Genomic DNA, 121,452 nt, shown 5'->3' on the forward strand with positions numbered 1-121,452 from the left:
TTGAGCCGTTAGGATTTCCAAGAAAAATATTTCTTTAATCTTTATAATTAATTACTAATCCCTAGAAGATTGGTATGATCTCTAAGAAAATTGTGTCTTTCCTAATAATGTTTTATAAAATGGACTGACCAGTGACTCATGATGGACTGAGTCGGCCAAACTGGTTTGACCCAGCCTAACCCAAAAATGAATCTTAAATACTTTTGATTTCTTTCCAAAATGGGGTATCTTCAACTTTAAATACATGATCGGATGCCATATGCCATATGGATGTAACTCATTAATGTTATAATGAGAGAAGGTGAAGTAGAAATGGTCTGTCTTAGGGCCGGAGATAAGTAAGGGTGCATTAAAAATAAATAAAAAATTCAGTGATATCCCTGATGTTTCGATTATATTAGAATCATGTGCTTTTAAAACACACGACAAGCATCCCTTGGCTTCGATCTTCTAAGATTCATACCAATGAAAAATGATTTAAGGACGCTTGCCTTCAACCTCTATTCAACGTTTTGAAGAAAAAAATAGACTAGTTTAGCCCCCAAGTTTCTATAGATATTAAAGTCCTGAACTTTAAAAAAAGAGTTGGTGATTTAACCCCCCATATTTTAATCAATATTAGAGACACCCCTGTATTTTTCTAACCAGTAATATACATCCATTGGTCTTGATCTTCCCACACTAATTAAAAATGACTTAAGGGCCCTCACTTTCAACGGCTATTCAATATCAAGAAAAAAAAAATAGCAAAATTTGAATTTGGTAATTATTTGAAGGAGATTTAATACAATTAATTCGGATAAACTAAAATAAGTTTCATAAAAAAATTTGAAACATTTTGAGGATATAAAAATGAGAGTCTTTGAAGCGGCCAATTGCTTCAAAATTATGGAGGGACCCTCCTTGTTATAAGACAAGTGGTGTTCTGAATTTATTCCATAACCCCACATTTCCTCCAAAATTTGAAACACCTCATTGGAAATGCCATGTGTAATCAAATGGAGAGGGTTCCTTCAAAATTTTGAAGCAAGCTGCCCGCTTCAAAGTTTTTTCCTCATCAAAACTTGACATGTAGTTTTTTGTATTTATTTCACACTCCTACTTTTTTGTAAATATTTGGGATGCCTCCTTGGAGACATCACATGTAATCTAAATGAGAGAATTCTACCGGATATTTGAAGCGGGATGATTGTTTCAAAGTTTTTATAAAAATGATGTTTTTTGAGTTTTGCCAAAATCCATCATCTTCAACTCCATAAAAGTTCTTTTTTACTCTTGAGATTTTAATATTGAAGAAAATAAAATTTTGAGATAATAAGTCTAAGCCAAGTTCTAGCATCCATAATGAAAAAAATCTATGATTTTTTTTTTTTTAAATCATGGTTAAATCACGATTTTTTTTTTTTTAACTATACAATTAAATCACAATTTTTTAGTTGTCAATAAAATTATAGTTTTTATGAGGTTTTAAAAAAAAAATCTTTGCTCTTTCAAAAAATTATGATTTAACGGATGATTTAAAAAAAAAATTTCAATCTTGGAAGAGGAGGAAGAGGAAGAAGAAGAAGTCATTTGAGTTTCAAGAGGAAGCTCCAACGGTCTTCAACCCCAACGATCAAATTCCTTTCCATGCAGAAATCAAGAGAGAGAAACCCACTTTCCTCTTTTGCCTTGTCTACTTTCTCTCTCTCAAAAAAAATATCGAAGTAGTGAGTGTCAGTCTAAGTGTGTTGAAGCACTTTATTAGAACTTTGGCCATGCAAAACTACGGTTGGGAGGGGATACGTAGCCCGAGCCTAATTAGGTTGGAGTTGCTCTAAGTGGGCATTTCATAAATTTCAAAACACAAGGAGTATCTCTTATATTCACAAAATGTGAAGGGATATGTTTAAAATCATTTAAAAATTGGATTGGTGTGTTGTAAGTAAAAATTGGCATGCCAATCGTAGGATTATAAATATAGATATTGTCGAAAATGACCTTGACGATTATATATAAAGTTATAAAATTTAAAAAAAAAAACATATGGGGGGCATTTTAGCTTCTTTGAAATATTGGTGTTAACATACTCTCCCTTCTCTCATTGCAATTGTAATTTGTAAGGGTAAGGGGGTTTTCCGCTAAAACCCTAATTGGGGCATTGGGAAGTAAGGGACGCAGTTAGTAGTAGATATAAACATACATATCAGACAGTGCCTCAAAATCTCTACGTAGAAATAGAAAACCCTAGAAAAAAAGGGGGGGAAAAATGGAGGGCGACGACAATGAGATCCGAAACGAGAAGAAAAAGAAGAAGAGAAAGAGATTAGATGTGAAAATGGAGATTGTACATGAAGATCCAGACAAGACTGCTCCTTTGGTTGGCTATTTTCCATCTGGTTTCGATCCCCAAAAGCTATCTACATCTACATCCAAAGAAGAAGAACCTAAGGTTAGGGTTTTGAGGAACAAACACAGACCTAATCGTTTACAGCTCGTTGTCAGTCCTAAGGGATCAAAGGTTGATTTCGTTGGCACTAGTTATTCAGGAGAAGCAACAGCTGCTCAGGTCTGCACTTATGCTCTTGGAGTTCTTGATAAAGAGACACAGTCTCTCAAAATCGTACCAATTGCCTGTAACAAGGTAAACCCCATCTTCTCCCTTTCTCCTTTTTCCTTTTTCAATAATTTCTGTACAGTTGTTTTGTTGTTCAAATTTAATTGCTTTATTGACTGAAAAATGAACTTGGAATCAAGGATAATCAATTAAAGATGAGAATTTTCCCTCTTAATTCTCCTAAGAAATTTATTTATCACCATTCAAAAGAAATGATATTTTGAATCTGGATCAACTCTATGTTGACACTTCAACAGTAGAGATAGTGATGGGGGGTTGAGAATTTTTCTGCTTAAATTTTGAAATTGCTGATCACTACAAGATTCAATTGAATGATGGAATGCTATTTATTGAGGGGTGCTTTTTATATTTCAAATGTGGAGATTTCTTTTGGATAATTAACCAAATTTATTGATAAAGTGGTCGAGAAGACCAACTAGAGAGGATACAAAAGAAACCAAGGCCACCTTGGTTGGAATCCTTACAATCCAGGCAGGTGCTTTTAATTGATCTGATTAGATTTAGGGGATGGTTATGTAAGTTTCAGTTCTGTTAGATCTCTTTCGTGGCCACATGTTATGATAAGCCGTAGTTATTAAGAAGGGTTATAATCCCTACGATTTAGAATTATTGAGTTGGGTTGAATAGGTAGATTTGTATATGGATGTATAATTGTTCCTATTAAGTCATGCTTTCATATTATATTATCAAATCCCACATTAATTTATAATAATAAATCACCAAACATCATAATGATATCATCCACATCCACAAAAAGTAACCACAGGTCCACAACACATTCAAGGTATATATCGTTTGAAATATAAAAAGATTACAATCATGAGTCTAAGTTAGGATTCATCAACAGATTAAAATCATCAAACTCATTTTCATCCTCATTATCTGGCACTTCATCAGTCAAATAGTTGCATCATCTTTGTCAAAGTCATCTCGTCTTATTCATGCATCAAGGTCGGCCCTTTTTTTTCCTATTTAATTGCGAAGTTTGTGATTTAATCATGAAGTTCATAAAAAAGTTGCAACTAATTGAAAAATCGCAAGTTTGGGGGCTATCTCAGCCTCCCCCTCTTCTTCATTTATATAATATACTTATCAAAAAAAAAAAAAAATTTGGTGAAGGAAAAGTCATGATTTAATCACGAATCTTTCATTAAGTCACTGAATTTGGTGACTATGTTGTACAATACGCATTGGTTTTTCAATACTTGTTAACATGTTCTACCTATTTTGTGATCTACAATGATTTGTTGGATTCATATTCATGGCTTATGATGTGATTGCAGATATTCAGATTGGAGCCAAGAGTTGGAGGATCGGACACTTATGATGAGGAACTTACTAAGGAGTTGAAGGAAGAAGAACTTACTGCAGAAAGGAGGGCAGACAAAATTAGAGATCTTACCAACCTCTATGGAACAAAGAGATCTATATCTCGGGTATACCTTTATTTTCATTAGAGTTACCTGAAAACCAAATCTTTTTTTTTTTTTTTTCCTTTGATCAAAAAGCTGCCATAAGGTGGCCTGTGACAGCTCATATTACTCTTTTTTTCTTTTGTGTGTGTGTAGATTATTACCAATGCTATTCTCAAATTCAATTTTATTCTCAGACTTAAGTAAATAATCGAAGTTCTAACAAATTTATTCAATCATTCCTATAGTTAGCCCTAGAATCTATTGTGCTTACATTCGAATGTAAGTTTTCTCCAGTGCGCGGGTGGGTTAGGTGGAGGAGGTGTGGGAGCTGGAGACCCTTTAGGCAAATTGGATTTGAAATTTGAAACGGTGCAAGACATGTAAAAAATGGGTTAAATGGGTGCTTGGGCCTTACTCCCTGTTAACTGAAAAAGTCTTAGAGGTCTTGAATCAGACTAGGTCTGATCAGTCAGACCTTAAACTGCACCAATTACCCCCTTAGGATTCCTTTTACATTACCCAAATAACGTAATCATCTCTCTTAAAGAAGGAATGCTAGTAAGCAATGCCTTTAGTGGCGATGCGCCTATGAAATGCAGTAAAAGACTTGCAAACCTGCCTACAAACCACACCTTGAATAAAAAATCCAATTTGATTATCTTTATTGCATAGAATTTGTGCAATACAAGTAATGCATGGTTCAAAGCTGACTAAGCTTTATGTGGTTAAGTTGTTGGAATCAAAAGAAAACATGGTCATGGATTGCACGAAGCAGTGAGGGATGTGTGGAAAGACAGAGATATAAAAATAAAATGTGAATGAATACATGAGAATGTAGTACATTTTGATGGTGTACACTTGAATTAGTGTATTGTTACAAAAAATTTCTTTGGGCCATTTATGGAAGCTTGGAAAAAATTTATTCATAAATATTCTCTCTTTCTACTGTTGAAATTTCTAATTTTCCAAAAAAAAAAAAAAAAAACAGTAGAAATTTCTTTTGGAGGAAATATTTTTGGAACATTTTCTCCCTAGAACAATTTCTAAGCTTAGTGTGTTGTTATATTGACTTATCCAGGCAAAAAAGATGGCATCTCTGAAAGAAAAAGAAGATTCTGCCACTCAAAAAGATCTGGAGAAAAAACTCGAGGGTGTGATGGTAAATAAGGAGGCTCTGGAAAGTGCTGGTGAATATAGTGTTCGTAATATCCCACCTCATGATTCTTCTGCGACTGCACCAGAAAAAGCTTATCCTCTAGATAAAATTATTCTCAAAGGGGAGTGGAATCACCTTCTAGATGTTCTGGAGCTCATGCAGTCAGGAGCAGAAATAGAACCTGATATGTATCCAAGTTTTGTTTGCAACCGAATACATAAATTGCAGGAGATCCAGGTAAGGGTTGAGAAGGTGAACAATTAGTAATATTGGAGTATTATAGTCATAATACCATAACATAGGCGTGCATGTGGGGGATGGGGTCTGGAGCATCATTTGATGGCAACCCAACAAGGGTAGGACATCTCCAGGCACAGGCTTTCTTGCACTTTTCCATCCAACAGAGTAAATTGATGAGCTCATGGTTTGAGTCATCCCTATCTGATAGTTATTGGTCTCAAGAATCTCTTTTATGGGAACTTATCTATTGGATGATGAGCTTGTGCATGTTATTTCGTGACTAGTAAATATGGGTGCTGGACTGATGTAGGTGTGTACGTGCGTGCATGACTCTGGAAATTAAAAATCTGGTAGTATCTAGTGTAACCCAAACGAATTGCCACTAATTATGGGACCGACTCTGGGCTGATCTAGGGTAGTTCATCTGATTTGTGTTGTAAACCACTGGGAAACTGTCCTCTTTCAACAACTTAATTCATTTGTGCCATGGGAATGGGATGAGCACACAGAAGAGCTAAATCAGAAATTGACCTGATCTTTTCCATGTACAATTTGCAATTTTTTGCTTTATGTTCAACAGGATGGGATTAATCAGGTCAGCCGACCAGATTGATTAGTAAAACAGGACATCCTGAAGGAGAGCCATCAAAATGTTGCCTCTTGGCTCCCCAACATATTTTCCATGTGTGGAGTATGGTTTGTTTGCGTACTCCACATGTAGAGTGTAGCTTCACCCACACCTATATCTTCATTCAAATATTCCTTAGAATGACAATTATCCATTTTCGTGTGTTTCAAATGAGTAATTTGTTTTCAAAATTGTCATTTTTCAGGATGAAGATGAAAAAAAGACGCTTTCCTGCATATTCTCATATATATCTCATCTCATAAAGTTCAAGGATCAACGATCTGTCGACAGTGCTGCTTCTGTGAAGTACCATAAAATCCCTGGCATATTGTTCCAGAAGTTTTTGACAATGTTTGCGGATCCTGAAAGATATGAACCATCAATCGAAAAGAAGAATCTCCTCATTAGTTATGTTTTGGTGCTCACGCTCTATGCTGATGGGTTCCGAACCGACCTGACTGACATTGCAAGGGACCTAAAAATGACCACAATGCCGTTGAGAGAGCATTATAAGAACTTGGGTTGCAAACTCGCACGCGAAGAGAAGTTGTTGTTGGTTACACTTCCCATTCCTCTCAAATTCCCAAGGGCGAGGTTGGAGAGGCGACGGAGATAGAAGACCACCTTTTGTTTCTTATCCAGCATGGTTTTGTTCCCCTAGATCACAAAATAGAAAGGTACTATTGGCATGAATTGTTTGAAAACATGTGAGCCAAGACCTTTCTTTCCTTGCTTGAGGAGTGATGATTAGTGGCCATGTACAAGTGCTGCAACTTATGCTTACTGAGATACTCTTGGGGGTATTTTTTACTTATTTTTTGGAATGTATGTTGATTACTCTTGAAGCTATATGGGTCTGCTTGTGCTGGATTTGTCATTGCAGGTAACATTTCTTGTTCGTTAATAGTCAGATTGGATGTTAGATCGTAGTGTCATGCGTAGCAAGTCTACATTTTGGTGCCATAAGCTCCAATTGTATTTGTCTTGCATGTACAATCTTGTACAGCACCTAAGATAAAAGGCGTAGGGGTGTGGTGGTGATCTGAAGTGCCTGGGAATGATGCATGGTGCTTACATGTGCAATTATTCATGTTGATTATTGATTGTTGGTATCCACCTAGAATGTGTGAAACTCTCGGATCAATCAGGACTCTTGCTTACAAAATCTTTCAGGATAATCCATAGGAAATTTATGTTTCTCCTCTTACCTCATTTGAGGTTAGTTGAGTCCACCTATTAGGTATGAGAATACTTTGGGGTGTATCCATTGGTTCGGATGGGTCCCAAAATTTTGTGTTTGCAAGATGACTGGCATTCAGTTTATTGCAAATTAGTTTGGTAGCTAGTTCACGGATCACACTTCAAGCCCCCACGTTACACAGTTTTTGTTTCCTGAAAAATCGTGAAATCAATTCAGTTTTTTCTAAAAACACTTCTCAGTACTAACAAATTGTACCAAGTTTTGCTACTATTTTTCCTCCCAACTTTTTTGAGCATTTGAACATGAGATGGGGAAGGTAAACCTTTAAGATGGATTTAAATTTTAAAGCTACGAGTTCAATGACCATCCATTTTTAAACTCAAGATCCAATGCCAAAAAAATGTGTTTTATTTTTTCAAACCTAATCTAGTTGACAAACATGAGGTTGAGTTGTCAGTTGGACCAATGCAACAGTCCACGTGGCCCAAATGTGTACGGTGGTACATGCTACATGGTCCCTTTGGTCCATGTAACCTTTATATATATATAAAACAAACGGTGAGTCGCAATGTGAGTCGTAATAGGGGTTGTAATAACGCTATCCATAGGGGTCGTAATATCGCTATATATATATATATATAGAGAGAGAGAGAGAGAGAGAGAGGGATGGATACACATTCACCCAATATTTTGAACAAAATAGTTTTAGAATCACAAATCCAAATTATGCTTAAACAGATGAGCCTTGCTTTGTTGGACACTTGGCAAAGAACAAATAATAATACATATACCTCGCTCCACTGAAATACTCTCTCTCTCTCTCTCTCATAGGACAATAATGACACATATCAACATCCACTGTAAATATTGCAATTTAAAACATGTAATCCTGGGTATCTGGTGGGTCATCTGCTCGCCTGGTTGCTCCTTGCTCATTTCCTGTTGTCCTCTTGCTCATGTTTGCTCGCTGGACTAATCTAACCAAAGCTTGGACTACTTCAGACATTGGTGGTCGGAACTCCGGCTCCGTCTGTCCACAAATATCATGATTTAATATATAACTTTAGAATCATTTGAGATGAAATGGTTTTATTTAACAGCCAATTTATAATTGGATTCCTTGCCATCACAATACCTGTACACACAGAGCTACCACATCAGCAAACCGTGACAGGGATTTAGCAGTATAGAGTCCTTTGAGTGCTGGATCGACCATCTTAGCCAAAGCATCAATGTCGTGGAGCTGAGGTGTCGCCCATCTAACCAAAGATTGCTCGGATCTTGGTCTTGAGCTGGCAGATGCACCCCCATAATAATTATAAAGTTAGAGAGAATGAGATAATATTGGAGTATCAATTCAGTTTTGAGAAAACTCACAATGAAATCATTGCTAGTATTAGAAAGCCTTACCTGTCAAATGGTTTCCGACCAGTGAGAAGCTCCAGCATGACAACTCCAAAGCTGTAAACATCGCTCTTTAGAGTATATTGGCCGGACATGGCAACCTCAGGCGCATCATATCCAGAATTTGAGTTATGGTCTGATGCCTGCAGAAGTTTGAAAAGTAAAAAAGTGGAGAAAATACAAAGGTAAAAGTTAACCACCTACACTATTGAAAAAATTTAGCTATGGAACCAATACCCTAATGATAGTAATAATTACTTCCAAAACCAGTTGCCCACATTGTCCATTTTCTCTGTTTAAAAGAATCCTTGGGTCCGAATGGCCATGTCTGATGATCTGAAACATTCATGTTCCTTGCATGTACCACAAATACTAAGTGACCATCATGGATGAGCCCAACCTAGTGAGATTCTCCAAGGCCAAAGAAACGACCTAAATGATTTTAACTATCCAATGTTATCATATTCACTCAATCACAAAAAGATTATGACTAAAAAGTCCATATACTGGGTATAATTTGGTTGATTTTTTCCATCTAGGTGATCTTATAGCAGTTGGGTCTCAAACCATCTCAATACATAATATACAGCATAGATAGTTCTAACCAGCGGACAAGCATCTTGACTTTCCTCAAGTTATGGGAATGGTTTTATGTACTTAATTGTGAATTCAATATAAACTTTCATATTCCACGGATCAATAAGAATGACACAAACAGTCGCAAAAGATAACTGGCCTTTTGAAATGAAATTTTACTACAATCATGGCTTGTATCCCTCTTTTCTAAGGCAAGCAGGTCAGTGGTCAGTAGTCCATGGATGAAAGCATGGATTGTAATAGAAAACATTTACAAACTTTGGTAGTCGGCACCTTTGACATATATCCCTAAAAGTTGGTTTCTTGTCAATACACTGAATTTCCTTTTGGGCTGGGCAGTTTAGACCCATGGAGTGGGTACGGTTACAGTATGGGTATAGGTTTGTGTGGCGACACAACACTTAGGGTTTTCCATCTAAAACAAGTATGGACACCGATAGTCATATCTTGTCACATAAGAATGTCAGCCTTTATTCCATTTTCAGTTTGTCTTTTCTTTTCTATTCAATTTTTCATTCTTTTTGATAGGTTTAAGTGTAAAGGCGCGGAGTTTTGATCCTAGTTGTGTGGTGTTACCACTCAGACTTTACTAGCTCAACTGAGGGTACCTTCAGTTTTTTTTCCCTTTTTTTGGATGAAAAGTGACCTCTAAAAGAGAACTGGTTTGTTCCAACCTACATACATTAATAGGTTTTTAAATATAATTATAGTGATATAGCCTCTAGTATTATAAATCTACTTGTATTTGAGTTGTTGGATGGCTCCAAGATGCATTGAGATTTTTTGTACTTTTATTTTCATAACTTGTTATTTAATTTTTATAACACTTTTTTTTAATCTCTTAGAAACAGGTTGTTGTTAAATATTTGGGTCCAACTGAGCCATAACCAACATGTTGACATCGGTAACGGGGAGTACCCAGGGTCGAGTAACTTGGTTAGATAGTTCATTCATAGTAGGAAAGGGGTGTGAAATCACACAAGAACCAAAAATGTGAAACAGTAAACACATGTAATAATCTTGTACATGTTATTGCAAAAGAGTATCGGTGAATTATGAGAAGACTTCATGCTTGTTCATCAAGTATACTGCACGGGGCTTAGAGACATAGCTCAGTTGGTTAGACACATTGCAAGGCAACTCTGAGGCCGTGGGTTCAAGTCCAGTTTATCCATCAAATTTGAAAGAACAAGAAAAAAGAAGAAAAAAGAAAGAAAGGGTCTGCACAAGTCAGGTTATCCGGCTTTTTTCTGTCCAAATATGCCATCCTCCCATTATCATTCCTTAAATCCAAGACTACTAATTTTTTTAACATAGTGGATGTATTAACATCTTGCACAGACAGAAGGAAAAGACCAACTTGAAGAAGATAAAAGAGGAGCACCACTCCAGTTGAGTATATTCTTCAGCATATAACATTTTTTTCCATGTTAATAAGAGAAAATTCTACTTACTACTAGCAACGAAATTTTGGGAAGCTTGAGGTTTTTTGTGAATATTCTTCAGCATATAATATTTTTTTTCCATGTTAATAAAAGAAAATTCTACTCACTACCAGCTATGAAATTTTGGGAAGCTTGAGGTTTTACCTGATTATTCGCATTCCGAACAAAGCTTGCCAATCCACTATCTGAAAGGTGAGGATTGAGCTCCACATCCAGCAGAATGTTGGCTGACTTGAAATTCTTGTGAACAAGAGATGGTGAGCAAACTTCATGTAAATACCTGCATAGAGTCCGGTTGTAAGTACCATGAAACTCACCCATGAGTATCATGGGAGAATAATAGCTTGTAAGAGAAAAATAACAATGTTCTGAAATTTGTAGATCAAGCGCTGGCCAATCCCAGTGGAGCAGTGAAGCTCGGACAACCAAGTGCAAAGTCCAATGTTGAAAACAAATTCATTTGAAATTTTGTAAAACTGAGAAGTTTCCCAGTATGTCAGGTTAGGGATTTCTAAGTAGAGCTGCTGCAATAGAAAATTGGAAGATGTTCACAAAAGAAGGTTTGATTCATCATGAATTTTTAGGCAATTTCAGTTAAGACAGTTCTCATTAAAATTCCGAAGTACCTGGATTCAGATAAATAATTTAAGAGGTTTTACTCGGTGGCTCGTGAGCAGTCAAACTAAAGGGACTTAAAGGTTTCAAAACCCTGGATCCTACAAGCATAAGTTTTTTAAGTAGTGTGATGAGCAATAATTTTGTTGTGCATGTCAACCTATGTAACACCGTTACACTTATTTGGGTATTTTGCCATGTTGTCACGTCTTGACATAGTTACAGCTGTAAGTACATCCAGGAATAGATCCTGACTTATACTGCAGTAACACCCTCTCTAATAATTTTCCATAAGAATGATTCCTAAAGGAGGCTTGTGTGTTCAATCCACAAATAATCTATTAGGTTGTTAAGAAATATACATTCCTTGACAGTTTTCCCTTCTTAAAACATCTATTTATTTAATTAAGTTTATTGTATAGGTCTAATGTATGAGATTTTTTTTTTTAATTTACTTCTGATATTTTATTTTCTTGTTTGTCTTTTAAGGAATGTAATTCTTTTTATAAACCAATTGGGATGACTATCAATGATGGAACCAGTAAGTACTGCTTTGGTGCAGCTTGAAGACCCAGCGAAGAGAAGGCCAAAAAGGAAGTGAATTGAGGAAGAAAGAATTTGAAGGAAAATGCCTTAATAGGAGATATAGCTCTAGAAATAGTTGAATGGCAGAAAGAATTGAAGGTGACCCTAAATAGTTGTGTATAGGAAAGAGATGATGATTTAAAAATAACTAAAACATTATATTGCTATGGATGGCCCACATACGATGTATTTATAAGGATGCATGTATTACATAAGCAGAAATAAGAACACCTTCAATAGTAGATCTAATAACATATGTTAAGTAACTAAGCAAATCATGAAGAAGTTTTTTTTTTTTTTTTTTGATAGGTAAAATCATGCAGAATTTGTCTTGATCAAGTTCTACTAGAAAACAATTAAGTAACTCCTTTGCCTATTTATACAAAATCAACTTACTCTAAGGCACGTGCAGTTCCTAGAGCAATCTTCACGCGACTGTTCCATGTCAATGGGTTGCTGTATTCGTCCGAGAGGTGCAAGAAGTCATGAAGTGAGCCATTCCTATGGAACTCATAAACTAGCAGGTGTTGTCCATGCTCGGAACAGTACCCCACCAGTTCAGTCACATTCGGGTGATGTAACCGAGAGATGTCCGAGACCAACTCCAAGAAATCTTCTGATGATTGGTTGGTCAGGGCAGATGAATCTATTTTCTTCACAGCAAGAACCTGAACAGTATCATCAGGGGATTAAAGTGACGACGATTAATAAAGATTTACTCATCCCTTGTGAGCATTCAGACATCATGAGGAAACCAAATGAATAATTACAAATGGATCACATGTAGGATGCCTGGGATCACCGTATTTAATGGGCCCGCCTGGGAGATGTATGTGGAATATTACTCAATCAAATGGTCACAAAAATCTCACATAACATATTCTTTTGGATAACAAAATAAGTCAACAACGAACAGTTGACCAGAAAAGGGGGGAAACAGTGGAACACTAATCATTGTTAAGGGTCACTTTATATAAATTCAAATGTGAATTATCCGTGCTAGCCCTTTCCTCACCAAATAACAAAATAAAAAGGTATTGGTGCAATCTTCAATTTTACTGTCTCAATAACAAATTGTTATCTATCACATAAAAAAGAATGATCTTGCAACTTGAGAAGAAAATAGTTTTAACCCATGACAATAAACAAATAAAAAATAAAAAAGACATGATGCATTCAAGAGAAAAATGTACCTTCCCATCATCAAATTGAGCCCGATAAACACGTCCAATAGACCCCTCCCCCACAAGGTTTTCTACACTGAAGCTGCTTGTAGCTATCTGCAGGTCTGCTACTGAATAGACTGCAGCGTTGATGGGCTCTGTACGAGCTTTCTTGACAACAACAGGCTTGTTTGAAAAATCATCTTCGTCAAATGATTTGTGTCGATCAATGGGTGGAGGTCTAAGGTTCATGGATGCAGAAGTTTCAAATGTCTTTGTGTTAACGGCTGATGTAGTTTGGATAAATTTCATTTCTGCAATAGACAATTTAGCATCATCAGTGCATGTGATATCCATGTTATAGTCAAGAATTTTTTAAATCAACAACATTGGATTTCTTGTGAAGCTAACTGGCAAACATTGATATGCAAATTTCAGATAGAATTTGGACTACCTTTAACTTCGTTTGAAGCAAGAGGGGTAAAATGTTGATCATTGTCAAGCTTTTCAACATCAGAGGAGGGCCGCCTTTTGGATCTCTTCACCAAAAAGAATGTTACCAATGCTCCAACAACCAAAATAGATATTACTATCCCTGCTATGCCTCCACCTCCAATGCCTGATTTCTTTCTGCTTTCGTTGACCCCAGATGGGCTGTTATTGCTAGCTGGTTTGTGATTTTGGTTTGTTTGTCCACCAGGTGGAGGTGTGTATGGTGGAGGAGGGGGTGCAGGCCCCGACATCCATGAATTACCATCTTTCCTGTAAATTGAAAATCATAAACCTCATATCTAAACTAAAAAGAATCTCTCTTCACATATGGGAAGGAAGATAACTATTTGAAATGCTTACTGTAAATTTTTTATGTTTTTCAACCGGTCAGGAATCCAGCCACTAAAACGGTTATTCGCAACATTCCTGAGAAAAGAAAACATTAGGTTTATATATGGCCAAATAAGAGGCCTCTCTTCAGAAAGTAAAATATACAAGTTTTCCCATTAAATTGATATAGATCGCTCACAGATTTTCAAGAGGAAGATTTGCAAGAACATCAATGGGACCCGTAAACTGGTTGTTTTGTAAATACCTGAAGGGTAATAAATAAGAGAAATAATGAGTGAAGCAAAACTCAACATCAAATATCAACATAGCATTAGATGAACTCTTATTTTTCTTACATGTTGGTCACACTTGAAAGGGAGCTAAAGCTCTCAGGAAGGTTCCCCGGTAGAGAATTGAAAGAGAGGTCCCTTAAACATATAGAAGAGATTATTACTATTTGAAAGCACACAAGCGAAAGAAGAAGTTCAAACGGTAAAAATCAGTAGCATATGGCCTTTTATACCAAACTAAACTCACAAATTTAAGTGAAAAAAAAAAAAAAAATTTACTTTTCGTTTGAAATGTTAATAACTTCATCTAGGAGGTGGAAGATGAATGATGCAGGGGCATTTTATTCTTAAAACAACTGCAAAGGTAGTTGGAAGTTGCAACTTCTATGAAGTTTAAAAAGTTTTAGAAGTTTTTAATAAAATAAAAATAAGTAAATAAAAAATCTCAAGCATGCCATAAAATGCGCTAACATGAATTTTTGCAATGGTTTGCATGACTATTTTCATAAAGAGAGAAAATGGGGGTTTATCTCACAATGTAGTCAAGGAAGAAAGCTGTCCGTACATGTCGCCCAGGAGCTGGAGTTGATTATGACTGATGTTTCTACACCCACCAACCATTCAACCATTCAACCATTTAGTGTGGAGTTCTCCAAATTAAGTTACAAATGTAAATGATCAAAGTGGCAACATAATTTGACTCACAAGTACTTGAGAGAAGCCATTTGAGAAATGGAATATGGAATGGCTCCATTGAAAGTGTTTCCACCAAGATTTCTGCAGATCAGATGTTCAATCATTGTTACTCAGTGAAAAAAAAGGGAAAAAGAAGAAAGAATCAGAATGTTGCATCCATACCTCATAACATATTAGTATAACAAATACTAATAAATAGAATTTTCATCATGAATCTGATTTCTCCATTCCATTCTTTCTTAAATCATATCTTGCAGTCAAGCATTTACCTTCATATCTTTCTTACTATCTTAAGCCACATCAATTTTGGCCTTCCTCTGGTATTCTACAGCATTTGAGTAGCTGTAATACAGTCCGCATTGGTGATCTTATTGGTCTTCTTTGTACATACCCAAACCATCTCCAAGGACTTACTTTATCTTATAAATTTTCTCTAAAATATGTACATTTCTGTTTTGCCTTTATAGTCTTACTATTCATCATCATCATCTTCCCACTCATTATATGGACAGCTTTTTTGACTGCCCAATATTCAGATCCATAAGGCATGATTGGTTTAATTGCTATCTTACAAAACATTCCTTTTATATTGATTGAATCGTGTCAATCACATAAACTCCACAAACGCTTCTCTACTTATCTGGCCAACATTAATTTTATGATCACATCCTGACCAATATCTCCATATCTATGGATACTTGAACCTAAATACTTGTTATGATCTCTTTGGGGTATTTCTTGCTCATCAATCTTAAACAGTCTCTTATCTTTAGGAGTGTCCTTACTAAGTATCATCCCATAGCTATATTTTTGGATCTACTCCCTCTCTAGTTTCATTGCCCCAAATATGGGGTTCATTGCGATATTTTGGCAATAAATCTAAGCATAGGACTTGGTGTATCAATTGTCCATTTTAAAAATACAAACATGTGGATCATTGTGATATATTGGTAATAATCTAAGCATAGGCCTTGGTGTATAAATCCTTTTTGAAAGGGACTCTGTGTGTGAGGAGTTTATGTCAAGAATAGGCTTGATCCACAAGCTGCTCTTTATTTTGTATGGGGTAGAATACCCTCTCATCATGTTGCAGCCAGGATATTGGGCATATTAGTGGGCCCTATTCCATATTAATGTCCATCTGACGCAAAGAAGTTAAAAGTGAAACGTATGCACTAATGAAACTTACAATTGCTGCACATTTGGAGGAAGTTGATACGGTATCTGGTTCCCAAGATTATTATTGCTCATATCCCTGCATGAATTTTGACAGAACATCGAAGCAAAATTAAGAAAATAAAACAGAAAGAAGAAATGATTCACACTTTGTAGAGAACCGTGGAGCTTACAGGTTGGTTAATGATCTCATATTTGATAGCTGGAAACCCATCGTTCCTGAAAGTTGAAGACCAGATAACTTTCTGATGGAATATAAAGAATGGAATAGGTCAGAAAAAAAGTAGCATTTGTGGATGCCTTAGCATCCAATATATGCAAAAAAAAGGGGGGGAAAATCACATTTCTGTAACAGCTGAGCCCGAGCAGGTAATGCCTTTCCAAGACTGCTGACATGGATCGTCGCCATTGGAGCTCCACCCCGTTAGCTGAGATGGTGAATTTAGGCTGCGGTACATTTCCTTAAGAGCAGAGACTGAGCATTGACATGCCGAGAGATTGGATAAAAAAAATTATCATATTTCGAGAAAAGTTCAAAACCAATTTTCCACTAGCTGTTAAAGAGTTTCAATTAAAACTAATTGAGAACTAAATTAACAGATATTAGCAGTTTCATGTTCGTTTCTGGTGTCTAATGAGGATTTCACACCTACAACTTAGGAAAATATATATATAAAGTTAATGTGACATATAAAGTACAAATTTTCTTAGAGATTCGTTTTACTATTCTGTGATAGAGAGAGTGATGATCACTTTCTCAAAGTCCCCTTCCTTCTCTATTAGAACTCTTCAATCCATTAAATATATATATATATCACATATATAGAGTCCCAAATTGACTTGCCCAAAACATGGGAAAAGATATAAAAATTGCAACATAACATCCACCACACCATATGAGGTCTTTCTTGTAATGGTTTCACCTATCAAGGTTTAAATTCAAGACAATCTCGATTGAAATATTCCAAGACAATATGTAACATTTCCAAAACATTCAAGGGTCAATGTTTCAATTGGAATGTCTTGAATGAAACTTTAAACCATGTCAGCTATATCCAGAAACCCCAACCAAATCCGAACATAGCTGTAGGGAGCAAGATAGTAGCAACATAACCAGGAATTCAGACTACTAAGATTTTAGACCGAAGGAGAAAAGGAACAAATGAGCGAGACCCATAAAATCTACTTAGCTGAGGTCAACCTTCTCATTACGTTGTGGCCACCATTAAGTCTAGAAACTATGCTTAAAATGTCCTAATCTTAAAATATGCACCCATAACTTCCCCCTTAACATTTGACAATCAGTCTTCTCTAATGAAAAATGATAAAAACCTCTTTTTTTTTTTCAGACCCATTTCTTAACCATTCTAAAGCATTCAAAAAGACATACAAAAACCCTCGATAAATCAGACCCCAATATCCATAAATCCTAAATCGGAGACCCAAAAATGAACAGGAATAAGTATAATCAGTCATGCTTTGAGTTGGAGAATATATTGGAGAAGTACGTAGGGATTTGTGGAGATGAGAAAAAAATAAATGTTTCTAAAACCATTGAACACACTGTGTCTCTGTCTCTGTCTCTATCTCTATCTCTCTTTCAAGTCTCAGACAAACAGAAGAGGAATGAAGGGAAAGAAAAAGAGCTTACCATCAGTTGGATCTGTGGCGCCATTGACAGAACCAAAACTCCAAAGCGAAATGCACACAATGAAGAGCACCAACATCTCTCCCCAGAACAGAAACTTTAGGCTTCTCAAAGAGATGTTTTTTCTTTGCTGATTTTATGTGTCCACAGCTCTCCTCTCCAGACGAAGTAAAGCTGGCAAGAAAAGGCAAACCAGAGCCTGAGGAGACCGAAGCCACAGAATCTTTATTATTTTATTATAAAAGAAAAAAAAAACACGTTTTTAGGTTTTCTACAGAGGAAATTGATTTGTTCCAAGAAATTTTCTTCCCAAATCTCAAACGCCTTTCATCACGAACAAACGGTGACTAACGCGGTTCACTAGGCTCACATAAAAATTTAAAAAAACAAAACAAAACAAAATTTGTCTGGTTCGTTGAATGAGCACCAGTCGTTGGATCCATATTTTCGTCACAGATCTACGACTGAGATTGCGACTTCCATATAAGGATAACGTTATATTACTCTACTCCCCTTATATATTTATCACAAAAAACTTTGTAGTGGCCGTCAACGTCAGAGTCTGAAAAACATTTTTGTTTGGTAGTTTAATAATCGTACTGTAAAGTGAGATTTAGCTGTGTTACAGTTCCTCGGAAGAGATAGATAATTCTTCGATAACGGCTAGTATTATATTCGAGTCGTATGACCCGATCGATAGTAGATCTTAGCTTTTTTTTAACTAAAAGTAGAATTTGAACTTAAGCTTTTTACCGGATCTTAGCTTTTTTTTAACTAAGAACGGACATGGTTTTCGAATAGAGAATTTCTAATGTGTCGGATCGCCCTTTTTTCGGTGTAGATTTCAAAATTATAGACTTTTGGACGAGAAAGTCTTCTTCTTTAGTTCCATATTCAACCTTTTCCTGGTTTCAAAATGAATTTGAAGAAAAGACTTTATTGGTACCAAAATTCTAAGTATTTTTCCCTTGGTATTTGACAGATCTAAATGGAATCTCTTTATTATAAAGTCTCTCCACATAACTATACCTTTCTTTCGAAGATAAAAATCACTTTTTCCTCTCATCGAATATCTCTCGGTTGAAATATTGGTTTAACAACTTAAATGGACAAATTTCAATTCTTCCTACCTAAAATGTTATTACTTCCAAAAAAAAAAAAAATTTGTTAATTTGAGTCCGTTGATCAAGTCTTGGATATAATCAGATAAGAAGATAATTCCCTAGTGATTCAAAAAATATACAGATTAATTATTATTTATCAATTGAGTTTTGGGCCTAGACCTTAAGAATGAGAATTTGACATTATTGTCCTCACATGAATGAATGAATACCTATAAGCTAATTGGCTTTGTCACTTATTACTAGTTGGATCAAAATTTTGAACGAAAAAAAAAAAATCCAAAAAGGAAATTCATGGTACTTGAGTGTAAAACTTATGAAAGATAGAAATTTGTATGAATGCGTTACATAGGTCAATGATTTTCCATTAATTTGGTCACATTCATGATCATTAGATTGATGATGAATTTTGTGATGGGTGGGCCCATTATTTGGTAATTTGAACAATAATCATTTTATAGGGTCCCACAAACGAAGCCCATTTATATATTTATTTGGTGGGATCGTCATACCGTTTGACACGTCAAAAGAAGAGATTGTCACTCCAGCTGCCACGAGTTTCGTCAAGTCATGTCGGTGGCATTTTCGTTGACTGTATCAATAAATATACATATATGTGAGAGTGAGACACGACCTGTACTCTTTCTTTTATTATGTCAATATCGACACCTATGTGAGTGATTGTGAAGCACGATATCTACTCTTTCTTCTTCTATTATATAATACAAATATTATATATGTATATAATTATCTAATTATTAAACAATGAAATACTGTTATTTAATCACCTCACGATAATATCTTTTTTAACTTACTGAGCCAGCCAGTGGATAGATCTTCTGATTTCTATTTTTTAACTCAATATTATTATTTTGTAGAGAGCTTCTATTGCCACACCAACTTTTACTAAGGCACATCTTATTAGGAAAAGTTGGTGTGTTTTATATCATTAATTAAATTACTTTTATAAAACTAATAGAGTTTGGATTAGTGAACTCATCTAATTGAATCTTATAACATTTTCATGGGAGAGGGAGGACATCAACTTAATATGTCAATGGAACAACAAAATTAACATATTTTTCCTCCTTGGTTATTATCAAGAGAGAGCATCAAATTCGTTTTTCTTAAAGATAAATGTCATAGGTCGGGTCAGTATGACCTTATTATGATAAAAATAAAGAGAAAATAATACTACAACAACCTAGGGATCTTATATGACAAGAATAAAGAAAAAAATAATATTAGTGCTCCACCTTTATCAACCTTTATCAAAAGGCAAAATCTTTTTCTAAGAGAGATTTGACACACATAATGAATCCTAGTGCCTTAGGAAGGATGGTCTATGTGTGGTTTCTGGCCAAGCTTGGTTGAATCCTAACCCACCCAATCGTAAAGTGGGGGGATGATATACATTAGACCAACCATATAGGCATAAGTGGACAAAGTCCAAATCTAAGTCTTAACAATTTTAGATTTGATCTTTTTATATTAATTAAATACATGTATTTTAAAAAAATTATTTGGAGCTTTTTTATATTGCTTTTATCTTTTTATCAAAATTGGGCAAACTTGTTATTTATAATATGTTTTAATGATATTTTTTTTTTTTTGTTAAAAAATTATATATACATAGAAAGTGTTGAGCCCGACCCTAACTTAAGCATGCTTAATATCAAATCCATATATAACTCTCGATTTTTTGGATGGGCCAAGCAACAATGGAGCTAGGAATTTGCACATATTTGGATCTTGACTAAGGAAAGAAGGTGGACAAATAGACAAGACTCTACGAAGGTGGTACCCAGAATAGTCAAGTGGCCCAATTCTACTCAACTACAAGACAGGGCAAGCCTTACTCTAATGACAGAGCGGGGGGAAAAAGAAGGGTTTCACGAATTTAATTTTCGAAAATCAAGGAGAAGAATGAGAAGAGGAATAATTATAAATTCGGTTGTAATTCCACAAATCATGGGATCTTCCATGATCGAATCTCAAATTGTAAAGAACTAAGATAGGAGTTTAGATTATGGGGAGAATCCTATAAAGGGAGGGACATCGTGAAAAATGGGTTCTTTTATTTTTTTTGATTGCCCAGAACACAAGAAAAATGGCACTTAATAAACTTTTTTTTTCTTTTTTTCTATAAATCTAACTTGATTGTCGGAAGAGTTTTGACAAGTACCACACCAATGCTATCAAACAATGGGAGGAGCAAAGAGCATAGTTGATATAGGTAACCTGAAATCACCTCTACAATTATTATTATTATTAGGTTGGCTTTTTAGAGCTTTTACTCTTCGAGATGCTCATTGTACCGTGATGTTGACTTTGATATTTAATTTTAAGTTTTTCTTTAGTTCTTCAGCTTTGAATGAAAAAAGGGGTGAAAGAATGAAAGATGAGGCCTCGGTATAATGTTTGCCAAAGATCCTTCAAAATTTAAATCAAATATCAATGAAAACGTATACATAGGTAAAACAGATAAGATAATGAACAATAAAGATGCAGAAAGATATTCATTATGTAAAGACTTAAGAGTATGTAAAATTTCACCACTCTCTCAATCTTGGTGATGGGGTTTTTATAGATAGATTTCAAAAACAAATGTCACCACATGAGTGGTCTAGGTGTAAGATGAGTTGGGTAGTTGAGATGCACTCTAGTGTTTTGGAAGATGTATCAATCACTTGTAATTAAGTACTTGAATTGAATTTGTAATGTCTCAATGAATTAACTACTTAATTGTTACATTTCACTATTTGGAGATGGATGAGTGACGTAATAAAAAAAAACTGTAATTAAGAGCACTACAACAAAGACTATAATAAAATTTTATTTAAAGAGAAAGAAAAGAAGAAAGAAACTCGGATGCAACCCCAAAAATTTGTAATTAAAAGCACTATGACAAAAAGTATAATAAAATTTTATTTAAAAAGAAAGCAAACAAGAAAAAAAAAAAAAAAAAAACTCCAACATTTGGAGTTCTTGCCCACAACGTAAACAAAAGGGATAAACTTTCCATAAATAGAAAAACGAAACTCAAATATTTTTTTTTTATTAAAAATTATCATTCCCAATGACCCATACGACCTTTCTTTTATACTACTAACTAACTAGAGTCCTAATAAAACAATAAGAGAACAACTAGGATAAAAATATTAAAATAAATCTAAACCTAAAACAACTCTTGCACATACTTGACATGTAAAACATAAAAACTTTTATTGAAGATTTCCTACTCTATAAGAATTATAAAAAAAAAATATGGTGGAGATGCTCCTTTATAATAAGTGCATCAATGAGTTAGGGCATGTCACATTCACCTCTGTCCTGATAAGTACTTGTGAATATCGTCATAATTGAGGAGATTTGGCGCATGAAAGACCCTGGATTGCATTAAATTATTTGTCTCATTATAATTGGTATATTTGACTAAGCTCACGAATCAACCAATTTTTAAGATTTTACTGAACTGACGTGACTTATAGTTTTAAGTTCGATTTACGTTTCTGTCATTTAGACTAACCCATTGTAAGAACCTTCACACAACTTCTTCGATTCACCAATCTACTCGATTAGTACCATCATGTTGACTAGCTGGTTAAATTAGGGTGAGATTAGGATCACCTTATTGACTATATTAAATCTCTTTCAGGTATTTTAAAATATAACTTGGATAAATACTCTTTCTTGCTTATAGTAATCCTTTCGTATTGGTAGTTTTGTTCGATATTTTACCTTGGGCTCTACTCAATTTTTAGGGACACATGCCCTCATCATAAAGCGTGGAAAGATAATGTTCACAATTATTATTATTATTATTATTATTATTATTATTATTATTATTATTATAATAAAGATAATGAATAAACGGAATTTCTCAAGAGGATGATGCAAGACGAGACTTGCTAAGTCACTTGAGTAATCATGATTGACAATCCGACACCAATCAGTTCCAATGATCACTTATAGACTAGTAAGCATAAATGGGGCAAAGCATAATTGATAAGTGGTACACCACAACATTATTGCAGGTTAGGCCAATCTGAAACTTGTACAATACGAACAAACACCAACCATGACATGTGTCAGCTCTTGCCATGCATAATTCAAATAGGGATTTCAAACATTAAAGACTGAAGAGTAAGGGCATATAATTTTCATTCTTGAGCCTAAACTATAGCAAAACTTTTACTCCAATTTGATTATTTAATTTGCTAGATTCCTCTAATTTGTGTATATATGAAAATGTTCGGCACCCTTACCTTATGTTTTGTCCTACATGAGTTAGAAGTTTTAAAAGGGACTGATTTTTGGTGAGGATGATCTCTATGGTGAGACGATCATCCTTACAACAAATTACTCTATTCCAAAACTTCTAGTCCCATGTTTGCAAGTTGAAAAATTGTGAACCTTCTATTTTTTGTAAATCATTTTTCACAGGGTTAGAAGTTTTGGAACGACTGATTTTTTATGAGGATGCTCTCTACCTCACCATAGAAATCATCCTCACCAAAAATCAGCCCCTTCCAAAACTTCTAACCCATGTAGGATAAAACACATACGACAAAACATAGGGTAAATTGTAGGCCGCGGAACAAGCCGCATATATATATGGGGGCGGTTCATGGGACATATGTAAAAACAATGTTTTTTCAAAATATGGGTTAAAGGTTTTGGATAGAGTTGATTTTTTACGATGATGGTCACTACGATGAGAAGATCATTCTCACAAAAAATTAGTTCAATCTGAAACTTCTAAATCCATCAAAAGTGATTTACAAATTATTGGCAAAAATTGGTAAAAAAATCGACGGTCCACATTCTAAATCACTTTTAATGGGGTTAGAAGTTTCAGATTTAACTGATTTTTTTTTCCAGATGGTCCTCCCATCATAGAGATCATCCTCACAAAAAATCAGCTTAATCCGAAACTTTTAACCCATATTTTAAAATTTTATTAATGTTACATTGTTTTTTCATATGTCCTTTGATCCGTTCCTTATATATATATGGGTCCCATTCAGCAACAAACATTTTGACAAATATTTTGGTAAAACATTTTTCAAAACATGAGTTAGAGGTTTTGGAATGGGCTGATTTTTAGTGAGGATGATCTCTATGGTGAGGAGATCATCCTCACCAAAAATCAGTTCATTCCAAAACTTCTAGCCCCATGTTTACAAGTTGAAAAATTGTGGACCGTCCATTTTTTGTAAATCATTTTTGATGGGTTAGAATTTTTGGAATAGGCTGATTTTTGGTGATGATGATCTCCTCATAGTAGAGATCATCCTCACCAAAATCAGCCCATTCCAAAACCTCTAACCCATGTTTTGAAAAATGTTTAGCCGAAATATTTGCCAAAATGTTTGTTGCTGAACATTTCCCTATATATATATGATTCTTGTTGGGGTCATGATCAAGGGATATATGTAAAAACAATGTAGTAATAAAATAAATTCAAAATAGGGTTAGAGGTTTTGGATTGAACTGATTTTTTGTGATGATGATCTCCATGATGAGAAGATCATCTTTAAAATAAAAAAAAATCAGTCCAATTTGAAACTTCTAACCCCATCAAAAGTAATTTAAAATGTGAATCGTTGGTTTTTTACCAATAATTTATAAATCACTTTTGATGGACTTAAAAGTTTCAGATTGAACTGATTTTTTGTGAGGATGATCTTCTTATCATAGAGAACATCCTCACAAAAATTCAATTAAATCCAAAACCTCTAACTCATATTTTGAACAGTCATTGTTTTTACATATGTCCCTTGATCCGCCCCCCTTCTTGTTAATCGTTCAACATTCAATTTCATAAAGCAACATTTATTTTACTGTGAATATGAAATATTAATCAATTAATTTTAGAGTTGTGCTGTGATGACACAAAGGGAGACATGATGATGTGGTGTCGTAGATGCCTTTCCGTGAGATACAAGTAAAAAGCATTTACGGTTACGCACGGTCACCACATCATTTGTGTCACCTTTGCTTTGCGTCTCCGTCTGTGTCGTTCCAGCATTGCTTGTGTCATTCCAGCATTTTCCTTAATTTTATTGATTTGTCTGTTACATAATAAGAGTGTTTGATGGACATTCTTCATCTCACATGTAATTCGCCGTTAACTTTACAACATAGCTAGGTATCATCATAGAGAGTTGGTGAATCTAATTTGGTGTGTCAGAGTCACGGACCATACCCCTCTGGCTCGATCTGATGGGAACAAGTCTTGTCTCTTGTGCGAGAGGATCGAGTTGGCATCAGCTCAGAATCTGGTGGAGGGAGGGAAGCGAACAGATATACCACGCTCAGAATCAAATGGCACACATTTCCATGTGCTTGACTCTCTTTTAATTGGGAGTCCGACTTTCAGTTTCAAGCGGACACCCCCTTCGTCACAATCATCTCATTGCTTCGTCGGACGCTGTGTCCGTCGACGTTGTACTCTATAATTTTCAGTTTTGGATGGATATATTTAAGGATCTATATCATCTGCTTCCCAATTCCCATAACTCACCTCAGCTCAGCTCAGCTCACATGATAACATAACAAGCGTCACCCACACAGAGACAGAGACAGAGACAGAGACAGAGAGGTAATGCTATGGAGACCGAAATGAGAAATGGAAGAGAAGAACCCTTAAGATATCTGATAGTTCGACCGGAAAAAGGTGGCATTATAGATGTATTTCGGTCCATAGTATCGTTCGGTGAAATATTCCTCGAGATGTCGGAGGATGATGAAGAATTTGATCTCATCATAAAGGACCACCGATGGGTGATCATCCTCTCGATAATCGTACGGAAGATCATAGGAGTAGTTGGAAAGCCTATGGAGTGGCTTGGTTATTTGTTGGAGTTCCTACTCAATCTTCTCTCACAGAATGGAGAGTTTCTTGGTTTTATCTACAATCTTCTCAGAGGTACCGCCTACAACTTACTTAATTTGTCTTTTTCGATAATTTTTTTAATAACTATTTATAGTATATGTTATATGTAGAGGATAAGTATATATATAATCGAAGCACTAATTTATTGTTTGTGATTGAATGATGATCATGGTCCATTCCAATCAATCAAACGGCTTAGATCATCTCAACATCATGATTTTTAGGGAATTTTTTTTTCTCTTAAATCAGGACCGTACAATAGACAAAGTCAAAATATCCTATGGTCATTGATAACTTACTTCAGTGCAACCGTCTATCAATATATCATATCGGATGAGATAGACCACGCCCACTTGAATTGTAAATCCAGAGTCCCGACTTTGAAGGAACCCTCTTCCTTGCAAGGCGAGTGGTATTTGTATTTATTTTATGTTGTAAAAGTTGAAGAATTCTCGACCGTTCATTTTTTGTAAATCACTTTTGATGGAGTTAGAAGTTTTGGAATGAGCTGACTTTTGATGAGGATGATCTCTTTACCATAGAGATCATCCTCACAAAAAAATCAGCTCATTCCGAACCTTTTTGCATAAATCACTTTTGATGTAGTAAGAAGTTTTGGAATGGACTGATTTTGTGCAAGGATGATCCATCACCATAAAGATCATCCTCACAAAAAAAAAATCCATGCAAAAAGACTCGGAATGGGCTGAATTTTTTGTGAGGATGATCTTTATGGTGAGGAGATCATCCTCACCAAAAATCAGCCCATTCCAAAACTTCTAACCTCATCAAAAGTGATTTACAAAAAATGAACGGTCCAGAATTCTTCAACTGGTAAACATGGGGCTAGAAGTTTGAGAATGGGCTGATTTTTTGTGATGGTGATCTCCTCACCATAGAGATCATCCTCACAAAAAAACAGTCCATTCCGAACCTTTTTACCCATATAAGACAAAACACGTTGTACCTTTATGTGTCTAGGGATGACCCCATATATATGTATGGGAGCGGTTCAGCAGTCCTAAAGTTTGTCAAACATTGTGCCAAACATTTTTCAAAACATGGGTTAGAAGTTTTGGAATGAGCTGATTTTTTGTGAGGATGATCTCTATGATGAGGAGATTATCCTCATCAAAAATCAGCTTATTCCAAAACTTCTAACCCCATCAAAAGTGATTTACAAAAATTGGATGGTCCACGATTCTTCAATTTGTATACTAGGGTTAGAAATTTCAAAATGAGCTGATTTTTGGAAAGGATGATCTCTTCACCGTAGAGATCATCCTCACAAAAAATTAGCTCATTCCGAAGCTTCTAACCCATGTTTTGAAAGGGTTCGAAGTTTCGGAATGGGCTGATTTTTTGTGAGGATGGTCTCTATGGTGCAAAGATTATCCTCACCAAAAAACATTTCATTCCAAAACTTCTAACCCTAGTTGACAAGTTGAGAATCGTGGACCGTCCGATTTTTGTAAACCACTTTTCACGGGGTTAGAAGTTTTGTAATGGGCTGATTTTTTGGTGGCATTCAGAGGTGTTGTCTAAATTTACGCACGCAAGTATACGTATCGAAACAAGTAATAAAGTGATAAGAAAGTATCGTTCTTACGGAGACTAAACACCAATCTATTGCTAATTACCAATTTATCTCAATCTAATTTTATCTAAAAAAAAGTAAAAATAGGATTTAAAACTAAACAAGAAAATAACGCAGATAATAAATTTGAAGTTTAAAATCAATGAGTGATGAAATCTAGGTTTATAATTTCCCCCAAACAATCCACTTGATTCAATTCTCCTTCCCTCTATGATAAATTAATCCACTATGATTGTCATCCAAGAACACTAAATTCTCTATAAGGCTCTTCCGATGGTCATGTAAAAATACCCTTCTAGACTAACTCCCTATATGCCTATGAGAATTAAATCAAGAAGAATTCATTAAGAATAAGTTCTCATAAGGAATGCACATGCAACCTAAGTATATTCCTATCTCAAATTAGTATATGTTAATTTTTCTAGGTTATGAACACAAAATAACTCTGCCGATATTATTAAGGTTCACCAAATCAATTCAATTAATGGCCAGTTAATCAAATCGCATTAAACATTGGATAAAATAAACAATCACATGTGGGATCATAGAAGAAAGAAAGAAAACTAATCAAATATCATGAATGGATTTCATTATAACCCTAGAATAGAAATTAGTTCATCATTGAAAGGAAAACAAAATCACAAAAGTATTCAGCCATTCTTAGAGATTACAAATATCAAGAGAAGAGATAAAGTTCAGAAAGATAAAACTCAAAAGTCGAATCTCCAGCTCTCGTCCTCCTTCTCTATCTTGTGTCTCCAAGAAAAACTCAAAACTTCTCGTCTTGGAATAAGGGTTAAACTTTCTTATTTATAGGTATGGAGTCATTAGGGTTTAATAGTCCCAAAATCCGTCTCTAATTCGGCCCCAAAATTAACGTGTAAAGCTGGAAATGTAAGCAGACCATGGCCTCCCAATATATCATGCCGCGGCTTGTATTTTTATATTTCTATTGTGCAATTCTTGAATTCCCGCTGCGGCCTCATTTTCTATCAAGCTGTGGCTTGAACACTTTTTCGGCTTGAACACTTTTTTAGCTTGTATGCTTAGCTTCTTTCTTCCGAGAGTGAACTAATTTGAGTCAGAATTTTCTCTTAAATGTTATCAAATATCCTAATGTTCCATACTGTTCCTAAATTGCAAAATAAGCATAAAAATCAAATAAAAACACATAATTACATAAAAAGTATAAAATAAACTAAACTTAACTAAAAACAACTAAAAGACTCTAAAATTAACAAAATATTATATTTAAAAGTGGTTAATTCGCATGTATAAAACCCACTCATCAAGAGGCCCTAAAGAGAACCAAACATTGTGCTAACATTTTATCAATGTATGGGTTAGAAGTTTTGGAAGATCATTATAGAGATCATCTTCACAAAAAATCAGCCCATAACGGAACTTCTAACCCCGTGAAAAGTGGTTTACAAAAATCAGACGGTCCACGATTCTTCAACTTGTAAACTAGGGTTAGAAGTTTTGGAATGAAATGTTTTTTTGGTGAGGATGATCTCTACACCATAGAGACCATCCTCACAAAAAATCTGCTCATTCCGAAACTTCTAACCCCTATTTTTAAAAATGTTTGGCACAATGTTTATCTCTCTTTAGGGCCCCCGAACGCTTCCCTATATATATATATATGGATTAGGATCCGTATACACATAAAGCTACTCATAAAGCTACAACGTGTTTTGTCTTATATGGACAAAAATATTTGGAATGAGCTGATTTTTTGTGAGGATGATCTCTATGATGAGGAGATCATCCTTGCCAAAAATCAGCCTATTATGAAACTTCTTGCCCTATGTTTTCAAGTTGAAAAATTTTAGACCGTCCAATTTTTGTAAATCAGTTTTGATGGGGTTAGAGGTTTTGGAATGTGATGATTTTTTGCAAGGATGATCCCCTCACCATAAAGATCATCCTCACAAAATATAACTTATTCCAAATCTTTTTAACCATATAAGACAAAAACGTTGTAGCTTTATGTGTCTACGGAATCCGACCCTATATATATATATATATATGGGTCCCGTTCAACACCCTACGCTTTACCCTACACTTTACCCTACGTGTTTTGTCTTACATGGGTTAGAAGTTTTGGAATGGGCTGATTTTTGGTGAGGATGATCCCCATCAAAAATGGTTTACAAAAAATGGACGGTCCACATTTTCCAACTTCTAAACATGGGGCTAGAAATTTCGGAATGAGCTGATTTTTGGTGAGGAAGATCTTCTAACTGTAGAGATCATCCTCACCAAAAATCAGCCCATTCCAAAACTTCTAACCCATGTAGGACAAAACATGTTGGGCAAATTGTTGGGTAAATGGTAGGGTGTTGAACATTTCCCTATATATATATATGTATATGGGTCTCGTTCAGCACCAAACATTTTGGCCAACATTTTAGCCAACCATTTTTGTCTTACATGGGTTAGAAGTTTTGGAATGGGCTGATTTTTGGTGAGGATGATCTCTAAGGTGAGGAGATCATCCTCACCAAAAATCAGCTCATTCCAAAACTTCTAGCCCCATGTTTACAAGTTGAAAAATCGTGGACCGTCCATTTTTTGTAAACCATTTTTGATGAGGTCAGAAGTTTTGGAATGGGCTGATTTTTGGTGATGATGATCTCCTCACCGTAGAGATCATCCTCACCAAAAATCAGCCCATTCCAAAACTTCTAACCCATGTTTTGAAAATGTTTTGCCAAAATGTTTGGTGCTGAACATTTCCCTATATATATATATATATAGAAGACCACTTTTGACCGTTAATCAGTTTGATTTTGACTCTCCAAACTGAATTTATTAGCTGGAAAAACTTAGATAAAACAAATCTTTTGGATTTGATCAAAGGTTTTGAAAATGGCCGGATACCAAATTTTCACCTTACTCCCAAATTTAAAATTAAAATTCAATGGTGAAAAATAAACTTTTTTTTTGTGTGGCAAAGTTCATAGAATTTTGTCCTCTACAACCCTGAAGCATTGGATCCACAAGGTGAGCCCAAGGACCCTTGGTAAGTTGGAATCCTTGCTTAGTAAGTCTATTTGGACTCGAGTGCAATCCTACCATTTTTTGCTAGCTAGTATAATTCCTTTGTGATGATATTTTAGAGCATATGTAATGTAACAGAAGAGCCCAACTTTGAAGCGATCAAGCCGCTTCAAAATTTTGGAGGAATCCTCTCGTAACATGACATGACTTTTTGTATTTATTTCACACACTACTTTTTGGTAATATTTGAGATTCCTCCAGAGACACCACCTGTAATCCAAAGAAGAGGGTTTTACTGCAATTTACCAAAGAATAATGATGACTGAGAGGGTAAATCATACGCGGTCTGTACACGGCTGATGTGACAAGGGCACAGAACTGCAAATCTTTTTCCTTGTGTATCCTGAAGAAAAAGTTCTATGGTTTTGTGCCCTTGCCACGTTAACCGCAGACTGCGTGTGATTTACCGCATGCATTCATCACAACTCTTTACCAAAAGCTTCAAAGTTTTTTCGGAGAGCGACTGTGCAGGACACTGTGTTAGACAATGAGATGACTTGGAGGTGTGCATGGAACCATAGATGCTTTCACTCATATCTTGAGGAAAAGCATCTCTGGTTCCATGCACACCTCCATGTCAGCTCAGTGTGGTGTCCCGCACAGTCACTTCAGCATTTTTCCAATGTTTCCTAACAATATATCTGGTACTGGCAGGGAAGGTGGTGATGCCCCATAGAGACTCTGAAACATTCATAAGCACAATTGGGCATTTAGATGGACGAGCAGACCTATACAAGGGCGATTCATTGAGAAGACTTATCAATGAGATTGGTAACGATGATGATGGAGATAGTAGCGTCCAACTCCAGATACAGGAGGACCCTTCTCTCTTGGACCTCTGCATGATGGCTTCCAAGTTGGCCTATGAGAATGACAAAGTTGTAAGGAATATCGTCCTTCATCACTGGAAGGTGACGTACCATCTCTCTCTCACTCACTCACACACACACACACCCACCCCACTTTGCATGATGCACCTCGATGCCGTTTATAATTCGAACATATTACCCCAATGTAGCAGAACAGTGCAATATAAAAAAAGGTACCAAGTAAGGTGTTCAGCTCCTATTCCATAGGAATGGTGTAGCACATTTTGATAGGAGTTTAAAACACATCGGGCTCCTAACCAAGCTGTTTTCTACATGGCACACAGCCCGATGTGTTTAGTCTCCAACCAAAACACTCCATGTCAACACCTTATGTTGTCATTGGAATGGGACACCACTATGCTGGAGTGACCACATTTCACACTGTGCTGATGTGGAGGTGTGTGCGGAACCATAGATGCTTTCCTTGAGCTAGTGACAAAGTCAAGGTTAGGAAATAATTCAGCGAAAGAAAGCTTCAAAAAAATCAACAAAAGTTGATAAAGTTAGAAAACATCAGATAAATTAAAAAATAAAAATAATTTTACTAGTAAAAAAATATGTATTTCATATACTAAATGATATAATAACACCTAAAAAATTTAAAAAGAAAAGTAATATAAATCGCCGATTAATCATGATTTTTTGAAAAAACAAAGATTTTATCAAAAACTTCTCGATTTTTTGAAAAAATTTGTGATTTAACAGAGAAATAAGGGGGGGGGGGGGGGGAAAGCAACCTAACAAAAGAGTCGTGCTGGGGTGACATTGGATTTACTGCGGTTTCTTCCATTTCTGACGTGGAGGTGTGCACATAACCGTAGATGCTGTTCCTGGCAATAGGAGTAAATACATCTACGGTTATTGCACACCTCCACGTTAGAAATTTAAAAATCGCAGTAAATCCAATGTCACTCCAGAATTAGTGCTAACAAAAACATATAATTTACATGGTTGAGGCAAAAAAAAAATGCCAAACTGACTTACTACAACCCTGCGCTGATATGGTGGTATAGTTAATTTTCTACATTTTTTTTTATCGATTTGGTTGGTTTATAGCATCTAGAAATGGTGGCCCGATCATGAGGTACTATTTTAACCATCATTGGATTGATCAGAAGACTAGAATACTGCCCATCCAAAGAAGTCATCCACTCATTGGATGGTATGGTGTATTTGAAGAAAGTCCTTCCATTTTTTTAAGTATTTATTATTAATTAACATTTTCATTTTGAATTTCGACAAAATCAGATGCATTTCGTGGATTTCATCAATGGGTGGAATGGTTAGTGGATATATTTTTCTCTTATAGCTATATATTCTTCCATTCAAAATGAAGACATCACTGAAATTGCTTTTTATAGATTTTCAAAAGGAGAGATCCACCCAAGTCTTCATCATGTGTGATAAGCCTAAAGATGCCAGATTGATCTTGATAAGCTTTAGAGGCACCGAGCCATTTGATGCAGATGATTGGAGCACAGATTTCGACTACTCTTGGTATGAGATTCCAAAACTTGGCAAAGTGCACATGGGCTTCTTGGAAGCCTTGGGCTTAGGCAGTAGAGCCAATGCTTCCACCTTCCAGAAACATCTTCAAGTTGGAAGATACAATCTCAAGAGCACACTGCTGGATTCTAAGATCACATCTTCCAACAGTATGGATCCCACTTTGGACCATACAGAATCTATTAGTCACTCTGATTCAGACAGTGAGGAGCCTATGGATGAGGAGGACTTCCTCCCAGAAATGGGAGAGAACACTGCATACTACTCTGTAAGGAGTAAGCTCAAGAGCTTGCTAGATGAGCACAAGAATGCAAAATTCATCGTAACAGGACATAGCTTAGGTGGGGCACTCGCGATATTGTTTCCAACAGTGCTGTTGTTACATGAGGAGGAGGAGATGATGCAAAGGTTGTTAGGTGTTTACACATTTGGACAGCCCAGGGTGGGAAACAGGGAGTTGGGGAGGTTCATGGAAGCCCATCTGAACCATCCAACTACAAAGTACTTCAGGTTGGTGTACTGCAACGATCTGGTGCCGAGGTTGCCTTATGATAACAAGACATTCTTGTATAAGCACTTTGGGTTGTGCCTCTACTATGACAGCATGTACAATGAAAAGGTAAGCATATACATATCCCTTCCCTTTTGTATAGAGCTTGTTTTGTGTTACTTTTATACCATAAACTTGCACGTTCCTTCTATCAGAGTATCAATATCAAATGTAGGCACTACTAAAATGGCTATTTTTCATTGGTGAAGAACTTAGTGAAAACCACGAATTTCAGATAAATCAGTTAGACAAAGCATTTCCTTGTTTAAAAATTGATAAATTTCTCTGGGAACCTATAATTGATTATGAAATTATTAATCACTAGACAATTAACCATGGATTGAACAATAATTGCAAGTGTTCTTCAATTCTTTTGACTATCTCACATAAGTCATGCACGGGTAAATTACAATCTTGTAAACATTTTCTCTTATTTTGTTTCTTTGAAGAAAGTGGAGGAGGAGCCAAACAGGAACTACTTTGGGATAAGATACCTGATATCAGAGTATCTAAATGCGGGATGGGAATTAATCAGGAGCTTAACAATGGGCTACATATATGGGGAGGAGTACAAGGAGGGGTGGTTCTCCATCTTTCTTAGGGTGCTAGGACTTGCATTCCCTGGAATTTCTGCACATTGCCCCACAGACTACGTCAACTCGGTGAGGCTAGGAAGAGAGCGAGCTCCTATGTCCTCCATCTAGAGTTTCTTCTCTGCAAACAGAGTTAGTAGTTCGTTCTTTCTAATGTCAAATCAGGAACATGGTTGTAATATTCTGCGCAGAGTAGTTATCAGACAATTGAGGTTGCATGTTCAACCCATTGCCTAAAAGGAATATGCTTTAAATGAAGTGAACAGATGATTTGCGAATGTTCAACAAAGGCTGATTACACACTCATAGTTAGAAGAAACATCCAAGTTGAAGGCCTCAATAGAGCGAGAGGAAGACTAAAAAGAACGTTAAAAGCAGATATCAACTGACTTTCAATAACAAAAGACTTGGATCTTGACAAAGTGGAGTGATTCATTTAGCCGACTCCAAAACTTTGGGATAAGAATTTATTGTTGTTCTTATTGTTGTTGTTGTTGTTGTTGTTGTTGTTAATTTATACTTACACATAGGATGAAGAAACCTAATTGAAACAATTAAGATGAAAACTATTCCTATTGGACAAAAGAAGAAAAATTGGTAGTTGATGTGGGTCTATCCCGAATAAGAAGCTATTGGTTTAATCCTACGAAAGCAGCCTTCCACGAGCAAAGTTAGAATTATCTGATGGAGGAATGCTAGCACTAGCAGGACGCTCTTGTAAGGAGCAGCAATCAGTCTCTTCCTCTTGGAGACTTGTAGCCCTTCTCGGTCAGTTTTGGGAAATATCACACTCCTATACATGTTTTCAAATTGTTGACATGCATGGTATTATCTTATAGACTAATAAAAATGATTTCAAACCTTTGATTTTTCATCCTAATAAAATAATTCATCTTCAAACCTTTTGAATAGGAAGATGCTGAGGTCACTTTGGATGGTGACAATAATGATAAGAGTCGTGCTAGAGTGACCTCAGGCTGGAATCTCATATTGCACTTCTTGACATGAAAATGAATAGGAATCATATTTGTTTTTTCACTCATATCTCGATGAAAAGCATCTATGGTTTCCGTACACTTTTATGTCAAGAAGTGCAATATAAGGTTCCAGCCCGAGGTCAATTCAGCATTATTCTAATGATAATTATGAAGCCGAAGATGTAAGAGCATTGAGGTCACTTTTCATCACTGGTTTATGAGAAAAGACCTATGTCAAAGGAGTGTCATCATCTTGAAAACATATAAACAGAAATTTCAAACATTTGCAAAAACATGGTAAAGGAGAATGTCATCCCAGCTAGAAAATATTTACAGAAGCTTGGAGAGGCCACGTGTTTTCAAGAGTGGGAGAGTTGGTGTGACGCCCTTGAATTAGCTAACCAAAATTGCACTATTTATATATTTAGTATAAAATCCTCTTTAGTTTAGTCTCTATAAAAAAGTTTACTTAATTTTTTATTTTAATATCCTGGTAACATTGATATTTCAGGCAAGGATTAAGTACTACCAAATAAATAAATGAAAATAAAATGAGGAAAAATTTAGTTATTAAGACTTTGCCAAATAAATTAAAGAGTTAAAGAAGATCATTGGGAAAAAAAATCAAGAACTATTTGTTAAAAATAAAAAATAAAAGATTTCTAAATAAATCGAAGTAATGTTATAATCCTTAGGTTAAGATTAAACTTTCCACTCCAATAATGCCTAGGTACTTTTAGAGTATTGGTTTGGGTCTTAATATTTGGTATCAAAACCAACTCATGTCTGAGTCGTGAGGAGGCAATTATGGAGAGAAAAAAAAAAATACTCTTTTTATAATATGGGATATGGAAGGGGTTCTTAAAAAAAAAAAAAAATTCATTTATAATATCTCTTCATAGTATGGGATATGGAAGGGATTTAAAAAGAAAAAGAAAAAAAAAAAAAAAGCAGACTTGCCATAGTATGAGTTGTGAAAGGGGTCCTCCACCATAGTAGGTCATCGTGGTTAGTCTGAGAGAAGGTGCTTTATAATAAAATAAAAATAGATACTTGGTACTTGGAAAGAAGGCCAAGGGGTTCGTCATTAAGTGGGCCAACGAGGGCATCTGCCTTGAAGGGTTGGGATATGTTAAGATTCTTCGATTAAGACTAAAACTCACCACTCCATTAATGCCCAGGTACTTTAGGAGTATTGGTTTTGGGCTTAACAAGTAATTGCCTAAAGCTTAAAAGCAACTTTGGTAGTAATTACCTAGAGCTTAAAGGCAAATTTTTTTGGGCAAGAAATTGAAGATGAGGGTATTTGTGTCATTTTAAGTTAGTCTCTTGAAAAGGACTGCAGTCGACACAGAGTATGTGATCATTTTGAAGACAAGCATGGGTATCTCTAGCATTAACCAAAACTTGGAGGGGTATGTCAAAAATTAGCAGTAGTTGGGTACACGCATATGATGAGGCGTATGAAAGTTAGTTAGGAACGTTAAGTTTTGAAAGACCGTTAGGCGAGATAGTGTTTGTTTGTACAAACAGTTCTTGTTTTATACTGGAGAGATAGATGGCGGGAAGCAGATCGAGCGGTCCAAATTTCAGAAGCTTTGAACCTCCAACAAACAGTCAACCAACAAATCCATTATCACCATTTAAAGATGGATTCTCAGATCAATCCTTTCTTGGAAACCCTAGTTTGCAGCAAGTTAAAGCAGAAGCCTCTTTATCAGAGCTAGGGTTTTGGTTCTCCAACAGTTGGAATCTTTCATCTTTTCTCAAGTTTCAGATAGTAAGCAGAAGAACCTTCATCATTTTTACAACATTCAGATTGTTTTTTTTTTTTTTTTTTTGAAAACTACAATGTGATGCATTTAATGTTGTATATGACTGCATTTTATGGAAAACGTTGTTGGAATTTATCCTTGATTTAATATAATTAATTTTCATGTGCTTTGCTTGATTTAAAGGTTAAGTAAGCAAGCTAAAATACTTGATTATAATATGATGTGTTTAATGTGTCTGATCTTATTCTATTTAAATCTATGTTGGATTCTCTGATTGAAGCAAATTATCCTTGATTTGAAGTTAGTTGGCTGCACTTGGCTTGATATGAAGGTTAATTAAGCACACTAAGGTAATGCGTTCTGTTCGTTTATAATGTGATGTGTTTAATATACCATGAGTGTCTTTGATTCAAAAACTTGTTGGATTCACTGATTGGAACAATTTATCCTTGATTTGAAGTTAGATTGGCTGTGCTTTGCTTTGCTTGATTGAAGGTTAAGTAAGCATAGTAAAGTGGTGTATTTGGCAGTGGAAATTCAAATTTTGATTTGAGATATTTCTCTCAAGGATGAACCAAAATGAGCTTCATTTTTTGCTAGTTGTTTAAGTGAAGTATTTCTGTAATATTGTGTTTAATTTATGCTAAGTTAGAGTATAAGCTACCTTTTAAAAAAAGTTATAGTCTAAGCTTAATTAAAATAACATTTTTTATCAGAAAATTATCTGTTGTATTATACTTATTTTTTTTATTTCTTTCTCTATTTAAAATCAATGTGTTGTCCATTCTTGTTTGATTTGTTTTAGAATAATTTTCAACTCCCAAATGAAGGAATATAAATATCTGAAGAGAATCTTGGATTCAAATTAATTACAAGAAAGTTGAAACTACTTATTTGGGTTTGAGCTAATTTGATTGACTTTGGGCTTAAACTGTAGCTCAGTTGGTTGAAAATTGCAATGCAACATTGAGGTCATTGGTTCAACTTCAATTTACCCATCCAAAAACAATAATTTTATTTGATTCCACTTCAATTTAGTTGTTTCTTCTTCTTTCTTTTTTTGAGCTCTAAAACTTTTAATTTGGTTTTTAAATAATTTTGACTTTTCGGGCTTTCTTTCAAACTTAGTGAATAGGGTGTTTCTGATTGTAGGGAATTCATTTTCAAAGGATCATGAATTCCTCCGGAAATAGAATTCCATGGAAAACTGAATTCTATCATTTGATTGCACCTAGGAAAATGTCAAAAAGAGTGCTGGTTTTTAGTTTTGGGAATGGGTTAGGTATTTGAGAGAATAACATTAGGAGTTGGGAGAACCATTTTTCTAGGGGTGAGGTGGGCAAACATTTTCTATCAAAGGTTGGAAAGTTGTTTTAGGCGGGAAATTGAATTCCAAGGAAAATGTGCCATCTTACAACTGAAACCACATTTTCCAGGGAAAGAAATTTTCCCACTCATTTTCCATGAGCTATCATATAGACTCTTCTTTTCGTTTAGATAAAACTTTATCAAACAAAGAAGGACGAGCATTGTTTCTTTCTTCTGGCTGGTCTAGAAGCTGAAATTCAAATTAAAAAGGTTTGAGAGTCAAAACTTTTTTACTTGAGTAAAAGAAGACCTGTGCATTGTTTACCAAAATACTTATAAAAGTCACTGTGAACAGAATTCAAAATATACTCCCTGCTTTTCTTGAAAGTTCATCTGCTTGAGTTTTATTATTAATAGGTTAAGAGATCAATTTCTCGGTTTTTTTTACTTCATATTGTTACTGTTTGAAATGGGTTGATGGTTAAGAAATGAACAATAGCTCGAGGTTTTATGAAACTGAACTCTAGAAGTCTTAAGATTTGTTTGCTATAGTCTTCTGAGTGTCTGTTTGTCAAGGTCTCTCATGGGCTGAAGTCCCCTTCCGCCATTGATATCTAAATAGAGTTAAACTAGGACATTTTATTAATAACTTAAAGTGGTGCAGAAGAACATGTAATGTGTGTAACCAAATTAGAACAATAATAGCTACGTGTGTGGACCTAAGAAGGCATACACTCTTCTTATTTGGGAAACAAGCCATACAAATTGTCGGATATTAATAGTTTTCATATTCTCTGAATGTTATGCACTGACTCCAGTTTAGTGTCAGAATCCCACTGAGAGATATTGTTATTGAATATAAGAAATATGCACTTGTGCTATGTCAAGATTGTATTCCTTTTTAGAATAACTACAACTTTGACCTGATGCAGCTGTCAGTATGCTTGCTTGATTCTCGTGAGCAAGATTTGGATGAATCTCAACTTCAATTCTTGAAGCAAGAATCATGATTGACGATTTGCAGAAACCACTGCTTGATCCTGATAATTTCAATAGGGAAGCAATTGATCTGGTAAGGAGTGTGAAAAAGGGAAGTTGTGATATCAATACTAAAATTTTCATCCCAAGGTTCTCAAATGTTGGTGAACAATTTGGTCAACAGGAACGCTTACCACTGGAAGAAGTTTTTGAACAGCTGAGAACATCGCGTGGAGGACTTTCATCGGAAGATGCTGAAGCCCGCTTAAAGATATTTGGCCCAAACAAGCTTGAGGAAAAGCCGGTAATCGATGCAATTCTTACGCTTGATCTTCAGTTTGTGCCTATTTCTAATCAGTGTTCAAAAGATCAAAAACCTAATTTGACTTGGAATTCAGCTGAGTTGAATTGAGCATCAATATTTCGCTCTTAACTCACAGATGATCCTGATAAATAATAAAAAAATTTCAAAATAAAACACTTGGAAAATGTCAAACAGATATCTGGTAAATTAAGAAGCTTACATTAAACTTAATGTGTTTTACACCATGTTTCATATTGTTTAAATGGACCATATAGGACCTGATCAAGCACCTAGGGTTATGAGATCTAAACCATCTAAGGTTTGTTTACAAAGATGATCCTTAACTTCTTGTCATACCCCACAATGTTTTTATACAGGAGAACAAATTCTTGACATTCCTTGGTTTTATGTGGAATCCTTTGTCGTGGGTTATGGAAGCTGCCGCAGTTATGGCGATTGCCCTTGCTAATGGTGGAGTAAGTCTCTAGAACCTTAGCATGCTTGCACATTTTTCTGTCCAGGCTTCAGATAATAATTTCCTAGTCCCAATTAGGAAATGGAATCTGATTTTGTATGTACGTACCTATCTCATAATCTATTTTAAATGATTTTTCAGGGGGAGGGTCCTGACTGGCAAGACTTTGTAGGGATCAGTTGCCTATTGGTACTTAATTCGACAATTAGTTTTATCGAGGAAAATAATGCTGGGAATGCAGCATCAGCACTTATGGCCCGTTTAGCTCCAAAAACAAAGGTGAGGATTCATTGTTCTTTTTTATGTACATTAGTGATGCTTTTGACTCGGGACAAATATAAATGTTTGAGGAAAACCTCAATAATTTACCAACAACATCTGAGGCCTTTCTGACTAGTTCTGGTGAAGGTATACTATTACACAGTTTCTATTCCCGCCTTTTTGTGTGTGTGTGTGTGTATGTTTGAATTCAGAAGTATGATCCCCTTTCCTAAACAGTAAAAAGCTTTACTCACCCTTTTTCTAATGCAGATCCTCAGAGATGGGCAATGGAAAGAGCAAGATGCAGCAATTCTAGTACCAGGAGATATAATTAGCATAAAGCTTGGTGATATCATCCCTGCAGATGCTCGCTTGCTTGAAGGAGATCCCCTAAGAATTGATCAGGCAAATGCTTCGATCAGGAAGATTAATATAAAATTAGCTGTTTAATGAAATTCTATTGAAATTTAAACAATCCATCTCATGGTATTATTATTTGATTTTAATGCAGTCAGCTCTTACTGGAGAATCTCTTCCTGTCACAAAGAAGACAGGAGATGAAGTATTTTCTGGTTCAACATGTAAGCTTGGAGAGATTGAAGCTGTTGTGATAGCCACTGGGGCTTATTCCTTCTTTGGAAAAGCAGCACATTTAGTTGACTCCACTGAAGTTATTGGACATTTCCAGAAGGTGATCATAAGAATATCGTCAATTCTAACTCTAGAAGGGTCTTGTTAAAACTAAAGTATGCCCTTGATATTTTTCAGAAAGCAACAGAAAATGTTAAAATGAAATAAATACCCTTGAAATTACTCTAAATGGAAGCCTCAAAGAGATGCCCTTTCATCATCATGAGTCATCTTGATTTGTCCCATCTTAAGGGAGTCAATTTGTTCAGATTACGTATGTGTTATTCATGTCCACAACTGATATATTTTGCTGAGTTTTGTATACTTTGCAATATATCAGTGTATACATGAGTTGGTGAGTGGTTCTCTGTGTGTGCATGTGTGAGTACATATTCAATCTCAGAGCATGCCATATGACCAGTATTATATTTTTCTACAGGTCCTTACTTCCATTGGAAACTTCTGCATTTGCTCCATAGCTGTGGGAATGATTCTCGAAATCATTGTCATGTTCTCCATTCAGTTGCGTACGTACAGGAAAGGAATCGATAACCTTCTTGTTCTACTAATAGGAGGAATTCCCATAGCTATGCCGACTGTATTATCGGTTACACTTGCAATTGGTTCTCATCGCCTCTCGCAACAGGTATACCTTTCAATAGTTGCACTTTTTTTGCATGGCTCAACCAACATGTACTCCCTTCTCCAAACCAATCCATCTTCCACTTAACCTACTTGCAAGGCAGTGGCATGGATCCGGAAACACCACAGAGAGATCTAAGACCGCATTGAATGATCCTAAGACATCCATAAACTATTTTTTGAGCAATCGATTAAATGGTATATCAGAAAGAAAGTCCATTAATTTGGTAGTTAGGATCATCCAATGCAGGCTGATTATGGGCCATGAGAAATATAAATGATTCTCCATGTATTGAATGGTCAGTCCCCTGTTGTCTTGGCACAATTTAGATGGCTGATGGGAAGCAAAAAGATGGAAGAAAAAAAATTCCACACCCTGATGCACTAGCCCCAACAAGCTTCAAATAATCAATGTTTTGTTTATTGTGCACTTACATTTTAATCTTTATTATCTCAAAGGGTGCTATTACTAAACGAATGACTGCGATCGAAGAAATGGCTGGAATGGATGTTCTCTGCAGTGACAAAACAGGAACCCTTACCCTGAATCGCCTCTCTGTTGATCGAAACCTTATTGAGGTAAAAGAGCTAATTTTCAGAAGGTCTCCATTCCTCAAGTAAATAAACAAATAAAGAATTTGTGCTATCTACAAATTGTGTTAAAAATTTGTAGATTGATTTTAGTCCCTCGTGACTCATTTGGGCAATATTAATCCTGGTATATGGTACAGAAACTTCACTACTTAATAGGGAACATTTTCAACTGCTATAACTTTAGCAGACCCAAACCATTTAACATATTCAGAGATTAGGTTTACTGATCTAATTAGCTATAGGTAACATGATTTGAAAATTGCTTGGAAAGTTAATGATTGTGAATTGATGACCGTTTACCATCATGTTGAAGGTTCACTCCCTACTTGCAGAGTTATTCATTAGTTGGATATCTTACTTCAAATCAGAGATGCTTGTCTGTAAAAAATGGGGTCATATATGATATATCTCATCCACAGAACATTCAGCCCTGCTGCACTGTAGTTACTGAATGAGAGATCTCTCTTCTGAAATTATTCATTTAGAACACCCCATCTTGAAGATGGTTTGCTAATTTTTATATTAATGCACACCACTGGTTGGTCTCTGTTGGTTTCACTCAACTGGATTTGCATATCTTAGTTCCAGATTTTTATGGCCATTTTAGAAACTTGTTGCATTCCAGATAGGAAACGTCCCAATATTTATATTCATCAATCTGTCCTTATTAGTTTAACAAAGGAAAGGATGTCCATTGTAGGTTTTTAGTACGGACATGGACAAAGACACTATTGTCTTGCTTGCAGCTAGAGCTTCAAGACTTGAGAATCAAGATGCCATTGACACAGCCATCATCAACATGCTTGCTGATCCGAAGGAGGTAAAAAAAGAAAAAATATAAAGAAATCATGACAAGTGCAGAGTTTCTTTCTTCCATAATTTTGCTTTGTTTTAAATTTTATGCAAACATAAAAAATGTAAACCAGCTTTTTTTTACAGGCACGGGCAAACATCACAGAAGTGCATTTTCTACCCTTCAATCCAATAGACAAGCGGACTGCAATTACATACATCAATTCTGATGGTAACTGGCATAGGGCTAGCAAAGGAGCTCCTGAACAGGTATCAGCACATTTAAATGGAATTAACCATACACTATACTTTTCCAGTCTGTTTGAAGTTGGAAAATATTAATGGTAATATATATTGTCAAGGATTATAATTGTTGATTGTTTTTTTTTCTAAAACATCTTGATGAAATAATATTCTATATTAGTAGAAGAGATGTAGAACTTATAAGATTACATGAAAGGGATGGAATAACAGACTACCAAAGAGGATTTAATAGCAGAATACCAAAGAGCATTTAAAGACCCCTTCTAGCTGAGGAATCAGTGATCTCATTCACATCACCAAAGTTGGCAGGCCTAACCAAGGAAACAATGAATTGGTTGATAAAAGCAAGATTTCATTCTGTTACACTTCCCAACATGAGCAAGTCATTGCCAACAATTGGCTGGTTTGACATTCTTCAAGGAAATTCCAATCCCTTCCAACAATGTTCAAGATTCTGCCTTATTAGAGCCCTCAATGCTGATCTATCTAGGAAAATACTTTTTAGTACCTTCCATTATTGTCTCAAAGCTGATTCTCCCATACAAGATGACTTTTTGACACTGTTGAAATTAGGATTTGTGTTCCAACCAGTGGTGACTTCAATGATCATTAGGCTTCAGTCATTGATCACTATGTTTGACCATTTACTCTCAGTTCATAATTCTCCATCATCATCATTATCATCAAAACCTTAACCCAAAGAATTGGAGTCAGCTGAACGAATCTTGTTCCTCCATTCATTCAGTCCTATCTTGAGCCACATCTTCTATCATTGAAAGTATGTTCATATATGCTGTCACTACCCCAATCAACGTTCTTTTGTGTCTTCCTCTTGCTCTTTTAGAACCTTTAACTTGTGTATTCCTTCTAACTGGGGCTGCAATCAACCTTTGTTGAATGTTTGCAAACCATCTAAATCAACTTTCTCTTAGTTTATCTCCTATTGGAGCTACAACTATATTTACTCAAATGCGTCCATTTCTAACTATATGTGATGTAGATTTGATTCCTTGACAATTTCTTGGCAAGGGTCATAGAATGTGTCCAGATCCTATATTTGTTTCTTTTCAAAAAATCCCTCCAAGAAACAAAAGGAAAGACTATTTCCAATTTAATATGTGCTTATCAAAGCTATATACTTATAACTAATTTATAAACCCATTGCCTATGTGGAATTTATTTACTAGTTATTCCCTAGTTGATTGATTGCATGCTCAAGAAATTATACTAAAGCTCCAATATTTATTATTTTAAAACTCAGATTCTAAATCTATGCCAAGATAAACAAGAGATCGCTGGCAAAGTTCATGCCATCATCGACAAGTTTGCTGAAAGAGGATTGCGCTCTCTCGGTGTTGCTTATCAGGTACAGCAAAGAGATTTGGATTTATTTCTTTTTCTTCTTTACTCACTTTTGGTTGGTAAGCTAGGTTAAACAAACAACCTCCTGAGTCCTGACTGAGGTGCATTACATTATAATCTATATAATCACCTAGAGAATTTTGGATACTTGGTTTATTATATGAAGTAGCAGGTTTCAAGTGAAGCAAGTGTTTAGTGTGTGAACTGTGGACTATTGGTTATACAAAGACTTAACATAAATGGGATAAAAGATAAAAATCATAATTTGAGCATCTGTTTTGATCTCAAATCATTTAATGTTGGTATTACTGACATTTTTCTCGACTTATTATAACTATACTTTCAGGCAGTTCCCGAGAAATCCAAGGAGAGTTCTGGAGGTCCTTGGACATTTTGTGGGTTGTTACCATTGTTTGATCCACCTAGACATGACAGTGCAGAGACCATTCGCAGAGCACTTAACCTTGGGGTTTGTGTAAAGATGATTACAGGTTTGAGTTGAGGTTCATTAGATCATATCATGCTGAAAGCTTTCAAATAATTAATTCTTATCATCATCAGCAGAAGCACAGCCTTATCCCCAATATTTGGGTTGGTTGAATGAACCCTGTTCCCCCATTCAATTTTACGTAAAGCAATGTCTTCAATTAATTTAAGTGTCTTCTTCATCAACATCAAAGTTTAATTGCTAATTCTAGTTCCTCTATACTGTAGTAGGCAATTATTTGTTAAGCAAAGAAGAAGAAGAAGGTCTACTTAAATATTATCCTGATCACTATAATCAATTGGGTTGTTTTCATGTAAATACCCAGTAGCAACCTAATAAATATACTGATTCAATGGGAATTTGTTTACTTGTTGCTTTCTTTTTTGCATTTCCTAATTTTGGAAAAGATGGTTTCAGATGATTTTGGGAAATCTATTTGATCATTGTATTTGCAAGAATATCTGGAGTGTTTTAAAAAAAACTCCTTTGCTAAAGCTCAAATTGTCCTAGATGTTTTATGTTTGTATTTTTTCTTTTCCTTTCCTGTGACCAATTACCATTTTCAAACGCACTTCATGCATGCACATGTGAACAGTACACGACTACTTGTTTCTCCGATAGTTTGTACTTTTTTTCCTTTTTTGCTAGGCAGGCAAGGGTTAGTGGTCAGCACAGGGTGAAATTCAACTGGTTGCTAAACAACATTTTAATCTTTCACGCTCAATACACATAAAAGTTGTATGTCTTCCTGAAACATATCAGGGAAACTTGACAGTGCTTCTGATCAACTCTGAAATATCTGCTGCTGCAAGTGGATTCAGATCCATCGTGGAGTTCACTTTTCATGAAACATCATCTCATGATCATTCTTAAAAACTTGGGGCATCTCATGGTCAAAATATAAAAATTAATTGGAAGTTCTTCCTTGTGCTTACATAGGTGATCAGTTGTCAATTGCAAAGGAAACAGGCCGACGTCTTGGCATGGGAACAAACATGTATCCTGCTTCATCATTGCTTGGTCGTAACAGAGAGGAAACAGAAGTTCTTCCTGTGGAAGAGCTCATTGAAAAGGCAGATGGGTTTGCTGGTGTATTCCCTGGTATTTGAATCCCCTGTACTAGTTTCTTTTGAAATTTTACTTTTATAAATTTATCCATGTTGATAGCGTCAGATTTAGTTTTTATTTTCTTTTTAACTTTGATATATACAAATTCCATTAAAAACATGGTACATAAATATATATTAAATAAAAAGATTTCAAGAAGAGTAAACAGTCCCCAACCAACAAAGATAACTTCCGTGTCCCATATCTTGCCAGAATGTCTGCCACCTCTTTTTATATCTCCCGAGTTGGTCAATATAAACATCTATAAATTGACGACCCTAAAATTTATTTGATGATGAACACAATTGCCAAAGGTTCAGTCCCTTTTTCATCACTCCCTTATAATGTCAAGTGGCTCCCACCATTTATGGAATTGATGAAGTTCTCCAATACCCTCTAGGCTCCAGAACTACCTAGCTTTCTCCTTATGGAGTCCTCATTGCAAAATGTGTTGGAATTAGCATTTCTGGTTTTTATCACCCCTTATGATTTTCAGAACTAACATTAATCCCAAATGGGACTGTTTTACAATTGACCTACAGAAAATGTTTAGCTTTAGAGGTTCAACCAAAGGTTTCTCTCGTTTTAGATTTTAGCTTACAGTGATCACTTAAAATTACATCCAAGTCTCAGAAATTTCTCCTCATGGACTCCCATGGAATTCTTTTGCAAAACAACCATTTCATATTGAAGGTTTTAATCATGTCAGCAATTTTTCTTATCCAACTTATGGTAATAGTTGAAGCACATTTCAAATTTAAATTCAGATGTTTAACACTCCTGGTACTGGTCTGCATTGGCCAGTAATTGCTGGATATGTAAATGGAATGGAAACAAAATTGCTTCTATATGTGGAGCACAATGGCTTGTTTCGCCGATCCTATCACATTTTTTATTCTTCTCTATAATGGTGATGCAATATTTTCAGAACACAAGTACGAGATCGTGAAAATCCTACAAGAGAAGAAGCACATTTGTGGAATGACTGGAGATGGTGTAAATGATGCACCTGCTTTGAAGAAAGCAGATATTGGAATCGCAGTATCTGATGCTACAGATGCTGCACGGAGTGCCGCTGATATAGTCTTAACAGAGCCTGGCTTAAGTGTCATTGTTAGCGCAGTCTTGACAAGCCGGGCCATATTCCAGAGAATGAAGAATTATATGGTTGAGTATCATTCTGTTATCCCAAGGAAAATATTGATATTAATAATAGTACAACACGACAGTGCCTTAGCCCATGGTGATGCAGTTGGCACTGGCTAAGAATTCAAACAGACCAACCTAGGATGTATTCTAGGCTAACCAAAATGTAAGCCTGATTATATAATATAAGCATCAGATGTGGTTGGATGGTTATTGGCCGATTTGTTGTTCGGCAGATATTTTAGGTCTATCCATTGTTTTGATAGCTCAGATTGGTTTGCATGTGTCCCTTATAGAACCTATCGTATGACACATACAATACCGTAATAGCATCTCACGGTCATTTGATTTGTTTAATATTTCTGGTTTTCATAATGCTTTAATAACTATATTGTTCACCCATGTGAATCTGCAGATTTATGCTGTATCCATAACAATAAGGATTGTGGTAAGCTTGGTTTAAGTTTTTAATATTTTCTTTGGTTATATTATATGTTGCATTTCTTAATTTTTGTAATCAATAATTCACTATGTCGTTTTGCAGCTTGGTTTTATGCTCCTTTCATTGATCTGGGAATATGATTTCCCACCTTTCATGGTTCTAATAATAGCAATATTAAATGATGGTAATGTTTCTTCCTGTTTTCATCTTCTTTTTTTTTCCGTGCAGAAAATATTGATACCTTGAGGATAATGGACGTGATTAGTTCTGCACGAATTGGCTTGCTAAATACAAGGATCTGTTTGTGCATTGCTACTTGTCTACACTACGCAATTAGTAAATTAGATGATAGATTTGCTCATGGGGATCAGAGATCCTATTTCATGATCTGTTTTCTGTTTACATATCTTTCCTCTGATCATCTCAAAATGAATTTTTCACCTGTGGATTATAAGGATAATTACAGTCAATTGTTGTAATTTTTATATCAATTCTTAGAATTGGATTACATCCCCATCATTAAGGCCTTATCCTAAAATTTGAAGTCAGCTGAATGAGTCTCGTTCTTCTGTTCAGTTTTGTCTAAAGTCACATCTTTTGCTAATCCAATTGTGTTCATATCTGCACTCGCTACCTTAATCTGTGTTCTTTTTTTTTTTCGTCTCTTTTGAAACCTCCAACTTGTACATTCCTTCTAAGTGTGGCTGCAATTGGCCTTTGTTGCACGTGAGCAAGCCATCTCAATTAACTGTCTCTTAGCTTGGTTAATTCAATTGTGTTCATATCTGCACTCACTACCTCAATCTGCATTCTTTTTTTCTATCTCATTAGAACCTCCAACTTGTACAATTCTTCTAAGTGGGGCTGCAATTGGCCTTTGTTGCATGTGAGCAAGCCAACCGACTTTCTCTTAAGTTTTCATCTATGAGGGCTACTCTACACTTTCATGAATGTATTAATTTCTAATTTTTATCCTTTTTAATGTTTCCACTCACCCATCCGAGCATTTTTCATCTCTTCTATGCTCAATTTGTGAACATCTTTCTTGATTGCCCAACATTTAGCTCCATAAAGCATAGCTGGTCTTACTGCTCTCTTATATATTTTCTAGAAATTTAAAGTTTTGATTCAAAAACACTGTTGAAACTTACTCATTCTCTTGGAAAGAACAATCCTGTCTTCGACAAGCTACTTTTGAATTGGAAATCTCTCGAGTTAGGAATATTACCCCTTGTTCCTCAACTTTCTCTCAAGTCTTCTAGGGTATTGAAGCCTCACTTTCAAACCTTTTTATGCTTGCTTCCAAACAGGGACCATCATGACTATTTCTAAAGATCGCGTAAAGCCATCTCCAAAACCAGACAGTTGGAAGCTCAATGAGATCTTTGCAACTGGCATCGTCATAGGGACCTATCTTGCATTGGTTACTGTATTGTTTTACTGGGCCATAGAAAAGACCACTTTCTTTGAGGTATCCCATTAATGAACTTGGTTTCTTGATTTTGTTTTCAGACAGATTTAGAAGGGGAAAAGTCATCCACTTCCTATCTTCTACTGATCAATGTGCCTATTAACTCTACCTTTTTGTTACAGACTATCTTCCATGTGAGGTCCCTAAGCAGCAACAGTGAGGAGATATCATCAGCTATATATCTGCAAGTTAGCATCATCAGCCAGGCTCTCATATTTGTTACTCGCAGTCAAAGTTGGTCATTTCTGGAGAGGCCCGGAACTACCTTGATGTGTGCATTTGTGTTGGCTCAACTGGTAAATAGTTAGGACAACTAGATTCAAATCATGTGAAAATGTGTGTGTTCTAAATTGTTCCTTCTTGGATTATAAGGGCTTGTCTGTTGATTTTCTTCAACAACAGAGCCTGGAAGAGACAGATGAGCCAAAACTATGGTTCAACCTTCTAAAGAAATATACCAAATTGAGTGTACTGCTTGTTCTCAAGTACATGTATTGCATGGGTTCTAGAGTGTCCAAAATCCTTGAAAATTTTGTAAATATGATGGCCCAAATCTTTGATATGTATCTGGACAAGGGCAAAAAAAATTTGGATAAGTGACGTGGGCATGTTATGTTACCAGAAGGTAACAACTTAGCTAAGTTGGTGAAGGCATGTGGAGTGTTGATCCCACGGCCCAGGTTCAAATCTTGTTAAACCCACTTTCACGTTGAGTACTAACCATCTTGCTTGCCTAGCACAAATATATATATACAACAATAAGCTCAGTCTAGTATATCAGGGACTATATATTTTCTATTTGTAGTCCCTTGTTTGCACTTGATCAGCAACTGCGAAGACACTATTTTACTCGTCAATCAAGTTTGCCTTTGTCTTGGATTGTAGGTGGCTACCTTGATTTCAGTATATGCACATATAAGCTTTGCTTCAATTTGTGGTATTGGGTGGGGCTGGGCTGGTGTCATTTGGATCTACAATGTGATCTTCTACATTCCTCTCGATATTATCAAATTCACTGTTCGTTATGCTCTCAGTGGAGAAGCCTGGAATCTATTATTCGATAGAAAGGTCAGTGTAGAGATTCATGGGGTTTTTTTTTTTTTGGTGCATGTGTGTCCGTGCATGCATAGCTTGCATGTGCATGTGGTTTTTATCAGCATTGAGTGTAATAAGCCCTAGCTTGCAATAATCCTTGACTTCTTTACCTATGGGTTTCAACAGACTGCTTTTACATCAAAGAAAGACTATGGGAAGGAAGACAGGGAAGCTAAGAGGATACTTTCTCAAAGAACAATTGAAGGGTTAATCCCCTCAGAGTTAGAAACCAATGTGAGGCGTTCTTCCCTGATTGCTGAACAGGCCTGGCGACGTGCCGAAATAACCAGGTATCAGAGTCTTTTCGTTCATTTTCTATCCATGGTTATCCCATCTCCTTGGGGGGGGGGGGGTTGTCTCCGATTTAATCTCTCCAAAGTAATTTGTGGCTAATTGACAATTTGAGGCAAAATGATCAGTCACTGCATATTATTGAGACACCTCTGAACTTTGCAGGCTGGGAGAGTTGCACACACTACGCGGACATGTAGAATCGGTAGTGAGACTGAAGAATTTGGGCATAAGCACAATCCAAGGAGCTCATACAGTATGAAACCATGAAATGAACATTGTATCAGCTTTCTGAAGTAGTTCGTCATGTTTTGCTTCATAAGCTTTGCAATTTTGCATTGAAGGCAGATTTCCCAAAATCAGATCCTTTGGACAATGTTTTTATAGAGTTATGGTGATGATGGTGTTCGGCAAGTTAAGGCAATTATCCTCAATGACATCCATGAGAATGATGTTTCCAGTTATGATAATCATGCCTCTTGATTCTTTTTAACTCCTAAGGTTGCAAAAGCACAGGAAAAGGGGTATTTTCCTGACACTAAATGCATGCCGTTTCTATTTCTGTTTAGTATTTATTATGTTATTTTGTTATAAAGGAGATGACATCTATTATTAGCATTGGAATTCCTTTTCATTTAACTATAATAGTTGGACTGTTTTAGAAGTAATACATAAATATCCGAACTAAGTGGAAGAAAATTCTCTCTAATCTCTATTGTGGTTTTGGTGTGCTTAGGATTGTCATAGTTCATACATTAAATGAAAAAATTATAGGCCTTGTATGGAAGAGTCGTATAATTTGACTCCCCCCCCCCCCTCTCCCTCTGATACACGCCCCCTACGCCCTCATCACAGAACCATAGATCATTTACCTCAAGATACACAAGAAAAAATTTTATGATTCTGCGTATCCCGAGGTAGATGATCTATGGTTCTGTGATGAGGGCATGTGTCAGAGGGGGTGTCAGAAAATCAATATTCTATTTGGAATGCTATGCATTGAGAGAAAGTACTTCTTTAGAAGCATAAACATGCTGTTGTGCAAATTTTTGTTTGGCAACCATGATTAAGAAATACTTTATCTGTCAATCCAAACATGGTGGAGAGAAATTGAGTTTCTCCTCTTCTCTTCCCTTCCCTTCTCGTCTCTCAATCCAAACACAGCGTAGGGTGAAGAAGCGGCGATTGTCATTTGATAAGGTGGGGTTGAATACCCCTTCATTTGCACAACAATCCCGAATGCTTGGTTGTAGTCTCAAACAATTTTCAATTTCATACGATTTTTCTGATTTCAAAGCACTTCTATCAAATTTGAGGGATATATAGAAAAGCTGTGTCAGTCATAAGACTAAGCATTTAATTTATTTTTCATTTCCCTCTCTTATAAACTTTGAATTAGATAGATTTTGAGAGTTCCAATTAAATCAAAGCTAGTTTAAATGCAATTGTTAACCTTCAACAAATAGTACAATAAAAATAACAACTAGAAGAAGGTTTCATCGATTAACAAAAACACATGGATTCATTAATAAAAATACATTTTTTTACTTACATTTATACCTTCAAATGAAATTTTCCAAGAAAAGGAAGCAAAAAAAAAAAAAATCATAATGTTCAGAACTTTTAAGAGAAATGATCTTTCAAAGTGAGATACAAAGGGAGAAAGTCATCAGATATGATCGAAAGACAAAGCATTATAAGAGATTGTTATAAATCTCATTTGAACTATGCCACTGTTCATCACATGACTCCCCCATTCAATCAAGATAAATTAATTTTAAAAACATATTTATCTTTACTATTATAATGGTAGAAGGCCGAATAGGCATTAGTGTAAACCAAAATTTGGAAGGCCAAAAATACCCCACTTTTAAATATAACATCACTGTCATGAAGGTCATTTTTTTTCTTCCTAAATGAATAGAATTACAATCCAATGACCCTATATGGCTATATCCACATTAGTTAGTTTCTAACTTTCTAGAATTACAAAAATATCCTCCTTTTTCTTATGTGATCTATGAAATCACTTTAACTAATATTTTAAATTACAAAGAGATACAACATATTAAATGATAAAATATGATATAAAATTAGATTATGTATTTAAAATAAGTTTTTTTAAGATTTTATTACAGATTTTAAACACGCATAAATTCCAAATTTTGTACATGTACATTCACACATTCCCTGTATAAGAATTCTTAAAATGTAATAAACGAGAAAATTAGACTCGCGCACCAGGAAGATTGTAGCAGCATGAACCTTCGTTTTTCTTTACTGTTGTGATGAGAGATGAGAGGAGGGTGGCATTGAAGACACAATTGACATTATTTAATATATACATATATATATGTGTGTGTGTGTGTGTGTGTGTGTGTGTGTGTGTGTGTGTGTGTGTGTTAATGTTAATAAAAATATCATTGGATAGATCTTATAATTAGCATTCAGAAATAATCCATCCATATACTTGGAAAACAAAAATAAATTGATGGGTCTTGTAGAGAAGATTAGCTTGTCTTTTAAAATGGTTATACTTATTGACCCATCTAGATATTCAACAAAGAACACTATATAAGAAACTTGTAAGAAAACAAAATCTAAAACCATAAATTAGAAAGAAAGGAAAAGAAAAGAAAAAAGATTACGGACTCTGAGGAGGGATCCAGTGATGATGTATTAGGATGATAAGCAAGGCTGGTTCTTATCTGGGTTGACCCTTGGTTTGGATGAACAATACATATATCATCTAGCAGTGCATCACAGAGCCACCACAATATCCCTCCTTTAATCTTGGTAACACCGACATTTGTCCAATAATTAAGGGCAGAACTTTGATATGATACTGAATAAGTCGTAAGGTGTTTGACAAGGACCTGATGATCCCTTGGAAACTTGGGCGAGTTTGTTCCAGTGGTCCGTTCAAGATAAAACCCTACCCCAACAAGGATATTCAAATGAAGACCAAGCCAAGCAATAGACTGCATAAGACAGTACAAAATCCTGTTCCTCCACCATTGAAGCTCACTGAAATAACTAGAAAATATTGCTTGCTTACTTTCAAATCCAAATCTGCAAGACCAAGAAACAGACTGTAGAACAGTGATTTAAGCAAAGGTTAAAGTCAGTCTGAGAATAAAACAAGGAGCAGCCATGAATTTCCTATACACACAAATACCGAAAAAAGGCAGGAGGAATGAGATGAAAGAAAGGTACACAGACATGTTCATCCATTCATTCAGATTAGACCAGAACACTAGATTGTAGGGATATTATATACAACTAAAAACACAGAAATGATGCTGCAGAAATGCCAACTATTGTCTTTGAAAGGGGATATTGAAGCCCGCAACAGGAACAGATAGTATATGAATCAGAGTTCCGCCTATTCTCACTCAAGTCTCATTCCCTCCTCCGGAGCGGGGTTTCCAGAGCGGGGTTTTCTGAAGTATTTCTTGATGAAAGATTCAGCCATCCCAGGATACTTGTCCTTGATGAAGTTCTCCATACATTTGCGGTAGGAGAAATCTTCTCTGTGACCATCAGTAGATACAATGTAGAAGCACCTGGTATCTTGGAAACTACTGTGCTTATTAACCTGTCAAATAAAGTATACCATCATTAATTATTTGAAAGTCAATAATGTATGCTTCCACAAATCAAGTTGTTAACCTAATAGCTAACAAGTTAACAAATATCCAACATATCATCAAAAAGGAAAAACTGAGGATGTTCTGTCTCCCTTGCCCAAGTTAGTATGTGTGACACACAAACAGAGGGAAGTGTGCTAATCATTTCCCATCCAAGGAGATTCCGAAAGACAAAAATTTGCCCAATCAGAATATAGTAAATATCTGACCAAGACTCTTTCCTGGCTCAGTTTTCCACATATTTTAAATTCCAATGGAAATTGATAGCAGAGATGGTCCCAATCATCTGACCAGTTTGACTACCGAACTCAGATATCATCTATGTAGGAGGACCCATCAAACCATTGGTACTGATCACTCAGTGTAAATCCCATATGTAGAAAAATGTACATATGGTGGAAGGGAATTTCCATTAGAAGAATATACACAAGTTATCAAAAATAAAAAAAAGAATTAGCTTTTTCATAAAAGGACCAAATCTATAACAGGTAACAACAAGATGTAGAGAACTGCTATGTGTAGTTGGCGTCAAGATGCGCCAACTTTTCCAGTCACTCACTCCATGAGATATTTTCCACCAGTAGACATCTCCTGTGAGACTTTCAAGTCCTGCCTCAACTCTCGGATGATTCATCTTCCCAAGCAGAACTGCTCCATTGGGACACCGGAGTGGTTGGTACCCACCAAGGACACTCCAAGGATCAAGTCAGTTGAGGAAGATTGGAGACAAATAAGTGGTAGAACGAAATTGGAGAAGGCACTTCGTCTTAGGAACTGCCTTTAGATTGATGTGCCTGAGGTACATCCATCGGAAAAAATTTGGCCAAAGGGACGCCAGAGTGTTCGGTTCTCATCGTTGGGCATACCACAGATCTTGAGGCAAGACATGGATGACAAATTGACGTTCTAGAAATCCCCCCCCTCTCTCAAAACCAACGAACCAATAATCTCCTTGAAAATCTGTTTTCATTTCCACAATATTTTTATGAAATAATTCCATTTCTAAGCTAAACGAAAACAGACACCAAAACCAAAATATAATAGCTTGCCTGTATCACCCTTCAATCTTTGCATAAAACTTTTGGGTTGGAAGAGGCAAGTCATATGTGCTTCAGTATCATAATCTGGCTGGTATCCATTAAAATTGTTTTGAGTGACCTCCCTTTACTTGTGATTGAGATTTGTCCATTACAGCCAATGTGTTAATAGATCTCCTTATATCAAATTCGCCTACAATTAATTACCATCAACCCAACCATGCAATGTTCTCAAGGATCAAAGGTTCAATTTGGGTACACAACCAAGTTTAAGGTTAAATCAGAAATCCTCGGAACTACTGGCCACATATATCTTTTGATGGAGAACATTCATCAACATAATCTCAAAACACTGACAAATTGAAGTATTGCTCCCTATTTCAAGTATTCAAAGAAGTCATTTTTAATGGTGTCTTCAATAATTATATATGTATCATGAATTGGAGCACCTTAAAAATACCAAAGAAATACAGCCAAATTTGTTGTTATGACAATCCTATGATTATAAGGGGTCACAGAATTTTTTTTTAAATCCAAGCTACTATAGTGATAAGTACTTTGTAGTACATCTTACCATGACATAGTTGACTCCGCTTCCCATCTTTGTTGTTTTATCCGGATGGTAATTAAACACATGATCTAATACATATGACTGGTCATCAGCTGTCAGTGGATCGCCATCATTGTATCTGTGCAGGACAAACAAAAGTTGTCTGAACTGATTAATTGGAGAAGACTAAACAAATCAGCATAAATGGCACAAGACAAATAGTTGGAGCAAAGATATGGGGCAACAACTCCAAAATGCATAATTTAATGTTTAAGACATAATTATCAAGGAAGCAAATAAGAAATAATCATGGTTTCATGAAAGCTTGCTGCAATAACAATATGTAAGATCATACGATAATCATAATCAATAACAAAGTCATAAACGTGATTGGAAACTCTCAAGAATAATCAAAAGTGGAAAAAGGAAGTAAAAAAATAAGAAAATAAACTTAAACATTTTAATAGTCAAACTAAATATCGTAGAATTTCATCCAGCCACAGTACTTTCACAAGATCTTTTCAAGAATCTTTGGTGCACCAAAGATGCAACGAAAGTTACAGTTTGAACCAATTCTCTAATGTAGCTGTTCGTAATTTGAAATGGTGTCTTGACAGCGGAAATTCTGAGCCGTCTCAGTTGGCAATTATGTAACAAGGACATAACACTTTGGAATTTCGCCATGTCAACACATTAACACACAATGCATCCCAATTATAATGATTTTCGGAAAAAAAAATATTTCTGAAGGCAAGACGGTATGGTCCATCATACACTTATCTATCAGTCATTAAATACAACCATGGTTTGATTGAAAATAAACAATAATTAAGTTATGGTGTAAAGAAATGTTTTCTTCTACTTTTCATATAGTTATCTCTATTTTTAATACATGTAAAATATTTCAATATAAATCTTTTACATGACCATGCTGGTGTTTCAGGTTTCTCAAAGGCCGTGTCAGACACCTCTACACTGTGTGTGTGTGTCCTTGTTGCATATGTTAGCACCACTCCCATAAGGCATTGAAACATTAAGGTAACTTTTAAAAATGCCATATTTTCCTTATTTGCATTTGCTCTACTTGCAATTGACCCCATTGCTAATGGTTTGACATATATAGATGTCCAAAATGCCCCTTAAGCTTTTTCCAGATTTTTAAAAAAAAAAAGTTGAGAAGCATTGTGAGGTTTTTTAAAATGGGAGAAAGCTCCTCATTTGCATCAAGGAACTATACAATTGGTATTGTAGCTCATTTTTGTGATTGGATGAGGATGCCTATGAGGTCAGCATAGTAATTCAGCTCATCTATTTTTACTAAGGTAGTGATTTTCCTTACATTTGAAACAGAGATATTATTCACTTGATACATAGGGTTATCATTAGGAAACAAAATTTGGAGAATATCTGCATCAAGAAATCCATTTAATAATTGAAAAAAAAAAACTACCTGGACTGATGCATAATTCTTTTTATTGACTGCAAAATTGGCTCAACGTCTGAAAGAATATTCTGCTCTTCAGATGTGAATTGATCCAAGCGTTGTCTAGTTGCAGTAAAAATCCCACTTGCACTCCAATCATTTCGATCATCAAATTTTCCTGGTGACATAGCAGCACGACCTTTCTTGATTTTCCAGTCTCCAGCATTTGAAGACTGGGATTTTCCTTCACTTTTATTCCATCCACCTGTACCTTCTTCGCCATCCCGTTGTCCCCAAGCATCACAAGGCCGCTTCTCCGATTTCCTAATATTCCAACCACCATAACTAGGGGACTCTTCTGATGGTTTTGTATGAGACTCTCTCCATTGACCCCACTGAGGGTTTCCATCATTTTGATTTCCGCCAGTTACATCTGCTTCTTCAGTACCATGTCTGCCCCATGTTTCACCAGGCTCCTCCACCTGAGGTCGTTTCTGAGATTCATTAATATTCCAACCACCATATCTAGGGGACTCCTCTGATGGTTTTGCAGAATTTTTCCATTGGCCCCACTGAGATTTTCCTTCATTTTTATTCTGCCCAGTTTTATCTGCTTCAGCTAATGTACCCCAAGTACCAGCAGAAGGATCGGATGACTGTGAAGGCCACTGAGATTTTCCATCATTTTTATTCTGCCCAGTTTTATCTGCTTCAGCTAATGTGCCCCAAGTATCAGTAGATGGATCAGATGACTGTGAAGGCCACTGAGATTTTCCTTCCTTTTTATTCTGCCCAGTTTTATCTGCTTCAGCTAATGTGCCCCAAGTATCAGCAGAAGGATCAGATGACTGTGAAGGCCACTGAGATTTTCCATCATTTTTATTCTGCCCAGTTTTATCTGCTTCAGCTAATGTGCCCCAAGTACCAGCAGCAGGATCAGATGACTGTGAAGGCCACTTCTTCGGCATGTCAGACTGTGAAGGCCACTGAGATATTCCATCATTTTTATTCTGGCCAATTTTATCTGCTTCAGCTAATGTTCCCCAAGTATCAGCAGGATCAGACAACTGTGAAGGCCACTTCTGAGATTCCATGGTATTCCAACCACCAGATCTTCTTGGTGGTGACTCCTCTGATGGTTTTGTAGAGGGGCTCACCTGTGTTTGAACTTTGTCAGTACCCCAACCAGGCCAAACACTTGACTTTGGCATCGTCATGCCAGCATTGCCGTTATCTATATTCAAAGGTTGACTGACTTTCCACTCTCTCGAGCCATTGGATTGTTTAATTAACGATGAGTTCATTTCCCAATTCGATTCACTTGATTTTTCTTTCTCAAGTGTTTTGCTTTGGTCATATTGAACTTCAGCACTATCATCAAAGATTGGTCTACCATCATCAAAGTTGTACTCTGGGGATAAGCCCAGCTCCAAGTCTCCATCTTCAGTCTCAAGATCATCAATTTCTCCACCTAAGCATGCAGTATTTGATTCTCTTTCGTCTGAACTCCTTACAAGTTGGAGAAAATTGTACACATCTATTCCACCGTCCTTGTTCAATCCCATCTAACAGAATGGGAAAAGAAATCAACGATAATAGTATAAGCCCAAAACAAACTTTGGCAGTCCATATAACCAACCAACTAAAATTTAATCAACATATTCAGAACGGACTATAAAAGAAAAATCAATAGAAGCTAACCTCTTTCTTGTCCCACAAAATATCAAATCGAGCTCCTGTACCAACTGCAACATGCTTTCCCCAGCAACATGATGCTACAATGCTCGATAAAGAATCCATATGGCACTTTTCAGCAGCCCTCTCAAAACACTTCCTTGGTGTCTGTAGTACAAAAGCATAAACGAGCATAAGCTATAAAAAGAGATGGGTGGGTGAGTACAAAAAGTATCAAAGCTAAAGCCCCACATAAGGTATAAACGGCTCCCCATTAAACATAAACATGGCCAGGAGGTGAGTTCCTTACAAAGAGTGTAGCTTCTGTAAATGGTACTTGAACATTCAAAGAGCGAAACAATGCTTTATAACCACCAGAATTGAACCCAATCAAATTTCCAGTGCATGTCATGCTATTTGCCACCAGTGTGAGGTGCTCCTTGAGCACGCCTTTTGCAACCATCTTAACTGACGTTGAGAGCCGCTGAAAAAAAAAAAAACAAAAAAGTTGAAATTCCTCACTGATACGAAATATCAATTAGAGTATGATTGGTCTATATCTTGCACACAAAAAAAAAACACTGTTAACTTTGATTGAATGTAGGTGAAGGTGAATATCGAATCGAATGTTATGATGTATTCACATATAATACATGATCATTTCAGATGCAAAAAAAAAAAAAAAAAAATACTGCAACTAATGAGCTTAAAATCACGCCTAAATCGCATATTTATCCAAAGTTTGATCTTTCTAACATTTTCAACTAAACAAAAAGGATAATTCATCTTGACTGGTTGCTGGAAAAGAATTTGTTATGTAAATTTCTAGGACAAACCATAGCTTAGTTAAAGTTCGCTATGTAAAAGTTTGTTCATGATGTAGGGTAGAACACAAAAACTAGAGTTTATGTTAAAAATCAGATTCTAGGGTGAAATCCCAAGAACTAGGAGTGATAAAGAATCTCTATGTCGAGCAAAACAGATGAGAAACTTCAATCTAGGTTTGAGATTGATGGAAATCAATCGCAAACACTAAAAGTAAGAACCAATATCGGGTTCTTATGCTCAAAATAAATAAAAAAACAAAGAAATGGAAGAAAAATCTCTTCTTTTTCTTTCATTAATCAATTTTCAAAAAAACTAATTCCTGAATTTGTTTATTGGAGCTCCTTATATAGATAACTCTTTCATAACAACTTAAAAACTTTCTAAAATACTAAAAAGTAACTTTCTAATCCTATTAGAACTCAATTTGGACACCTAAAAGGACTTCTACTAACCTTCTAATCCTATTAGAACTCAATTTGGACACCTAAAAGAACTTCTAAGTATAACTTAAAGAATAAGAACGAATTTAAAGAAGAATAGAAACATAAAACAAATTTTAAACTTCCTAAAGTTGAAATAGAAACTAACTAGAAAAATAAACTTTCTAAAATTGAAATAAAAACTATGACTATTTAAACAACTTAAAAATTAGAAACTCAATAAAAGAAAGAGTCCTAAGAGAAGCTGGACTAGGTCTTGAAGACCAGTCAAAGATTGGATCGTGTTGACTTGGTCAAATTGACTTGACTCAGTCGAACTGATTTGACTCAGTCAATGCTACTGATTTCTTTCTTCGACGCATCTTAACTCAATTGTAGGTATTGAGATAAGTGTCAACAAGCCTATCTACATCAGTTCATCATTTCAATTTAACAAACCTAAGATTTCAATAAGTTGAAGAGAAAGTATAGGCTTGTTGATAGGTATTGAGATAAGTATAGCCTATGCATTAACTGACTCCAGTTTGTTAAAAACCAATCTAAGATTTCAATTTATATGCATCTTCATGTTAATGCATAGGCTCTATTCATTTTCCATATCAATTCTACCAAAATTATCAATGAGTGGATGGGAGTACAACCTTAACCACTTGATCAAAAGCACAGGAAATGCCAAGTAAGTCCTGGACTTGTTTGATGGCATATGGAATGGATCGCCTTGTGTCAATTAGATGGAATACTGGGAGGCAGGAATCCAGGACAATCCTCCAAGCATCACCATTTTGCTTGACAACCGCTTTCTCAAGTACTATTTCCAGGGCCAACTCACCCTTTTGAGTCCTGCAAGGATTTCTCACCCACGTTGTCGTATCTGGACTAATCCAGATAATGTTGGCAGAGTATACTCGAGGATCACCTGTGTATTCATGAGAACAAAAACATTGAAGGCATTCGAGACATTAGGTACCTCAAATTTTAAATCATTGGAAATAGCATGCACTTCCATAGGAATTATGCAAGAAAATAGAAGTAATATTGGACAGAAGTGATATTAGTAAATCAGATGAATTATAATTAGCAACTCAATGAATCAATCCCAAATTCAGTCAGATGACGCACCATTGTTAGAGCTTGAAGTTAGAAGAACAACGTAGATACAGAAACAGCCATTGTTAGAACTTAGAACAACGTAGATAAAGAAATAGGAAAAATCCACTGCCTCATTGCTCACCAACTTGAAAGAGTTCATATCATCAAGTCCATTTACCTACCTTCTCCGTCAGATCTGTAGATCCAACAGGTTATGGTATGCTTCTAATAATTTTACCTTACACAAAAAAAAAAAAAAAAAACTCAATGTTTGAACTTACAATGTTCTGAAGGGTAAGTTTAAGGGGACCCTGTATTATCTTTTTACAAGTTCAAACCATTTTTTATACATGTGTATCAAGACTTAGTCCAACTATTCCCATGGACACGTGAGTCACCCCTTTCAACAAGTGCCAAGTGTACTGACCCCTTAAAGCACCAGGGGGGTGGCCAACAAGGAGTTTTGAACTCAAGACCTCTCCCTTTTGGAAAGATGCCCTGGTCACTAAAATGCAATTATTACACACATGTCATAGTTAAGCTGTTTTTGGTTTTGTGTACTCAGATTACACCATATTTTGTGATTGACTGTGTTTTTGTCCTCAAGAGTGTCATTGTTTTAGATACTGTTGTCAGAGACTACTAAATGTTACCGATCTTGCATTTGATACTCCAAATGAATATGTATTTATAATTTGTATCATAAATCATTTTTTCAAATCATAAGTGTGTATTTCTATACGCCTGCCCTAAACTTCGACCGATATTTGAGAACAATGTATTGAAAATGTAAAAATTCTGTCACTCCAAAAAGTTAAAAAAAAAAATTTGACAAACTTTTAAATTAATTTGGAGGTGAACAAAACTTTTGTGAATTTTATATTACACTAAGATGTTAAACCAAAAAATGAAACCAATTCAATTTTAAACCAAATATGTCAACCATCAAGAAAATCCTTCTACTTACTTATCAAAGAAAAGAAAATCCTTCCACTTAAACATGCTAGAGAAGAACTATAGAGTAAAGAGGAAGAATCTCCATATAGTTTTTATTGACTTAAAAACATAGAACAGGTACCCAGTGAGCTAATTTGGTGAGTACTAGGAAAAAAAGGAGTCTCAATGCTTACATAAATTCAGACTTTATCTCATTTCATCTCCATATGTTAATATAAGACTGACTGAAACATGATACAAAATTTCCTTCTCTATGATGGTTGAACAAGGTACTAGATTCGAGATGGTCCTGCCTCCAAAGAATACCACGGTGACCTAGGAAGTCTTCATTTCCTCTGAGTCCAAAGGGAACTATTCGTCTTCTCTCTAGAGCATGTCCCTATCTATAAAGAGGAAACAGTCTGGAACATCCTTATAGGTTCTATGCTCTTAGGCTATAGAGTTTTGATACATCTCTTTTCCGTGATGAAGATGAACTCTAAAAAATTAATTATATCATTTCTTATTTAAAGCTTTGTCAGTTGCAGATAATCCCAATATATTATTTGCAATTGAACCCCTGTGATATTAGAATATCACACAGAGCCCCATTCTATGTACAATAATTTGGTCCCTCCAGCATACAATCTCTCCCAAGAGTCCTCAAGAACAAGAGGAAGACCCAAAAGAACGTGGGGAGAAAGAATATATGGAACACACTTTCAATTTCAATAACAGAAGACGTGGCTCTGGACAGAGTGAATGAAAGAGCAGGATTTGTTTAGCCAACAACCCCAGATCTTTGGGATAAGGCTTGATGTTGGCATTAGATCGACTACCCAAAACTCAATAATAGTTTAGCCTAATTTCGACAAATTATTTGGACTTTTAAAACCATGTATATAACTCATGAGCCCAAAACATCAAAGAATCACAATTTTCAGAAGCAGGTGTATCATCATAAGAAAAAAATTCATCTAGCTATTGTTTTGAACTAGCATAATTCACTATTCGTTAACTCAACTAGTGTCACACTTTTATCATTGCAGTGTGGTCTCATGCCCAAAAAGAATTCATAAAAGGCTTTGCATCAAAGGAAGATGATCCCCAAAATGGTATTCATAACCCTGTGAGTGGACTACACTTTCCAATAAAAAATGTCATTAAATGCCCCAACATACAGCAAAGGCAACCAATATCCACATAATCCTTCCTCCAGAAGTAGAGGCAAATGATTTCCAATTTTGAAAAATAAGCAAAATCAATTTTGGAAAAATCTAGCAATGTGGAAAAGAGATGTGAAATGAGACTAAATGTTTCAGACGAAAGAAAAAAATCAAAACATGGTTGCCTGATTCTCATCAGCTTTGCATGCAGAAAATATCAAAAATGATACCCCTAGTGAAAACATTGATTAACAATCAAAATCCTTTCTAATGCAACTAACCAAAAAAACTTACATGGAATTTTGGGACACCAACTAGCTGAAGCTGGAAAATTGGAGGATGATGACTAAGCCAAGGATTGATAGAACGATTTAACAAAGAAGATACCATCCCAACTCTGGAACCACACACGTCAATTTTCCTTCTAAAGAGAGTTGTAAGTGCCTAACAAATGACTAGTAAGGCTATTGAAGTTCTCTCTGAGTCCCAAGAAATGTCTCCAATACCAAACTATGAAGTTTTGATCGGAAAATTCTTAGAAGAAATAGGGATTTGGAAAATACACTTCAAGTGGAGAGTAACCACACTAATTATTATCCTAGAAATGGACCCTATTCCTCTTCCCCACTCTCAAAGTAACACTTCTACAAAAAGAGGAATTACTCTGAGAACTCATTTCCAACACCAAACCACAATGATGATCAAATCTAACTATTCCACTTTCCAACCTCACGCTACCCACTCCACACTTTTTTCCTGAGTACTTTTTGTTGAGCGTGGGATTCGCTGCTCCTAGGTGTTATGTATAATCATACATCTGTTTAGTTTGTGACCCTCTTATATTCATTGTGCACCCCTTTCGTAACATGGTCGGCCTTTTGGAACATGATATCATAGCGGGAAGTCCATATGAATCACGGATTCAATTCTATCCACCTTTGATGAGGGCATGTCGAGTATGGGATTCGCTGCTCCCTTTTGTTACATGTTATCGTTCCCTTCTTTAGCCCATGACCCTCTTATATTCATTGTGTGCCCCATTCTTAACATGGTCGACCTTTTGGGACAGATGGTTGGTTCACACTTTCTTCCAAAATCCATCCTGAACACCAAACTTCAACAACTCCTCGTCAGGCAAAGTTGAATTTATAACCTAAACTTTTGAAAGCATGGCCCCCCATTCTTCTTAGGGGAGCAAATGATCTTCCAAATCACAAAATAGAATTTATGAGTTCCATCCTATCGTTCCACAGAAAATCACAGGCCAGTTTATCCAACTAAAGCTCAAGCTCCTCGAGATACTGAATAAGTGAAGGAATTACAAATGTGGACATTAACAATTAAGAGCTTAAAATTTGTGGATATGACGAAATTACGAAATGGAGAACTAATATAGCTTTGTTTACAAGAGACGCAGTTGAAAGCGAAAAAATCCAATCATGTGTGCCCTTCAGAAGCTAGAAAGGATCTACCAAAAAAAGAATATCTGAATGAGAAAAGATGAGAAAGTAATGTAGATAATAGAGGAGAAATCATTCAGTCTGGAAGTAGAACAAGGCTTTAAAAGAAAATCTGAAAACATTAGATAGGCGAAAGGCTTCTGGAAACGGCTCATTATGGGCGTATACGGAGGTCCATGGGCTAAGAAAAACCTTATCCAATAAGCAGTATGAAGTTGAGTCATTGCACTCAAACGTTGATAGTGGAACGAGTGGTGAATTCTTGCAAATAACTTAGTACCCAGAAGGAGAGAGTACGCCTCAAGCACCCGCTGAAGCAAGCATGTGAAGTGATAAACATGTTGGTCAAATATAATTGAGTTTAACAAATCAGTTAATGTGACACTGACCTAGTTGGAAATAAATAAAGAAAATATATATCGAATATGCACATGACAGTGAAATGAATGTGTGAAAATTTATAATGGCGATAATGATCATAATCCTTTTAACAATTGTCTAAACAAAATTGTTCTAATTCCTTGACAAACCATAAATATGAAAAGGAACCAAAAACTAAAACATAATACCTTTAACAATTGTCCCTAACAGAATAGGGCAGATCATATTGGCCATGATCTGAGAAATATTTTCTAAAGTATCACTGCTTGTATCTTGCCAAGAGAACTGCAAGCATGGAATCTGAGACCATTCTGAATCACATGATTGCTGAAAACAGCAACATTCACTGCAAAGTGCAAAGAAAATATAGATTTAACCATAACATAACATTTAAGTGTCAAGTGATGACAAAGCCATAGAGTTATCAGTAACCATATGCAACACAAAAGACAAGTAAGGTTCACACCCATGGAGAAAATACCATATAAACCACAAGCATATTATAAGAAAAGATCGGATCATTGAATAATCCATATTACACCCTAAGGTAATCATAACTACCTTAAAATCGTACATAAAGAAAACAACAAGCACATTCACACAGGCATCAGCAAGACAACTGCAGCTATCCAAAAGTAAGACCACAGCCCTATGGATACGAACTGAAAGATTTTAACGCAGGGTGTTGTCCTACATCAGATTTTAGAGATAAAAATCTAAATGATAAGAAGATTAAAATTGTTATGGGACATTCCCCACATGACCATAATGGGATTTCTCCCAGACCCCAACCACCCAAAATAAATACAAAAATATTTAATTTTCTTACTTATTCCATTTCAATAACCTAAGTCCTCTCTCTCCCTCCCAAATAAAAATAATAATAAATAAATAGAAATAATTAAAAAATTTAGGGGTCCTAGGAGACCCCCCAATGTCCAAGCATTGTGGTGTTTACTTTTTGAAACCAAAACCAACATTCCACTGGTAACGGATACCAACAACAATCACTTGTTCATTTAGTATGCAGTAGTTCCTGATTTCTTCGGGTTCTTCTTTGAATGGGCTTTCATATGACCTACTCACCATTAGATAGCATGAAGATCATGCCAATGATCTGTGGTGATCCCTGGGTCAAAAGGCTTGATCATTGATGAAGGTGTGGCATTTCTTAATGACTTGCTTAGTTGACCTACATCAATAATTGGTTTTGAGATATTGGAGATTGGATTGGATGGAATAACTATTGAAGAGGCATCAGTAGTTGGATCACTGATTTGAGCTCTTTTTATGGTTTGATCTATGTTTTGAACAAGTTTAATGGTTTGATCTACGATTTCAACTGACTTTGTGGTTTGATCGATAAACCAGAAGGTTCGGGAATTCTGACTGCATCGGATAGACAAATACAGTGAGATGTTCTTAGAAAGCCCACATTCCTTTTCTGCATATGCTAACATGATGTTAACCTCCCTTTGATAAAAGTTAATTTGGATGACCCTATCCACTACCACCCACTTTCCAATGTTGTCTCAATTGCATTCTTAGGCTAAAGAGAGGGGGGTGGGCGACCATTTGGTACCATCAGCAGTAATTCCGCAATTTTGCTTATGTTTGAGCTTCACAAGACCAATTGATTGGTGGGTGCTGACATATCTTGAATTGTCTCAAAAAATACCAAAACACTGCCTCAAAATGAGATTTTAAACCTTGATATCTAGCTTCTAAGAACAACTTTCAAAGCATCTCGATCTGATGTCAGCTGAACATATCTTGCTCCTCCATTAAATTCTTGAATGAAACATGGCATCATGATTCATGTTATGAGAAGACAGTTTTTAACCGGCTGCTCAATCTTAATACCTGAGTATTGATATATTTCTTTTTTCTGATAAGTAAAGATCTTTATTAAAAATAGAAAAATAGATGACCACCCTGAGTACAATGACCAACAAAACCTGCCACAAGACAGTCTACTGTCCTCACTAAGTTTACAACCCTGGCCCATCTGACAATTTGAAGAGCTTGCGCCCAAACAAAAAAAACAAAGCCAAAGAAAGACAACACAACACAACTTCTTGCGTGGGCTGTTCTTTTCCTTAAAAAATGGGACCATTCCGCTCCTTCCAAAGGCTCCAATAAATAATGAACGGAATAAAACCCCATATGATTCGCTTTGTCTTCGAAAAGGAATTTCCCCAATGCAGCCAAGACTCAAATAGCTCTCGGACTGTAAGAGGAAAGCAACCCCTCTAACCCAAAAATGCACAAAAAGTGTGTCCAGATCTGGCGTGCAAAGTGGTAATGAATGAGAACATGGTCAGCTGATTATTGATAAATCTTATCCTCTGATTTATAGTATTTGAAGTAGAATACTTGATCCCATACCGACAATCAGCTAACATAGGCACTGCCCATGGCTTTTGACCCTTAATATATGGGCCTACACATTATATATAGAGATTATAGGATGTGATTCCAACTAAAGATCTACGATATGCACGTAGTAGATATACACATACATGTAAATGCAAACTGTGTTTCTCAACCTATCAAAAACCTGTCTCAGGATCATGATATTATCACAGGAAGCTCTAAAAACCATGTGAGGCCATCAAAATGAGTCATCGGCTAACTTTTGGACAGGTTGGTATCCTCACCATGGAAATCAGCCTAGCAAAGACTTGTTCCGTCCGAAAACACTCTCAAATGTTGACCTCAAATCATGGTGAAACAAAATTCAGAATTTTACAACACGTAGTCCACTTCTCATTGGACTGAAAATGTGCAAATGGTCTGTGTTTTGAGGATGATCTCCATGGCACATGGCAAAAGATGAACCTCATCAAAAACTATCCCTTGACTCATCTCCATGAGCCCTCTACGCAGCCAGATCACCTAATCTGGTGTCAGACCTTTATATAATTTCTAGTCCTATAAAGCAACATATTTCAAGATTTCTGGTCATTAACATTTCTAATCCTACAACAACTTGATTACGAATTGATTTATTTTTATGGGACTAGAAAAGTGGCTCAGCTGGACCCTCCAAACCTGTAAGGGGGGCCCACCGGAATGAGATACCCCCATGTTTTACTTCTTTCTTATAAAAATAAATAATTTCAAATGCCACCCCACATTGTAGTGGATACTTACCAAATACGAAATATCACTACTGGCACACCCTACTAATAGCAAGTAGGACCAAGTTCAGAAATTTATACCGCAAAATTTGAACAAATCCACATGACAAAAGCCAACCTGACAGAAAGGAAGATCCTCTTAAGAGATTGACCAAGCAGGCTTTTCTTTTTCCGAAAGGAACTGATGGTTTCTTGACACTCTAGAAGGACCTCATGCATACTTCGGTCCAAGTCTTTCAACAGTTTCTGTCCAAAAATAACATAAGTTAATTTTTGAATGCATACTCAAGTAAATTTAGATGCAAGAAGCAACCGCAAAATGTATAGTGAATGAAAAATAAAAATATCAACCTTGTCAAGGTGAATATGACCAACAAGGGCTGCATTCGTCGTTGAACTTTCAGGAGATACCCGTTGTTTATATCTGTAATTGGAAATATATAAGTCCTTGAGTAAAGCATGCTAAACAAATATACCATTAGTAAAACTACTGAACACCAAAGTAAAGTGGCTAGCAAATGGAATGCAAAACCTCAACTTGGATGTATCGTCCAGTATCACAGCAAAAACACTATCAAATTTGATGTGTAAAAAGTGGCCAAATTTGGGCCCTTTTTTGGGTGGGAAGTGGGGTGTTGCAGAAATTAAAAATGGAAAATAAAAAGGAAAGAAGATAGGAAGTAATGATGGTACATAACCATCGATTAGGAAAAAGATTATGATTGCAAATGAATACAAATAAGAAACACTGATTTCAAAACAAACAAACAAAAAAAGGAAACATAAAACAGTTAGAAAGGGATATAGAGAACACAGTAGATACGGAGTATTGTGGAAAAAAAATAGATATGGAGCAAACAAGGCATTGTACACTTGTGACATACGTCATAATATCAAGGAACACAGTAACTCAGACAAACCTAACATAACATGATTATTAAAAATAAAAAATGTACTACCAGATTGCAAATATGAGCCACTATTATACAGAGTAGAGACAAGTTAGTAATGGAGTAAAAACATTACCAAGCAAATACGAATACAAGTTACAATAACAAGGTAATTTAGAAAGCTTAAGGGTGACAATGTATTTGAAAAAAGATGTGTACCAAATATTCAGAAAGATACAAATCTTGAGAAAAATACATACTCAACCAAGAAGTTAACGGCAATATCCTTCAGACTAACTTTTTTCAGTTGATTTCGAACTAAAAATGCTGCATTTTCTTTGCAGTACTTTTTCCCACAAGCACAGTCATTCAAGTACAAAATTACCCGGCGAACATTGAGATCATTCTTAAAAGTAACCTTGCAAAGTAGTATTTCCTGACAAGACCCAAAAAAAAAAAAGTCGGAAAGTACGTATAGGAATATAAAGGCATAGAGAAAACAAAAAAACCAAGGAACATAAATACACGGCACTTTAAATATCCCACAAATGAATACCTTCATAAGCTCCCATGATGAATTGCTACTTGGAGAAGAATCAAGAACTGCCTTATATGCAGGATTTGAAATTGCAGTTGCAGCTAAAACACCCACAGGTTCACCAGCAGGATAGGTACTCTGAGAATTAGTCCCATTCCCCTCCCCATATTCAAATTGGATTATGGAATTGCTACAGACATTTCTCACAGTCCCATCATAGCAAATGACAACATCTCGAAGAATGGCCATTAAATTTTTGAACAAGGTTCCAGGTTCAGTTAATCCTCTAGATGAGCGGACAAGCACTTCTCTGGAAGAAATGGAATGGACCAACTCCTCATAGGGGTTCAAACCCTGAAAAAAACAACTCTTGATCAACCCAAATGCCTCAGATGGATAGTCAACTCCACTAACAGCAAACTTGCTATGGAAAAATGAAGTCATGTCTTCAACCAAGGTCCTTGAATAGAATTTCCCCCTATCATAAAGTTGCAATCCTAAGAAGCCAAGTTGTTGGACTACCTTATTGATAGATGACTCACTTTTCGAATCTATTAAATTACCCAAGGCAGATAATTTTAAAATGAAATTCACAACCGCTACTTTTACACTCCTCAGGTGATTTTCAACTTGTAACTCTACCAATTCATTGTATGTAGATCTCAGGTGGTGCAGCAGGGGTGAAATGTCTTGAACATTCCTCTGAAGATCCTCTGTAATTGACTTGGGAATGGAAAAATCTTTCAAGCAAACACTGTAACCTTCTAAAAACATATTTTCCATCAATAAGGGCTGTAACGAATTAAAGACCTCAAGAGCATCTTTTGAACCCTTTTTGAAGAAAACAGAACTGATGATTTCACTGAACAAGGACTGTAGCACATCCCTATTGAAGTCAACTTTCATTATCTCGCTTTGACTAATCAAGTGTCGCTCCCCAATACAGTTAAACCGGGCTGGTAAAGCAGTCTGAAGTATTTGTAAAGCTGTCCATCGAGATCCGGCGCAATTGGACTTTAACAAAGCTGGTGGGCCTAAACTAGGTGAAACAAACATGGCTAGCTGCTGGGCAGTTGCTTTGTCAAAGAAAGCAACCTCAAACATACGATTAAGTGACAATAATGCATCATTTGCTAACTGCAAGTTCAGGTTGCCACTATGGGAGCTAAGCAGTTGTTGTTCCACAGAAAATAGCTCCAACACCTCTGCTTTTGCTGCAAGAGACTGGGGATAAAAGAGATGCACACAATCCCCATCAAAATCAGCACCGAGGGGACCACATATAAGTGGGTTGATCTTCACTGTGTGATCGTTGTGGATGTAAACAGAAAACGCCTGCAATGAATGTTTGTGCGTACTTGGTGGTCTATTTATGAATACAATGTCCCCGTCCATAATCCGCCGCTGCAGCACTTGACCAACTTTTAAGGACGTGTGCCCTGTTGATCCTTCCCTCAGTGAATACGTGGAAACCCCGTCTTTGTACGTTAGACAGAATTTATGATCCACCAGCTCTTGTAAATTATCCCTGTTGCGTTCAGTGACCTTCTCTTCAAAAGTGATCTTTTGGGCGATTTCCAAAGGTAGACCAATCTCATTCACCCTCTTATAAGCATCTCCAGTGATAACACTGCGCGACGAGAACCCCGAACCCTTTCGAATAAACAACGTTCTCATTTTCTCAAGCCATGCTTTTGTAGAGGACTCGTTCGTCTCCTTGCTGACCCCAAATCTTGTATTGGTATCATGAGATGCCTTACAGAGTTTGGACCCAAAAAAAAAAAAGGGAATAAGATTATGTGATAACAATGGTATCAAATAATTTCCGACAAGTTAACTGAAAGTACTCAAATCTGGGTGAGAACAAGCAAACCGTAAGAAAGGGTACTGCTACCTTTCTGCATCATATAAATACCACACAACCATGGACGCAGGGCCCACAGGTTGATGGGAACCATTAAATGAATGATCATCTCATCTGAATCCTAAACATTTTTATAGGAACAGTTTGCCATTAATTCATAAACCATCCATATCCTATGGATTGAATAGTGAGAATCATCTGATAATTCTCGTCAATTTTTGGGAGAGATATCCTAGGTGGAACAAATCAAATAGGGGGCATAACGAACATGCACAAAAGAAGTAGATAATGTCACTTATTCATGTGATCCAACCTGACTGGAGTATTCAACTTATTAAAACAGCATCCATCACTAAAAGACTGTATCTGCTTAACACATGCAGTATCAAATATACCTTGGTCGTACCCCTAACATGAAGATACTGAGCAACTGCTAACTGCAAGTCATTGGCTTCAACTTCATGTGCCATGAAATTGGGAGGACCAGATCTTGACTTTTTGATGATCTCAATTTGCTTAAGAACTTTCTTGAGCATTGATGCAGAGAGATCCTGAAATGGAAAAGCCAATCGTATACCCGTTCCAAAGGTAAACCACCCAAAAAAAAAAGAATATAAGCAAGCAATGCATGTAATAAATGCATTCAGTGACATATTAGAGAGAACTTACGGAGGACATAATACTAGTCCCATCAGAAATGTCCGGCACGGACAAACAATTTGGAGGCACCGGCACTTTCTGCAAAATATAGCCATCCTGTGGTAAATATCCTTTTCCAGCAAGCTTTTTCCCAGTCTCCTCGGGAATTCTTTTCAGAATTTCTAGTACCTGGTAATGTTGCAATAAATAAACCACAATTTGAGGCAGTCCAGGGTTTCCAAAATAGTTCCAACAAGAAGAGATTAACAGATACTAAAATCTATGAGTGCACGTAAATTACCATTCAACATACAAGAAAGAAAGAATGAAAGAAACGTTAAGATACAGAAACTGCATCCATGCATACTCAGGGAATTTAAACAGCATTGGCAACAATGTATTTCTACAGATAGAATATCTGATCAATTTACAGTTAAAATTTTCAGTAAACTTGCCTGCCAATGCCTACTGGGAGTTTTGCAGTGCTATGAAATAACTGAAGAAGTTAACATTTTTTGGCTCTACTTTACTTGAAATAATAAATTGGCTCAATGTTCACAAATATTTTCCCATTCTGGTCCAGCATAGATATTAACAGACAAATACAATAAAGCTGTTCCATTTCCCCCATTCCTGCTAAAGCTGGTATGTTCTGAAGGATCAAAAAAAAAAAAAAAAGGTATGTTCTCCCTTCCCCGTTAGCAAAAGGCCTACCTTCCTGCTCAGTTAAGGTTTGGATTTTTAAAGTAGCACCTTCAGATCTTGGAAATATTAGTGAGACAAATGTCATCTTCAAGAAATAAATAGAGGCCAAAATTATATCATCATCATCATCGGGGGAGGGGGGGGGCAAAGAATATACATTAAAAAAAAGGACGCATGTCTTTAGTAGTCATATTGAATATAGTGCCTACACTGATCTCTGTGGATGCACAAATATGCATACATCAGAAACGAGCCAGGTAATTGAGGCCATGAGATTTGACTGTGGATGATATTAAGTAAACAAGAGCAGGAGACAGCAATGCTTCATAAAAACGCAGAATAAAGAGAAGCGCGTAACAGCTCAAAACTCAGTAATTCAAACAAAGACCGATGCAAAATAGTAAATCATACAGTTGTGGACATGCGAAACCACAACTAAAAAAATTGAAATGGATGGTTGCAATGTTTAAATCAGAGGTAAGAGTAGGGTATAACATACTTCAATAGGGAGCAAAGTGCGACATAAGTCATCACCGTAGCGGAACCCATATTTTTCTAAAAAATTCCAGTGACCATCCAGTAATCTTGACCTAGAAGGAACTTTCAGTTGTAAGAAAATTGCACCATCTTTTGTCCTCTTTTCTTCCACATAAATTTTTGGAACATCCTACAAAACAATGAGAAACAATGAAATAATATTTTCTGCAATATTCCATAAATGTGCAGAAATAGCATCAACAACAGAGTTTTCATTCTTCAGCAAAAAAGTGGCACAGCATATTCCAAGCATCACATCAGTGCGCTACAACATAGGTTGAATCTATTTCTTTTGAAAAATCAAACCCGAGATTACACCAAATTAGGGCTGGGTAAGGTCAAAAAAAAAAAAAAAAACACTCAAATCTTAAAGTTATAGCAATGATGGTTAATGAATTAGCAGTGTAAAAATATTGCTACCATTCAGCATATGGATAAATTGACGGAACAAGACATATCAGTGTCTGTAAGATACAATAGAATATATTGAAAAAATACAATACATATTTTTTTTTATCGATAAAGATAATTTTATTAAAAAGCCAACAAAAGGGGTCGAGGGGACCAACCCAAAACAAAGAGAAGATACAAAGCAAAAAAAAGTTTTACAACAACCAACCGGAAACAACAAATTACTCTCGCTACAAAGAACAAACCCTATTCCATCTCACAACCAAATCTTCAAAGAAAACCCCTTTAAAATCCTTATAAAGTTTGCTCCAAGAGAACATGAGTTCCCAAATGGAAAGAACTAAACCATCCAGGGTAGATTCTTTCCCCTCAAAAATGCATCGGCTGCACTCTTTCCAAATACCCCAACAAATTGTGAATGGAATCAAAATAGACTACACTAAAGCACATTTTTTTATCATGAGTAAAAAAAAAAAATTACTACTAGAAGAAAAAGAGGGAATTGGTGGAGATGACCAATCCACAAGAAGGGAACAAGTCACTCTAATAAGATGTATAGTGTATCCGGATACACCAAATCATATTCTCATGGAGATTACGATAAAGATTAGATTAGAGTAGTGAGTTTACTTCTAATTACAATTTTTATAATTTATTCTTCATATAAGCCCTATTAGGGTTCAAGTAATTACCATCTACAATAAGTAGAATCAAATTTCAGTAAAACGATTTTTCTCAACAATAATCACTTACCATGAAGAAACTATTTGATAAATAAAATTAATAGAGTTGAATGGTCGAAGTGGAGATGTAGTTCTGAAGTGCTATATGATAGACACATAGCAATTGAATTAAAATGATATTTCTATAAGACGGCAATCAGGCCAACTATGCTTTACAGAGCTGAATGTTGGGTGGGCAAGCAGCATCATGCTAATAAAATGAGCGTAAAATAAATGAGAATGTCGAGATGGATGAGTGGAAAGACTAGGAAAGATAAAATTGGAAATGAATGCATTCGAGGAAAATGTAAAGAGTGGGCAATAAACCAAGAGAAAATTGACTGAGATGGTTTAGTCATGTTCAACGAAGGCCGATTATAGCCCCAGTTAGAAGAAATATTTGAATTGAAGGTTTTAAAAGAGCAAGAGGAAGATCCAAAAGAACGTGGATGGAGAAAAGTGAAAGCAAATATAAGCACTCTTCCATTAAAGAAGACGAAGCATTGAACATAATGGAATGGAGGAACATGATTCTTTTATCCTACCCCAATTCATTTTGAATAACGCTTTGAGGAGGTTTTCTTTTCTGACAGATATAAAAAAAAAAAATTATTGACAAAAGAGGGGAGAGAAAAAGGCAGCCAAGATAGCCACGAAACAAAGAGTGCAAGAAAAAAAAACTCAGGCTAGACAAACAAGATCCTACTTGAGGTTGATGATGATGTAATCCAATGTTTCATTCCAGTAAAAGTATGGATGAGTTGTCTAGTATGGGATTGTACATGGTTTAAACCACACAACTGTGACAATCCAATCTTTTCCAATGAAGAGATTCTAGATAGGATTTTATCCATTTAAATAAAATATATTATTTATCAAGCAGTCCAAATGCTTTCTGAAAAATCAGAAACTATTCTTATGTGATTTTGCCAAATATTAGACATATATTGCCTGTGTTCATCCATCACACTGAATCTCAAGTTCCCTATACATTATCAAAAGGAGATAAGAAGAGGAGTGCAAGTGCAACACAAGGACTTCCAAGGAGGAATCTAGTCCAAGCAATGGGGAGACAAGGTCAAGTAGAAAGGAAATTAGGACAAGTCGTTATGGACAAGCAAAATTTAAAAAAATATATATATATATATATATAATAATAATAATAATAATATAATAATATAATAATAATAAATAAAAGGTAAGGAAAAATGGTAGATGTTGATCTTTGATTTTTCGAGTCATATCGCAAGAGAAGGCTAACAAGTAGCACTAGCTAGTTTTCTAGACAAAAATGGGGTTTTCAATTGCTCCATGTATAGGAATTATCTTCCCAAAAACTTGTGCTTTTAAATTGGGGGACAAGTGATGCACATGATGCTAAAGAATAAATTTTCCCTCCAAAAAATTATAAATGATAACTTAAAAACTATCTTTTTGACTACCTTATTTTTAGCCATAAAAAATAAAGCTATTAAGGTGATTACAGGAATTTCAAATCAACATAAACATAAAATTTAAACAAGATAGAGATATTGAGTATCATTGGAAAGATCTCAGCAAGACATCTCTAACACATCCATTTTTACGGCAAAACTCTTGATTAAAGGGAATGAACTCTTTGAGAATCTAAAATTGAAATAAAAAATATCTTAGAAGGATGCCATTCAGTTCATAAAAAGAGAGAAATTTCAAAGTCTTTACACACATATACACATATAGATGGATTTTTTATGCCCTTGCAGTTTGAGAGGAAATTAAATTAGGGAATTAGAGAAAACTCCCAGCTTCAGTAACCATTAAAAGGTTGTTCTGGTTATAAATTAGAATATATAAATCATATATATATATATAGGTCCCGTTCAGCAACAAACATTTTGACAAACATTTTGGCAAAACATTTTTCAAAACATGGGTTAGAGGTTTTGGAATGGGCTGATTTTTGGTGAGGATGATCTCTACAGTGAGGAGATCATCCTCACCAAAAATCAGCCCATTCCAAAACTTCTAGCCCCAGTTTACAAGTTGAAAAATCGTGGACCGTCCATTTTTTGTAAACCATTTTTGATGGGGTTAGAAGTTTTGGAATGGGCTGATTTTTGGTGATGATGATCTCCTTACCGTAGAGATCATCCTCACCAAAAATCAGCCCATTCCAAACCTCTAACCTATGTTTGGAAAAATGTTTTGCCAAAATGTTTGTCAAAATGTTTGTTGCTGAACATTTCCCTATATATATATATATATATATATATATATATATATAGAGAGAGAGAGAGAGAGAGAGAGAGAGAGAATGTAGTAGTCCTAATGAGTGATAAGCTAAGGTAAAGTCAATTCAGATGGTTCGGCAATGTGTAATAAACAACGATAACAGCACTACTAAGATTGAACATGCAGGTTGAAGGTTCTAAAAGCGCAAGAGGATATGAAGACACTTGAATAAGTAAAGATATGCATTTGGATAGAACTGAAAGGAAGAACAGGATTCTTTCAAGCAACCCATATATTTGGGATATGGATTTCTTGATAATGATGACATATTGAACAAAGCAAAAGTAGAATATTATAAAGACACAATCGACAATAACATAAAAGCATCACTTGACGCAAAATATGAAACTAACATAACTATAGCAAAATAAGTTAAATGAGAAAAATACAACACAACAGAAAAAACATGTTTCGATGTTTACCGGACAATATGAACATGGTATGTTTGAGGATCTTCCACTTTCACCATTGTGCCTGATCTGAAAAGTAACAAAGCAATCCAAAAACATATCAAAAGAAAATAAGCATCAGGCAAGGGAATGATAGCATGAGTAACACGGAGCAATGCGTCACCCATTTGCAAAGTAACTGAAAACATAATATCAAGAAATGATATTTTAACATAGCTAACACTACCTAGAAGTGATCTTGGTTGGTTTCTTGAGTGGGGTCATATTGTGGTGGGATGTTGGGTGTTTTGTATTTGTTTATTGTTGCCTCTCTTGTGGATAAGTTAGACCTGTATCGTTGGTTTGTATTGCTAGAGTTGCTTCTTTATTATTGGAATATATTATGCTTACCAAAAAAAAAAAAAAAAATTTGTTGAAAAACAAGCTGAAGACAATGGAAGAGGTGCCAGCTTGCTATGTTGGTTAAAGTCCATAAGTGTCGATACCACAACCTGGGTTCAAAACCCACCTTTGCCTACCTTCGCCTACTAAGAATCAACCAGCTTGTGGCACCAAAAGAAGAAAACAAAAAGAGGCAAAGGAGTTTTAGTGGGGAAAGGTTTTACCAGCTATTAGGGCTTTAAGAGAGGGAGGGGAGGAGGGAGAGGGGATTCTAAGTTGTGGAATAGAAATTTGTTAAGAGGTCACAGATTATTTCAATGGTGCTTTCTTTTTCTTGCTCAGTAGTGCATTTTGAGTTTCCATTTTATGCTCTTGGTTCAAGGAGATCTTCTCTATGGACCTGTCAGGGCTAAAGCACTTTATGGGGTTTTCCTCCTTTCATGGTGTGTTGGAGTATCTGGAAGGAAAGAAACAACCGTATATTCGAGGGAAAGGAAGCCGAGGTTCAGGCCATTGTGTAGGTAATTTTAGCTCTGCTGTTTCGTTGGAGTAAAAAAATTTTAAGAGTGTAGGTGTTTTTTCTTTTAGAATTTTCTTGTAAGGTGGGATAAGGTTTGTAGTTTAGCTACGGAGCAGGCATTGTGGCTTGGGGGAGCTTTGTTTTTTGATAGGTTTGGCTGTCTCTTTTGTACGGCTGGTCATCTTGACCTCCGTTTTTGCTAATGACATTATCTTTACCTATCAAACCAAAAAAAAAAAATGGTTTTTGCCTCCTTGGAACCTCACATGGTGCACCACTAGACATCTCGATGTCATCAGATTTTCTTCCGAGAAGTGGTTTAAAAAGAATCACAATTAGGGACTATGCTGATTTTGTTGGGAGAAATGAGTCAGTGGATTTTCTTCTTCGTGGTGCTACTTACATATGGTTTGATGAAAAGAAGGTGCTAACTTGCTAAGTTGGTTAAAGTCTACGAGTGTTCATACCACAACTTGGTTCAAAACCCGCCTTCACCTACTAATCTCACTTGCTTGGTGAAAAATATATATGGATCAATAATCAAACAAATTCCACCATGTGCAAATTGGATGATTTATAGTTTCATGTAGTTGGGAAGAACGTTCTTTTGACGTATCTCAGGTGGCTATTCCAAACCCAGCAAAAATCATTTTAATATGAGGTATTTTCTTTTCCAATTTGAGATCTTGGTTCCAAGCCCCACATTTACAAATCTGATAACATTTTGGTGGGTATCTTTCAATTCTGGGATTAGACAAACTTCATTTTAGGACCTTCTTGGAAAGGTGGATGGTATCACATGAGTAAAGGAACAACTTTGGCGATCTCACCGCTTGCCAATCCCCAACATTCTTTTCTTCGTTGGCCAGTCCCATGAGGACACTTCATTGCCTCAAGGCCTAAAGCATCGCCTTATGATTACTCCACATTCACCTTGAGAAGCCTTACACATGAGAACACATAGTCGTTGGTTACTGAGAACACACCCGTGGGTGCATGCCAAAGAAGTAAGCAGACTTCTTTGTTGTAAATGGTGCTCTTAGCTTGCACAGTCAATTGATCAGGCGGCACCAGACATGCCGGATGAAATGTATCAACCCTCCATGATCACGTTATCCCAGGAACTCCAATAGGTTCAAGAGTCATCAATGTCTTAGGCTTAAAAGGAGATGAAGACTTGGAGCCCACAAAAAGGACCCACGTGGCTCCACACCCTCTCCCAAGTGACGGTGCCTCTACTAGCATCACAAGCTCAAGGTAACCTCCTAGGGCAATTAAAGAAGGGAATGCTAGTCACATGTCAAATGCTGCTGAGGGCACATGGGGCAGTACAACGTCCGTCACACCAATTGACATGATGACAAAATCTAACAGCAACAATTGTTGCAAAGACTCTAGTACTCAAAGCCCCCTGACTATATACTCAGGCCTTTCAACAAAGAAAAGGGTTCTCTCCACGTACACACAAAATAATACTTGTCTAACAGAAACAATTGTTGCAAAGATTCTAGTACTCAAAAGCACCATGACTATACATTCAGGCCTTTCAACAAAGAAAAGGGCCTTCCCTCCCTAGTTATAGGAATATACAAGTTGAAGGTTCTAAAATGAGTAAAAGGAAGGCCAAAAGAATGTGGATTGAGATAGTGAAAGCAGATATGAATAAATTTTTAGTAACATAAGACATGGCTCTGTACAGATTGGAATGTACAAGATCACTAAAATTAGTACAATAGAATCATGCCATGGGCAGAATAATATAATATTATATAAAGCAACTGTTCAATCATGGCAAGATTGGTAACAAGACACCCAAAGGTCTATGCCATTAAGATCTTCCAAAGTATCATGTAGTACCTTTTTTTACCTTTTATGTAGCTATGTGATGAGATTATGATAATTTCCATATATTATGAATAGTTGTTTTTTCTGTACAGGATCCTAGATACTGGCACCAGCATGTAATATAATTCTTTTGATCATTAAATTCACATTCCATATAGTTGTTGCTTGTAGTTTGACGCCTTGTAACTAGTGAGTGTGTTTCCATGCATGTTTATCACTTTCTAGAGTTGCAACACAAGTTTTCGAAATATTTCCATGAATAATGCAGTATTTCGACATCAGTTGTACCATCTTCATTTACAAACTGATTGAATTATTCACTAACATTGAAGTTTAACGCCTTGAATGCTTCAAACGAAAAAGAATGACAATTTCAGGAAAGAAACAAGACATACATGAAAATCTTGCATGAATTGCAAAATCCAGAGAATACCAAATCCATGTAACTAATAAAGTACATTAGAGTATAAAATGTCGAAGTTCCTAGAAAAACAATACAACTTTGTTGTTGCTAAGAGATGTGGCTACCTTCCCCTTCATCTTTAAGCACTTCAAGCAAACTAAGCTTAAAAGCTTTTTCAGCTCACTCACATGGCACGGATGAAAAATCGGTATTGGCAACTCAATATATCCAAAATGACCTGAACTAGAACGAGAATGAAATGTGTTACCAACTCAACCAAAAGTTCTTCAAATTTTCAAGAAAGGATAAAATAAAAAATTGCACATAATAACGCACCATCACACTTTCCAGGTTCCGCAGTCCCACAGGATTCGCACTTGCCTGATTCCAGAGGCAGACCGAGAAAAGGGTTCCTTAGCTGACTGGAATGGCTAATAGCGCAGTCGCTTATAGAAGATGTACACTACAAAGAATAAAGTATCCTATTGTCAAAATTATGTCTACTGTAAAATTCTACACAGTAAAGAAGGCCCAACGATAAAAGTAGCCGTTGGAAAATAAAAGAAATTCCTTCAAAAAAAAAGATTTTTAATAGGATGTTTGTAAACAATGACATGATAACTGATGCATACATACATGTACATGGTAGAGTAAAGTTTACATCCTCATTATCTCCTTAGCCAGATGACTCCTCGGAATTAACCATCAACGAAATAATTAAGAAACACGCACGCATGCTCGCAGAAATATATATAATATATTTATGTTGTATGCGCTCTTATTTTCTTTCTCTTTGGAATGCTTTTTCATCGTATTTATATATTCTAATATTGTAACATATTAAATATTTTAGACTTATTAAAAAACAGAAAGAATAACTAATTTGAATGGTTCCCAAAGAGAAATTACAAAATCCCAATCTACCTAATAAATTATTGAAATAATTTGGAAGGCGAGGAACAGGAGGACATTCAAAAGCAAAGAAAAAAAAGGGGGGGGGGGATTCTCAATATCATCCCAGACATCATTGGTCCAAAATATTGAAGGAGTGCTCCAATTTGTTCTTTGCGGATTTAGTTACACCCACTGAAAATAAGCAAATTGTACTTACAATTTCCTGGTCGGTTGCTAAATTAAATCGCATTCCAGTGATTCTTCCATCGATGACATGAGACGACAAGTGATTCTCTTCCATCTCTTTATCACAAAGTTACAGCACTGAAGTACACGAACAAGAAGGGAACCCAAATGTCAGCATACAATAAAGCCAACATCCAAATGAAGCAAACAGTAGCACATCTAGATGCATACAAACAAAATCTTCATTTCAACATTTAAACTAATAATAGTGGTCAAATCAAATATAACGCGAGGCAATATGAGTTAAAGCTTTGGAGGCAACAAATGGATTTCTTTTAAAGTAAAATTTCATCCATCAATAAAATAGAGGTTGAGCTGACCAGGCAAGAACAGAATAGCAGAGATGACAATTTGAACACACCCAAGACCCAAGATCAACTCACTCCCCAGTCCTCACAATTAATATTACAGACCCAAACCCATCTCTACCAAGGAAATCCTCAAAAAAAAAAAAAAAAAAAAAAAAATCCTTCTAAACTCTTTAAAAATCTTACACCAGTAAAACAGGAACCCCAACGACTGGCAAATGGCACTACCCATCAATCAAGCTAATGGGGTCTATAGTAGTCTCCTGAGATTCCTAATTCACACTTACATTTATGCCAAAAACCTAACAATCAAGCCTCCGAGCTTTACTAGTTGAAGATGATTTACATTTAACTCCCATGTTCTTAACCTAATAGTTTGAAAACACAAGATTGATTAAAACTTTTATTTTGGATTTTCTATGAAAATAAAAACACATTGTTGGATTTTCTAGTAATAAGTTTGTTTTGGATGAGAAAAAGTGTAAAATCGTTAGTTTAATGTACTATGGAATAAAATAACGAAAGAAAAAAAAAAAAAACGGGGGTTAGAAGAAGCAACTAACCAAACCGCAGACTTGGAGGATTTTCAGTGCACTCGCAGAGGTCAACCCCTCCAAAACTCGAGTAGAGCTCAGCTCTGAAAATTGGTTTCGAAAGATCCAAGTTTTAGGTTTTTTCAGTTTAGGGCATTTTCAAACGAAGTAAAAGGAGGGGTTTTCAGTCTCTCTCACTCACTCTTTTCGAACGGTAACACTAAACGCACTGAAGTGAGAGAGTTTCTAGTGAGACGCACTGAGATTGAGACAAGTAGAAAAATGGTCTACATCGCCCCCACAGTCCGAGAACCCTTATTCTTTGATTATATATGCCACAAGCATTTCTCCCATTTCTACATAATATGACATACCCTTTCCTACTCGCTAGTGGCAATCACAATACAAAAAATTAAAAAACCCCTAAATGATAGAGAAAAGGACTTTCTTTTTTTAAGAAAATATTTATCACTTATTTCTCCTCTATAACATAAAAATGCACAAGCACAAAAATTTACAAAAGTAAAACAACATAGGAAGCATCTCTCTCTCACTCACTATGAAATAATAAGTAAATATAGCTCAATTTCCATTAAAATGATACTATTCTTTTATGAATTATAACTAGCAAAGGGACTTGCATACGCAGATCGTTAATAAAATCACAAAATGCAAATAAAAAATAGATAATCTAAATAATGGAACAAAATGCAAACATAAAAAAAAAAAACTAGTAACATCTATTCTTTAAAGACAAAGATATAAAGAGCGATCGGAAGAGGGATCAACCAGATTTTATGAAGAATTCAAAGAGATAAAGGCTTGTTCATTCACAAATTGTAGTCTGAATAAATATTAAGATCATTCCTCTCTCTCTCTCTCTCTCTCTCTCTCTCTCTCTCTCTCTGAAGTTGAAGAATACCGATTCTCAAAGATGAAGTTTCACTCTGAGAAAATAAGAAAGAGCGTTACTTTCACAGAATAGGGTGTACACGTGGTAAGATTATTCACTTTCATTACACCTGGGGTTGTGCATGAGGCACGGTCAGATTAAAGTGATATTTTAAAAGACGATAATACCCTCATTTAGTTTTTAGTGTTTGTTGTATAGTAATTTTAGTAACAAAATACTAAAGTATAAAATTTATGAGGATCATTGTACATGTATTTTATCACAAATAGAAGGTTGCAATGACATATTTAACATTATTGATTAGAATAAAATAAAATAAGAATTACTAAGAAACAATATATATATATATATATATATATATATATATATATATATATATATATATATATATATATATTGATGTAATATCTATAAATACCTTACTAGGGTTCATGTAATTATTGTAGACACCCAAATTTGAACGAGCCTCAATGCAAAATGTCAAAAAATACGTGAAAATCAGAATAGGCTTTAAAGTCCAAACCCTCCAAAAACTTATCTATTTTTCGAATAAATGGCTTAGGACCCCCTTTTAATTTGGCCCGTGGGCTAAGAACTATCCATCCAGATAACCCTCACCGCCTTACCACTCAACCCAACACGAATCTATACTACTTAACCTAAAACCCAACCCATACCCTAGTCTAATCAAATTGAACCTAACCCCTAAGCCCATTAGACCTAAACAATCTCAATCATCAATCCAACCTAAAACTTAACTTAAAACTTAAGCTCAAATCTCAACCCAAGCCCAATGATCATAACCAATCATCAATGATCATCACAATGAGACACATGTCATCACAACAACTTACATACCTAATTCATCTACCAACCTCATCATCTTTCCTTAAAAAAAATCAACCTACATCCACTCTTGTCATAACCTACCCCCATCATTCTCTTTAAATCCATCATCACAAGCCACCCCTACACCCATTCTCTCTAATTAACTAACCTAATACACGCACCCACACCTCTTTGATACATGTTACCATATCATCCACCCTCCCACAAAATCAACAACCACCCTCTTACACCTCATTCTTCTAATCAAAATCCACTTCATCAACTTAAATAACCCAAATAAGTTGAAAGATCCAACCCATTTGAATCACAAACAACTTATTTACACCATTTTTCACAAATGTCTTTTCATCACCTTTAATTTACACACACCCCATTCACAAAATTCATACCATTTTACCTTTTTTCAAATTTTCACCCCAATTTACCCTTAAAAGTGCTTCCAAAATCCTATAAAACCTCATCGTTCTCACCACAATCCCCCCCCCCTAAGAATTGAATCTCATACCAAGTCTTATACTCTTTCAATTCTCAATTTTCTCTCAATCCCCAACTCTCTCTCTTATAACCTCTATACTTATACCCCTCAACCATTACAAATCCCACACATCTAACACATCAAGACTAAAATTAAGGCTTATCACTTGAATATCAAGAAGAAAGATCAAAGAAGAAGAACAAGGTAGAGTGTGGAAAAGAGAATAATTCCCCCTCTATTTCCCCTCCATAATTTCTACTCCTCTATTTTTTTCCTTTCTTTTATTTTATTTTAAAAAATCCTAAGATGTAGTATGAACCCTCTTATACTTCCAGTAAATTGAATTCCTGCTTGATCAAAAGGGTAGAAGTTGAAAACCTTTTTCAAAAATATTTATTAAAAAATCTCTATACTTATGCACATACCACACAAATATTTTAAGAATAAGGTCTTGGGCCTTTTTCTTATGAAAATGGGCTCTTGACCAAAAGTTCTATATATATTTTGAAATTTTTTTAAAGTATGGACTATAGAAGGGCCCCTTTCTCAATAAGAAAGTCTTTAATGGTTTAAACCAAAATCGAAGTCCCTCACACTCGATAGTACAAATTGATTTTTTTTTCGATCTCTTTTATTTATTTTTCAAATTGATTGAATTCAATATTACTACCAATGGTGGAGAAAGTAGGCTGCCTAACAACTTCCATATTCCCTAACATGGACCCTCTTACCTAGATCTTAGATGGACCAATGTCATTATCCGTACGAGAATCACTAACGAATGAAAAATAATCATTCAAAAACTACTTTCCTAGTGGTTATTCACACCATTTTCTAAAAAAGAATTGTGACAACTCTAAATTCAAGTAGTAGAGATCTTCGAACTCAAAAATCTCATGTTTATAATTATTACCCAAGAATCATCAATAAAGTTCATTTTTTGCATACAAAAAAAAACGTCAAACTAAATATTGAATAAAGTAATACAATGCATAATCTAGTTAAAATATAGTTTAAATGTCAAATTACTTTGTTTTAAGTTTAAGATTTGAAACATTATGTATAATTGTTGTATTTCATTGCTAGCTAAAAAAATTAGTGCTTGCTACTTATACAGTGAGTATAAGATAGAATATCAAAATGCCAAATACTTTTTAAGTTGAAGATTTGGACCATTAGGAATAATTATTGTGTGTTTGTAGATACCTCAAATTATGCAAAGCCCACTTATGAAAATGGTTCAAAAAACTTGACTAAAGTGGGAAAGCCCAAAAACCGAAGTATTCAATAATCATAGCATTTGTTTTACATAAAAACCCAAAAGCCTATCATTTTGGCCCATCAATCCCCCAAAATAGTCACCTAGCATTTTTTCCATTTACTTTCTCTTTTGCTTGTCACTTAGCAAATTCTTACTCTCCCCATTCATTTTCCATTTTGCTTACTCCTAATATAAGTTTATTTTTTATCCAGACTCGAGTCCAAATTCCTAAGCTAAGTCCATTCCCAAGACTAAAAATGCAAAAAACCCAAAGCCCATTGGTCTCACATCTTTCTTAAAAAATATGACACTTGGCAAAATCTCATAAGTCTAACATTCAAGATAACTTCTCATTGGTAGGTCAATCTTCAAAGTCTATTGGTAGGTCAACTACCTTGATAAACTCCAAAATTACGTTATTTAAAAGCAAAGTTAACATCAAAAGTGCATAGGTTTTTTGTAAGTATATCAAAAAAATTAGGATTTGATCATTTTGACTTCAAAAGGTGAAAAACACTATGTACATGTATTTGGCCCTTTCTAGACTTGTCTCCATCTAAAGGCTCTCTTTTTGAAAAATTGACTTACCTTTACCTTTTTGAATATTTACCAAAGACTCAAATGCTCACATTTTCACTTGGTGTTGTAGGGTACTTTGGTCCCATCCCATTTGGTGTCTGAACTAGACACAAAGTTAGTCAATCTTTGAAGTAGAAATAGTAAAGAGAAAAAAAATAATAGAAAAGTGATCATCAAAGAAGAAGTGAAATGACAGAAAATTCAAGAACAAATTGACTTCCTGCTGATAGCAAATGGTTGTTCACTACCTTAAGCAGTCAGTTGTTCGTTATCCTAAGCGAACAACCATTCACTTAGGATAGCGAACAGTCGTTCGCTTTATATACAATAATGTTGTTTGAGGATTTTTTAGTATTTTGCTAAGAGATTTTTTTGTAACAAAACCTCCCTGCAAATCTATAAATAGGGAGGTCTTGAATAGTGTTAAGGGATTTTTTTTCCTTTTTGAGATTTCTTAATTTTCATTTATTTTTGGGAAAAGTGTAGAAACTCTGTCAAAATCTATAAGAACTCTAAGAACTTGATTGGGTACCTTTTTTACTGATTGTCTAGCATTTCCACTATAAGTTTTAATTTATTTAATTTTATAATCATAAATTAATATTGTAATTTAATAGACTCCAAGCCATGAAACTATTTTTCATCGCTCTTCTTTTCTTTTTAATGTACAAACCCCATGGGAGTATAACCACCCTGCTACTTGTGGGGATGGCTTCTGATCCATTACCAATGTAGTAGGAACAAGATAAAAAGAACTCAAGGAAATTATCCTTCCTTGAAACTTCTTTCTCTTTTCTTTCCTTTTATCTCTTTTGAAAATCCATGAGACATTGATGAAGTTGGTGGCTGTTTTGGACAAGATAGTTGGACAAAGTAATATCTCATAGTTGAGAGTGCAAACTCTCAACTTAGTTAAGCTAAGGCTCAAGATCACTCCATCTTCACCATTATGTTGGGAGTTTGTTTAGAGAGGATTGAGAAGAGAGGAAAGGAAGTTGGGGTCAAAGGAGGGAGAACTCTTGGCATCACCACATTCATCATCCTAAAAGCATACTCTATATACCATTTTCTTAGTGAGAGTATCAAAAGGGTTAGTGGTAAGAGTGACCTAGGGGTGGTCAAATAATTGTGCCCTGAGTGAATTCCACATTGTTATAGGGAAAGGGATATAGGGGCCCCGAAAAAGGGGTACCACCCTAAAACTGTCACAATGGACTACCAAATATGTTAGCGATGGACAATGGTGGTGTCATAAGTAATAGCCCTAAAGTCGTGGGCTAATTTTCTACACCACTAACACTTACGTGCTTTTGTTGTGTTGGTTGAGTATCAAGATGTTTGCATGATTATAGGTATGTATTACACATGAAATAACCTTCACGGAAAATTGGCTAGTGGATGACTGGTTGTGATCATATTATGTTGATGTATTACATTTTGAAACCTTTGTAGTTTAATCAATGGCTTCTTAAACAGAGCTATCATCTCCCCCCTCTCTCTTTTCTTTTTTATTAATGGAGCAAATATTGTTCCAAAAGCAATTGGGGCAAAATTTTGTCATTTCACTATTAATGTTTGATTAAAAAACTTTATTGAAAAACTAGAGTCAATTTGAAATTCAGTTAGTCGTCTAGAATCAGACCAAATTTGAGTTGACTCGGTAGTAAAACTTGTTGGAACCAACTCGTTATGTCAACTTGTAATCCCATTGACTTAGATTGGAAACTCGACCAAGTAGAGTTATATCAAATGTTTTCTCGTCAAACAAAATATTAAATATAATTCTAGTATAAATATTTAATTCTTTAAATACTTTGAGATATTCAACAAAGTTAGAATATATATATTTATTTATATCATTCCAAAAGACCCATGAGTTATCGAGTTGACTCTACTCCATCAACATCCTTTTTGAGTATTTAGATCAATGGATAACCATGGATAATTTGTCTTAGGGACAAGTTAGCAAAACCCAAATATATGGAATAAGGCCTTAATGATGATGATGATTTTATCATCATCATTATTATAATGATTATTCTTAAATTATTTTCAGTTAAGCTTATTTAATACAGGTGGATTATGTTGAGGACAAAAATAAAAATAAAAATAAAAACTAAAATATTATGCCGTGGTCAATTCATTCTCCTCAAAGCTAAAGCTGACCTGTTATATATCTAAAGGAGATTCTTTTAAAGCCTTGCTCCACTGACTTCGTTGGGTATTGCATTCACTATCGTGCTGACATGGTAGTGCATAGATAACCATAGACTTATTTCTTCGAGATACAAGTAAAAATATCTACGATTCTCTATACATTATCATGTCAGCATAGTGTCGAATGCAGTGTCCAACAAAGTAAGTTCATCTTTTTCCATTTATTTTATACAACCAAGAAAGAGATGCATGATAGCTTAAGAGCTTTGGTTGTTGGCTTTGGAATTTAGGACCTATATTTTTTTAGTCTTAAGAATCCAATTCATAGGATTAGATGAACATTCACAAGAATCTCAATTTGGCTTAATAAGACCAACACATGTGTGCCGTGTGTATTATTAATTATTAATTAATTTATATATGAGTCATGATAATATGACTCGCAAGATGGCATACTCAAATGATTCCATGACGTGACAAGTTCAGGTATCATAGATCTATAAGCATCGGGATATGCAATTGCTTTCTCCCATAAAAAAGTGTATTCCAAGACGTACAAATCCGAAATTGTCCACGTCATGGAGTCATTTGAGTATGGCACCTGGTGAGTCATATTATTACCAGGAGTCTTTATATATATATATATATATATATTACAAAATTGAGTCATTAAACTTTTATTTTATTTTTATTTGACCAATGACCATGCAATTAGCTATTGTAAAGTCGTTATGAAAATTCATTTATTTATTTATTTAATCCTTGACAATTACGTGTATGAATTATTTTAGCAGACTTGCGTATAGAAGACCGTATCGTAAATTCTTAATCGGTCGTCAGTAATGAATATTCAATGATCCAATGCCCAACAAGTGAGAAATGTTGCACTACTTCTTAACGCACAAAAACTTGGCCGGCTGGAAATTTGATTTTATCATTTAACAATCAAATGGGAATGGGCATGCTCAATCAGACAGATAGAGATCTTCTGATATTAATTATAACATAATTAGCATCAGTGTAGTGTTAAAAGAAGTCACGTTTAGCATGCATTTACCTTATTAAAAAAAAAAACTTGAGAAGGCAAGGCAATGATGAAGCCAACCAGCCAACCAAATAATCACCTAGATTTTGCAGTCAAGCAAATTAGCCACACAATAGCCTGGCTCTTGGGGCCCACCAAACTACGCGGCTAATGTGTGTTGTGCGCATTAACTGTTTGAGTTCGTTAAAAACGAACAATGGCGGGAAAGTAGAGCTTCCTCGAACCGGTTCCAACGTCGATCTCTTTCTCTCTCCTCTTTTCTTGTTGCTATCTACGTCCTTTTTAACATTATAAGAATATAAAATCATCATGTTTGGCCGGCCATCTCTCTCTCTCTCTCTAGCTCAGCGAGGTTAGTTCTCTTCACTAGTTTTGAAGTTCTATGGATTCATCCACCCGGTCAAGTTCTTCTTTTTCTCTTTTATCTTCTTTGAAAGATTAGTTTTGCTTGTTCAATGAGCTTCATCACATGGTCTTGATCAGTTGCATAAGATATGTAGCAAAGTATTTATTTATTTTGGAATTTCTATCTATCAACTACTTATTTGATCCTATTGGAGATTTAGAATAATAAATCTGGTTTGTGGGAATTTAATCTGTATTTGTTCCTTGCATATCTTGTGTGTTACTTATTTGTTAAATTTTACAACTTTAATTTTTGATGAAAAATACATATATGTTGAACTTTCATGGCTTATCATAAGTTATAACTTGTCAAGTTATGGATGCCAAACTGACGGTTTGAATTCCACAGAGATCATGGGTTCTCAAATAGTCCCCCCATCAATGGTTTGGCTATCTCAGATATGCTAAAGGTAACAAATCAGGTTTCCGTTAAGTTAATTAGTTGTTCTTCTGATTTCTAGATGTTTGGAGTCTCAACTTGAATTGGTATTGGGTATTTTAGTTTTATAGTTCAAATCACCAAGTTAACAAGAGCATCATCATCGAATTTCTAGAATATCACAACAGGCTGTATATTATATTAACCTTCTAAAAAAAAAGAAGGATATCTCAGGCCCTTTTATGGAACCTCAATGTAAACTCAAACCAATTAGATGATTATATTATGGCCTTCTTGTTCTAATCTGTTGTAGAACTAATGGTTGCAATCATCAACCACATCAGTTTTTGGTACATAAGATATTCCACTTGGGGTGAATCAAATAACCTCTAAGTGTTCTATGTATATTGCACTGCTATGTTCTTGGTACTGTTGGAGGAAACTTATATGTATGGATATGAAACAGTGAACCAAATTAGAAAAAATGGGTAACTAGCAGAAGATTCAAAAAAAAAAAAAAAAAAAAAAGGTCTTCCAATGTTAGAAATATGTCTAATTTATCTAATTCGAAAGGAATATATTGGAGAAACGATCCTTTAGAATTGGAGGTTGAAACGATTTGTACCCTAGCTGACATGACCACCAATTCCTTAGGGCCTTCATTTGCGTTCCAAGGTTGAACATGAGTGCATGAATACAATGAAAGCCAACCCCAAAGGAACTCTGCTTCATAGTCATCTACACATTTTTTCCCAAATAATTTGGTCAATGATATGGATCTTTTGTTTTTGGTGTCCATTCAAACCTTTCTAGAGCTATAATTCTGTCATAGCATTTGTATTCAGATTGTTTTTTACTACCTCAATTTGCTTCATTTTGAAAAAAACTTCCCAGCAGCTTTACCACATTATTTTTATTATTATGATTTCTATTGCTTATTTATTTGAGTGTTTATTTGATACAATCTTCTCATACAGCTTTATATATATTATATATTTCTCAATGGTTTGTTGCAGATCTTGGGTCATTCAGTGGGGAGGGTTTCTGGGAAATTAGGATGCAAAACAGCTGCAATTACTGACGGGGGTGCTTATTGGTTGGTTGTCTGTTGAATTATAAAATCCAAAGCTTCTGTTCACACCCACAAGGATTGGCCCTTTGAATGTCTTAAGGGGTGGAAGATAGCTTCCATATGATTTATCTGTATGAGATATCAAGTGCATGCTTGTATATAGGTAGAAAATTAAAAGGATACTCTTAAAAGGACAATTATACTTGGAAAATTCGTGATTATGAAGAATTTTGAAACTGGAAGAGGTGTAAAAAGAAGTGTCAATGCAAGGGAGAGGACACAGTCTCATCCTGTTTCCAATAATCCTTCTCATGGGAAAGATGCAATTAAATCCAATCATGAAAATTACGGGGATCTGTTTATTCCTCGAAAGGATCTAAGCCTCTTCAACGTATTAACTAATTATTCCTCTTCTTTAGTGTCACAATTCCAAAAATCAGGAATCCTTTATTCCGAGTCTCCAATATTTTGTACTAGTTTACCTGGATCGTTCTCATCTACTTCAGAGCTTCATACACAGATGAGCAATGACCTCTTTCTTCCCCATCCTTGGAGACTTGAGTGTCCTCAAATGCTACTTCAAGGTGAAGATTTAGGATATCAACCAAATGAGGAGCAAATGCATGGAAATCCTGAGTTGCTTGGAGATGTTATGGCTGGCAATTTTTGTAATCCAATTGGTATAAGTAATAACCCAGCAACAAATACTGCTGAACAAGTGGATTGGCATGCAGAAATTGATCAGTTTGACATAATGAACAATGATGAGAATCCTATAATGGATGTAAGTAATACAAAATGGTGATTATTTAGGAATCTTATCTGTACTTTAGCCTGCAATTTCCATATTCTTTAATTTGCAAGTATTTGCAATGAATTCTGTCGTGTCAACAAATTGTGAACTGGGGCGTTAATCCTTTCCAGGAAATTTATGGGGTACCTCAAGATCCCCATGTCAGCACAATGAACATGGAACAGTATCAGACGGGCAGAAATATATCCTTATCTACTGAGGAACAGTTTGAGACCAATCCTCTCATCACTGGATCAGATGCTTTGAATAAGCCTCGAATACGATGGACCCAAGAGCTCCATGATCATTTTGTACAAGCTGTCAATGAATTGGGTGGTGCTGATAGTGAGTATCTTCTGCGTTGATGTATGTTCTCTTATAGTTTTGGCTAACAACAGAGTCAAGCTCCTTGGGATATGACCACACCTTATGGGTGGGGTTGGCTGTCTTCCCCATCATGATTTGCAATGAAATTGTGAATTTATCAACCCCAATGGGGAAAAAGGAAAACAAATTCAAGATGTGTTTTTTGGAATGCAGGAGCAACACCGAAGAATATAAAGATAAAAATGGGTCTTGAATGGTTGACTATATATCATGTGAAAAGCCACTTGCAGGTACTATCAGTTCTCAGTGAACTTCAAAGCATTTAGAACCTTTTTTCCCCCCAGAACGCTAACTAACAATGATCTTAAAACGCAGAAGTATCGACTAGCAAAGCACCAACCACAAGCCAAAGAAGGTAACACCTAGTCAACTTGTGTGTAAAATACCAATACACTTGTCTTTATGAGTGAAATGTTATTGAGAATTTGGTGTAGTATCAGTTACTCATCATAAGGAGTTGAAGCTGTAGTTCAGATGGATGGTTCTTCTATCATAATCAAGCGTCAGTAGAATGTTGACGTTATGGCCCTGGCTTTCCTACTCGATAACTTACTAGGTTTCTGCTGATTTATGTCATACAAGTTTGAATATCACTCCAACTACTATGGGAAGGGAAACAAAAAATAATGAGAAGAAAATGTGTATGGCCATGGCAAATCTTTCAAGTGTAGCCAACCTCTGAAGTTTGAACCATGTTTAGTTAATGTGGATTGTGGGCTGAAAGATGAATTGTTTCTAAGTAGAATGACAGACTAATATTATTTTGATTAGGTCATGCTTCACCAGTTTGAACCTGAAAATTCTTGGACATTAATCTTCATTAGTTATTAATTGAGTTTTTGTTTGTTTTCAAAAGATTTGTCTTGTATATGGGTTCCTAATTTGTTGAATACTTTTCAGCATCTTTTATTCATAACTAGAGTTTGCTTGCTGTTTAGATAAAAATTCATCCTGTTTAGAAGAAAAGAAGAAGATTACAACTGACAAAGAAAGCGGACAACCGAAGATGTAAGTTGCATCTTGTATTTGATTGTCTTTTTAACCGCTTTTACACATTTTTTTTGGATATATGTTATTTTTTCTTTCTCAAATTTTCCACAATAATTGTGGAAAAAGTTTCTATCTTTTTGTAAGAATATTTCTATGATGAATCCAAGAATATATGATGGTTTGGGTATAGTGTTATGAATTATGTACAGTATGGACGATGCTCCAACAATATGAAACAGCTGCTACTTTCAGTGCATGATTAGATTTATGATTTGTTCCAATTTTTGAAAGAATGGAGATGACTTTTGACTGGAAAATCTGTCAGATGTGGAGCTTCCATTGGGAAAATGTATCTTTAGCTCCATGCAAAACTTGGTTCAAAGAGCAATTTAGTACCATGATAGCAGGACCTTAAATTCTCACCAAAGAATTCTTTTTGAAAACCAATTCTACTTGATAGTAATTTATGAATTGGGATCCATATTAAGGGATATAAAAATGTTTTTAGACTGGTTGTTGAGCTGAGTTTGTGAGCTGCAATGCATCCCTCCTTAGCTATTCTTCTTGATAGCATCAGTTAAAGCCTGCAGCTTCTCTTTAGGCTGCACTGCAGTTAATGATTTGGAGAAGTCCATACGAATCTTCAACTATTTTATTTTACACATTTGGCATGTGAAACTTCATAATAATAGCTGCTCACATTGTATAAGAATGCTTGCAGTGGAACAAGGCCTTATGTGTATTTATTAATTTTTTCTTGTTTGCTTACAGGACCATCTATGACCCAGAAGCACTTCGCTTGCAGTGGGAGCTTCAAAAAAACCTTCATGGCCAGCTTGAGGTGCAGTGCTGCTTTTTATTATGCTCTCTTGCCTTCTCTGTTTATGAATTTATGAAGGGTTTTTTTTTTTTCCCTTGGTTCTTTGTGAATCTTTTACTTACCCAATACAAGGGAACATTGTGAGAAGAAGTTCACAAATGAAAGTTTCCTTTTTATCATGCAAACATTTCTGACTTTTATTTGTTCAGATGCATACCCATACTCTTTTTGTATTTTAATTCTACAGTTTCAAAAGGAACTGCAGCTGCGAGCCGAAGAAAATGCACGACAGCTGCAAGAGTTGCTGGAGGAACAAAAGAGGGTAGGACAAGCATTCATGCTGGCCAGCCAATGTTTGCCCTTTGCTGCTGGTCCCTCCTCTGTATCTTCTGCTTCAGCCGGATTGCAAATTGGAACTAATGACAAGCTCAATGAGGATACAAAAGAGGATAGTTCATCTTCAGATTTGCATATCGAGGTTCATCATCCCCAAAGAGAGCAAGACTCGATACCAGGGACACCAATTCTAGTCTTGAATATATCTGAACAGTAGCCATGACTACTTTGAACTTGCTTCTTTTCCTACATCCTTATGTTCATCTATGTGCCCTTTTTTGGTTGTGTTTATTGACTAATGTAATCTTAAACAACTTTCCGTCATTTTTGTGTGTCATTTGTTATAAACAATTCAACTGTGAAAAAGAAGGAACCCTTATACAGGAACATGGCATGGCTTTCTAAGTCATTGCTGAAGAATTGAGGCAAAATAAATCAACCAATCCATCTCAGGGTAATGAAAGTCCAGAGTTTCCCATTGGACTTTTTTTTAGGAGGGATGACCAAGTGATCCAACCATGATTTTATATGAGATGTACCCTGTAGTATATTTGCAGAATTTGTCCCAACCACAGTTCCATCTTTTTCATGTATGATCCATAAATCATGGAGCTTCATTTGTGGACTGAAAGGAACTCACTGCATGCATGAATGAAATAAGGAGTTGCATCATTTCATTGTCATCATCATCCTACCAACACCTTATCCCAGAGATTTGGAGGGGAGGGCACACTGAGATTGTTATTGAGAAAACTTTATATGACAGAAATGAGACTAGCTAAGATTTAGTGATATTATTGTTACTCTTTCAACTATATCAGAAGAGACGGTTGAACTTGAAGCTTGCTTCGATGTTCCCACAGGTTAATGTTTCCTAAAAATGTTTAATGCTTATAAAATAAAACTAGTTGTGGCGTGTGCAAAAGCACCTGTATTACAGAAATTAGGATTTATGCATGATTACAATTTGCATAATTACTTTAATGGTAAGTTATGCGTGTCCATAACTTGAGGCTTATGCCACTCTCCATAGATTTGAACAGTTAGTAATAGCCTAATAGGTAATGACGCACTATTTGCACCCACCTTTTTTTGCTCGTTCACCCACTTAAATGCTATTTTAAAAAAAATAAATAAATAATGAAATTACCCATTACACCTACTTTATAAAAAAAAGACTAATTTTTTGTTCGGTAGGAAGTTACTGGAAATTTACCTTGAGTAGGATCCTACCAAATCCAACTGAAAGGACTAAGTAGAACCTACTGATTGGAACACTGGCGAAACGTATTAAATCCTTTAAGGTAAATGCTGTTGGCAAATTTGGTTTTGACCTACAAAATGAAGCTTTGTTTGAGTTTATTTTTGCTACCGAGATTTTCTAACTCCTACTAGATTAGGAAGGTTGCCATGATCATTGCTAACCTATTTTGCAAGTTCTAAGGATATTATTTCTTATACCATGACACCCTATTGAAACTTATGTAGGTTTAAAGAAGAAGAAGAAAAAGCATGAGAAAGAGAGAGAAGGCGAATGATAGAGAGAAGGAGAAGGAGACTGAATAAGATTCCGTAGGGGATGGTGGATGAAAACAGTAAAATTAAATTTTTTTTTTTTTTGATAAGTGTAATATATTGAAGAAAGCAAGGGGAGCAAAGTACAAGAAGGCCTCTCAAAGATTACAAAACAAAGAAAAGCTAAAACATTAACAATTACAAAACAGTAAAATTAAAATTACTGCTTTTCACCCACTTTTAGGTGAGTGAAATCTAGGGGTGCACATTGGATTGGGTAAATCCGAGAACCGAACCAATCCGAAGCCTTTTGGATTGGATTGGTTCGGATTGAGCATGGTTTGGTTCGGATGCGAATTGTATATAAAAAAATCCGATTGTTTTGGTTCGGTTCCGGATTAGGGGTATAATAGAACCGAACCAATCCGAGAACCGAACTAATCCGAAGTATATATATATATATATATATATATATATATATATATATATTTAAAAATAAAACTCTTTCTTAGTGTCGTTCTTCTATCATCTATTTCTCTCTCTCTCTCAAGTGTGTTAGTATGTTACGAAGAGGTAACTCATCAAAGTCTTCAATTTCATCTCCTCCATTTTTTTCTAACAAAAACGCATAAAAAATATACACACATCTCTCTTTCGACTCTTAAATGGATCAACTCATTTATGGAAAAAAATTTCAAAGAGTTTGATTTTTTATTTTTTTACAAGAACCTTTATACCATGTTTGTTAGATGAAATATACAATACGAACCTAGACTTGGATTCGTTAATCTACCATTTATGGATTAGTTTCTTCACTAATCCATCCAAAATACCAATTTTAAAATTATAATTTTTTTTTTATTCTCATTGAGCTTCCTCTAATTTTTAATTTATACCGATTTCAATAAAAATTTAATCATAAAATCATTTTCGTTTTAAAAATAGGCATTATTTATGATATGATCCAAAGGATTCTTTTTTTGAAACAAAAAATACTAGTTTTCTATTTTGAAAGTATGAGAACCGAGAACTGATCCGAACCAAGGTTGGTTTGGATTGGTTCGGTTCTATAGGGTAATTGGATTGGTTCGGTTCCAAATTTGTAGAACCGATCATATTTGGTTCGGTTCCAATTTTGCCAAAATCCGAACCAATCCAAACCATGTGCACCCTAGTGAAATCAGTAAAGTGGGTGAGACAAGCAATAGACTGGTGTAGATAGCACACCTTATTATATATACCCTCCTTGACCTCGTTCTACTTTGAAAGATCAATAAAAATCTAAACATGCTCATCTTCACATCTAGGGTATTAAAAAAAGTGTGCTAACTACAAAACAGTAAAATTAAAATGACTACTTTTCACCCACTTTTAGGTGAGTGAAATCAGTAAAGTGGGTGAGACAAGCAATAGACTGGTGTAGATAGCACACCCTATTATATATACCCTCCTTGACTGTAAAACCCTGAATTATCAATTCGTATCTCGAGGAAAAAATAAATAGTGGAATTTTTAGAAAATCTTGAAAGTGGGACTTAGGGGTAAAATTTTAGGATGTTTCTGATCATTTTTAATGGAATTTGACCTCACCATTAGATTCAAATTGATCAAAAAACATAGGTTAGCCTGTAAGCACGCTCAAATGCGAGTCCGAATATGAAAGTTGCAAAATCCTCAATTATCGGGTCGGACCAGGCTAAAATAGTGACTTGTTGGTAGAGAAAGAATTGTTAAGATTCGATCATACCATTGGATTCATAATAAAAAATTATTGAACATGGACTATTTATTTGTCATTTTTGGAGATCAGGAAGTCGAATTATCGTCAAAAACGAAAACGACATCAAGTTTAGGGGTCACCTCAGGCAAAAATGTAAATTTTTTATGAAGACATAATTTGTAGAAATTAACTGTACTATTAGATCCAGAACAAAAAATTAGGCGAAATAGAGTATTCATTTATTAGTTTTGGAGTCCGGATGGTCAAGTTATCGTCGATCAAAACAATTGACAAAATACCGAATTTATCCCAAATTTTATATAAATAAATTTTTTTAATTTTTTTATAACTTCGTCTCCTCCAACCCACCCAAACAGTCACGACATATATAAACGAAAAATTCATTTTTTCTTCGATCTTCTTCCTCGGATCTCTCGCAAATGGCTCATCGTCGACGACCACCGCAGAAGGGAAAAAGATCCGCCGCTTCGACATCTATAAAAACCACCCAAGAACTCTTCATTTCATCTTCTCTTTCACTCGATATCATCAAAAATCAATCGTATTTAGATACGGAAATTTCAAAACTTTGACCTCGGATTTCGTCCGTTTCTAGGTCAAACCGTCTTCCGACGTAGAAGGGAGAAACGTTCGCAGCCTCGACATCTACAAAACCCACCCAACCTTCTTTCGTTTCACTTTCTATTTCACCCGATATCGTCAAAAATCAGCCGTATTTATATACGAAAATTTTGAAAACTTCGACCTTGAATTTCATTGGTTTCGGGGTCAAACCGTCCTCCGTCGCAGAAGGGAGAAAGGACGACGGCGTCGAGATCTTCAAAATCACCAGGCCAAATTCAAAAATCACCACTTCAAAGTTCGGTCCATCTCGATTTCCGTGCTGATCGCCTCGATTTCCACGCACGTGCTTCGATCCTTTCGCCTAGAGATTGTAAGGAACTCTCAATTTCTATTAATAATCGTAGATTGTTAAAATTGCACTTAGGATTTTATCGAAAAAAAATTTGGATGTATTTATAAAATATAGAATTCTTTTGTTATTTTAAAAATACACGTCAGAAATTGCATGTTTGATATGTTTAATTGTATTTTTAATAAATTATACGTGGGTAGGTATTTTAACGGGTTATTTCCATAAATTGGGTCTTGTGCACTGTTCGGACCCCGTTTTGATATGAAATTTGTATTTTTTTTAATATTATTGATAGAAATAAATTTTATAGTTGAAAAATGTGATTTAATATTCAATGAACTCATATTGAGCTGATGAATATCAGAAAATGGATATTTTATTGAAGAGATTGAAAACTGTAAAAATTGAAAAAAGGGAAAAAGGGTATGAAACGGTAAAATGTCAAAGTCACACCCGAGGGGTGATGTCTGCATTTTACATTGTTGTGTTGTGTGTAGGTTGGTGAACGGGTATCTAGGGATAATATTACTGGTTGCATGTTTATTTAAATTTCTGTTAGCGCGATGCGCTGTTTACGTTTCTGTTTTGTTATTTATTTTAGGCTGGGTGGCCACACTTGCATGGTAGGAAACTGGATATCCATTCTCAACCTTGTATTGTTAATTTCTCTTTTGTTTTCAAATGAAAATAATATATATATATATATGTAGCTATTTTGTGAGCTGTTAAAGAGTCTGTGAATGCTTGAAGGGATAGTGCGTCATATCATCCGGAGTGGTGTATTATCTGGGATGTACGGTAGGGACCACCGAGCTCATACGTGGTATGGGACGCGTATGAGAGTGGAGTCACAACTGGAATCCGGGTTATTCCTCTCTATCTTTACCAATGAACTTGTAATGTAAAGGTGGTCGTATACGAATGGTTTGTTTATTTGGGAATCACATGCACGCCTGATAGGCATAAACGAAGATGATTAGTCAGTGATCACTAACAATCTATAGTAGTCGAACGTTCTGACACATCGAAAAGAGACCCATTGCTTATGGTCATGTCAAACGGTCAGCCTGAGCCGGATAAATGGTCAGCCAAACGTGGTAAGTGCAGCGACTGGCCACAAAATCAGGAACTAAAAGCCAGAGAAGAATTGTAACATTATGTCCCGACTGGGAGCGATCCAGTCGTGAATCCCAACTCTCTAATTCTAATACTCCACCATTGTGTAGTATGTATTTGTTCCTTATTTTGATATATAAAATGAAATCCATGTTTATTGTTTCCATTTGATCAATTAGATTTATATAAAAAGAGAATGTTATAGTGAGTACTGCTAATCGATGTAATATAGTTTTAAAATGTTTAGTTGTTCATCCCTGGCTATATGTACCAGTTAATCGTAGTTTCTTCTGTAAAATTTTATATATTTTAAAATGATTTAGTATGCTTATTCGTTCATGTTAGAAGAGGTTATTTGCAGAAATTATGTTATTCCTTACTGGGTAACCATTGTTACTCACCCTTTCCTTCTCCATTTTTTTAGTTTCAGATTCAGAGCTTGACAAGCAAGTATAGAGCACGAATGAGGATCATCTGGTTGGTTAGATAGACAACCAGAGTCCGTCACCTGGTAAGTACTAGGGCTATACCCTCTAGCGGTGTCAGTTCCCCCAGGTAGTCTTATGGATTCTGTCTTGAGTATTAGGATTTCTGTTAGAGTAAGGAATTTTGTATAATTCTGTATTCTGGTTACTTTTCTGCACTCTGATCTTTCGTACGTTATTAGACGTATATAACATTCCGCTAGTATTATATTTTGTATATGTATGCAGATTGTATGTCGTTTATCAGATGCAGGTTGAACGCCTTGGAATGCTAACATAAACAGAGGAAACCATGCCGAAATTTCGAGGTGCCACCTAGTACCTCGAGATCTGACATGGGGATTTGTGTTAGTGTTTGGCGGGGCACCACATTGACCTCGTTCTACCTTGAAAGATCAATAAAAATCTAAACATGCTCATCTTCGACATATAGCAAAATCCTTGATTTTTTTCCAAACATTTTGTAAATATTTATCTATGATGGAACACATCATTATAAAAAATATTCCCTTCCTAGAGATTATCAAAATTAGTAAATCAATATGATCGAATCCACTTAAACCTGGCCCAAGCCATAGACCCAATTTGAACAACATAAGGTGATTCAGTCCCATTGGGCGAACCTCTCTTTCAATCCCACTAAAGGTTTGGCCCCCTAGGCCAACCCAACTAAAGGTGGGGCCGACCCTTCTCTCAATCCCACTAGAGATTCAACGACTCCTCTCAATTTCACTATAGGTTCGATCCCTCTCTTGATCCTACTAAGAGGTTCAGCCCCCTTGGTTGAACTTCTCTATATCCCTCTAGGTACTTTAGTCTCAAATTATTCTAGGAGGTTCAGTCTTCTTCGTAGACCCCTTTGTTTAGATCTCAAGATGATTTGGCAACTTGGCCAATTTATCTATATTACCATTAAAAGGTTCGACCCTTTTAAACCAACTCTTCTTTATCATAATCAATTATAGTAAGCCAATCTATTCGACAACAAAATATTATACAAAACTACCTAAGTGGTAAATATACTACAATCAATCGTTATTTCAAACAAAACTACTCAAATAGCACAAGCTCCACCATCAAGGAAATATAGATACGGTGCCTGAAAGAATTACAACTGTATAACTCGACTAAATCAACTAGGGAAATTGAGGAATCACCAAGTTATTCCTTGAGTTGAAAAAATTATATATTTATGGCCACTTTTCATGCAGGTTACAAGAATGGTAAGGAGTGCACCTTCAATACCATAAAGCATCATTGACATTTATTGCTACAAATGCCAGACAACATTGATTACTAATTATATATTTATAGCCACTTCTTATGTAGGTTATAAGAATTATAAGGAATGGGCCTTCAATACCATAAAATATCATAGACATTTATTGCTACAAATGTCAGACAACATTGGGAGTGGTTACGACTAAGTCTATTATCCTTCATTAAAGAGCTCACTTATAAATAGGGAGATTTCTCCCACTCAAGCCCAGGGTATAAACCATACAAAGTTCTGTGACTTTTATTATCTTTATTTTGCTTTGCAATTTTCATCAAGTACTAACTTGATAGTCAAAGACCCTTTGATCAACATCACACCGATGTCTTTTTAGGTCCAGAAAAAAACATACATCGGAGAAGACTATCAGAGTGGACATTTATTACAGCACAGTTCGAGGATTGAGGCATCAATAATCAAACAAATCTCGAGTGGGAGATCTCAAAAATCTCCTACAATTATAACAGTAACAATTCCTGACCGTTCCTTCCAAAGTCTTTTTCATCCATCCAAACGAAGAATTGATTTTCTTGATATTATATACAAAACAAAATGAAGACCATATCATACAACAAAGTTTTAAGGTTATTTTTATATTTTACAAGACAGGATAAGCAAGCTCGATGAGAAAGAACACGAGGAGAATTAAAAGTACATGTTTCCGTTCTCCTTGCTTGTGCACAGGGGATTAATTGCAACTTCTCCACGGAAAACCAAACATAGCCAGCCTATAAAAGGGCAGAGAGAGCACATGCCTTGCTCCTTGCAGGATCAGTGAAACAACCCAAGTTAAATTAGCTAGCATGGTTCCTGAGGAAAGATATAATCAATCTTTGGTTCTTCAGACAGGTCTGTCCCTAATTGTAGATCCTTAATCATCACCTGTATCAGAACCCACACCAATGATATTACTAGCCAAATTGAGTTTTATTATCCTTTGACTTGTTTAATGTGGGCAACTATAAATAAAAAGATGTGAAGGTAATCATTAAACAGCACCTCTTAAAATTTAATTGCTTCCCAGATAACAAAATGTGTCCAACATACAAAAGATATAGACTTGTGGCTTTAATGGGAGCCTGGAACTAACATGTGGCCTACTAAAGTGCAGTCTACATATGGATAGTGGTGCTTACTTGGGAGATCTCCTATATAAGAAATCATCACAGTCAGGATGACATATTCTTAATCATCTGATAAATGGTCTTCTCGTTAAAGGTCTAGAGGAAAATTACATTTATCAGATAATGTACAATTATGTGGACCATATGGATAAGAAAATGGGTCAGCAGAATGAAATTTTGGGCTAAGCTCCTGCGCTTTTTTTTATTATATATATATATATTGTGCTGTGCTCCGTTATCATTAATCTTTAAGGCAGAGAAACAGCATAAGCATTCTGGCAGAATGTCAAAAATCACCTATACTATTACCATCAACATCTGGATTTCTCAAAGACTGGAGAGTATGTGAAAATTAGGCCAGTTTCAACTCACCATTTGAAGAGTCGACGTGTACAAAGAAGCTGGCTGCAACTATGAGATAGCATAGAATAAGCATTAGCCCTTTGAAATAGTTTGAAGTGCCTTCCTGCAACAACAGAACCAATAATGATGAATCATGTGCGAAAAACCAAAATTTCATGTATAAGTTCATAGTTATAAGGTAAGGTGTCAATACACATGAGCATAACTTAACAGAGTAAGTGGGTACTGTGTTTTTCAGGGTAAATAACCGAAAAGAATCTCAAATGCTCAATAATAAAGAGGTAGGTAAAGGAAGAAAAGAAGAGGGCATCTAATTTATCTTTTACAGATTTTTAAAGTTATTGATATATGCTTGAGTACATAAAACAACAGATTTGGCTTTTGTGCCTGTGTACAAGGATGGGCTTTGCAGAGAAATGAATAATTCAAACAGTGTTTCGTTTTTTGGAAAATTTATTGAAGCTCACAAGGATTCAAACGGTGTTTCTTCGTTTCTTTTTTTCTCCCCTGCCCTGTAAATGGTTGCCCACCTGGTCTCTTGCACAATGTTTCTTAACACAGCCTATACAAAGTTTTTTCCCTACTAAGTTTTTTTCCCATTACACACTCATGCCAGGTTAGGCTTGACATGACTCCAGCCTAAGACCTAGGACATGACAGTGGTGCATATTTCATGTAGCTCAGCCATTGAGCCATTACTATGAGAATGGGAATAAGAGATAGGTTGTTAAATTTAAGGGACCAGGTCCGGGCTCAGAAACGTTGGTCCAAACCCAGCCAAACTCAACTTTGGCCCCGAAAAGAAATCTGGGCCTAACCCAACCTGTCCACCATAAAGCAGGTCGATAATTTGGGCCGTGGATTACCCCAGCCCTAGTTGCGACCCTACTGATACCTGCAGTCAAAGAATTCCATTGTCATGATCTATAATTTTTCTTTCTTCCATTTTATCTTAAGTAAGCTTTATAAATAGAGGACACATTATCTATAATATTCCAACTGAGCAATATTGTGACAGGTTATAAAGTGTTATTTTATATGCTTTATGACTAATTATGATCATATAGATAAAATAATCAAATCAGCATCCTAATGCATATGAAAGGAATGGCCTCCAAGTTAACATCTGCAAACAAAAGTAATAGTTTTAGTCAAGCCTAGTTGGAATTTAGGGAGAAGCCGAAGACATGTTTGATACCGTTTTGAGAAAAATTAACAAAGGAATAATGATTTGGAAATGGTGAAACAATTACTGGTACTAGTAGTTCATAGGACAGGGAAGAGATGACTGGCATAATGCATATTCATATAAGTATTCAAATTAGAATGTTAAGGACAAACCTGCAGCATAAATGCCACAACCAGTACTGTAATAAAGAGTGTAGCTGTTTCAAAGAGTTGAAAATTCAAGTCCATTGGCTTTCCCATAAACCAACCAACAACCACACAGAAGGGAATCTGCAATCATCAACACCACGATAATTTTCAAACTGTTAATAATACCAAAGTAAAAAAACACCCTTTCCCATCTACTTAATCTAATCACAAATCAAAACGTATCAGATCCTGTTTTGGACAGGAAATTCAATGTATCATTTTGGGCCCAGTCATATAATTAATTCAAGAACGACATAAATGGAAAAGAATCTCATCATCATCAAAGCCTTATCCCTAATATTTGGGGTTGGCTAAACGAATCCTGTTGTCCAGAACCACGTAGAACCTTCAACATGAGTATTTCCTCTAACTACAGCGATTAAATAGAGTTGGTCATCCTTAGTTAATAGATGACACTAGTATCACCATGATCTTGTTCATAAAGATGTCTAGGGTGTTACCACAAACATTGATATCTGTGTAGATGATCCAATTGCGACTCCCAGAGTGATGTCCTGCAGAAGAGAATAGTTAAAGCAATCAACTCCAGATTAGTCATGCTTCATGGAGCAGAATGTTGGGCATTTAAGAAACAATACATTCATAAAATGTGCATAGCAAAAATGAGGACGTTGAGATGGATTAGTCGTAAGACTAGGAAAGAAAATATCATAAATGAACCCATTTAAGGGATTTAGAAATAGCCCTGATGAAAGAGAAAATATACGTTGTATGAAATGGTTTGTACATGTGTGATGAAGGCCAATGATATCACTAGTGAGGAATTTTGTGCAAGTTGACGGCTCAATATTTATGGTGGCCGATGCTGTTTAGTGAATGAAAGAGTGAGAGAGCACAAGGCACTCACAAGCTTGTCCTTCATGGCAAACATGATTGCACTTGCATGTTCTGCAGCATTCCCTACAATAGGAAGCAGGATGACACTAATAAAAGACACTGGCATGTTCCATGAATCAGATGCCCCCTGAAAAGAAACCAGGGAGCAAAATAAAGCATCAGTTGAATCTTCAACCTCTAGTGCAATTTTGAATAAATCAACAAACAACTAGGAATAATATCAAACACATTCAAGAAAATGTTTCATATTTTGGAACAAGTCATTCCTTATTTTTTAATGTTATATGACACCGTGATTTGTAGTAATAAGTAAAGGTAATATATGGCAGCAATCTTACAGTGGAGATTTTCAGCATAAGTAAACACTGCCTTGGCATACACGTAAAGTGCGGTGCTTCTTAAACTTCTAAAACTGAAGCTAAATATAGAAGAAAAGTGTACAACTGACTCCTCAATAGTGGCTGAAGGTCAGAGCCAGCTTACCTGCCTAAAAGGTCCAAAAAATGGAAAATGGACACACAAAGATGATGAGGCAATACCTAAGTAAATTGTAAAGTTGCAAATACAAATTCGAAAATCCTTCGCTGATTCAACCAACTTAATTCAGTCATTGTATTAAATATAATTTTTTTTGATAAGTATAAGATTATATAAATGAAGAAAAGATGAGGGGGAGGCTGAGTTAGCCCCCAAACAACACGCGAGAACCAACAAAGAAAGAACGAAAACAAAAACAAAATGGTGTATTAAATATAATAAACTATTGCAAATGTTATAATTAAAAACACAAAGTGGAGTAGATTGACCAAATAATTGGACATTTTGAAAATTGGCTAATATAATTTTTGGAAGACTTTTATAAGATTATTTTGGTAAAAGGGACTATTTGGGGAGATTTAATGTAAAGGGGGCATTTTTGTCATTGTATAAAATGGGTTACTAGGATCCAATGGTAGTAATGAACCTAAGGGACTAAAGCTCTTTATAAAATCTGAGTTGAGAGATTGCTCGTCTGTGAGAAGAGACTTGAGCTCCCCCATTGAGGATCTTATCAGTTGTTTGATTGGAGACCTTTAAGCCTAAAGTTTCTGGTGTGACAACCACCTGTGCAACCATTAGAAGGTGCAAGGTCACCTTTGTTCTAGGCTAGAGTTGCGTTTAGTCGTTGTGGAGTCTTGACCCTTGTAACCACCATCATTAACAAAACTATCATCTTCCGCACCATTGCTTTTTCATTTTCTTGCTTTTCTATCTTTCTGCTGTGGACTGTAAAACTGTCCACACCACAAAGATTCTATCAAGTTGGTATAAAAGCCAAAGAGAAATGTAATAAACACTTCCACACTCTTTTTTATTTTTCAACTTAATCTTGGTCTTGGGAGGAAATTCACACACACACACAAAAACAAAAAAAGAACGGACTACCACTTTTGTAGGATTTAGATTAAAAACATGTTTAGGACAAGCTCTAAAGTATATTGTGTGTACCACATAGTAACCAACTTCAGATTCCGCATTTGTTTGGTAGGGACCAGTTCAGTTTAATTTGGATAAAAAAAATCCAGGACCTGGCCCATTAACACCCTTAGCTGCTCTACACATGGACACTTTTGCAGAACTATTCTTCATGTCGTTGACATGCCAAAAGTGAATCACAAAACAACAGGATAAAGTGCCAAACTATATAATACCTGTATTGCATCAACAAGGTATCCAGAGAGAACAGAAACCCACAATGTCAGAATTGCAAGCCATCCAATTGCTTCCCATTGAGTTATCTCAGGAGCCTCCCCTTCAGCAGAATTTTCCTCAATATGGTCCCTTTCCTGCTATACGTGCAAGAGGTATATATCAATCAATGCACCTTTGCAGCTTATTTCTATTCAAAGGCGTCGCACAGCGGTACCAAAGGTTAGGCAACCAAATTTTTTTACATTCAATTATTTTATTTCACAAGAATTCAATAAGTAAAGAATGAACTAACATGCAAAAATATTAAAAGGAAAAGTGGAAAACTAATAGAACACATAGCCAAAGCAGGCTAAAACATACACATACACACACACAACACTCAAAATAAAACAAAACAAAAAAAAAAAAAACAGAAAAAAATAAAATTGATGCATAGTTCCACAAATCAACGTCCTAGCATAGATCAAATTAATCACCGCAGTTAATAAATTGATTGAACTCTTCGAAGGCATTTCCATCCTTAGGAGTCCTCACCCTCCTTTTTGTTTCCTCTTCTTCCTCGGTTTCTCAAATGTCAAAATTATCAATAGTTCATCTTCATCTACTCACTATTTGATTGTGATTGGTGCTTGCTGATCATTAGCAACATTCTTTACCATGATGTCCCATGTCAAATAGGCTTCTTTATGAGATGGAAAATGTGACACTTGAATTTGCAATGGCATATGACCTTCCAATAGTAAAAACATGTTTCAAAAAGAGGTACGAACACTTGGTTACTTTTAAGAGTGGAAACAATAAAAGCCAAATAGACCCTTTTTATTTATGAGAAATGAATGATCAATATGCAAAGATTACAAGAGTGTAAGGTTATCCTAGAAGAGAATTTAATTACACAACATATGCTAGTGGTGTTAAATGTTTACACTAACAGATAGAAAAAAAAGGGGGTGAAAACAAGGAAGTCAGAATATGCAGTAGGATCCTAAAAGGAGACAAAACATTGACTTTGCAAAAAATTGATAAAAGAAATGTGGAACTCTAAAGGATAATATTACAACGATGTGGGATGAAGTAACTAAGGCATTAAGAGAGTAGGAATAATTCCTTGGAGAGCATGGGAATAAGAAAACAAAACACAAATAAAGAAAGATAGTGGTGAAACGATGATGTTCAAGGGTGGTATCATTAGAGAAATAAGATTACTTACAAGTCATGGCAACTAATTATAAAAGAAGAAAACTTAGAAATATATATATAAAAGCAAAGTGAGTGGTAAGTGTAGCTAAGCATAGGGCCTATATCCATACAATGGATTGGGTATCAAAGACGATGTCTAAAAGTTGTCAGGAATTAGGGGAAGAAAAACTAAGGACTTAGATAACGTCAGGTGTATTAAAGGTGAAGATGAAATGGTCATGTCAAGAGATGAAGAGATTAAGAAAAGGTGTAGAGGTTATTTTTAGAAATTACTAAATGATGACCACCAAAGAGACTTGGGGTAAGCAAGACATACATGAGAGATCCGAGAGCACACATTCTTTCGTATAATTAGGGTTTCAGAAGTAAAAACAATTCTAGCAAATACGAAAACAGGTAGGGCTTTTGGACTGGATGGTTTTCCAATAGAAGTATGGAAATGCATAGAAATTTTGGATTGTACTAGCTAACTAAGCTATTAAAAAATATTTTAAAGACAAATGATGTCAATGAACTGTGAAAAACATTGTAGTACCTATAGATAAGAATAAGTAGATAGGGAACCATATCAATGATCGAGATATTAAATAATGAGCCACACTATGAAATTGTAGAAAAGAGTAATTGAACAAAGGCTAAGGCAAGAAATGAATATATCAAAGAACCAATTTGATATAATGCTAATTAGATCAACTATCAAGGAAATCTTTCTACTTACAAAAATGATAGAGTAATACAAAGAAAATAAGTGAAATTTTCACATTTTTATTAACTTAGAAGGTATATAACAAAGTACCTATAGAGTTAATTGGATTGGTGTCGGGAAAGAAAGGAGTCCCAAATGGATATATTGACAAAATTAACATGTATGAGAAGATTGTGACTAGTGCGAGAGCAAATCATATTAAAAAGCACATAACTTGGTCCATGTTATTGACAATGATATATTATTAGTTGATGAGATTATAGAGGAAGTCAGCATAAAACTAGAATGATAAAGAGAGGTGTCGGAGTCCAAGGGACTTTGAATAAATAGAACAAAACCGAGTAAGTGAAACGTAATGCTAACACTCAGGAAGATGAGTGTCCAGTAAAATTGGTGATAGAAATACCTCAACATGACCTCTTTTATTATCTTGGGTCTATTATACATAAGGTGGGGAGATTGAGATAGATGTCACCCATAGGATCAAAGATGGATAGTCAAAGTGGAGGTGTGCTCATGACGGGCTATGTGATCAACGCATACTAATCAAATTAAAAGGAAAATTTTATAAGACAACAATAAAACCAGCTACGCTTTATTTGGCTGAATATTGGGCTGTCAAAAAACCTTATGTTACTAAATTGGGCGTAGCTGAGATGAGCATGTTGAGATGGATGAGTGAAAAGACTCGGAACGATAAAATTAGAAGAAAAATTCAAGTTGAAAGTTCTAAAAGAACAATAGGAAGACCCAGAAGAACGTGGATTGAGACAATGAAGGCAAATATGAACACGCTTGCAATAACAAAAGACGTGACTCTTAACAGAGTCGAATTAGGTCACATGCATTTTAGATGGGAGCTTGTTTTTAGCATGGATTAGCTGGAGGTGGTGTTTGATTTTAATTTTGTTTTGCAGTGACTGTTCCTGCCCTTAGGTAGGTCTTCTTGACCACCTGCTGTTCATATTTGATGTTTTTTTATGTTCATTTATCATATATTCAGACACATAGGAAAAACTATCATATTCAAATAGCACCTTTTATGCTAAAAATTCACCAAAATGGGCTCTAGAAACCAATTAGGAGACCCAAATTTGATTAAACAAAAAAGAATGGAAAGAAAAATGTGCTTACAAACTCAAAGAAAAATCCCTAAAGCTTTTTAGGCTCTAGCTAATGGGTGATGCATGTGTCTGAATCAGCGTAAAAGTATGCTAAAATATGCTAGGTTCGTTCTAACAGTATGCCTCACTGTTGGAGGGAAAATGCACCTTTGGGTCACACTTCATGGGCTGTCTCATGTTCCTCACCTCAAAGGCGTGCGGCCATAACACCCATTAAAAGTTAATGGCATCTTTATGTGATGGAATTCTTTATAGGTCTAATTAAAAAAAAGCTAAACAAGGTGGTGTCCTAACTCATAACCATACTAGTAGAAAAAAAAAAATCTCAGAGTGTAGGATTTCCTAAAGAGGACCAATGAAAAGAACTCACCTCATCGATAGGAGGACTATTAAAATTCTGTTGACTCTTCAATTGGAAAAAGAGGAAGCTTGCATAAGCAACTAGCATAATACAGCTGCTAAATCTTGAAAGAGACAACTCCGACTTCCCAATGTGCGCCTCTGTATGTGTGAAGTGAAGCATGGCTGGAAACATTATACCCATGACAGCCATCAGGAGTAATCCTGAGTTCACCGCTGTAGCTTCCTGTTGGGAAGTTAATCCCACTTCAATTGTATTTTTACTAAACTAGAATGATGAATTCTGTAAGGGGGTCTTGAAGAAAAATTTCCATCACATAAGGGATGATCATCTACCTTACCTTATCAAACACTTGAACTTTGTTGTTATGCGTGATCCCACCAGTGAAAAAGGCGCATCCAAGCACTAACAACATATTTGATAGGATGGAGCCTAGTAATGACTGCTGGACTACTCTTATCATACCTTGCTTCAGAGCGTAGATAGAAATTATCATCTCCGTAGCATTTCCAAATGTAGCATTTAAGAGACCTCCAACTGAAGAACAAAAGTAAAATTGCATTACAGATAACACAACATCCTGTATTAAACACAAATATTAGTAGTCAACAAGAAACGTTAGTCTTGCAGGATCCTATTGATGTCGTGGAAATTTTCTCATATTCTAATTATGCAGTTCAGGACATTTTGTTATTGGCCAGCCTTGGAAAGGCATACACATGATTATAAAAAATTCACTATATACTCTCCTTAAAGGAATAGAGCATCAACCACATGTTGAGGGAGAGAAATCAGGCAGTGGACTTCATCTCCTTCTATCCTCAGAGCATCGATGATGAAGCTAGAGATTGTAAATATCCTAGTTTAAAATTATATTTCAGTTGGGGTCCTGCCAAAACCGAGCTCACCCCTCCCCTCACCAAAAAAAAAAATGATAACTTAGTGTAAGGAAGTGTTTTGTATCCATGGGTGATGCAAAGTTTGTCCTTCATGCTATACGATACCGATGCTCCGCTTAACTATTGATCTAGATAATGTAATTGGTGTGCCACCTCTTTGATGGCCATAGCTTAAAATAATTAACATACCAAGAATAGTTTAATTAAAATAGCAAACATACCTGTAGGTCCTGTGTAGAATGTGAGTTGCCTACACCACAAGAACAAATGAGCAAGCATGCGTGAAGGCAAAAAACGCCAGACCAACACAAATAAAAACATCAAACTTAAACAAAACAAGCCAAGACTTACTCCGTTGCATAACCCAAACGCTCAGCCAAAGGTGTGATGCCTACCAAGCTGAAGAAGAACACCCACCCCTGAGATACAAATAGCTATCAAAGGATTGATTGGATACTAATAATTTGCAACAGTCAGGTTTCTATGAATGTAAAAGCTCATCCATTTTCTAATATAATCATTATTCAAGAATATCAATTAATTCCAGAAACCTACTTATTCTGTTTGTTTTTGACAATAAGCAATAATTCTTACATGTTTTCTGGTAAGATAATGGAGCAAGATTGCAAGTGGACCAAAAGGCAACAAAATGTTTATCTTTGCTTTGACCAAGACGATGTAAATACTCAGAAGTATTGTATTGTGTATTCCCTTAGAGGGTAATGTGCATGAAACATCTAGCCGTGACCCAACATCAGAGCTTGTATCAGCAGCAGGGGCAGGTATCTTTCTGATCTGTTGCAGTGAATCAAAAGGGTTCTCCGACCTAAGAAGGGTCTCGTCTTCAGTTACAAGGTCCATCTTCTCCTCTATGGGTCCCATCTGTCTACATGCATGCCAAGATCATCTCATCAATCAAGTAAAAAATCCACTATTATATATGAACCAATAAGAGCTAAACTTACAAACAAGCCATTGCATTGCTTTTTAATCAAAACAATTACAGCAGTCATGATCATGTGTTAAAATTGAAAGACATGTTTCAGTTACACAAGTCCCTAATAGTATACAACCTGAGCAACCATTACCTCACTGGTCACTGCACCGACAAAAGATGTGACAAAGTGCTATAAATATAATGACCACAGATATTAAAAAAAAATATAAAATTAGTGAAGAAAATTGGAGTCACAATAGCAATGAAATGCAACTCATTTTTTTAGTTACACGCAGTATAACTAAATTCAAACATGACTTAGCAAGCAAAACATTAACAAACTAGAGATTCTTTTAAAATTGCGTTCCAAGTCGACTAACTACCTTGGATCTAAGCCAAAAAAGAGAGAGTCATTCATAGATACATAAGTAGTTAAGAAATTACGATTCTTCTTCTTTTTTTTTTTTTTTTAAAAAAAAAAAAGGAGAAAAGAAAGAAAGGAAAAATCTCCTAATAAATCTTACCAAAATGTCTCTCTATTCTGTCTTGGTTACAGAGAAATAAGGCATATGATCGAGATAGCCAAAGGGAAAAAAAAAAAGAGGATGATGACATAAAGAAACATATATACCTGAAAATGAAGAAAGGAGAGAGAAGGATTCAAAGGGAAAAGGGCAAAGCCGGCCCTGAAGCCTGGAATGAATGAATTTTGAGGGGGGGGGGGGGGGGGGGGGGGGGGGGGGGGGCGAAGACAACGTAAATTCTAATCTAAACAAAGCGAGGAGGGAGAGAGAGAGACCTTTCGAGTGTCCATTTGTCTTGTCTGTATGTAACTCAAATGATAAGCAAGCTACCCAATGAGATTAGAATGTCTTCCAAGTTCTATTTGCCTACAAATAATTAAGAATCAATTGTGAAAAACTTACGGTATGTTTGGATTGATTTTTCTAAGTGCTTCTGACTCCATTCTATCGTTTAGGCATTCAATACTTTGAAAAAACAAATTTTTAAAAGAGTCAAAACAATACTTTTATGAGAAGTATCGAAATTGGTGCTTCATAATTTCGTTTTTAGGAGAGTAATTTTTCCGTCAATTATTATGGTGCAGTTTCAATATTACCCTCAACCCATTATTGGTTTTTTACCCAAACCTAAAACAGAAAGAGGGAGAGAGTCTCTCGTTTGGAACCCTCTAGAACAGATCTCTCTCCCTCCGAAAGAATCTCCTCCTTCTGGCAACTACGGTGGTGAGTTCTCCGCAAAAACATACCCTTCTCTCTCGTTGTTTGTGGAGTAATAATGCTATTTATCCCTGCTAAAGATACCCTTAGAGTTATGATCTTTGAAACCAGGTATTTTTTATACTCTTTTGAACTTCTTTTCTTTCTACTTTTAAGTGGTTTTGCGTTTCTCTTGATGGGTTTGCATCTCTTTACCTTCTTCTGTTTTTCCCTTTTTTATTTTTTTCTACATCTTTTGGTTTGTGGGTTTGAATCTTTAGTAGGGGTTGATCAAGAAAAGTGGGTGTTTGTTCGAGATTTGAATTTTTTTTTTTTATCCATCATGTTTGAATCTTAATTATGTGCTTTGGTTTGGTTTGATCCTCTTTCTTTTATATTATTTGGCTTTTCTTGTATGTTGAGAGATTTGGGGAACTTGCATTTGTTGCTGTAAAAATCTTGTTTGGGAGGCAAAACCTTCGGTTTATTATCAGGGTCTGTATATTCCTTTTATTTTTCCTATAAAAAATGTTTTTTTTTCTAAGTAGGTTACAGGTTTATCCATTTTTGCTGATGAAAATTTCTATACTGAAGTAGGTTTTAGTTCTCTTTCTTCTTAAGAATAACAATGGGTTTCAATGCGGTTTTTTTTTTCTTCCTTTATTTCTCCTTGATTCAAAAGATTGTGTGGGTTTGGACTTTGGGTTGGAATTCGTAACTCCCCTAGCTCAATTTCATTTCCTCTATTATATGGCAAACTTCCAACAATTACAATTCCCATAACTCCTAATTCCCAAATTTGTAGGAGATTCAAGACTCCCATTTCATCCTGCCCATGCCATCCAAGGCTTTCTTGTGGTGATTGATGCCTAAATTCCATGTTAGATACTTGACCAATTCGAAGTGGTCTACACTTTATGTACAATCAAACTTCAAAAGTTGAACCACATTCTTCAATTTTTATTTTTAATTCTTTTACTTTCTACTTGTTTTTGGTTGTTCTTTATTCTTGGTGATAGTGCTTGCTTTTGGTTAGCCTAAAATATGATTAATACTCTTATTATTCCATTTGACAATTTAAGAACATATGATGAAGTTCGTGGGTTCTTATATCAATAACCTCAGCTTGACATAAAATAAATAAATGTTTTTCATTGAGATATTATGATCCTTGATAGTTGTAATGTTTTTTATTAGATAATTGTATGTATTGTAAAACATGTTATTCTTACTAAAATATACTTGACCATGACATACAGTAAGCAATAATCAACTATATATGCAAATTTTTTCTTTATATAGTTTTATATATGATGATATAGGTTTTATTATATGATAACTGTTATGTTTTTATACAGGTTTTATTTTTCATATGTCCAATATTTAAGGAAGGTTTTGTCGAATTTATTTAAAAAAAAAAAAATAAGAAGTATATTTTGAATTGAAAATAATATTATAATTTTTTTTATTGAATAAAAACAGTAACTGTTACTTTTTTAAAGCATAAATTTTGAATTATAATGTTAAAAATAATAATTGTTACATATAAGGGTATTATGATCATTTTAATAGAATCCATAGTAGTTCCCAAACACAAAACTCTTTCAGAAGTACTTCTTAGAACCTGCATCCAAACGTACAACATGTATTTAGCTACTTTAGACAATACTTCAAAAAATACTTCTGGAAGTATTTATGTTCTAAGTACTTCTGGCTCTTGTATCCACACGGGCCCTTAATTATTATAAGAATAATGATTTCTAATGCCCATCCTTCTGATATATGCCCCCTGATATGGTATGTGTTATAACCATAGATTTCTTTCCTTGGGATACACAATTACACATATTTATGAAATTGTACAATTGTGCATCCCGAGAAAAAAGATTTGTGGTCTAGCCCATGTCATGTTAGGGAATGTATGGGGGTGTTAATTAAACTAATTATTTATGTATGCATATATAATAGGGTCATTATAATATGACATCCCCACATGGCATACTCCCCCATAGGGGTGTTAATGAGTACCTGATTGCCCAATGTACTCAAAATTGATTAAATGGTTTTGAAGTCATTATGAAAGATCCGATTAATTTTCGGGTCAATTATGAGAAGTCAATTTAAGGATCCATTAAGAATCGGGTCTCAACCAGGTACCCATTGGGTTCGCAGGTAAATATGATTTTTTTTAAATTATTTAGGAGGATATTTATATTTATATTTATTATTTAATAGTATAATTAATTAATAGTAACTACTAATTATGGAGAGAGATTTCAATATCTTGTCAAACAACTTAATTCTTAAGTCTCAATCATTTCTATTTTCTAAACATCTATCCATATTCCCTTTTCTCCTTCTCAAGTTTCAACTTCAAAAAAGAACAAAACTACTCTCACCTGCTCATAAGTAAGATTTTTCTCCATTTTAATCATTTGAAAAATTAAAACACGCCATTCAAAATTCAAACGGTACAAAGAAATAAAAGAGTTTGACTAGTCTTATTAAGTTAGTTAGTAGGGAACACAGGATTTCACTCTTATTAAGGGTCCTTGGACTTATTTTGTTACATCAAAAAACATGATTTGATAATTCAAGGTTGTAAAGAACATAATTCTACGAACTTATATATATATATATATTTAAAAAAGTAATAATTTTCACCATTGAATTTTTAAAAAGTTAGGTGGAAGTTTAGTAGTCATTCATTCTCAAAACCTTGGTCAAGTTAAATTTTTTTTTTTTAATGAGTTTTTGGATGAAATTTAGAGGGTTGTGGATTTGGATTGCTAATGCGGTAATTCATTTGAGCAAAATGATGCTTAGTAATTAAGTCAAATTAATTTTTTTTAAATCTTAAAGGAATTAAAACAGATGTTTAAATTCGGTTCTAGTTTTGGATATAGATGGAATCGACCCAAACTTGACCCATTGACACCCTTACTCCCCATACACCCCTAACGTGGCATGTGCCAGACCATAAATTTTTTCATCGGGATACTCAACTGCACATATTAATTGAGAAGGAAGTAGTGGAGTATGAATAGTAAAAGTTGTTAGAACTAGAGCCAAGAGCATATATGGTCAACATTATTTTAGGGTCAGAGTCGACCATTGGTCGGATGATACCATGTAGGAAAACACGAGGCTATTGATTTTTTCTAATTGAATTTTAATGAATCCTGATAAGATTTATATGAAAAGTGTAGTGAACTCTTAGAAACAAAATCTAGACAAGGAATGTAAGCTAACTTGTTCTCTAACATATTCTAAGCTTCATAAAATTGATATGGTGTATTACAATACTCATTATACAATGCATCATCATCTAATACTCTTAATACCCTCCCTCAAGCTTATGATGATAATCGTCATCCATGTACTAAAACAAATAGCCTCCAAGCGTGTGATCGCCTATGAAGAGTTGTTTATTGACAAAGTATGGATGCTTAAAACCAATTATTATGAGAACTGCTATGGCACAACAAATTTTACTTATTACACTCCAATTTCTTAAATGATTTCTCACACCCTAATTAAAGATTAAAACACACCATTAAAACATTACAAAAGTTTAATTCAAATTATTACCTCCACATTACAAAGCATTATAACACAATTCAAATAAATTCAACAATTTTTACAATTAGGATTAGGCTCATATAAAATCCCAAATCTAGCAAATAGAAATCTAATATATATAAAAAAAAAAAAAAAAACAGAGAGAGGGAGTTTCTATTGGCACCCCAACTTTACTTATTCTCAGCAATTGACTTACAAAAAAAAAAAAAAAATTGGGGTGTAATAAGTAAAAGTTGGGATGTCAATAGCAGCTCAGCTCTCATTGTTATTATTAGGTAAGATAAGATAGTGTTGAAGGATGTAATGGACTATGAAGAAGTGCCAACTGCCAATTGTATGACATCGATGAGATGAAGAGTCACCTGCTACTGAGAGATGATGGATGCGGTGGTATGCCTAAAATCATAGAAGATGAAAAATAAAGAGGTCCTCTTGGATGGACCTCGATCAGTCCTTGATTAATTTTGGTTTGACCGACAACTGATGGATTTTAATTCAAAAATGGTCTTATAATCAAATGGACCTGTAAGTGATTCAATGTTGACAACTCCATCGTAAGCTCAATATATATTCCATTCCCAATTAAGTAGTGTTGGATGGTCCTGAGAGTTTGTGATTTGAGTCCCAAGGACAATCAGATCTAGTGATGATACACTTTTCGTTATAAGCTGTAGTAGGAGATATCTACGTACTGCGATATTCACGTTTGATCTAAATTGATGGACCCTTCGACTGGAGATCATATCATACTTGCTCATTCCCTCCCATTGCTCATGTAAGAGTTGTTAAATTTGTGGATATAATCCTGGACCTTTTATTAGTATTTCAATCCAGCCATCATGGAATGGCTCACCCATTTAACGGACTTAATTAATTAGATCAATAAACATTGGTTTGTAAACATTGTTTGTTTGGTAATTCTATAAATCAAATATATCTTCTTCTTTTTTTTCTTTTTCCTTTTTCTTACCTTACCATCTCACCTAGCCCCCTGAGGGTCACAAATCAAATATATCACACACAGCTTCTACTCTACACCTACACTTAAACTAAACCAAAGTGCGCATACACTCAAGTACAGTACGACCTGAACATGGAGAGAGAAGAAGAAGCACCTACAATAATAATAATAATAATAAAATGCAACATTCTTAACTTAGGAAACTAGTAAAGTAGCCTTCAATCGAGATGAATATGAGTAAGTCCCCCCTCGTTTTTTTTATTAATTTGATTATTACTTAATTACACTGGGTAGGGTAGATAGGTTCATTCAACCCTTGACCTTTTCACTCTATATTTGCTTTAATTTATTTGTAAACTGTATTCCTTCTTCCAAGTTGGTGGGATTTGCCCGAATAATTGACTATTATAGTGATCTTAGGGAGATCTTTGAACCCTCCTCCCATTACATCATTTATTTTTCTTATCCTATCAAATGAAACATTTTCAGTATAAATGACTTTGACCCTAAGATTCCTAGACAACTAAGTTTTGAAGCTTTTAACCCAATTATACAGCTAGAATTTAGTAATAAATATGATGCAAATGATTGGTTTTATCGACACACACAACACACACATATATAGGGAAACCTTCTGCAATGAACTTGGTAAAAAAGAGCTCATAAAGAGATTCTAATTGAACAACAATCTCATCTTTCCAAAAAATAAATAATAATTGAACTGTAATAACAGTTGATAATCAGCCAAAAGTAGTTCATGATTGGATGATTTACAACCAATGGTTTGGGATGGGTGGGGAGAGGGATGAGCTCCAAGACATGATGTGCCCCACATCTCCCCACTACCCATATATTGTCTGGGTTCACCTATATTAGATTACTCATGACTACACTCCTCTAGATCCCTCAGAAAAATAAAATAATTACATAGGCACATAACTCTTAAAAATTGGCTTGAATTTGGAAAATCTAGATTAATTGCCCATTTCCAAACAACTAGTTCCTGGTTGTGCTCCAACCTTAAAAAAGAAATTATTTTTACTTTATTTTATAATCTCTATCTTAATTAACCTACTAGCTAGTTGCACTTTATTTGTTTACACGTACTTAATCCACTGGACTGCAACTGCCTGATTTGTATGGAAGACTTTTCAGATTGTGCATATATATATATGTTTCTATTAAGTATTAGTTTGATCATGGATCACGGAATATTCAAGCTCATTCTCTACTTTTCTTAAAAAAAATGTTTAGTTCATCCAAAGAAACTTCTTCAAACTTTGACATTAAGCACTCTTTGATACAGTAATCATAAAGAAGATTTTCAACCTCTCTTCCATCTGCTTGACCTATGGATATGCTTCGATTGGAACATTAATTGGATATAGAGGGACTTTTGACTCTTAATTTTTTTTTTAATTTTTATGGCTGTGATCATATTGTGAAATACACATGTACAATTGAATCTTCCATTATTGATATTGGCCCCACGAAGAATATCATGTTTGAAAATTCAACAACTTGTCCGTATGGTGTAGACCACCTTCAATTGAAAATAATAGTCCCACATTCTTAGCCTCTTTGAAAAAAATTACTAATTGAAAAATCTATATGGTCCAATATTTACATATGAAATGTACTGATTTTGGATAAAGATGATCATTGCATGTTAAAATAAGCTCATTATACCAAACAAACATAATACCAATTTGGCCCTACAAGTGGTCGTACTAATTTGGAATAAGGATAACGATTACGTGTGGCAAATTCTCTTCTCTTTATTTATTTATTTATTTATTTTCTCTCTCTACATTTATTATTTATAAAAGAATCTATAACAGATACTATAGAAATTAATAATTGTATGTTGAACATCTGATATTTCTGAAGATTGAGGTTGTCTACCCAACCAATCTAAGACATGACACGTGGAATTAGCAATGAAATGGAAATTTGGGAAGATCGAATCTTTATGACCACATAGTGATTGTCCTGTGAATAAAATCTCATTTGCCTCCTCCTACGTAGTCAATCACTCTCTCCCCCACCAAGCAAAGATAGCTGTGATACAAGAGGATAAGTAAATTTGTTTAACATAAAACAAATGCAGTGCACCTACATATTTAATTACTCTATCTCCTTGGACTCGAAACTTAAAATAATATGGACTATATTACTCTTAATTTATATTTTATACAACAGTAGTTCGTAAGGCCAAATTAGACTTTAGCTTGAGTTTACTTTGAAATAATCAACTCTAAGAGCTTGACCCAGTGGCCAATTCTGGGCTGTGGCTCGACTCCGCTTGAGCATCGACAAATGATGCTAATGTTGTGTCATATATAACTTGGACTGACCTCTCATCTCTCCACCTCTGATCAATTTTCTATATAATATATTGGGCGAACTTATTCTCAATTATTTATAACTAGTATTAGGGTAGGAATTTGTTCCTCCCATGAAATGATCACATATCATTACAAGATAGTCAATGATATGAGACAGAATCCAATGTTAAGAGTTGATCTCTGTTCGTGAGTCGAGATTTTTTCCTTGAGCCTAATTAATTGGGACAACATTTACAGGTAAATTGGTAGAATCATCCCAAGGCCCAAATAAATAAAGAAGCATAAAATCTATATATGCAAATAGATTTAATCAAGTCTTGAAAATAAAGAAAAGATTGCAATTAAACAGCTTGTGAGGACTTGATTGTCAGAGTCTAATCAATAGGAATCTCTTCTAGGGATGTAGAAGGAGGCAACAATGACATGAGATATAAGCAATTTAATTGTGCCCAAGATCTTGAGGTGTACGCGATAATTTTTTTTCCACGATTAAGTCTTGAGGTTTAAGTTGGCATCTTATTAAGGAGCCGAATTGAATCAACTAGAGTTGGGATAACTCATAAGAAACATTGGGACTGAGAATGACTGTGGAATCCAACCGATCCTTGCCTCCCACCTATGAACACCTTCCTGGCACCATGTACCCATAACTATTCCTTTGCCTTGTCTTGCTTGAGCAGCCCTCCTTTTCTTATGCCTTAAATCCCACTTTTCTAATCTTCTTGCACTCATATTTAAGTTTATATAATAATCAAATGCAGCCTAACTTTATTAAAATCCAAACCCACGTTCACTCCCCTTGATAAATATGCAAGTTTACATCTTTCCATGCAAATCCCAGTTTTCAAACTCGACCATGTTCACTGCTTCCTTCTCTCTTCAAGCTTTCTGACCTATAAATACACCCTTCTCACCACATTGGTTGTAGCTCTGGGGTGTGAGCCTTTGATCAACCTCAACCATGGCTGAGCTCAAGAAAATTGAAACCCATTCG

General features: G+C 35.4%; 8 protein-coding genes and 1 non-coding gene across 18 annotated transcripts; 5 read left to right on the forward strand and 4 right to left on the reverse strand.

The window, feature by feature from the left end:
* The first annotated feature begins 2,031 nt into the window (after positions 1-2,031).
* Positions 2,032-6,926, forward strand: LOC147397767 (DNA binding / DNA-directed RNA polymerase). The gene is made up of 4 exons (XM_086449685.1): positions 2,032-2,623; positions 3,901-4,053; positions 5,111-5,425; positions 6,262-6,926. Exons 1-4 carry the CDS (start codon positions 2,249-2,251, stop codon positions 6,670-6,672), a joined length of 1,254 nt encoding a protein of 417 aa, XP_086305811.1. The 5' UTR covers positions 2,032-2,248; the 3' UTR covers positions 6,673-6,926.
* A 1,000-nt stretch (positions 6,927-7,926) lies between these two features.
* LOC147397768 (protein STRUBBELIG-RECEPTOR FAMILY 7-like) lies at positions 7,927-18,093 on the reverse strand. The gene is made up of 16 exons (XM_086449684.1): positions 17,702-18,093; positions 16,393-16,525; positions 16,224-16,295; positions 16,064-16,129; positions 14,884-14,955; positions 14,714-14,782; positions 14,245-14,316; positions 14,088-14,153; positions 13,919-13,984; positions 13,521-13,828; positions 13,097-13,380; positions 12,300-12,571; positions 10,848-10,983; positions 8,668-8,804; positions 8,393-8,549; positions 7,927-8,287 (listed from the first exon to the last, which is right to left on the reverse strand). Exons 1-16 carry the CDS (start codon positions 17,775-17,777, stop codon positions 8,132-8,134), a joined length of 2,142 nt encoding a protein of 713 aa, XP_086305810.1. The 5' UTR covers positions 17,778-18,093; the 3' UTR covers positions 7,927-8,131.
* Positions 18,094-24,829: 6,736 nt separating this feature from the next.
* Positions 24,830-34,521, forward strand: LOC147397769 (triacylglycerol lipase OBL1-like). Its single transcript, XM_086449686.1, has 5 exons — positions 24,830-25,753; positions 31,038-31,294; positions 32,501-32,534; positions 32,614-33,377; positions 33,758-34,521. Exons 1-5 carry the CDS (start codon positions 25,435-25,437, stop codon positions 34,010-34,012), a joined length of 1,629 nt encoding a protein of 542 aa, XP_086305812.1. The 5' UTR covers positions 24,830-25,434; the 3' UTR covers positions 34,013-34,521.
* A 1,939-nt stretch (positions 34,522-36,460) lies between these two features.
* Positions 36,461-51,011, forward strand: LOC147397770 (ATPase 10, plasma membrane-type-like). Of its 2 annotated transcripts, none has more exons than XM_086449688.1 (22): positions 36,461-36,658; positions 38,894-39,033; positions 39,124-39,243; positions 39,621-39,719; positions 39,860-39,997; positions 40,250-40,384; positions 40,491-40,670; positions 41,049-41,255; positions 41,711-41,830; positions 42,546-42,665; positions 42,785-42,907; positions 44,163-44,267; positions 44,610-44,754; positions 45,690-45,851; positions 46,786-47,024; positions 47,419-47,451; positions 47,548-47,629; positions 48,756-48,916; positions 49,039-49,212; positions 49,802-49,984; positions 50,138-50,301; positions 50,468-51,011. In XM_086449688.1, exons 2-22 carry the CDS (start codon positions 38,968-38,970, stop codon positions 50,562-50,564), a joined length of 2,853 nt encoding a protein of 950 aa, XP_086305814.1. In that variant the 5' UTR covers positions 36,461-36,658; positions 38,894-38,967; the 3' UTR covers positions 50,565-51,011. The 2 variants fall into 2 exon arrangements, with proteins under 2 accessions (XP_086305814.1, XP_086305813.1); XM_086449687.1 differs by lacking the exon at positions 36,461-36,658 and adding an exon at positions 36,922-37,003.
* Positions 51,012-51,963: 952 nt separating this feature from the next.
* Positions 51,964-52,055, reverse strand: LOC147397771 (small nucleolar RNA snR60/Z15/Z230/Z193/J17). Its single transcript, XR_015181254.1, has one exon. It is a non-coding gene; the product is annotated as a small nucleolar RNA snR60/Z15/Z230/Z193/J17 (small nucleolar RNA).
* A 1,337-nt stretch (positions 52,056-53,392) lies between these two features.
* On the reverse strand, positions 53,393-83,143 carry NRPD1B (nuclear RNA polymerase D1B). Of its 3 annotated transcripts, XM_086449691.1 has the most exons (20): positions 82,399-82,549; positions 82,227-82,300; positions 81,327-81,433; positions 80,552-80,678; positions 80,341-80,453; positions 77,079-77,135; positions 73,215-73,382; positions 72,041-72,199; positions 71,767-71,922; positions 69,526-71,262; positions 69,230-69,405; positions 68,431-68,503; positions 68,198-68,325; positions 65,125-65,282; positions 60,546-60,820; positions 58,947-59,120; positions 58,664-58,804; positions 56,990-58,527; positions 55,564-55,678; positions 53,393-53,900 (listed from the first exon to the last, which is right to left on the reverse strand). In XM_086449691.1, the coding sequence occupies exons 3-20, from the start codon at positions 81,408-81,410 to the stop codon at positions 53,694-53,696; spliced, it is 5,586 nt and encodes a 1,861-aa protein (XP_086305817.1). In that variant the 5' UTR covers positions 81,411-81,433; positions 82,227-82,300; positions 82,399-82,549; the 3' UTR covers positions 53,393-53,693. The 3 variants fall into 3 exon arrangements, with proteins under 3 accessions (XP_086305817.1, XP_086305816.1, XP_086305815.1); XM_086449690.1 differs by lacking the exons at positions 82,227-82,300; positions 82,399-82,549 and adding an exon at positions 82,986-83,143; XM_086449689.1 differs by having other exon boundaries at positions 82,227-82,545.
* Positions 83,144-90,227: 7,084 nt separating this feature from the next.
* Positions 90,228-92,489, forward strand: LOC147397773 (protein PHOSPHATE STARVATION RESPONSE 3-like). Its single transcript, XM_086450224.1, has 3 exons — positions 90,228-90,290; positions 91,276-92,115; positions 92,256-92,489. Exons 2-3 carry the CDS (start codon positions 91,552-91,554, stop codon positions 92,487-92,489), a joined length of 798 nt encoding a protein of 265 aa, XP_086306350.1. The 5' UTR covers positions 90,228-90,290; positions 91,276-91,551.
* On the forward strand, positions 92,474-94,982 carry LOC147397774 (myb family transcription factor PHL6-like). The gene is made up of 5 exons (XM_086451610.1): positions 92,474-92,741; positions 92,827-92,866; positions 93,450-93,519; positions 94,273-94,342; positions 94,569-94,982. Exons 1-5 carry the CDS (start codon positions 92,694-92,696, stop codon positions 94,872-94,874), a joined length of 534 nt encoding a protein of 177 aa, XP_086307736.1. The 5' UTR covers positions 92,474-92,693; the 3' UTR covers positions 94,875-94,982.
* Positions 94,983-102,107: 7,125 nt separating this feature from the next.
* On the reverse strand, positions 102,108-113,455 carry LOC147397775 (vacuolar cation/proton exchanger 3-like). Of its 7 annotated transcripts, none has more exons than XM_086449693.1 (12): positions 113,274-113,455; positions 112,005-112,296; positions 111,762-111,829; positions 111,632-111,660; positions 110,852-111,048; positions 110,521-110,736; positions 107,120-107,254; positions 105,439-105,555; positions 105,032-105,085; positions 104,535-104,651; positions 103,203-103,296; positions 102,108-102,588 (listed from the first exon to the last, which is right to left on the reverse strand). In XM_086449693.1, exons 1-12 carry the CDS (start codon positions 113,312-113,314, stop codon positions 102,578-102,580), a joined length of 1,371 nt encoding a protein of 456 aa, XP_086305819.1. In that variant the 5' UTR covers positions 113,315-113,455; the 3' UTR covers positions 102,108-102,577. The 7 variants fall into 7 exon arrangements, with proteins under 7 accessions (XP_086305819.1, XP_086305824.1, XP_086305820.1 ...); XM_086449698.1 differs by having other exon boundaries at positions 107,120-107,257; positions 113,147-113,286; XM_086449694.1 differs by lacking the exon at positions 113,274-113,455 and adding an exon at positions 113,147-113,171 and having other exon boundaries at positions 107,120-107,257; positions 112,005-112,292.
* Between the last annotated feature and the right edge of the window lie 7,997 nt (positions 113,456-121,452).

The sequence above is a fragment of the Akebia trifoliata genome, chromosome 8 (assembly GCF_017979445.1).
Source record: "Akebia trifoliata isolate Shusen 1 chromosome 8, ASM1797944v1, whole genome shotgun sequence".
In the NCBI taxonomy this organism is placed as follows: Eukaryota; Viridiplantae; Streptophyta; class Magnoliopsida; order Ranunculales; family Lardizabalaceae; genus Akebia; species Akebia trifoliata.

Excerpts from the sequence above, each read along its gene's own strand:
- LOC147397767 (XM_086449685.1), top strand. The coding sequence starts at position 2,249 with ATGGAGGGCGACGACAATGAGATCCGAAACGAGAAGAAAAAGAAGAAG. Across the intron at positions 2,624-3,900 it reads TACCAATTGCCTGTAACAAG|ATATTCAGATTGGAGCCAAG; the intron begins GTAAACCCCATC and ends ATGTGATTGCAG. Across the intron at positions 4,054-5,110 it reads CAAAGAGATCTATATCTCGG|GCAAAAAAGATGGCATCTCT; the intron begins GTATACCTTTAT and ends TGACTTATCCAG.
- LOC147397768 (XM_086449684.1), bottom strand. The coding sequence starts at position 17,777 with ATGTTGGTGCTCTTCATTGTGTGCATTTCGCTTTGGAGTTTTGGTTCT. Across the intron at positions 14,956-16,063 it reads CCTCCAAATGTGCAGCAATT|AAATCTTGGTGGAAACACTT; the intron begins GTAAGTTTCATT and ends TCTGATCTGCAG. Across the intron at positions 8,288-8,392 it reads TGGTAGCTCTGTGTGTACAG|ACGGAGCCGGAGTTCCGACC; the intron begins GTATTGTGATGG and ends ATTTGTGGACAG.
- LOC147397769 (XM_086449686.1), top strand. The coding sequence starts at position 25,435 with ATGGAGACCGAAATGAGAAATGGAAGAGAAGAACCCTTAAGATATCTG. Across the intron at positions 32,535-32,613 it reads TTTCATCAATGGGTGGAATG|ATTTTCAAAAGGAGAGATCC; the intron begins GTTAGTGGATAT and ends TGCTTTTTATAG. Across the intron at positions 33,378-33,757 it reads ACAGCATGTACAATGAAAAG|AAAGTGGAGGAGGAGCCAAA; the intron begins GTAAGCATATAC and ends GTTTCTTTGAAG.
- LOC147397770 (XM_086449688.1), top strand. The coding sequence starts at position 38,968 with ATGATTGACGATTTGCAGAAACCACTGCTTGATCCTGATAATTTCAAT. Across the intron at positions 41,831-42,545 it reads TTGATCGAAACCTTATTGAG|GTTTTTAGTACGGACATGGA; the intron begins GTAAAAGAGCTA and ends TGTCCATTGTAG. Across the intron at positions 42,666-42,784 it reads TGCTTGCTGATCCGAAGGAG|GCACGGGCAAACATCACAGA; the intron begins GTAAAAAAAGAA and ends TTTTTTTTACAG.
- NRPD1B (XM_086449690.1), bottom strand. The coding sequence starts at position 81,410 with ATGGAAGAGAATCACTTGTCGTCTCATGTCATCGATGGAAGAATCACT. Across the intron at positions 71,923-72,040 it reads GGACTAGTATTATGTCCTCC|GATCTCTCTGCATCAATGCT; the intron begins GTAAGTTCTCTC and ends TTTCCATTTCAG. Across the intron at positions 58,528-58,663 it reads TTTTGTGGGACAAGAAAGAG|ATGGGATTGAACAAGGACGG; the intron begins GTTAGCTTCTAT and ends CCATTCTGTTAG.
- LOC147397773 (XM_086450224.1), top strand. The coding sequence starts at position 91,552 with ATGAAGAATTTTGAAACTGGAAGAGGTGTAAAAAGAAGTGTCAATGCA. Across the intron at positions 92,116-92,255 it reads ATGAGAATCCTATAATGGAT|GAAATTTATGGGGTACCTCA; the intron begins GTAAGTAATACA and ends AATCCTTTCCAG.
- LOC147397774 (XM_086451610.1), top strand. The coding sequence starts at position 92,694 with ATGGGTCTTGAATGGTTGACTATATATCATGTGAAAAGCCACTTGCAG. Across the intron at positions 92,867-93,449 it reads CCAACCACAAGCCAAAGAAG|ATAAAAATTCATCCTGTTTA; the intron begins GTAACACCTAGT and ends CTTGCTGTTTAG. Across the intron at positions 93,520-94,272 it reads GAAAGCGGACAACCGAAGAT|GACCATCTATGACCCAGAAG; the intron begins GTAAGTTGCATC and ends GTTTGCTTACAG.
- LOC147397775 (XM_086449693.1), bottom strand. The coding sequence starts at position 113,314 with ATGGAGTCAGAAGCACTTAGAAAAATCAATCCAAACATACC. Across the intron at positions 112,297-113,273 it reads AAAATCAATCCAAACATACC|ACAGATGGGACCCATAGAGG; the intron begins GTAAGTTTTTCA and ends GCATGCATGTAG. Across the intron at positions 103,297-104,534 it reads TTGTGGCATTTATGCTGCAG|GAAGGCACTTCAAACTATTT; the intron begins GTTTGTCCTTAA and ends CTGTTGTTGCAG.